The sequence below is a fragment of the Mauremys reevesii genome, linkage group 25 (genome assembly GCF_016161935.1).
Source record: "Mauremys reevesii isolate NIE-2019 linkage group 25, ASM1616193v1, whole genome shotgun sequence".
Lineage (NCBI taxonomy): Eukaryota > Metazoa > Chordata > Testudines > Geoemydidae > Mauremys > Mauremys reevesii.
The window spans coordinates 15298662-15419839 of record NC_052647.1 but is presented as its reverse complement, the minus strand read 5'-3'; the positions used below and the strand labels follow the sequence as shown (position 1 = coordinate 15419839).

General features: G+C 60.9%; 7 protein-coding genes across 13 annotated transcripts; 4 read left to right on the top strand and 3 right to left on the bottom strand.

Moving 5' to 3' along the window:
* The first annotated feature begins 591 nt into the window (after window positions 1–591).
* C1QL4 (complement C1q like 4) lies at window positions 592–15751 on the top strand. The gene is made up of 2 exons (XM_039514777.1): window positions 592–1155; window positions 15552–15751. The coding sequence occupies exons 1-2, from the start codon at window positions 592–594 to the stop codon at window positions 15729–15731; spliced, it is 744 nt and encodes a 247-aa protein (XP_039370711.1). The 3' UTR covers window positions 15732–15751.
* A 5909-nt stretch (window positions 15752–21660) lies between these two features.
* LOC120390792 (trophinin associated protein) lies at window positions 21661–32873 on the bottom strand. 2 transcript variants are annotated; one of them, XM_039513660.1, is made up of 17 exons: window positions 32473–32873; window positions 30920–31210; window positions 29497–29749; window positions 28638–28798; window positions 27998–28091; window positions 27670–27788; window positions 26933–27147; window positions 26515–26561; window positions 25626–25783; window positions 25203–25296; window positions 24929–25053; window positions 24372–24479; window positions 24052–24126; window positions 23572–23679; window positions 23085–23430; window positions 22650–22864; window positions 21661–22338 (listed from the first exon to the last, which is right to left on the bottom strand). In XM_039513660.1, the coding sequence occupies exons 2-17, from the start codon at window positions 31154–31156 to the stop codon at window positions 22243–22245; spliced, it is 2451 nt and encodes an 816-aa protein (XP_039369594.1). In that variant the 5' UTR covers window positions 31157–31210; window positions 32473–32873; the 3' UTR covers window positions 21661–22242. The 2 variants fall into 2 exon arrangements, with proteins under 2 accessions (XP_039369594.1, XP_039369595.1); XM_039513661.1 differs by lacking the exon at window positions 32473–32873 and having other exon boundaries at window positions 29497–29794; window positions 30920–31030.
* Window positions 32874–37229: 4356 nt separating this feature from the next.
* PRPH (peripherin) lies at window positions 37230–43796 on the bottom strand. The gene is given in 10 exon segments (XM_039514791.1): window positions 37230–37703; window positions 38233–38312; window positions 38692–38741; window positions 38827–39047; window positions 39279–39404; window positions 39622–39789; window positions 40298–40393; window positions 41132–41192; window positions 43243–43637; window positions 43640–43796. Coding segments are annotated over 10 exon segments (1371 nt in total). The 5' UTR covers window positions 43766–43796; the 3' UTR covers window positions 37230–37655.
* A 14077-nt stretch (window positions 43797–57873) lies between these two features.
* Window positions 57874–63016, bottom strand: LOC120390990 (tubulin alpha-1C chain). Its single transcript, XM_039514135.1, has 4 exons — window positions 62868–63016; window positions 60287–60509; window positions 60051–60199; window positions 57874–58949 (listed from the first exon to the last, which is right to left on the bottom strand). The coding sequence occupies exons 1-4, from the start codon at window positions 62868–62870 to the stop codon at window positions 57975–57977; spliced, it is 1350 nt and encodes a 449-aa protein (XP_039370069.1). The 5' UTR covers window positions 62871–63016; the 3' UTR covers window positions 57874–57974.
* An 18210-nt stretch (window positions 63017–81226) lies between these two features.
* TUBA1A (tubulin alpha 1a) lies at window positions 81227–86315 on the top strand. Its single transcript, XM_039514001.1, has 4 exons — window positions 81227–81355; window positions 83791–84013; window positions 84135–84283; window positions 85106–86315. Exons 1-4 carry the CDS (start codon window positions 81353–81355, stop codon window positions 86084–86086), a joined length of 1356 nt encoding a protein of 451 aa, XP_039369935.1. The 5' UTR covers window positions 81227–81352; the 3' UTR covers window positions 86087–86315.
* A 7093-nt stretch (window positions 86316–93408) lies between these two features.
* On the top strand, window positions 93409–99299 carry TUBA1B (tubulin alpha 1b). Of its 6 annotated transcripts, none has more exons than XM_039513764.1 (6): window positions 93420–93557; window positions 95183–95372; window positions 95517–95590; window positions 95679–95901; window positions 96023–96171; window positions 98086–99299. In XM_039513764.1, the coding sequence occupies exons 4-6, from the start codon at window positions 95781–95783 to the stop codon at window positions 99061–99063; spliced, it is 1248 nt and encodes a 415-aa protein (XP_039369698.1). In that variant the 5' UTR covers window positions 93420–93557; window positions 95183–95372; window positions 95517–95590; window positions 95679–95780; the 3' UTR covers window positions 99064–99299. The 6 variants fall into 6 exon arrangements, with proteins under 6 accessions (XP_039369697.1, XP_039369698.1, XP_039369699.1 ...); XM_039513766.1 differs by having other exon boundaries at window positions 93477–93557; window positions 95267–95372; XM_039513765.1 differs by lacking the exon at window positions 95517–95590.
* Window positions 99300–104257: 4958 nt separating this feature from the next.
* Window positions 104258–120592, top strand: LMBR1L (limb development membrane protein 1 like). The gene is made up of 17 exons (XM_039513762.1): window positions 104258–104449; window positions 110880–110964; window positions 113332–113368; window positions 113786–113925; window positions 114010–114113; window positions 114201–114327; window positions 114865–114933; window positions 115825–115889; window positions 116152–116227; window positions 116328–116411; window positions 116610–116686; window positions 116849–116926; window positions 117241–117314; window positions 117512–117602; window positions 118061–118127; window positions 118437–118598; window positions 118768–120592. The coding sequence occupies exons 1-17, from the start codon at window positions 104378–104380 to the stop codon at window positions 118824–118826; spliced, it is 1467 nt and encodes a 488-aa protein (XP_039369696.1). The 5' UTR covers window positions 104258–104377; the 3' UTR covers window positions 118827–120592.
* Window positions 120593–121178: the final 586 nt, after the last annotated feature.

The window sequence follows — 121178 nt, the reverse complement described above, 5'->3', positions numbered from 1 at the left end:
GTCTGCGGGCCCCGAACCAGGGCTGCGTCCGCGGGCACCGAGCCGGGCTGCATCCACAGGCACTGAGCCGGGCTGCATCCACAGGCACTGAACCGGGCTGCGTCCGCGGGCACCGAACCAGGGCTGCGTCCGCGGGCACCAAACCAGGCTGCATCCACGGGCACCGAGCCGGGCTGCATCCACAGGCACTGAACCGGGCTGCGTCCGCGGGCACCAAACCAGGCTACATACACGGGCACTGAACCAGGGCTGCATCCACGGGCACCGAACCAGGGCTGCATCCACGGGCACCGAACCAGGGCTGCATCCACGGGCACCGAGCCGGGCTGCGTCCGCGGGCACTGACCCAGGCTGCGTCCGCGGGCACCGAGCCGGGCTGCGTCCGCGGGCACCGAGCCAGGGCCGTCTCTCCGCCACTGACTCTTTGGGGGGTTCCGGATCCCGCCCCCCCTCCCCCCCACTCACTCACCAGGCTCCGTCTCTTGAGAAGCTTCCACCATTACATCCAAAAGCGAAGACGACTTCCTAGCCCTGGCTGCGTCCAGGCTGAGCCGCAAGAAGAGGGTGATCGGCGCGGCCATCGGGGTGGCCATGGTGCTGGTGCTGCTGGTGGCCATCCCGCTGCTGGTGCACAGCTCCAAGGCCACCTCGCAGTACGAGATGCTGGGCAGCTGCCGCATGGTCTGCGACCCCTACACGCCCCAGACCCACGGGGCGGCCTCCGCTGAAGCCAGCCAGGAGCTGTCCGTCATCTCCCCGCCCCCGTTCCTGCTGGGGGGCAAAGGGGACCAAGGGAGGAAAGGCAAGTCTGGGATCCGGGGGCTGCCGGGCCCCCCAGGGCCGCCAGGGCCACGTGGTCCGGCTGGAGAGCCGGGCAGACCGGGGCCACCGGGGCCGCCGGGGCCAGGGCCGGGGGGCTACATCCCGTCCTTCTACAGCCCCAAGATCGCCTTCTACGCCGGGCTCCGGAAGCCCCACGAGGGCTACGAGGTGCTGCGCTTCGACGACGTGGTGACCAACGTGGGCAACTACTACGAGCCGTCCAGCGGCAAGTTCACCTGCCCCCTGCCCGGCATCTACTTCTTCACCTACCACGTGCTGATGCGCGGCGGCGACGGCACCAGCATGTGGGCCGACCTCATGAAGAATGGGCAGGTAGGAGACCCCCCTCCCCCCCACCCCCACCCCGCCAGCCTCACCTGCAACCCGCCCCTCTCCCCACTGGCTCCGCCCACCTCACCTGCAACCCGCCCCTCTCCCCACTGGCTCCGCCCACCTCACCTGCAACCCGCCCCTCTCCCCACTGGCTCCGCCCACCTCACCTGCAACCCACCCCTCTCCCCACTGGCTCCGCCCACCTCACCTGCAACCCCCCCTACTCCCCACTGGCTCCTCCCACCTCACCTGCAGCCACTGGCTCCTCCCACCTCACCTGCAACCCGCCCCTCTCCCCACTGGCTCCGCCCACCTCACCTGCAACCCACCCTACTCCCCACTGGCTCCTCCCACCTCACCTGCAACCCGCCCTACTCGCCACTGGCTCCTCCCACCTCACCTGCAACCCGCCCTACTCGCCACTGGCTCCTCCCACCTCACCTGCAACCCGCCCTACTCGCCACTGGCTCTGCCCAGACCACAGCTCTGCCCACTTCACCTGCAACCCGCCCCGCTCCACACTGGCTCCTCCCACCTCACCTGCAACCCGCCCTACTCGCCACTGGCTCCTCCCACCTCACCTGCAACCCGCCCTACTCGCCACTGGCTCTGCCCAGCCCACGGCTCTGCCCACTTCACCTGCAACCCGCCCCTCTCCTCACTGGCTCCTCTCACCTCACCTGCAACCCGCCCTACTCCCCATTGGCTCCTCTCACCTCACCTGCAGGTCCCAGCTCCTGCCAACCCACCCATGAAAGACAGTAGCTTTACCTGCAAACCAGCCAAACCTACCTCCAAGCATACGCTTCCCGGCTCCACCCTGCCAGTGTGCCCACCTGCCCTCCCACCTATGCCCAGCCTTGCCAGAGCTGTGTGGGTGTGATGGGTTCGGCGCTTTGGGGCGGGGAAGGGCAGCAGCGAGGGTCTGATTCCTCAGGCCATCCGTCCATAACCCCCATGTGGGAAGGGCTGCCTAGACCCCCACAGACCTGTACAAACAGGGCACATTCTACAATCCAGCGACTTCCTATGTGTACCAGTAGAAATGACCCCTTTACACGCACTGGGCTATAATCCTTCTGTTCATAATGGTGTTTCTTTATTAACATTGGTAATAATAACATTTATGTACTGCAATGCTCGGGGTATTGCTTAGAGAAGGCCGCTGACTGTGCGGAGAGTTTTAAATTATATAAATATATTTTGTGGGGATAGATAGATAGATGGAGGGGTGAGGGGGGATATAGATAGATAGATGGGGGGGAGGGGGGGAGTGGGATAGATAGAGATAGGAGGGGGGTGGGTGGGGATAGATAGATAGATAGATAGATAGATAGATAGATAGATAGATAGATAGATAGATGGGTGGATGGGGATAGATAGAGGGGGTGGGTGGGGATAGATAGATAGATAGATAGATAGATAGATAGATAGATAGATAGATAGATAGATAGATAGAGGGGGTGAGTGGGGATAGATAGATAGATAGAGGGGGTGAGTGGGGATAGATAGATAGATAGATAGATAGAGGGGGTGAGTGGGGATAGATAGATAGATAGATAGAGGGGGTGGGTGGGGATAGATAGATAGATAGATAGATAGATAGATAGATAGATAGATAGATAGATAGAGGGGGTGGATGGGGATAGATAGAGAGATAGCTAGAGGGGGTGAGTGGGGATAGATTATATAGATTCTTTTTTAAAGAAAAAAATTAAGAGTTTAAAAAATTGAAATGCAAACTAGGTTCATTTAGCTGGGAACCCTCCAGTTCAAGAAAGTCCCTTTAGGTTTGTGACCCAGGGTTGGGGTTAGGATTAGTCGCCAACTCCTCATACCAGACACCCTGGCTTGGGATCCGACCGGTTTGTTTGTATTATTCCTAAAGTCAAATACAGAGAACAAGACGGTCTGGGCAAAGCAATTCCGTTCTATTCAGTCCTTCCGAATACGGAGGGGCAGGGTCACCCATTCCGTTCAAAAATTAAACCAAACGTCAGAGCATCTGGAATCCAAGAGGCGTTTATTGATAAGGTAGCCGTGGGCTATTTTATTTGTAAAATATTGTGTTAGCAGAGTCAGGGCGTTATTGTAGCAATTGTGAGAAGAAAAATAGATTTCCCCCCGACCCCCAAAATGGCACAAAATAAGATACACGCACCCATCAAAGGAACACACAAATACACCCGCTCCTGCAGAACACAGAGATGGGTTTGTAAAGTTTAATCAAATGTGGTGGGATTGGTGTGGGAGAGAAGTTGTTACATTTTTTCAGATATAGAGGAATCAGAATACGGGAGATGGGTTTTCAGACTGTGCTCTGTGTTGAGCAAAAAAATAAAATAAGATGTGAAGTATCCGAATATTCATTGATCTTTCAGGAAGAACGATGTTATAGAACTATAAGCAGTTATTCCGTGTGTGTGTGATATATATTACGTATGGCTGTTTGTGTGTGTAATATATGTTATACTGAGAGTGCATAGGTGAATAGATTCGTCTAGCAGTGATATTTGTTAAATATACATTCAGGGTGTGTTTGTAGAATACGTAATGTACATCAAATGTTTAACAGTTTATATAGACTAGCCTATAGTCTAATAGATACTATTAAAATATGGTTCTATGCACACTGAACAGTATGTTATAAACACACACCTACTGTGTGTGTATGCTACATTGCAATGTCTAGACTAGAAATACTTTACAGAAGGTATATATCGTATTTAATAGTTTAGTGGTGTGTATGTACATCATTATAAACAAACACTTTATGTACATATACATTGCGCAGACTGTATTAGACATAATACTTTGTATGTGTAGCTGGATATTAAATCTATGTGCACATAGTGTTTAATAGTTTAGATGCATTTCAAAGTGTCGCTATAGCACTAAATACTATTCTGCACATAGATTTACTAACTTGCATATGTTTAAGAGTGTGTTTCTACAGCGATAGAGTCGACGTTCATGGATACACACTCCCCGTGTAGACAGATTTACACTCACAACGTTTCCTCTACAATCCTCCCAAGTCTCCCCAACAGTGGGGATAAAAACCAGAGATTTTTCATCCCTGGAGAATCATTTGTCTTTTTCTCCCTTCCTCTCCTATTCCGCCTTCAATAAACTCATATCAAATCTTCTCCTCACCTCCACATGCTTTATTAGCATCCTCTCCAAAGCGGGGTCTGGTGCTTTGAAATCCGCTGCAGAGAACCTGGCCCAGAAACACACAAAAATGCCCTGAGAAATATTGTTTATTTCCTATTTTATGGGGTTCATTTTCACACGCCCAGAGAACCTCGCAAAGGCCGGGATTAAGATATTTAGTATCAGGGGATTCTTCTTTTCTTTTCTTTTCTTTTCTTTTCTCAATAAAGAAAATAACTCGACAGTTGAGCTAAAACGGAACCGTTTAAGAGCTCAACCTGGACACCCTCCATTTATTAAAGATAAATAAGCCATTGATCTCAAACTTTAAATGCATCCGCCTCACCCTCCCACCGGCTGCCTGAACTAATGAAAGCAGCACCTCGGAGCAGCCGTCTGTTGTGTCTCTTGAGCGAATCAATAGACATATTTACATTTGATCGCCAAGCGTCTCAGCAAATGCTTTAGCCGTGGGATTAGCAGGCGCTAACGCCAAAACCCCACTGTTTTCTAGATCAGCAAGTTCTTTTCATATCTACGCTCACATCACGGGGCCCGATCCTGAGCTGGTGCCGGCTGAAGCCCATGGGCCTCCGTCACCGTGTGTGATCCTTTACACCCAGGCCAAATCCAGCCAGAATTGGAACTTTTCACACCCACGGCGCATTGGTGTAAACACGGTGCAAGGTGCCGGGCGACAGAGACCGTAATGTAGCCGGGGGCCGGACAGGTCTTTGCCTGTGTCAGTTTCTCTCCTTTCACCCGCAGGCTATCCTCGAGGTCAGTACTTGGGTGCTGGGACCGGCTTTCTTGCCAGCTACCACCTCAAATAAGTCTGGTGTGAAAAGTCCCCATTTGGCTGACCCTGTCCCCTTCAATCAGCAAAAGAACCCGGCCGTTAAAATCGCCCGTCTGTCTCCCTGCCAGAGGAGCCCTTCATTATTCGTGGGGCTTTGGACGGCAGCTCAACTAGATAAAATGCTATTGATAGTAAATTCTGATCATCTCCAGGGGCCAGAATTGTAGCTGGTGTAACCTGACACGGCTCCATTCATGTCAGTGCTGATTGACACCAGCTGAGAGTCTGGCCTGTAATATATTAAAACCCATCCTAGCACCCACCTAGATATTCCAGCTCGGAAAGCTGGGATCATTGTAGGTTTGGCCGGCTGATTCCTAGTTTAGAATAAAGGCCGAGGGCTGAAATAGCGCTGCCTGGAGAACGGCCCCAGAGGTCGGGTTGCTTGATTTTTGGAGCGCGAGATGAATAGTGACACTTTGGGTGTATCTATGGGGCAGTCACATCCTGGGACACACTCCTCTCCCCCTCTGCTTGCAAACAGGCAGAATCGCCTGGTTACTAAATAATAAATATCAGGAGGGGTAGAAACGGACAGCTCAGCTGCTGAGATCGGTTCATTCAACGAGTCCCTGGGGACCTGTTTGCAGTCAATTTGTCAGTGGGTTTTTTTTTTTTAATTTTATTTTTAATACCAAAACACCCTCCTGTCAAACAAGATCAGACAGGAGCCGTTCCCCTCCCTCACAGACACCCCACCCGGCCTTTCTGCCTAGGTCTAACAAACACCCGCTTTACTTTTTATTTATGAAGCTTATTTTATCAGGGAATCAAAGCCTCGGTGGTATTTATGTCCTATTGGCAAGGCAGTGGCCGAGAGCTGTTGTAAATCCGCCCTCAGGCAGTCAGATTTGGGTGCTGATGGGTCCTTAGAGAGAGTCACAATAAAATGTTTTTATCCATTGCCTTCCGTCACCCCCCCCCCCCCCCGCCCAGCGCCATATCCTCCAGGATCAGGCCCAGGGAGACCACGGGCTCTTACCAGCTAAAATTCCTTCCTGCCCCCACCAGCAAGACACGAACTCCCTTCCCCCTGTAAAGCCAGAAGAAACGCTGCCTTTCCAATCCGCCCGCACCGGACCCCACCATTTTCACCACACCTTTTCACGGATCATGACCACGCAGGATGGGTCAGTGCACGCCAGGGGTGGGAGACTGGTGGATTTCGGAGGCAATTGTGCCATGCCAGAAATTGTTTGAAGCTGCTAGACACACACACACACACGCAGGTTCGAGAAGCCAGACACACACACACACACACACACGCACGCAGGTTCGAGAAGCCAGACACACACACACACACACACACACACACACACACACACACACACGCAGGTTCAAGAAGCCAGACACACACACACACACACACACACACACACACACACACACACGCAGGTTCGAGAAGACACACACACACACACACACACACACGCACGCAGGTTCGAGAAGCCACCTTGTCATGGCAGGCTCAGGTTTGGGGAGGGAACGTGGGCTCGGGGGGATCCTGGAGTGACCCCCCCCACCCCCCGTTGGTCGGCCAGGCTCTCCCTTCCTGAGCCGACCTGACTAGAAATTGGAGGTCGGGCGAGTTACGCACCTCCTCCGCCAGCTCCCAAGTGACAGCCGTTTGGCCCAGCGTGTCTCAGAGCCCAGAGCCTGGCGCTGCCGAGTGGTGACAGGTTGAAGGAGTGAGATTTCAAAGTAATTACAAGCCAGGTCTGAGACGCTGCATCAGGAGGGGGCAGGACACGGAGCCGGCCGCCCCAGGGGCACCAGCTCCCACCTGGTCCCTGTCTGACAGGCATGGAGATGAGTTTGCTGGGCCTCAGCCGAGCTCCTAGGAAGGGAGACAGCCGCCCAGGCCGGTGCTAATTGGCAGCTGCAGCGAGAGGCCAAGGATTAAATGGGCCGTGGAGATTTGACCGGGTCCTGCCCCTTGCCCGGGTCTCTGGAGGTCAGGGGGGTGCTGGCTGCAGGCCCAGCTGTCCCCGGGGCTGGGTAAATAGGCGCACAACGGTCTCTGCAGCTGTCAATCAAGTGCGCTCCACCAGCGTGAAACTCACAGCAACAAAACCTCCGCTTGCAGCAACGCCTCCGGCCCGGGGGTCTGCCAGAGGCCTGCAGTGTGGCCCCAGGATGGAGGCATCTGGCTGCCTGGGGCGGAGGGTGCAGGGCACGTTTAAAGCAGCCCTGGACGACAACCCAGCACCTTGCCAGGCTCGGTAGCGTTGGCCTGAATTTACACACGAGGAAGAAGACACATGGTGTGTGTGTCTGTGACTTGTCTAAGGTTGCACACTGACCCTCTGGCATGGGCCTCGCTCAGCTCTAACCACTAGACACCACTCCCCATCAGAGCACCAAGTGGGACCCAGGCGTCCTGACTCCTAACCCCTGCACCAAGAGCAAACGTCTCTAGCGATGCGGGATCAAGAAGAGACCTTCCTGGGGGGCCAGTGACCCTCCATCTGCTGTGGCAGGGGTCTCCCATCTCACCCCTTCATCTGCCACCCGGTGCCAGCCACAGGCAGAGCCTGGACACCGGCCTCAAGGAACCTGGGGCTGGCTCCGGGCTGGCAGATCGGCTCAGCTCAGAGCCCTGAACTAAAGGAAAGATCCTTCTACTTTTGCGTGAAGCTACGATATATATCCCCCCTGCCCCCCAATAGTTCTGCCTCTAATTGAAATCTGCCCCAGGAGTGCTTCGAAGCCACATGCCTCACTCCGGGTAGGCGAGACAACGCTCGGCTAGAGGAATTACAGTCAGTTCATCAACAGGCAGCAATTCCTCTCGACTTCTCTCCAGAGGAATTTTAAAAGCACATATACATTCCCCCCTGCGCCGCTCGCAGACACACTGTCAGAAACCCCTCCAGGTCGGCCGCCCTGCCAACTCGGGCTGTGAGCCTGTCAGCTCAGCCAACCTTAGCTGGCTCGCTAGCTGGACGGCCGACCGCTGAGGGAAAGCCGGGTGAGTCACCCCATAAAGACAGCCAGCGTCCCTGACTGCCCCAGTCTGCCTCCCTAAAACGCCTTTGGCGGTGGCAAGGAAACGAGCCCTTGTTCACAGCCTGTCCTAAACTATCGGGCAGCCGTAAACATCTGCCGTGCTCCACCCCAGAGGTGGATGCCTTTCAGTGCTAGTACGTGATCCCTGTGCACTCTGCTTGTCACTGTTAAAGCTGCTACCCCCCACCCTGGAGGCAGCTGCAGTTCAGCGCCGGTGGAACGGTTTCAGCTCTAGATAGGTCTGCAAAGTGCTTTGGGAGGAGAGGGGCTACAGGACACCTCTTGTGAGACACAGAGCAAGTGGCAATATTTGCAAACGCCACAACACGTAAAGTTGCATTTCAGCCGATCACCAACAGCCTCCGATTTCAGGTGCCTCCGTCTTGGGGTGCCCAGCGTGAGACACTGAGCGGTAGATTTGCCAGGTGCTGAGCCCCGGACTGGATCTCGGGCCTTAGGTGAGATCACTTTCTAATCCACCCTCTGTCTAGGGGACGTTGGATCCCCTGCATCATCGCAGTTCCTGGGCATTGCTGCAATGAAAACCAGAGCATCAGGCACCAGTGGTGGAGCCTGTTCCCACTCGACGTGACCGAGGGGGTTTAGGGAGGCGGACAGCAGTTAGCGAAGCTGGAATGACCCCAGCCCCAGGTCTGCTGGCCAGCGCCTGGGCCGGCTAGTTCCCGCAGCACAGCGCCCCCTAGTACCACACTGGGGCGGTGGGGGTCAGCGCTGACCCTTGTGGAATCAAGGCCTGAGCCGTGGAGGTCTCCTGTCCACGTCCTGAGCCGTGCCGGCCCTGCGGCGTGCGAGATCTGACTGGCTCACAGCACAGGGAGCTGGGGGGTGGGGATCCTGCAGGTTAGAACTGGGGAGGTGGAGCCAGGACGTCTGCCTTCTATTCCTGGCTCTGCAAGTCACCTCCCGGCTCTGTGCCTCAGTTTCTCCACCTGTGCAATGGGGTTAATTATATGGTCCGGCTTTCATTCATTCAGGGTAATTCATTAAAATTGCCTCTTTTGGGGAGAAGGAGCTTTAGCCACATAACCCCCAGCAGCGTTGAATGGGAAATAGCCCCCCAACTCCCAGCTGACCCAATGACCCCCCCCCACCCGAGGATACACTCCCCCCACTCTAGTCTGCTCCTTTCTTGGGTTCTGGCAACCGAATCCCAGCACGAGGAAGAGCAAAGTGACAGCTCTCAGACAGACAGAGGTGCCTCTGTGTGTGTGTGTGTGTGTGTTAGATGGTGTGTGAGTCTGGTGTCTCTGTATTTGTGTTATTCCGTGTGCATTTGGATTTGTGTGTGTGGCCAGGTGTGTAAGAGGGTCACCCACGCTGTTGCTTATGTATTAATACTAAGAACACCCAGCTCCCCTCTAGCTCTTCCCAGCAGGAGCGCTCGAAGTGCTTTACAAAGGACAGTGTCATTATCCCCATTATACAGATGGAGAAACTGAGGCACCAGAGGGCATGACCTGCAACGGTTCGCCAGCAGGCCAGTGACAGGGCTGGGAACAGAAATCAGGTTTCCTGAGTCCCAGCCCAATATTCCAGCCACTAGCCACTCTGGAGCCCACGAGAGACAGTGGCATTTTAAACAGCTGCCTGTGACGGGTGTAGGCACTAGAGAGCTGTGCGGCACCAAACGGGCACTTGTGGGGGCGGATTTAGTGGAAAGGGGTTTTCCTGTTCTCCCCAGAATGAGTCGGGTTCTGCTCACCGATGCCTAGAATAGCCCCTGAGATCTTGGGATGGCTCAGAACTTGTGGCATTCGCACGTTATCCCGTTACCGACAGACGTGTGAGAAATGCCGTCAAACTGCGCGGAGGGCGAGAGCTGGCAACATTTTTGACATTTTCAAAACAAAACAGTTTGACGTTTGGTTTCCAAACCGAGGTATTTTGAAATTCGCTGGATTGAACTAAAAATAAAAAAGGTAAAAAACACCCAAAAACTAACCACCGAACCAAACCAATCAGTTATTTCCCCAGGTCTGTGTCAGGCCGTGCAATGACTTTGTGGGGTCTGGCGAAGCATTAACATCTGTGGATTTCTGGGGTGTGTGTGTGTGTGTGTCTGTAATTGTGTTACCAGCTTCTTCCTTCCGCCTGGAACGCTGTTACTAACTGGGTGTAAAGATGTGCATTGTTCAGCGTGTCAGTGTTTGTGGGAATGTGTGGGTCTTGTGTTATTCTCTGCGTGTGTGTGGTTATGCAGGTCTCTCTCCCTGGAGGCAGGAGTGTGTGTGTGTTGTGTTATTGGGTGTGTGTTTGTAGGTGAAGGGAGGTGCAGAAGCGCATTGTGGGGTGCAGGAACCCGTGTGTTTGCACAAGGCGAGGCCTTGCCTGCTGAGCTCCACGCGAGGCCGCATGCCAGGGACCCACCGCGGGCTGGAGAAATTCCAGCGAAACAGGAAGAAATCAGTCCCTTCCATTCACTTTCCCTTTGGAGAGCTCAGCGGCAGGGTCGCCCGGGGGGTGGGGGAAGTGGGGCAATTGGCCCTGGGCCCTGCAGGGGCCCCACGAACCCTGGCCGAGAATCCCTTCCCCGGCTAGAGGCGCCTTTTACTCCCCCGGCGGCAGTCCGGGTTCGGCGGCACTTGGGCGGGGGCCCTTCACTCGCTCCAGGTCTTCACAGGCACTTCGGCGGCGGGTCCTTCAGTGCTGCCGAAGACGTGGAGCGAGCAAAGGACCTGCCGCCGCCGCAGACTCGGAGCTCCGCCCGGTGAGTACAAGCGCCGCAGCGGGTGGCACCTTTTTTTCTGTCCGCTCCCCCCGCTTTGCCCCAGGGTGAACTTTCCACAGGCCTTTCCCTGCACCCCAGTCTACCCTGATGCAGGAAAAGGAGAGCTCAGACTCTGGGGGAGACAGCAGCTCTGCCACTGATTGGCTGTGTGTCCTTGAGCAGGTCACTTGCCTGCTCTGTGCCTCGGTTTCCCCAGTTGTAATATGGGGGCCATACCGCTCGCCCTCTCGGCTGGATGTTGAGGAAGGGCCTGCTGCTGCCACCGCCGAGCTCTGCAAATGAAAAGTGAATGGAAGGGATTGATTTCTTGTTGTTTCACTGGAATTTCTCCACCACGCCGGTGAGTCCCTGGCATGCGGCCTGGATGCAGCCGAGCCTGGCTCGGGTCACAGAGGGCTGCTCTGCGGCCCACCTCCTGCGCAGCATTCGGACCAGCGACCGAAGGCAGTTCGGAGCCGCTGGAGCCCGTGTGGGGCACGGAGGAATCCAGGCAGAGACGGATTCAGAGACAGGAACCTAAATCCACTCCATAAAGCCCTGTCCCTGCCAGGTGGAGGCCGGCCCCTGTGTATGGCCCTGCCATAAGCCGCCTGCTGGCAGCTTGATCCCTTTCTGCCCGATGACAGGCAGCCCTGGAGCAGAGTTGATCCCCTGCTGTGGCAGCTTGAGCCGCCGAAAGGCTTCGGCCCATTGTCAGGGATTTTCTAGCAGGGGCTCAGGGGACGCCCGGGCAGCTGAAGCCAGGAGGCTGGGGGTGGGGGCAGGGCGTGGGGCGACTCGCAGGCACTAGCAGGGGGAGGCAGTGCAGGGTGGGGGCCTGCTGTGCAGTGAGCTGGAGGACAGGGGCAGGTGCCCAGGTGCCGGCAGGATGCCAAGCGTCCCCTGCTGCCCCCGGGGGAAGGGAAACCTCTGACCGAGCGAAGGAGCCGATTCCTCGGCCGGAGACCAGACGGGGGCCGGTAGCTGCAGTGGTTTAAAGCAGGGTCACCCCTGCCTGCCCACAGCCACTCGTTCGACAGCACCCCAAGCCCAACCACGTTCAGGGGACGGGGGCTGGGTCAGCGGGACGCCTGGCACCAGAGCGACTCACACCCAGTGTGCCTGGCTTCTCGCCCGACGACACCCCGTCAGCTTTGCTCTCTGGATCTAGTCACGGCAGCACCCAGGCGGGATTCCAGCGATTGAGGGTCACGTGCGCCCCAGGGAAAGGTGACAACAAAGAGAACAAACAAGCTACAACCTCCCTCCCCTGGGTCAGATCCTGCAAACACCTGAGCACCGAGCCAGTGGGAGTTAGGTGCCTAAATCCCTTTGAGGATCTGGGCCAAGGAGGCGCGGGAGCATCTGCAAAACTCTGCATGTGCCCTTCCCCCTCCCTGCACTGGTTAGGTTTGTTTTACGTTTCCCGGCCTGTATTAGGATTGTGTAAAATCTATTACTGGGAGTGATTAATAATGAAAATATGACGATGATCAAATACAATTATCAACAGACCTTAATTATATTTCCTATTAATATCCTAATGGGAAAAAGTGACCACTGACCCGAGCGAATTCTTTGAAAAACCCCCTTCCTCGTCGCCTGGGCTGGACGCGAGCTTTGCCTCCCGGCCGGTTTCAGGCTCTGCGGCGTGGTTGTCGCCGGCTCAGTCCCAGGACATTAGCAAGGCCGGGTGGGCGAGGTCACGTCTTTACCGGTTTTGGCTAGAGCGGCTGAGCGGAGCTTGCTCCAGCCTGGTCAGACGCCCAACGCTCTGTTTCTTAAAGGAGCTGTTTTAAAATTCATAGTAACTCACGCAAACCCTTGAACCCCCCGCACCCGGGCACAGAACGCAGCGCTGCAGCCGCGGTGCCGCACGCTCCAAACACAACAAAGAGGTCGAATCGTGGCTTTGAGGGCAAAGCCCGACGCATCCTTAAGCAGGGTGCTGCGACCGGCCCCTCCCTAGAAACCCAGCTTCGTGGGAAAGGCCGGGCTCCTGTAAATCTGTGTCTGTCGGGGCTGCACGAGCCGAAATCTGAGCAGGATCGGGCCCCATGGCATTAGCAATGTGAGCATCAGACGCATCTATTCTTTGCACGGGCGCCGAGTGAGCTCCTAAGCCCTCGTATCAGGGGCTGCGCTGACTCGGTGAGAGCCAGGCCTGGCCGCAAACAGAGGCAGGGCTGGGATCTACCCCCTTCGGGGAAATGGGGCCGGAGATTAAAGGGACTCGCCCAGATCTCCTGGGTCCCAGGCCAGGGCCTGTCATGAGCCCTACTCAGCTGCCCTGGGCGAGCAGGCCTAGGATCCGCACCATTGTCGTGCGGAGGTTCCCCCGGATCGTTTATACCCTGAGCATCGTTAGACCGACTCCCGCCCGTTGGACACTCCCAGCTAAGCTCCATTCCCACAGATCCTTCTGAGGGCTGGTGTTCGGGAACAAACGAGGCTGAAGACGGGGAGGTGAAGGGAGCGCTGATGTTCCTGGGACTGGAGGGCGGGTCTCGCAACATTGGGTGTGTTCCTGAAAGCCCCAGCTCCTGGAGTCAGGAGATCACGTGGGATCTGGGCTTATGTGACCGGGGGTGGGGGGGGGAAATGGGGGTGCTGAGTCCATCCCCGTGCTGGCGAGGCTGCCTTTCTCTTGCTGCTAATTCTATTGTCTGCTAACAAATAACTCGTATTAGCAATAACCTCTGTCTCCAGTCAATGACTGTGCTAGTGTCTGAACGTATGACACAATTAACGATCATCTAGATTCATAATGCAGTGGTTATATTAATTATATTTAACACCCTATGTAATTAGTTCATAATTAATAATCAACAATAATATAGTGAGTATATGATAGTTATGTGGAGTATTACATAATCATAAAGTGATTATATTAACCATAGCTGTATGGTGTAGTATCTATTAATACTATACTGCATAAATACAATTACTATAAGCTGTTAATTACGAATTGATCTCTCAATTCATATTATAATTGTATAGATTCTCTAGAGATGAATTATGAATAGTAACAATATAACGACGATCGCTGCGTGGGACTGGCCCCCACCCCACCAGCCTCTGGGATGCTTTTTAGTCTCTGTTGAGTTTTGCCGACCCACCCGCGCGTGACGATCGCTGGCTCTAGATTTCCCCAATATATTCAGGGTGATGAGTCCAGCCAAGCTTCCAGCTTCTCCCCAACCCCCTAATTAATCAATTCAGCCCCCCCAGCCCCACAAGAGCCCATCCCACCGCCCAGCAATTACTTATGCCCTCACATCAGTTCTGCCCCCTCCCATCCTCACCTCTGCTCCTTCTGCACCTGCTGGGGTCCTTACCCCCCTCTCCCAGGCCTGGGGGCAGGGAGCCCCCCACATGTTACAGGGAGGAAAGGGATGGGGGAGGGGCAGACTGACCCATTGTTCATGGAGCGGGGGAGGGGGAGCCACTGGGCTCTTTCTGCTCCCTCCCCCCAACCCAAAAGCCCCTCTTGGCTCCTGGGGGGGAGGGGGCAGAGCTCTGCCAGCCTCCAGCAGCCATCCTGATTGGCTGCTCGTCCTCAGGGTGTGGGGCAGTCAGGAAGGCAGCCGGTCAGATGGGGCTGGGGGGGTCCCACCCCCCACGGCGGAGGTTCCCAAGGGGGCTGGAGTTCCCCAGTGCCGAGGCAGCTGCCTGGCGAGGAAACGGCTGCCCTGGTGCTGGGGGAGGGGATTAATCCCCCCCCACTGCCCAGGGTGGGGGCGATTCACCCCCCCAGCCCGGGGCGGGAAGGTTTGAACGCCGGGTGGGCCCCCAGTCCCGGCTCTGGGCCCCTGGCCAGTGCTAGGCCGGGGTCGGACGAGAGGACCCCGGTGGTCCCCGCTCACCTTCCAGGCACCGAGGCCAGGCCTGCGGCCGCCAGGCCCCTGACTGCACCGGGGCCAAGAGGCCAGTGGAGCAGATGGGTCCCTGCCATGGGGCTCACCCACGCCCCAGCGCTGCCCTACCCCACCCATCAGTGGCTGGGGGGTGCCCGGTGCCATGGGGGAGGGGTGGATCGCCTGAGGCCTCCCATGTGTGAGGGGGTGCAGGATCGGGGCCACCCCACTGCGCCTCCTTCCTAGCCCTGGCCAGCTGGAGGAGCCCAAATCCCCGGGTCCTTCCACACCCGCCAGGAGCCGCCTGCCTGCCCGATTCTCCGGGAGGCCTTTGGTTCACAGCAGCCGGGTAATGAGGGAGCCGGGCTGTGGGGCTGGCCAGGCCCTGCCCCCCCTGCCCCCCAGCTGGCTGAGGGAGGCTGCAGGTTTCGGTGGCGATGGGGAGGGGTTCGAGGAGGTGTGGGGGGGTCCCCGTTCACAGGGGTTAGGACGCACGGGCAGTAGCCAGCACACCGGGGGGGGGCAGTTCCTCCCTTCACCGTTTGCTTGTCGCTCCATTTCTCTGCCGTGACCCCCGCGGGGCCCACACCGCTGAGTGAGGGGGGGGGCCCAGAGCCAGACCCCAGGAGCTCGCCCTGGCTTCGCACCAGCACGAAGGGCTGTACATGGGGCAGGAGACGGATAGTGGGGGTCCCCTCAGCTGCAGCACTGCCACCCCCAAGTGTCCACGAGGGGCAGGGGCTCAGCAGGGAACCCCCCATCTAACGCCCCCCCCGTCTCCCCCCAGGTGCGGGCCAGCGCCATCGCCCAGGACGCCGACCAGAACTACGACTACGCCAGCAACAGCGTCATCCTGCACCTGGACGTGGGCGACGAGGTTTTCGTCAAGCTAGACGGGGGGAAGGTGCACGGGGGGAACACCAACAAATACAGCACGTTCTCCGGCTTCATCATCTACCCGGACTGAGCCCCCGGCCGGAGCCCGTCGGCCCCCCAGCGTCGCCCTGGGGACTTCTGGCCTGACCCCCTCTGCACCCCCAGCGTCGCCCTGGGGGTCCCCGGCCTGACCCCCTCTGCGCCCCGCGCGCCTGGGGCCCCGGACTGACCTCTGCGCCTCGCGCGCCCGGGCCCCGGACTGACTCCTCTGCGCCCGGCCCGTCCCCAGGGGCCCCGGCCTGACCCTCTGCGCCCCAGCGCCCCGGGGCTCCCGGCCTGACCTCTGCACCCCAGCGCCGCCCGGGACCCCGGACTGACCCCCTCTGCACCCCCAGCGTCGCCCTGGGGGCTCCCGGCCTGACCCCCTCTGCGCCCCCAGCGTTGCCCCGGGGGCCCCCGGACTGACCCCCTCTGCACCCCCAGCGTCGCCCTGGGGGCTCCCGGCCTGACCCCCTCTGCGCCCCCAGCGTCGCCCTGGGGACTTCCGGCCTGACCCCCTCTGCGCCCCCAGCGTCGCCCCGGGGGGTCCCCGGACTCACCCCCTCTGCACCCCCAGTGTCGCCCCGGGGCTCTGCTCTGGGAAATGAACTGGACAGACCCCCGGGCTCCTGGGGGGACTGTGGGTGGCTGGGTCTAGGGGTGCAGGGGGAACTAGGGGCTTAGGGCATCTGCTCTGGGACCCCCCAGACGTTACCAGCCCCCGATGACATGGGGGGTGGCTGCAATGGGGGTATCAGGCTGCGGTGGGGGCCCAAACCCACCATCAGCTGGGGGGAGGCGCTAACCATCTCCTTGCAATTGGCGGGGTTGCTGGGTGGGGCCCACGGTGGGGACCCTGGGAAGGGAGGGGTCAGGCACAGATGTGACGCTGGGGGGGGCTGGTGTTTCCCACCCCAGGGGCCCTGCCCCCCACCAGCCTGGGGGGACGGGATGGCACTGGCAGCCAGGATAGAAAATCCCCCCCAGGAGCCTCCCAATCTCAAATGACTTGACCCTCATCCAGAGCTGGATGGACGTCGGGGGGGGGGACGGGGACCTGGGGAAAACAGCCTCCGGATGCCTAACAGGTCTCGCCTCCCCCTCCCGCCCCGCCAGACACCCCTGGGGCAGGAGAGATGCCCGCCTGCCCCCTGGCATTGGGGTACAAATTGGGCATCCCAGCTCCCCCCCAGCTCACTACGCTTGTACAGAGGCCCCCCCAAGCCCCCAAAGAAGGGAGAACCCGCCTACCCCTTGTCTCTTCTCCCTGGGTTATACTCTACCACTGTCTGCAGCCCCACAAGTCTCTTGCATGAAGGGTTGTGGGGCGTCCCTAGATATCTCTATATATAGACTCGGGGGGGGGGGGCATTGGGTGTTGCCCAAGGGATGGTCTCGTGTCCCATCGACTGGCTGACGTGCGCCTGTCTGTCTATAATCTCGCCACTGCCCCCTGCTGGAGGCCATTGAAGCTGCTCAAGCACGTGTCATAGACTCTGTATGACTAAGGGCCGATGGAGAGTCCCCCTCCCAGTCAGCCTTCAGGAGCGGGATGAGCCAAGTCCCACTGGTGTAATGGAGAGATGGGCCTGGCTGGACCGGGGGTCTCCCCCATCACAGCTGCGTACTGCAGCGGGGGGCTTTCCTCTGCCCCCATGGCTAATACACACAGCCCCCCCCGCTCCACCACAGCCCCCCACTGCTGCTCCAGCATAAACACCGCACCCCCTGTCGGCTCCTCCCGCACACAGTGCCCCACACCTGCTCACCCCACGGCCCACTCCCACACACCCACCAGCCAACCGCCAGGCCCAGCCACCCCAGTGGCTCTTCCCCGACAGAGAGGCCTGGGCTGGTGGCAGGGCGTGTGCGTATCACGCGTGTGCTTTGTCGGCACGTGTCTGAGTGAGCACACGGGGATGTGCAGGCAGGGGGATGTGTATGCAAGTGTGCATGTGCGTTGGTGCAGGCGTTTGCACACGTGTGTGCAAGTGTGTTTGCACGTGCACGGGGTGTTCTCCAATTCATCCTCCTTGCTCCATCTTTCCCCTTCACCCCCCCATCACCCCAGCCACCCCCCCATTTCAGTCTCACCCAGTCTTCAGCTCCCCTCCCCCCATTCCCCACCCTGCCCCACCTCCTTTGCACACTCACCTCAGCACCCCTTCCTCTGGTGCAGCAGTGCAGTTCTGTGCGCACACACACACGCTGCCCCCTGCATGCAAGCCCCACGTGCCGACTGCTCACCGACCTCGGGCGGGAGCTGGACAGTGACCTGTTCGAACTGTCCAGGTCAACACACTGTGGCGGGTGCTGGGGCACTTTGGTGCGATTATCCCGCCCGGGGCCACGCACGCCAGGGGCTCCTCGAACCCGCGTCTCCGCTCGTCCGGCTCCGTGTTTGATGCACCATTAAAATACTCTGGTTTTGGACTCGCACTTGGAGGGATTTTCTCTCTTGCCACAATGCACCCGTGCACAGAGCTCACTCCCCCGCCACTGATCGGCAGCCACCTCTGGGGCGAGGCGCAGCGGCTGGTTACCCGCCACACTGCAATACTGCCAGGCCGCGAAGGAGGATCCCCTCTCCAGCTTAAGCCCCGAAGGGAAGGACGCTCGCCTGAGCTGGGATCTGGGATGCTGGGTCCCAGCCCTGCCTGGGGGAGCCACCTCGATCGCAGCACAGGGGTCCATGACCTCTCTCGTTAACCCCTTCCTTGCTGCAGGCCTGCCCACCCTTCCCCCGCTGACGCGTTTAACGTGTGTGACCAAGTCCCTGCTCCAGGATCCTGGCTCCTTCCCTGGCCCGCAAATGCTCATGGCCCCTCCACCCCCACAAAGGTGGCTGCTGGCGCTTTCATGCCTTCCTGGCCATGCCAGCCCCAGGCAGGGGGCTCTCCTGGCTTCTCTGTCTCCCCAAGGTCTGGGGGTGCCCCACCTCCCCTTGCTGCCCACTGAGGAGTCCTTGCCAAGGAGCGACACATCTGCTGGCGGGAAGCTCACCACACTGAGGTCCTGGGCACTGCTGTCAGGAAGCTCGCAACACAGGGGTGCTGAGTCCAGGACACTGCTGGGGGAAGTTCACAGTGCTGGGGTCCCACCAGGGTACTGCTGTCAGGGTGATCACAGGTATAAGAAATGTTTCCCAGCCCCCTCTCCAATTCCAGCCCCTTTGCTTGGCCAATTAGTGTTAATTAACCTCATTGGTCAGTGCAAGTGTCTGTGGGTGTGAGTGCGACTCTGCATGTGGGGTAGCAGGGCGGTAACACTCACTCACCCAGGGCAGAAATGCAGCCACTGCTGGGGTGGGGCAAGTCAGCTGAGCACCAGCTACCTTGCACAGGGGTGGGCGTGCACCTCACTGGGCTGTTTTTCACAAGATCCCCCCTTGATCCCACCCTGGCCAGATGAGGGGGCAGCCATGGGGAGGGGGCCAGGGGCTTTGACGTTGGTGGAGAGAGGAGAGGGATAGATGGGGCACTCAGGCACTCCCCAGATTCCCCCCCCCCACCGCCGCACTGTCTGATCCACCCCTCATCCTGCTCTGAGCCCTGCCAGCCCCAAGAGAGACAAAGCAATCCCCTCCCCCGCCACCATCCAGCCCGGGGGTGCAGTTCCCCCCCACTGCCATCCAGCCGTGGGGTGCAGTGTCTCCCCCTCCCCACTGCCATCCAGCCTGGGGGTGCAGTGTCTCCCCCACTGCCATCCAGCCTGGGGGTGCAGTGTCTCCCCCTGCCCCAGGCCAGTGATGGGGAGGCAGTGTCCTGCTAGGTAATTTCAGGTCACACACTAGCAGTTGGGTCCCTTGTGGTACCCCATGTGCTGATCTGTGCCTGGGTGTCGGGGGGGGGGGGGGGGGGGAGTGTGGCCATCCCCAGCCTGCACTGAACGGGGAGCGTGCCTGCCCGCACACGTTTGTCTGCATGCACATAGCATGACCTGGGCATCCGTGCTCCAGTTGTTAGACACGTCTGTACCCAAGCCCTGCCTCTACATACATGTAGCATGTGCAGTGCATCCACCAGCCAGCGGGCCCTGCCTAGTGCTCTGGGCACACGTGTTTCTGTGGGTTGGTGCCCCAGTGGGACATGCCTGCTGCCTACCTTGTCTGCACCACGTCCATAATGCACTGCCTGCGGCCGCCGGCTCCCCCCAGGCGGAGATGCTCTTGGTGCACACGCGTGTGCTGGCAGACGGGCTATGCACACACAGGCCCAGTACCACCCCCCACCCCCCGCCTGCACCGCGGCCTCGGCTGCGCTGGCTGGCCCTGTCACCGCGCTGATGGCTGCCGAGCGGCGCCCGCCTGTAATGAGCTCCCCGCCCGCCGCACCGCGACGCTGGTAATTGGCAGCTCAGGCGGCAGGGAGACAGGGCCAGGGCCCTGGGCCCAGCCGTTCGACAGGAGTTCGCTCATCCGCTGCAGCATGGGGGGGGATTTCTCTTCCTCGCCCCCCCAGCCTGTCTTTTCATGTCTGTTCTCTCCCCCCGTCAGCCACACGCTCCTGGAGGAGAGGGCACAGGTGCCCACCAGCCCCTGGTACAGGGCTGGGACTGGAGGCTGGTTGGCCAGGGCTCTGCTCTGCATTCGGGTCCTGCTCCAGATCTGGCACCCCTGGGTGCTACCCCAGGAGCTCCCTGCAGCCCCTGCGCTCCAAGGTCACCACCCTCCCCTCCCGCTCTGCTTCAGGGATGCCCTGCAACCCTCATCTCCCTGGGCCAGGGGCTGTGCATCCCCCCTCCCCCTCCCCAGGCTCTCCCTTCCTCCTAGGGTGCTGGGTCTGGCCCCCCCCTTTGTCCTTTCCTGGTGCTGGTAGGGGCCCCCCCATGTGAACCTGGGCTGGGGGGCTGGAATTCCCCCCCCCCCACGGAAAGCTTCCCAAGACCCACAGTGAGCACACGGCCCTGCCCGCTTGGCCAGTCCTGGGGTTGGGGAGGCGAGGGAGCCCAGCGGGGGGGTGTTTGGGGCAGCCCCTAGGGACAGTGACCCCACATTGCCCGTGGCTAATGCTCTCGGAGCCCAGCCAGGCACAGGCACCACCGTGGTGCTCCTGGGGACTCAGACAAATCCCTGTGCATCTCTGCCTCAGTTTGCCCTCTGGGTACAGGGCTGGTATTCACCCAGCTGCTGTGGCTGCTCTGGGAGCCCTGGTTCATTATTGCCCCAGGGTGGGGTGGGATCCTTATGGTTTTACAGCTAGGGAAAGCGAGGCAGGGGGGTGGGGAAAGAGATGAGAATGGAAGCCAGGAGTCCTGGGCCCCCCTCACACTCTCTGCCCCGTCCCCCCAGCCCAGCCTGCTGGCTGCCAGGCCCCCGCTGAGCCTGCCACCCCCCCAGGGAGCTCTGCTAGCACAGATGCCCGCTGGGCCACTGCCCCTGGGCCCTGGCAGTAACTTACCGGGCTAAATGCCCAGCTGGCTGGTCTGTGCTGCCGCCAGGTGGCCAGGGGCTGCCACAGCAGGTGAGATCGGCCAAGGGCCAGGCCCTGCTAAGTGCAGCCAGCTCTGGGCAGAGGCCTGAGCCAGGCTAAGGGGGAGCCTGCCCTTAGCAGGCATTTCCCCAGGAGCTGAGGGGAGCAGGGGGAGGAAAGCAGAGGCCCTCTCACTTCCCTCCCTCAGGCCCTGCGCTCATGGGGGGAGGCTGCAGCCGCTTTTGCTCTAGGGGCCAGGCTGTTAGGGAAGGGTGCCCAGGAAACGTAACCACCTCTGGCCCAGGGGACAGACACCCCAGGCCTTGAGGGATCCCCCCGGGGCTCAGGTCCCCCCCAGGAGATCCCAGGCTGCAGCAAAGGAGAGTCCCTGCCCCCTTCAGCTGCCAGTTGTACCCCCACAGCTCCCAGGGCAGGGGAATGCCAGGGACTGTGCCCGCTCCTGCTGCAGCGTGCTCCACAGGTTAACACTTCTGCAGGTGGGTCAGTCGCCGTCCTACCAGGGAGCCTAGGGCGGGGCCTAGAGCAAAACAGGAGACCCTACAATAAATGGCCAAGTGTAAACAATACTTTATTTTAGTGACATAGTAACAGCCAGCTCGTCATTCAAAACGGAGTTTGCTGCTTCCCGGGCTGGTAATAAATAGAGAGGGGTGGATGGGGGCTGGGTACAGGGGCCGCTGACGAGCCTGCAGATCACAGGGGCAGGCGGAGAGGCCCAGAGCCTGCGATCCGGGCTGGGGGCGGCTGGCAGCCGCAGAGCACGGGGGACGTGACAGGCTCAGCCAGAGTAGCAGCTGGGCCGACGCGCTCGCTCACCAGTGCTCGCGGCAGCGTCTCCAGCCGGGGGGCTGGCTAGGGAAGCAGCCCTCGGGTCAGGGGTCCTGGACAGGCCAGTGCAGGGAGGGGGTGTCTGGGCTGCAGCAGGGGTGACATGGGGCCTGCCCCCCTGTGCCCCCAGAAAAAGAACAGGAGGTGCCCGCCCGGCCCATCCATCAGCGTGGGACGCAGGTAGGGGGCATGCCAGGCCCCACCTGTGCTGGGGGGAGCCCCTGCGATGACACTGCCAAGGGGGCGCAGATCCATGGCAGAATCCAGGTGGGCGCTGGCTCAAGCGGGTCTGGTTCCCCTCCATCATCTCGAGGGCTGGGGTGGCAGGTTTGCCTGGGGCGAGCTCCCGGCTTCCCCTGGGGGGCCACCAGGTGCCGGCTGCATGATGGGGATAAAGTGCTGGAGGGGAGAGACAGAGGCTGGGATCTCACCTTGTGACACGCTCCCCCAGGAACCCAGGAGTCCTGGCTTCCAGTGCCCACCTCACTAACCACTAGCCCCTCTTCCAGGGCCAGGCAGAGAACCCAGGAGTCCTGGTCCCCACCCACCCCCACAACCCACTAGACCCCCCATTCCCCTCCCCGAGTCTGGGACAGAACCCAGGAGTCCTGATTCAGTTCTAGTGGGTTTGGCCCCAGGGCTCAAGCCCCCACCCCCTCGAATGGGGAGGGGCCAGCGTTCTCAGCCCCATCCAGCCCCCCCCGACTCACCATGGTTTCCTGGGCCTGCAGCAGCGTGGCCACGGGGTCCGTGCAGCAGCGAGGGGCAGGGGGCCGGAGGGCAGGGGGCCGGCCCGTGTAGAAGGCACACTCGTCGTCCAGGCAGGCCTCCTGGAAGCGCTGGGGGGCGCCGAGCAGGTCCCCGAGCCGCTGCTTCACCAGGGCCACGTGGGCCGGGGGGCTGGCGGGGGGGGCAGCCCTGGCCGCTGCAGGAGAGAGAGAGCGTGAACCGCCCGGGGGCCTGGAGCCCACAGTCCGTCCCCCCCGGTCCGGCCAGCCACCGGGGCTGCAGCCCTGGGGCTGGATCGGAGCCCGCGCCCCACTGGCCAGTGCCCATCAGCTCACTGGCCGGGTGGGAGGCACAGCCGGGGGTGCAAAGAGGCTGTGGGGGCCCCGCGGGGCACTCGGGGGGGAGCCGTGTCCTACCTGCAGCGCCCCCGCTGGCGGTGGGGGCCCTCAGGGAGCGGATGAGGGGGTGGGAGCAGACAGGCCGCTGGGAGGAGAAGGTCAGTGTGGTGCCCGCAGCAGGGAAGGCAGCGGAGCTGGCCGGGGACGTCGTCCCGCTGGCAGGGCCCAGCCCAGGCTCCTGGCATGAAGAGGGGGAGGGGAGTCGCTCCAGCCCGACACCAGCTGCTGGCAGGGGAGGGGGTGCCCGGGGGGGCCCAGGTGACGGGGCGCAGGCAGCCAGCAGGCTCTGGAGCTCTTCCAGGCTGGAGGAGCCGCCTGCCCCCTCCACCTCCTTCCGCAGGAGTCGGGTCAGAAACTCGATGCGCTGCCGGGGGAAGAGAGAGTCAGAACAGCCCCCCCCCCCGGCCAGGCCCCCTGCAGTACCCAAGGAGGCCAGCCCATCCATCACCACTCTGGCCTCTCAGCGCCCCCCGCATGCTACAGCAAGGAGCCAGGCCCCCCCTACCTGTGCCTTGCCGCTCCCCTCGCCGGGCGGGGCGAGCACTTTCCTCACCGACGCTTCCACGGCGGCCTGGCTCTCCCCATCCCCAAAGAGACGCACCACGATCTTCTCCTGCGGGGAGGCACCGTCAGCAGCGTGGGACCAGACCCAGCCCAGAACCCCCTCCCCACTCGCAGGGCCCCACCTGGGCATGGAATCATCTTCCCCACAGACGCTGCAGGACAGTCCAGTTCCACCCCCACTCAGCACCCCCTCCCCATGCTCTTTGCCACGAGGGGGGGGTCCCGAATTCAGCTAGGATAGAGGATCCGGGGGGGGGTCATGCAGCCCCCATGACATCGGTCAGCCCCACTGCAGCCCCCTTCCCTCCCTCCTGGGCTGCTGTCCCGGAGTGGGACGGGCTCAGCTGGCCTTGGCCAAAGGAAGGGAATCCCCCCGTCTGGGAAAGGACCCCGCTGGGTCTCCCAACCCCAGGGCACTCACCCAGGGCAGGGCCGCCTCATCGGGGTCAGAGCTTCTGGGCTCCGGGGAGAGGCCGCCGGCCCACCTGGCTGGGCTCTAGAGATGGGAACATGGCGTCAGCGAAGGCCTGCGGGCAATGGGCCACAGCCACCCCCACCACCCCTGCCCACGGGAGCCAAGGGCTGGCAGAGCCCTGAGCCCCCCCCACCCCTCAGACCCTGAGCAGGGCAACTGCTCCCCCAACAGTCCAGGAGCCGGGCCCCTCCCCATCCAGGCACAGCACCCTGGGACCAAGAGGCTCCATCCCTGGTCCTGCCCCCCAACTCCCCATCCCCTTCCACCTGCAGTGCTCCCTGGGCCGGGTGCTTGTCCAGGGCCTGCGCGGTGCAGGGCGTGCGGGGGAAGACGGCCAGGCGGCGGGGGAAGCGGGTGGAGAAGCAGGTGCCGCGCTGCAAGGGGAGAAGGGTTCATGTGGACAGCACCTAGCGCATGGGGCTGGGTCCGACTGGGGCTACCCCCTGCCCCGCACCCCAGGGAACAGACCCCACACGGACTGGCCAGGGTCGTCTCGGGCTCCCCCGGCTGGAGAACCAGGTGCTGCAGTGAGTCCATCCGAGGACACGGACCCCAGGCAGAGCTGAACTGGGCCCAGCCTGACTGACAGGAGAGAGGGACTGAGTGTGGCACCGCTAAGGAGAGAACCCAGGAGTCCTGGCTCCCAGCCCCCACCCCGCTCTAGCCCACTAGACTCCTGCCCCCTCCCCCGAAGCTGGGGATAGAACCCAGGAGTCCTGGCTCCCAGCCCCCTCCTCTAACCCCCAGGGGCCCCACGTTCAGTGAGGGTGAGGCTCTGATGGGAGCTGCCCAGCCCGACCCCTCCCCGCCCGAGGGTACAAACCAGGGACTGTGGCTGCGTGACGGGCACCCTCCGGGCGGAGCCAAAGGGCGAATAGCGGCTGATCTCCCGGGTCCGGGGTGTGCCAGCCCCCTGGGCTGCTTGGAGACCGTCCGGGGCCTCCACACCTGGAGAGAAGGGGAGGCTGAGGGCAGGGAACCCTGGCACAGAAACCCCCCCCCCCCGCCTTGTGGCTCATGCGTAAGCAGCACAAACAGACCCTCCCTGCTCAGCTCCCCCCCAGGCTGGATCCCAGGAGCGGGGCAGGGCTCTGTACCTTTAAGTCCCAGTGTGGAGTAGCAGGAGATGCGGCCGAAGTCGCCCTTCGGGGGGACGCTGCCCTGAGGTCTCAGCAGCGAGGTCCTGCTGCCCTGAGGGGGGAGAGAAGGCAGCCTCAGCCAGCCCCCTCTGCTCTGCAGGTGGCAAGGGCAGGGGTGCCAGTGCCAGGCAGACCCCAAACCCCGGGCCAGGCTGTGCCTAACCCCAGCACTGCAGGTGCTGGCTGGGCCCAGGTACGGCTGGAGGGGCCAGCTGCCCTCCTGCCCCACCAGTGCCAGGCCCCCAGGTGAGGATCCCACCAAGCGCCAGGCAGAGGGTAGTGCCCCCAGCACCAGGTGCCCCAGGGGGATCCAGACGGGAGACATGAGCCCAGCGAGGAGCACGCCACAAGGCCAGGCTTCGGGACCCCGGCACAGCTCACCGTGGTGCTCCCCTGAGAGGAGGGTGGGACGCCCCGCAGCCCCTTCACTGGCACCCTGCGAGCCAGGCTGAGCTTCCCCGTGGGCCCCAGGGCAGCGTGCCTCAGCCCCATGTCGGAGAGGACGCTGGCCAGGGCATCCGGGTCCGGCACAAACTCCTCTGCGGGGAGAGGAGATGGTCAGCAACTGATGTGGCAGGAGTCCAGTTCGGTTACATTGCCAATGGCTAACGTCAAGGGGTTTCAGCGGTTTCCCCTATTTCCAGGGATTTCGCTGTTCAGAGCTGCAGGGTCAGGTCACGGGGACGGGGGATCAGACAATAGCGGAGCGGAGAGGAATTCCTTGGTGTCTGTAGATGTTGAGATTCAAAACGTTTATAAGGCTGCACACACAAATATGGACATCACGTGCCCAGGCCCGCGAAGGAAGGGCCGGACGGCGGCTCTGGCTCTGCCTGGCCTGGCCACCGATTCCAGTGAAATCCACAGCCTGACACTGAGGGGAACCAATCTAACCCCTCCAGGCCTGGTCAGCAGCCACAGGGGACGGGAGGCACATGACAAAGTCCCAACACTGCATCAATCATAAGGCAAGATGGGACTTGGGCTAGGGAGCCAGGACACCTGGGTTCTCTCCCTGGCTCTGGGAGGGGCGTGGGGGCTAGTGGGTTAGAGCAGGGGGGGCTGGGAGCCAGGACACCTGGGTTCTCTCCCTGGCTCTGGGAGGGGCGTGGGGGCTAGTGGGTTAGAGCAGGGGGGGCTGGGAGCCAGGACACCTGGGTTCTCTCCCTGGCTCTGGGAGGGGCGTGGGGGCTCGTGGGTTAGAGCGGGGGGGCGCTGAGAACCCAGGTGTCCTGACTCCATTCCAGGCAAACAGGACATGGCCTCTCACCTGTCTGTGACGCTCCCATGGGATCCCTCCTCGAGGGTGAGTCGCGGCTGAAGCAGAGAAAACAGGCGCTGCTCATTCCCCAGCCCTGCCGGCTAGGGCAGCGTGGGGCACTTTGCCACCCGAGTCCCAGGCTCCCCTGCCCTTGGGCTCTGAATTCCCCGGCTCAGGAGCCCAGCAGGGGGCTGGGGGCAGAGGTCTGTGTGCAGCAAGTTGGCCGGGGGTCGGCACACACCAGGGCCCTGCTACCTACCCCATTGTAACCTGGCTCCGGAGGGGGCCCGGGCCGGCTGCGGCTGCCCCTTGGGAACGGCAGGTACATGCTGGAAACCCCCCAGCTGATCACGGAGCCATGAGAGCTGCGATGGGCGGTTAATGGCATGTTCCTCCCCCTACCCATTCATGGCACGCGCCCTGTCACCTGTGGGTTGCACTCTGCCCCCCAGTGCCAGCCGTGGCCCCGGTCGCTTTGCCATCGCTCGAGGACCCCGGCCTGCCGTTGCTGGACTGGTCCCTGGTTCCGCCATCTTCCTGGCTCCCGGCTGGTTCGCTCTGCGTTGCCGTGGCAATGGGATGCGGGTGCCCCCGACATGCCTCCTTTGCCCCTGCGCCAAGTCTCTGCAGAGTGAGGTGCCCCTGGCGCCGAGAGAAACCTGGTTCAAGGGGGGGGCTGGGCAGGCACATGGTACCCACAGCGCCCTGCCCCATCTGCATCGGCGCCACCCTGGAGACGGGCACCCCAGCGCCCGCGGAATGTATCCAGCCCCACGGTGACCCACCCCGAGGGGCCGCGGGAGCAGTGGGCACCAGCCACGGGGGTATAGCAGTGGGCAGCTGGCCCAGGCCACGCGTGGACTAGGGTGGGTTCTGGAGCAGAGGAACCCAGTGCCGTGGGTGTGCAGGGAACCAGGCTAATACGAGGGGTCCCCTGGACCCCCCCTCCACGTCCCCCGCAAGGCCCTTCCCTGCTGTCGGCCCCCAAGTGGCTCCTTAAGCACTGGAGGTAGACAGCCTCCGCCAGCACCCGCCCCATTGCAGAGATGGGCACTGCCAGCCAGAGCAGGGACCAGTGCAGCCCCTCCAAACCCTGCAGGTGCCCCAGTGCCCTGCGATGGCATCGCCAACCCGGCAGAGAGGAGGGTGGGAGCCAGCACTCACTGCGGGCTGGGCACGGGACCCCAGGTCCCTCAGCGTCGCCGACAGGGCCTGGATCTGCTGAGATTTAAGGAGCAGGCCACGGTGCTGAGCAGGATCCTGTGTGGCTCGACGAGCTGCGTCTGGGGGCCAGAGCAGAGAGGGCAGGAGTCAGGCGGTGCCCCAGGGGGCAGAGCTGAGAGCGGGCCCCGGGAGCAAACAACGCTGTATTAATGACACCAAAGGGCTGCCGGGCTCCCTTCCCTGAAGCAAGGGGTCACCTCCCCCATTGCTCCATCCACCCTACCCAGGCCCATCCGGGCCCCCAGCTGCAGGGGCCAGGGGGCTGTACCTTGAGGCGCCAGCCGGGAGAAGCAGGAGGTGCGGGCTGGATCCGGGCACAAGACAGGGGTCCCCGAGGCCACGTACAGGGAGCCATGCACAGTCTGGAGGAAAGAGAAGCAGCCGGGGAGGCCAGTTAGGAAAGCGGGTCCCAGACCCGTCCCTTAGCAAAGCTCTGGTGCAAGGGGGCCGCGAGCTCCCCACGGTCAGGAGAAAAGCAGAGAAATCAGAACTTCCAAGACATCAAAGCAATTTACAGACAAAGGAGCTCAGACCTCAGCCCACCGTAAAAAGGCATCAGCTCCATCTTACACATGGAGAAACTGAGGCAACGTAGCCAGTTGGGAATAGAAGCCAGGACTCCCACTCTCCTCCCAGAGCTGGGGTAGAACCAGGAGTCCTGGCACCAAGCCGCCCCACCTGCTCTGAAGGGTGCTTACAGGGAGGACACAACACTGTCCCTTGAATAGATGAGTCCCCTCCCTGCACAGCCCATGGCCTCGCTGAGTGCCGTCACAGCCCATCTCAGGGCCCCGGCTCAGCCTGGAGCTCCCAGCGAGCCAGGTGGATCCACAACAGGGCGGGCAAGCCAGCCATCAGCGCCAGCAGGGAGCTGGTTCCACAGCGGGGCCTCAGAGGCCAGGACTTACCCGTGCGTGTCCGCTGGCATGGAGTGAGTTTCCCCTGCTCCCCCTCAGAGGGACCCGGCGGGCCAGGCTGGGTTTCCTGGCCACACCCAGCGTGCTGTTTGCCAGCCCCACGTTGGAGAGGATGCTGGCCAAAGCCACTGGGTCAGCCACAAACTCCACTTCTGCAAGAGACACCACAGTGGTCAAGGGGCCGAAACGGAACCACTAAGCCACAAGTAGCTTGGCCTCGCCCCCACATCCCGCCTTTCAACCTGAAGGATCCCAAAATGCTTTACAAGACCATCCTGCGCTGAAATGCGGCCACCTCTGGGGCAGAGTGCTGCTGCCAGTTCACAGCACACAGTAACACTGCAGCACTAGACACCAAGGAACCCCAAAGGCAGCCGACATTGCCAGGGCAATGAATGCAATTACCAGAGCTGAAGCTGGGCCAGGAGATGTGTCCCAACACCCAGTGAAGTGCCAGGGTTCTGGCTGGGCATTTGGGAAATGTGCCCCGGCACCTGGCAGAGGTAGCCAGTCCCTAGGCTTCACCACTCATCTGAAAGGTGGTACTCCACCTGCCCAGCGCCCCCAGGCGCTCAGCACCCCCGGCCCTGTTCCTCCAGCCGAGCACCCCAGCCCACGCTGGGGGCCCAGGCCAGCACTGACTCAGCGCAAAGAGCACCAATTACAAGCTGCCAGGACAGTTTCCTGCAGCTCCCAGAGTTGTCTCTCCAGGTCTCCCATCCACCCCTCGCCCAGGCTCAATCCTGCTTAGCTTGTGAGGCCTGAGAGCATCACAGCAGGAGACGGTGCATCAGGAAATGAGCCTGGCGCCCCCTACTGGTAGAGGCTGGGACTGCACCAGCCCTGGTACCTTTGCCACTGGGGACGCAGCTGCCTGGCACGTTCTTCTGTGCTGCTCTCCCCAGCTGTATCTCCTCCAGGGGGCCTCTGGGCCGGCTTCTGCTCAGCGGATTGGGGGATCCCGCCGGTGGCTCCGGGGATCCCGCCGGCGGCTCCGTGGCTGCAGCCATATCAGCGCAGGGCACAACGTGGAACTTGTCCCCCTTGCAGGTCAGGTTAAAGGGACAGGTCTGCGTACAGGGCTTCTTACCGGCAGCCTTCCCCTGGGCAGGGCAGAAGGACAGTCACCGAGCAGTGAAGGGCAGCACCTGGGGGGTGACGGTGGCATGCAGAGGACGAAGGCTGCACACCCCACGAACACGGCAGCATAGATAGCGAGGCCCAGCCGAGTGCCATGCACCCCTGATCCCCCCGGGAATGCCCCTACGCACCCAAGCAGCACCTCTCCTGTCTACACGGCTATCGAGTGTCAGACCCTGCTGACTCCCTGCTGCCAGAGCCTTTCGCTGCCAAGCGTCCCTATGCTGCAGCGACAAGCGTGAATGCGGTGTGCCCTTTCTCTGCGGTGTGGAGCAGGAGACGCATCCCCATTAGTAGGGAAACTGAGGCACTCAGCAGGGAAGCAACTTGCCTGACATCACACAGCATCAATCACAGAGATGGAAATGAAACCCAAGGGGCCTGACTCCCAGCCGTCGCCCTAACCACTACACCACACTCCCTGTCCCAAAGCCAGCTACAGAACCCAGGCCTGGCTCCCCTGCCCATCGCTCTCACCCACCACTTTCTCCTCACACCCCTTTTCTCATTTTAATAAGGATTTTGGTCACACCAGGGGCATTCCCCTCCAGCCTGTCCACAGCCCTGGAGCGACAAGGGGATAATCACCACTCAGAGCTGCACAACCGATTTGGGCTACCTTGTGCCTTGGAACACAGCATCCCAGGGGAAGGGGGGCTTGGAACACCTGCTCTTCTCCCAGCGGATCACAGCCGTGGCAGCAGGACCCGGAGAGAGGGGGCATTGGCTAGAACATTGGACCAGCCAGGATCAGATGCCCCAGAGTCGGATTGTCTGCTAACAAGCACCCCCGGGAGGAGTTTTAAGCTTTGATCAACGTGCTGGACAGTTAACGCTCTTCACTCTGCGCTCCCAGGGGCTTGGGGCACCAGAGTTTGCCCTGCCCCTGTTAAAAGGGGGCTGTGGATCAGTGGGAGCACACGGGCACCTGTTGCGGAAGAGAGCCGAGCGCACCAGCTCCCACCCCCAGGAGGGATAAACAGGGCTCTAGGCGTCACAGCTGCCAGCCCGGCACAGGCCCCTGCTCTGTGTCTCAGTCATGCCCCAGGTGTTTTCCATGCAGCTCTCCCCCGGGCGCAGGGACCAGCCAACAAACGGTGCTTCGAGACCGGTCTCCAAAGCTTCCCCCTCACCTTCTGGAACTGGCTCTCCCAGGCCTGGTGCAGCTGCTGGAAGTCCGGGGGCAGGCGGCTTTTGGACAGGACAGGGATCTTGCTGCGGCTCCGCGTGTCTGACCCGTCCCAGGCAGACGGCTCATTCTCCTTTCCCAGCTGCGGGTGGCTCCCGGCCAGGGAGCAGCTCCCGTTCCCCTTGCCCTGAGGTGGGTGGGCCAAGGAAACCCATTCCGGACCCTTCCTGACCTGCGCCATTTTTGACAGCTGCACCAAGCAAAGTCACTGCCGCACCTTTCCTGGCATTTGCACCTGGAGGAAGAGAGGCTCCCAGGAGCTGAAGAGGGTCTAACTTGCAGGGTGTAACCACCTCCCAGTCCCCACCACACCAGAGGAGACCCACTGACAGGCTCAAGGCCGGCCCCCTGGCTAGACCTGAGCTGGCAGCACTAGCCCATGGGGAATTCCCTCCCAAGCGGGCTGGGGACTGGCTACAGGCCCAGAGCACTGAGCCCGTGTGGCTGGATCCTGGCCACTGCAGAGTTGGCCCCAGTTCACTAGCCCCTGGGCCAGCCAGGGAGCTGCACCGCTGGTGAAGGCTGAGCGCCAGCCACAGGTTCTCTGCCCCGCGCAGAATGCCACCAGCCCCAGCCCCTGGGGAGGCTCACCCACACCCCAAGGGCCGAGGCCGAGTCCCTGCCGTTTGCACCCCCTCGCAATCTCTGCCCAACCCAGTCTCCTCCGTGCCGCCCACCACGTTGTGCAGAGCTGGGGGGGCCTGGGGCGGGGACAACTCCCTACTACCCCCACCCATATACCACCTCCCGCTACCCCAGAGAGCGCCCCTCTGCTGGTCCCCAGGATCCCGCCTACTGGTGCAACAGCCCCCAGAATCCCCCACCCCACTGCTCTCAGGGACCCCCGGCAAACCCCTCCAGGGACTCAGTCAACCACTACAACCCCCAGAAACCCCCCTCCCAGGCCCTCAGCTCAGGGATCCCCCACGGATGCTCTCCACCCCAAGGCATTCCCCATATACGCCCCATCCCCAGACACTCCCGGGGCCCACACTCGGACCCCAGGCCAGGGACCCCACCCCGTACCTGACACCCCCAGAGACCCCCGCAGCTGGAGATGCCCACCCCATGTACACCTCATCCCCAAACACCCCCCATGCCAGGAAAGCCCCCGGCCCCCCCCCAATGCCCCTACCCCGGGACACCCAGGCCAGGGACCCCCATTCCCGTGCCCCACCCCAGACTCCCCCAGCTGGGGACCTCACCCCATGGCCGCCTGCCCTCCCCAAGGTCCCCACCAGACTCCCCATGGCCGCCTGCCCCCTCCCCAAGGTCCCCCGGACTCCCCATGGCCGCCTGCCCCCTCCCCAAGGTCCCCTGGACTCCCCATGGCCGCCTGCCCTCCCCAAGGTCCCCCGGACTCCCATGGCCGCCTGCCCCTCCCCAAGGTCCCCGGACTCCCATGGCCGCCTGCCCTCCCCAAGGTCCCCCCCCCGGGACTCCCCCCCATGGCCGCCTGCCCGCCCCCCCCAAGAGCCCATCACACGCTCCCCCCACCTGCTGCCGGTTGATTCGGTTGCGTCCGCTCAGCCCAGCCCAGGGCCCTAGGAGCAGTCGGCAGCTCCCCGCCGGTTTGTAAAATACCAACGGCGCTGATTGGTCACCTTCCTCCCACCGGGGGCGGGGTCGAGCCTAGAGCGAGCCAATCGGGAGCAAGGGAGGCGGGGCGAGGACGATGGCAAAGCGTAGGGCGGAGCTGCGGTGACGGATTGGTCGGCGCTGTCCACCTCCCGTTCCGGCCTATCAGGCGCGGGGGGGCGGGGCAAGGTCGCCTAGCGGAAGTCGAGGATCTCGCGAGATCTGAGCTGAAGGGAGCTGGGCGTCTAGACCATAGAGAAGGGCGTGGGTAGAGCGGCGTGAGGATGGCCTGCTGGGATAGGCTGGGTCCTCCGAGTGTCGTCATGGGCCCCGGCTCCAGGCCACAGTGAGGGGGCCACGTGGGGCCAGGCCCCGGCTCCAGGCCACGCTAGGGGGTCACAGGGGTCAGGGCCTGGCCCTGGGCCATGCCACAGCCACTCCCCATGGGTCTCACTGGCTGGGGCACCCGCAGGGGCTCACCCTGCTGTGAGGCCTCCCCTAGACTAGCTCCAGCAGCGGCACCGTGCCATGGGGCCAGGTCCTGCCATGGGGCCAGGTCCTGCCATGGGGGGAGGCTTTGCCAACCCGGCACAGAGCCCCGAGGCCACCCCCACAGCTCCCCCCCCGGGCGCCCGGCTCACGCCGCACGACACGGCCACAGCTCAGCCCCGGGCGCCCGGCTCACGCCGCACGACACGGCCACAGCTCAGCCTCGGCGCCGCTCACGCCGCACGACACGGCCACAGCTCAGCCCCCGCGCCGCTCACGCCGCCCGACACGGCCACAGCTCAGCCCCCGGGCGCCCGGCTCACGCCGCACGACACGGCCACAGCTCCCCCCCCCCGGGCGCCCGGCTCACGCCGCACAACACGGCCACAGCTCAGCCCCGCGGCGCCGCTCACGCCGCACGACACGCCACAGCTCCCGGGCGCCGCTCACGCCGCACGACACGCCACAGCTCACTTCGGCGCCCGGCTCACGCCGCACGACACGGCCACAGCTCCCGGGCGCCGCTCACGCCGCACGACACGCCACAGCTCAGCCCCGGGCGCCCGGCTCACGCCGCACGACACGCCACAGCTCTCGGGCGCCGCTCACGCCGCACAACACGGCCACAGCTCAGCCTCGCGGCGCCGCTCACGCCGCACGACACGCCACAGCTCCCTCGGGCGCCCGGCTCACGCCGCACGACACGGCCACAGCTCAGCCCCCGTGCGCCCGGCTCACGCCGCACGACACGGCCACAGCTCAGCCCCCGGGCGCCCGGCTCACGCCGCACGACACGGCCACAGCTCACCCCCCCGGGCGCCCGGCTCACGCCGCACGACACGGCCACAGCTCCCCCCCCCCGGGCGCCCGGCTCACGCCGCACAACACGGCCACAGCTCAGCCCCCGTGCGCCCGGCTCACGCCGCACGACACGGCCACAGCTCAGCCCCCGGGCGCCCGGCTCACGCCGCACGACAGGGCCCCCGCTCAGCCTCGGGCGCCGCTCACGCCGCACGACACGGCCACAGCTCAGCCCCGCGCGCCGCTCACGCCGCACGACACGCCACAGCTCAGCCCCGCGGCGCCGCTCACGCCGCACGACACGGCCACAGCTCAGCCCCCGGGCGCCCGGCTCACGCCGCACGACACGGCCACAGCTCCCGGGCGCCGCTCACGCCGCACGACACGGCCACAGCTCAGCCCCGGGCGCCGCTCACGCCGCACGACACGCCACAGCTCTCCGGGCGCCGCTCACGCCGCACGACACGGCCACAGCTCACCCTCGGCGCCGCTCACGCCGCACGACACGCCACAGCTCCCCGGGCGCCGCTCACGCCGCACGACACGGCCACAGCTCAGCCCCGGGCGCCGCTCACGCCGCACGACACGCCACAGCTCCCGGGCGCCCGGCTCACGCCGCACAACACGGCCACAGCTCAGCCCCCGTGCGCCCGGCTCACGCCGCACGACACGGCCACAGCTCCCCGGGCGCCGCTCACGCCGCACGACACGGCCACAGCTCAGCCCCGGGCGCCCGGCTCACGCCGCACGACACGGCCACAGCTCAGCCCCCGGGCGCCCGGCTCACGCCGCACGACACGGCCACAGCTCCCCCCCGGTGCGCCCGGCTCACGCCGCACGACACGGCCACAGCTCCCCCCCCCGGGCGCCCGGCTCACGCCGCACGACACGGCCACAGCTCAGCCCCCGGGCGCCCGGCTCACGCCGCACGACACGGCCACAGCTCAGCCCCCGGGCGCCTGGCTCACGCCGCACGACACGGCCACAGCTCACCCCCCGTGCGCCTGGCTCACGCCGCACGACATGGCCACAGCTCAGCCCCCGGGCGCCTGGCTCACGCCGCACGACACGGCCACAGCTCACACACACCCCCCCGTGTGCCTGGCTCACGCTGCACGACATGGCCACAGCTCAGCCCCCGGGTGCCTGGATTCCTACAGGCCATCCCCTCGTGGGGAGCTGGCCAGGGCCGAGAGCCACAGTGAAAGGGGTGAACAGGCCCTAGTGCTCATGGGGTCAATGCCTGTGGGGCCCTCCTCTGCATCCAGCCTCGGGCCAGCCCCACAGCAGACAGCATGGGCAAGCTCCCCATCACCCACCACCACCACCCCACTTGCTGCCCTAAAGGAACTTTCTGTAAGGCACAGGCAGGGAGCTTGGCCTCCCCCCATGGCTGCCAACACAGGATGTCTGCTAGGTCCAAGTGGGGTGAGGTTATTTTGCGAGGGCACCACTTGCCCTCTAGGGCTAAGAGCTGCCAGCTCACCTCCGACAGGGGACCCTTAGTGGGCACTGCCTGAAGGGGTCAAAGTTGAGGCCTCTCCCCCCTTTTCCCCTCCCCTGGGGGGTGGAGATACCAGACACTGGGACAAGGAGGCACAGACTAGAAGCAGACACAAGCAATTCCTCACTATGATCTTTAGTGGCCAGTAAAGCAAGACGGGGCACGTTCAACACCACACTTGAGCGCTGGGCAACAGTCGTCGTTTAGGCAGATCAGGGAGCACCAAAGCAACGAGCCTGCAGCTACTCAGAGCCTCCAGTGTGTCTCATTCCAGCAGGGTGAGGGGTCCCTACCCCAGCCCCCTCAGGGCTGGGACAAGGGAGGTAGATCTGAGAGTCAGGCACAGCATGTGCAGCCAGGTGGCCAGAGCACAGACGTGAGGATGGCAGTGGGGTAAAGCATTTGGGGACTGCATAGTCAGGCTCAGGGAATACGCTTCGGGACTCACTCATAGGAGCAGAATCGGAAAAGCACCGTAGGGCTTGGTGGCAGCAGCAGGTATTGGGCTCAGGAATCGCTACTGAGCTGGGATAGCAGCACATTTTGGCAGCAGGAAACATCGTTCCATGCATCTGTTCAAGTATTGGAGCCAGCCAGGGGCAGCTCCAGGCACCAGCACAGCAAGTGTGTGCTTGGGGTGGCAAGCCACTGGGGGCGCTCTGCCGGCGCCGCGAGGGCGGCAAGCAGGATGCCTTCAGCGGCTTGCCTGGCAGAGGATCCGCTGATCCCACGGCTTCAGTGGACCTCCCGCAGGCATGCCACCCAAGGCAGCCTGCCTGCCGTGCTTGGGGCGGCAAAAGGCCTAGAGCCGTCCCTGGAGCCAGTGCTGAAAATGGCGAGAAGAAACTCTCCCATGTCAGGGCAGGAGAACTAAAAAAACGTGTCTGAAATCACAGAGAGGCACCAGTGCTACCAGGCAGGCAGGGATCCGTATGAAAATGAGAACTGAGCCTCAGTGCCCCAGCAAGGCTCCTTAGGGAAGGATTCACCCTCAGGGACTGCACTGGACAGTCACTATTGCCAGTTGCGGGGTTGCGGCCACGGTGGGCCCAGGATACCAGAGACAAGGTGGAGGAGCTAATCTCTTTTCTTGGACCAACTGCTCGTCTCTTCCACCCACAGAAGTTGGTCCCATAACAGGCATTAGCTCACCCCCCTTGTCTCACTCAGCACTGTTGTGCAGCACCTGACACACACATCCCTTTCAGGGCTGGGATTTGGGATCAAAGCAGAAATCAGCGTCAGGAGCAGGCAGCAGGACCGGGTGTTAAAAATGGTGAGAACCTTAGGAAAGGGATCACTCCCAGCTGCTACTCAGCAGCACGAATGAGAATTGAGACGGAGATTCAGCAGCATTGGAAAGAGGCAGTAGAGGGACTAGGAACTGCTTCAGCATCAGGCATTTGTACTGGGATTTTACCAGGGGAGCAGGAATCCAAGCTGAGCGCACTCGGGCTAGAAATCCAACAGTGGGCAGTAGTCGCAGCCATTGGTGTCTGTACTAAAATGCACCTTCTGGCCTGATCAGTGTCAGAATGTGGGGACCTGGCCCCACCCCGTACTGGGAACAGACACCGTGTCAGACTGTGGTATCAGACATTGGTCTCACACTCAGAAACAGGAGTCTCTGGTACAGCACTGAGCCGAGTACTCTCATCAGGAACCATGTCAGCCCTGAGCACAGCTGGTGGGAGGTAGCATCCCTCCGGAGTTCAGGATTGATCTCGGACCCAGGACAGCTCCTCTCTGGCATCAGCTTCAGCATCAGATTCCTCTTTGGTACCAAACTCGGTCAGGGGCTCTGCCTTGGGAGCGGGAATCATGGTGGGATTGAGCAGCAGGACCGGATCTGGTGACTGGGCTCGGGGTTTGTGTGGGCAGAACATGGGCAGTGGCTGGAGGGGGAGCCAGGATGCTGCTTTACCAGCTCAGTACATGTAGTCTGGGAAGGTCCCTGCCCCCCAAGGCAGAGCTGGGGCTGAGGCGGGGCAGGAAAAGCAGCCAGGTCAGATCCAAGGGCATAGGACAGGGGAGGGCCAGAGGTGAGAGGGGCAAAGGGATGGGGGAGCAGGAGGCAGGCCCCCTCGCTCCTTTCCTGGTGGGAGCCGCTGCCCTGGGCTGTGAGTGGGTACGGCTGAGCTCCCCCCTCCGGGAGCACGAGGGTGGGCAGGCTGGGAGGACTGGGCAGGGCGGCAGAGGTATCAGTAGTACTAAGGCCAGTGTGGCTAGGAGCAGGTGGGGGGCTGTAGCAGGGGTCTCGCAGTTTCACGCCATCGCCTGGGTCCAGGGCAGAGGCCTGGCGCCGGGATCACTTGTCCAGCTCACTTCTCTGCTCCTTCCTCGACTCAGTCACCACCTGCCAAGTGGAGGGTGGAACCGAAACCGCAGGATTAGTCCCCTCAGCCCCAGTGCCTGGCTACGCCCCCTGCCACCGAGGATCCTGGAACCCTTCCGACAGGCCCCAGAGCCCCCTGCCCCAGCGTTATCCCCAGCACAGAGAGGGGAATCGCTTAGCCCAAGAGAGGCAGAGCTAGGAACAGAACCCAGGAGTCCTGGGGCTCCCTGCTCTAGCCGCTACACCATGCTCCCCAATAGCTTTGTACAGAACCCAGGCGTCCTGGGTCCCTCCCCTGCTCCCACCACTAGCTCACTCCACCCTCAGCTGGCCATAGAACCCAGGAGTCCTGCCTCCCTGCTCTAACCGCTGGACACTGCTGCTTCTCCTTGCATGTGCCTGTAACGCTGGGATTTGAATGACAGCTGAACCCCCAGGGAGCCTCTTCACAGGCCTGGGCGTGTCCTGACTTCCTCCCCCAACACCCCGATACCCTCTGCTTGGCACATTGCACCCTGGCAGCTCCCCGCCCCGATGGGGGGAGACTCACCTCTCCATTCCGGGTCTCAATGGTTTTGATCAGAACCATTTTCCTGGTGTGGCTCTCCATGGTCTGCTCCGGCTCAGGCACTGGGCAGGGGGTGCAGGGAGGCCATGAGAGGGGAAGGGGCTGCAGCCACTGGACACCCCCCTACACACACACACACACACACACACACACACACTCCCCAGGGTGAGGCCTCCAAGCCCTGGGCTGGGTGTGCACCAGGACTGGGGAAGATCCCCCAACGGGCAGGTGCTGCCCCTGACGACACCGCTCAGCGACAGCAGAGTTCTTGCCCAGGCTCCCCAGCGAGAGCAGCTGGCCGCGGCTGACCCCGCGTGATTGGCAGAGGCCAGCGACACCCCAGGCACCCAGGGAGCCCCGAAAAACCTGGCCGGGGAGGGGCGGAGACTCCTGGGGGAGGCAGGGCCAGAGACACCCCCCCGGCCGGGGCTGCACACTCACCCGACGTTTTCATGCTGAGGGAGGCCAGCGAGTGGATGGGGATCGTGATCCTGGGGGAGGGTCAAACAGCACAATGAGTGACAGAGCCACCCCCCCATGGCGCTTGCCAGCCGGGCTCCCCGCTGCCGCACCCACCTGTTCTCCTCGCCCTCCAGCAGCTTGCGGTAGGTGGCGATCTCGATGTCCAGCGCCATCTTGACGTTGAGCAGGTCCTGGTACTCACGCAGGTGCCGCGCCATCTCCTCCTTCAGGTGCTGGATCTCCTGCTCCAGCCGCCCCACCGTGTCCTGGTAGCTGCCGACCTCCACCCCGTACTGGTCCTCCAGCTGCCGCATCTGGCGCAGCAGCGCCTCATTCTGGCCACGGGGGGGGGAGGGCAGGCCTCAGACTCCTGGTCCAAGGGGGCCCGGTCTCTCCCCGCCCCCCCTACACCCCATCCCGGGGGAGCTGCGCTGCAGAAAGCTGCAGGGCTGTGATTCAGGCACGGGGAATATAACCAGTTGCTGCAGAGAGCTTCACTGGGGGGCGCTCTTCCCTCAGCAGTGCTGGGGTGCTGGGGTCCCCCCACCCCGCTGAACAGTACTCACGGTTCCCTTCAGCCCGTCCACCTCGCAGGTCAGGCTCTGGATCTGCCTCCGGGACTCGTTCATCTCCTGCTTGGCCTGGCGCAGCGCCTCGTGGTTCCGGTTGGCCGCGTCCGACAGGTCAGCAAACTGGCAGAGGGAGAGAGTGTCGGGGAGGGGGTCTTAGGACCCCCCAAATGCTACCTCAGCGAGGTGCAGGGGGAGCTCCCTGCAGGTGAGGTTGTTCCCTCCCCCCCAGCAGGAGCAGCCGTGCCCCATGTGCCCCCCCCGGCTCCCCCTGCTGGCGCTGGCAGCGCAGAGAGCGTATCGGGCACCTCCGCCCCAGGGCCACGACTGGCACCAGTACCTTGGACTTGTACCACTCCTCGGACTCCTGCAGGTTCTTCACCGCGATGCTCTCGTACTGGGTGCGGATGTCACGCAGCGCGGCCGTCAGGTCCGGCTTGACCGTCTCCATCTCCACCTGCACCTGCACCTGCTGGCTTTGAACGCTCACCTGCAGGTCACGCAGCTCCTGCACACGCCAGCCACACGCGCAGACACGCCAGCCACACGCGCAGACACGCCAGCCACACGCGCGGGGACAAGGGAGACCATGAGACGCCCTGAAATCTGCCTCATGTGGGGCCCCAGCTGCACCCAGAAGTTGAATTGTGAGCCTAGTACTGGGGTCTCCGGTCTGTGCCCCCCTCTTCCCCCAGGGGCGCTGCAGCCTGGTGCAGGGTGGGGCTGCACTGCAGCTGCAGTTCTGCTCTTCACCACGAGATGGCGGAAAGGTCCCTGGGCTCTCCGGGCTGGCTACTGCTGAGTCCCGTTCCAGCCCCCCCTCTGCCCCCCCCCAGCTGGGGTCTCCCTGGGCCAGCGTGGGAGGGGAGTGGGGCGCAGCTGTCAGGGCCCCACATCAATGTGCCACCTGAGCCACTGCTGCCCTTCCCTTCCCCCACAGGACCAAGCCACCCCCAAATCCCCTCCCACCCCCCACACCCCTCCTGTTCCTCCCCTTGGGCCCCCCCTCCCCCTACCTCTTCGTGCAGCTTCTTCAGGAACTCGATCTCGTCCATCAGCGACTCGATCTTGCGTTCCAGCTCCAGGCGGGAGAGGGTGGCGTCGTCCACGTCCTGCGGAGGGGGAGGCAGGGGGCCGAGTGCCAGGGCCAGGCCCACGGTGGGGTGGGGGGCACGCAGAGGGCAGTCTGGTAGGCCGGTCCCTCTCCTTGCACGGAGGGCATGGGACACTGTGCCCGGGTTTTATATTCTGTGACTGTGCACGTGTGGGCACACACCCTGAAGGGCTGTTTGTGCAGGTCTGTCTGTATGCAAGTGCCTGCGTGACCACCCGTGGGCCATACGTGTCTCTGTACATGCCTGGGTGTACGCGCTGAGCATGTGGACCCCATCACAGGGATGATGTTCCTGGGTGCATGTGCCCACAGGTCTGCCCGACGGGACAGGGAGGAGCCCTGTCCCAGCCCCCCTCCCCACTCCTGTCCCAAGAGCAAGGCCAGAGCAGAGCTGGGGCCAGGTCCGCACTGCTGGGCTCTGGATCACACGCGGCCTGGACAGGGAGACGTCCGGCTCTCGGCTCCACGTGTCCCCCCCAGTGTGTGGGGCCAGCACGGTGTCCTTTAAATGACAACGAGAGCCCACTGATCCCAGGGCTTGTGCACGGGGGTGCAGTGCACCTGCAAGGACGCGTTTGTACATGAGTGTGCAAAAGTGTATGTGATCACAGACGTGCACAAGCACGTGAACAAGAGTGCATGGAAGTATGTGTGTGTGAGTGTGCATACAAGAGGGGGGCAGGAGAACACAGTCTAGAGCCCCTCGCCGCCCCCTCCCCCCCCAACACACACTCACCTTCCGGAACAGCACCAGGTTGTTCTCTGCATCCTCACGCCTGTGTATCTCCTCCTCCAGCCTGGGGGGTGGGAGGGGGCAGCAAGAGGGTCAGACGCAGGCAGGAATGACACACCCACACGCAGCTCCCTCCAGCCCCTGCCATGCCCACCCCCTCATGCCAGCTCCCCCGTCACAGCTGCCCCCAGCACCCGCCCATGCACACACTGGGCACGCTCCCTGAACACCCCACGAGCCTCCCCCCACCACGCCCTCCCCTGCCCCTAACACCGCCAGCGATCAGAGGGGCCTCTCTGCCCCCACCCCTTCCTGGGATGGCCAAATTCAGTCCCTGAGCGGAGCTCCGCACTGGTCCACCCCCCCACCCAAACCAGGGGTACGGGCCCGCCCTGGGGTGTACTGGAGCAGGGTGGGGCAGTGCCGGGGAGGGCATCCTGCACTGTGAACAGCCCCCCACATCCTCTCCCCCACCCAAACCAGGGATACGGGCCCGCCCTGGGGTGTACTGGAGCAGGGTGGGGCAGTGCCGGGGAGGGAATCCTGCACTGTGAACAGCCCCCCACATCCTCTCCCCTGGAGGATAAAGACACCCCCCATCACTGGGGGGGGGCTGGGGATTTCCCAGCTGCAGAGGGGGGCACTCGGCATTCGGGAGCAGCAGCTGTGAACCCCCAACCCCAGCTTCTCCCGCAGGGGGCCAGCAGCCCCGCCTTGCACTCATCTGCGGGGACCATACGGGTCGGGGGACTCCACACCCTGCGGCATCCCCCCCATGGGCCCAGAGGGGCAGCAGGGCCCCTCGCTCCCTCCACCCCCACCCATGCTGCTGTAGTTCAGCGCCCCACCCCTGCCGACTCCACCCTGTGCTGGGGCTTGGCGGGACGCTGCTCTGGGGGTGCCCAGACTGCAGACCTCCCCCCGCCCCAGGGGCTGCTGGGATATCCCCTCCCCCTCCAGGTCACAGGCCCCCACTATACAGGAGGCGGTCGGCCCCACCCAGGGGGGCTGGAACAATTTGTATAGTGGGGGGATGGGGGGGCTGAGAGCCATTGAACTGAACTGTGAAGCCATTTCAAGCCTGGGTCAGATCCCCCTATTTCCAGCACCTGTGGCCCCACCCACCACTGCCTCAGTTTCCCTCTAATCCTCCCAGCCCTGTGCCTCCCTTACCCCAACCCCTCCTACCCGCCCACCATCCTTCCCAATTTCCCTTCTCCCGCCCCGGCTCAGCCCCCAAACCTCACCCTGCACCCCCCACAGCCCGCTGGTCCTCGGAGCTGCTGCCTGCTGGGCGGGGTGGGGGGGCAGAGTCTGCCCTGATCATCACTGGCTGCTGCCCCGCCCGCCCCCCATTCACCTGTAACCCTTCCTCCATCACCCCTCCCAATCCAGCCCCCTGCACCCTTCTCACCCACCCCTGTGCCCCACTCCCACCCACACCTACAGCCCCCCCTGCAGCCCCTCTTCCCCCTCGCCATAACCCACCCCCACGCCCCTCCTGTATAACTCACACCCCGTTCCCCACTCCTTCCCATACAGCCCCCTGCACCCCTCCCCTATACACCACACCCCACTCCCTCCCCCATCCCAACAGCCCCTCCGCTCCTCCCATACCCCGCACCCCACTCCCCTGTGCCCCATCCGATAACCCGCACCCCCTCCTCGCTCCCCTGCACCCCTCCCTTCCCATAACCTGCTCCTGCCCCTCCCCACGCCCTCCCCATAACCCACAGCCCCGTCCCCTGCGCTCCGCCCCATAACCTGCACCCCTCCCACTCCCTGCACAGCTCCTTCCCCATAACCTGCTCCCTGCCTCCCTATAACCCACACCCTCCCCATAACCCACAGCCCCATCCCCTGTGCTCCGCCCCATAACCTGAACCCCCCTCCCCACTCCCCTGCACAGCTCCCTATAACCCACACCCCCTCCCTATAACCCGCAGCCCCGTCCCCTGCGCTCCGCCCCATAACCTGCACCACCCTCCCTGCTCCCCTGCACAGCTCCCTATAACCCGCACCCCCTCCTCGCTCCCCTGTGCCCCCTCCCCATAACCCACAGCCCCGTCCCCTGCGCTCCGCCCCATAACCTGCACCCCTCCCGCCCCCGGCACCTCTGCTTGAGCGCGGCCAGGTCCTCGGCCAGGTTGTCCCGCTCCACCTGCGCGCGGTCGCGCTCCTGGCCCAGCTGCTCCACCTGGCGCCGCAGGTCCCGCAGCTCGTCCTGGCACAGGTCGGCGGCGCGCGCGGGCTCGCGGGCCTGCGCCTGGCCCAGCTGGGCGCGCAGCGCCGCGTTGTGCGTCTCCAGGGCGCGCACCTTCTCGATGAAGCTGGCGAAGCGGTCGTTGAGCTCCTGCAGCTCCGCCTTCTCGTTGCCGCGGGTGGCCAGGAACTCGCGGTTCAGCGCCTCGGCCAGCGCCCAGTCCAGCCGCTCGGCGCCCGGGGCCAGGCGGGCCGGTTGCGCGGCGCGCAGCGAGCCGCGCACCCACTGCGCGGGCGCCCCGGGCCCGGCGAGCCCAGCAGGCGCGCGGCGGACAGGCGGGACGAGGCGGAGGCGGAGGAGTAGGAGTAGGAGCCCGGCGAGAGCAGCGGCGGCGGCCCGAAGGCGCGGCGGTACGAGGTGGCCCGGGCGCTCATGGCTGCGGCCCCGATCCGGATCCTGGCGCGGCCCCGCGGCTGGCGATGGAAGGAGCCGCCGGCTCCGGGCTGCCGCTTTATAGCCCCCCACCCACCCCGGGGGGGGCAGGCTCCGCCCCCCTCGGCCGCGGGCCAGAGCCCCGGGAGCCCAGCCGCCCCCCCGCCCCCGCCGTGCGCTGGAGGGGGAGTCACCTATTGGATCCCGGGGCAGCGGAGGGGGAGTCCTGGGGCGCAGGGACCTGACAGGTGGGAATAGACCCGGGGGGGGGGCTGGCATCCCCCTCCCCCTCCAACCACCACACCCCACCGACCTGCAAATAGAACCCAGGAGTCCTGGCACCCCCCTCCTCTCCTCCAACCAACACACCCCACCGACCTGCAAATAGAACCCAGGAGTCCTGGCACCCCGCTCCCCCCCTCCAACCACCACACCCCACTTCCCCCCCAGAGCTGGCGACAGAACCCAGGGCTCCTGGCACACCCCCCCATAGCCACTAGACCCCGCTCCCCTTCCAGAGCGGTGGGGAGGGCGGCGAACCCAGCGGTCCTGCCCCCCTCTCCCCAGCTGCAGCAGAGAGCAGCCTGGCTGGCAGGGTGTTGGCTCCCTCCCCTGGGGGCTGGCTCTGTGCCCGGGAGCCGGGCTGGGGGGCTCAGGCTGGGTGACACACACAGGGCAGCACAACATGAATGGAGCCTGGGGAAGGAGGGGGGTGCTCTAGGGGGCTTTGGTGAATGGGACCCCCCCCCCCCCGCAGGACTTCAGTGCTGCTACTGCCCCGCCCAGCCCAGCCAGACACCACTCCAGGGGCAGGGGCAGCTGGGTGGGTCCAGACCCTGCAGAGCTGGCCACACACGCTCCATGCACACGCCTCCCCCCACCTCAGCCATCTCCGTTTCTGAGCCCCCTGCAGCTGCCGCCCCGGTGGAGGGTCTCTGCCCCCCGGGGGGGGGGGGGGCTGTTGTTTGGGACGCAGGCGGCCCTGCCCCAGACAAGACACAGCCGGGCGCTGCCAACCCGCCCTGCTCAGCCAGACCTCTCTGTCTGAGCCGCAGCTCGAGGCCCCCGCTCCCCCCGTCACTGACATGCCAGGGAGCCGGGGGGGGGCTGCCCCCCCAACCCTTCCAGTGCTGCCCCCCCTTCGACACCCAACCAGAGGGCACTGGGCAGAGCTATGCCCTGCAGCCCCAGAGCGGGACATGGCATCCCCCCCCCCCCCACGGTGACCCTGGGGGCGGGGGCGCCAGCTCGAAGGCCTGTCCAGCTCTCAGCTGAGGCTGCTGTTTAGCGTGACCCGGGGGGTGAGTGTGTGTGTGTGTCACCCCCCCCCCTGCCCCCGCACACAGACTGCCCCGAACCCAGCCCTGCAGAGGGGCTGAGCCGCTCCGGGCCCTGTTCCGGATACAGCAGGACTCTTCCCTCTCCAGCCAGGCAGCAACCCCAGGATCAGGCAAAGCGGGGAGCTGAAGCTGTGGTGACCCCCCCCCCTCGACTCTGCCTGTGTCCAGCAGGTGGGAGTGGAGGCTGCAAACAGACCCCCCCCCAAATGCCATAAACCCGCGTCAGCCCCTCTGCTGCACCCCCTCCCAGCTGGGGCAGGGGCAGAGCGGGGTGTCTGGCAGGGGGATGTGGAGCAGCCGGGCTCGGGCGGGGTCCCTGGCTCGCTGGGCCCCAGGGGAGGCCTGCCTAGCTCAGGGCTATTAGAGATAATGGAGCTGGATCTGCCTAATGGATCCTTCCCCTGCAGGGAGCTGCCAGCCCAGCCCACAGAGCCAGCCTGAAACAGCTGCTCCAGCCCCATCCCCCTACTGCCTGTCCCCCCCCCCAGCCCATGGCTGTCCCACCCCCCAGATGCCTCCATCTTCACCGTTCCACCAGTCAGTGCTGTGCTTCTGACTCACACCCCTCCCAGCCCCACTGCAGGGTCCAGGCCTCCCCAGACACCCAGCCCCACTGCAGGATCCAGGCCTCCCCAGACACCCAGCCCCACTGCAGGATCCAGGCCTCCCAGACACCCTCCCAGCCCCACTGCAGGGTCCAGACCTCCCCAGACACCCTCCCAGCCCCACTGCAGGGTCCAGACCTCCCCAGACACCCAGCCCCACTGCAGGGTCCAGACCTCCCCAGACACCCTCCCAGCCCCACTGCAAGGTCCAGGCCTCCCCAGACACCCTCCCAGCCCCACTGCAGGGTCCAGGCCTCCCCAGACACCCTCCCAGCCCCACTGCAGGGTCCAGACCTCCCCAGACACCCAGCCCCACTGCAGGATCCAGGCCTCCCAGACACCCTCCCAGCCCCACTGCAGGGTCCAGACCTCCCCAGACACCCAGCCCCACTGCAGGGTCCAGGCCTCCCCAGACACCCTCCCAGCCCCACTGCAGGGTCCAGGCCTCCCCAGACACCCTCCCAGCCCCACTGCAGGGTCCAGACCTCCCCAGACACCCTCCCAGCCCCACTGCAGGGTGCGGCCCGCTCAGCCCTGTGTGGCATGGGAGGGGACTGTGTCTTTGGCTGGGGGCTGCTGGGTCCCATCCATGCAGCTCCTTGGAGGCCAGTGCTCCATGCGCAGGAGGGGATGAGGTGCTGTCCTGGCTAAGGACCAAATTCTGGCCCCACCCCACAAGAGCCAATCGGTGTAGCCTCGAGCCATTAAAATTGGCATCATGGAGCAGACACTGGGCAGGGAGCCAGGACTCCTGGGTTCTATTTCCAGCTCTGCCACCGACCTACTGTGTGACCTTGGTGACGTCCCTTCCCTCGCATCCTGTGTCTGTCTAGCCCGTGAGCGGCCTGGGGCAGGGACTGTCGCACTCTGGGTCTGTGCAGCTCCCACCGGGTGCTCCATTCCCGGCCTTCCTTCCCCTCACCTGCCTCCCGCCTCCCTGGCCATGCATGAGGCGGGGGAGGGGGAATAGCTTTTCTTGGCCCCGTCTCTGCTGGCGCCGCTCACCGGGCTGCACAGACAGACGGTGCTGGGCTAATGGCCTTTGAATGGCCCCCGAGCGCCGGCCTGGTTTCTTGCCGAGCGGTTCCTGCCAGGCCCCGGTCGCTGGCTGTTTCCCCTCCCCCGCCCCGGCTGAAGATTGATCTGGGGCGGGTGGGAAGCGCAGCAGCTTACGGGAAGCGCAGGCCGTTTTCTGTCTGTGCCCAGGGACCTCGAGGCAAGGAGGGCGAGGGAGCCGGCAGCCGGCGGTGTTGGATTGCCAGTCTCAGCAGATCCGGCGCTCGTGGGGAGGGGAGGGGCTCCGTGGCGAGGCAGCTGCTGGCTGGAACCCCATTTCCGAAGGACACGGCTTTGCTTTGGGGGCAGAGCTCAGCTCAAAGGGATTCCTGGGATGGGGCAAATCTGGGGCAACCTCTGGTCTCACCCTGGCTTCATGCCAGGACCAGAGCAGCATGGTATGTGGCTGGATAGATAGAGGGGGTGCATGGGGATAGAGAAAGGGGGGGTACAGGAACAGATAGATGGGGTGTGTGGGGGTGGATGGAGTGGGGGGTGTACAGGAACAGACAGATAGGTGGGGGTGGATGGATGGAGGGGGGGGTGAACAGGAACAGATAGACGGGGGGGTGAATGGATAAAAGACGGGGCGCAGTTCTTGATTCTGCTTCCCCTCAGTTCCTTCAGTTCCCCAGGCGGGAGTAGGGAGAGGCACATGGTACCTTCTCAAGAACACACAACTACACAGGTGAGTAACCGGAAGTTCTTGAGCGCATCTCTCTATCCATTCTATGTATGAGATATGGTCGGTTACCTAGGCGGTAGGGATCGACTGGTCTGCCGCTATTCCGGATGCTGCCTCAGGTGCGCTGTCTCAGATCTGCTGTGACATCAGACAGAACACTGAATACCCGGTGGAAGTGAAGACCAGGTGTCTGGAAGACAGATGTCCTGGCGAGGGTGATAATGCAGATGGTCGGAATGGTGGGCGAGCTCGTAACATGGGAGGCAGGCATGTCAGTGGGCCAACAGACTGGAGCCAGCAAGCAGGGAGCTCGCTCTGACCTGATGCAAGGCCCGAAGGAGGAGGGCTGTGGCTTTGAGGAGAAGAGCGGCGCCGCGCGCGAAGCAGCTGCGCAAGCGGCAGGGCTGGACGTCGGGGAACGCCGAAGGCGAGAACATGCGGAACGCGGCGGACGCGATGCAGGGAGGAAGAAGAGGTGGAGGAAGATGTCGAAGGGCGAAGAAAAGCGAGGAGCTAAGAGGGGCGGGTGGAAGGGGCGTCACCACCTTGAGGAGTATATGTGGTGTGCGCCGGAGGCGGGACCCTTGGGAAAAAGCTGGGGGTGGCCGAGGCGGGGCGGGAAGATCGAGGAAGACTTGCTCTGAGGAGGGTGAAGCGCTTGAAGGACCGCCAAGGGGCCAGGAGCTGCAGGTAGCAGAGGCGGATATCGGCAGCCCGGGATCCATGGCGGCCTGAGGGCTAAGAGACAGGAGGGTCAGGCAGGGTCGCCCGCGGGTGCTGGCCATGGAATGCCCGACACGGCTCGAGGACAGAAGATTGAGGAGACTCCGGAGCGACCTATCGAGACCTGGGAAATGCTAGTGAGCCTGAGTTAGAGAGGTCTGTGACCTGGAGGTGAGACTTTGACCTTGAGGTGATGTGGTTGAAAGGTAGCCGAGGGAGCGTTGAGAGGGCTTGTTGCCAATCTCCCTGGTCGCCACAGACAAAAGGTGCCACTCTGCGGTGAGATGGCCTTGCTGGCAGTCTGCTCTTAGCACCTGCAGCACGCTGGTCAACTTCAATGCACGGCACCGTCGGTCAACCAAGCTGTGAGATGCAGAGATTGCAGGTTGCCGAGGCAGGTTGCGAGTCCTGCCGGTAGGGTCGGTTATGAGGCGAGCCGCCACAGAGGAGGGAATGGGTTCCCGAGCCGACAACTCAAACCAAGCTGTATACCAATGCTGTCTCGCCAGGCCGCGACAGCGAGAGCATGCTCCGGGCTCTCTCCTCTCGACAGCGGAGGCAACACTCGGAGGGGAGCGGAGGAAGAGGCAGCAAAGAAGAAGAGGGAGCTCCGGCCGAAAGCGCATCTGGAGGGGATCCTGGAGCTTGGCCTGAGAAGAGGCAGAACCTGTGTGGCGGAGGTGAAACTGAGGAAGAAGGAAAGAGGTCTATCTGGGATGGACCCTGGGGAATCTGATAAGGGCGCCACATCTGAGAGGAGGCGAGACAGAGAGGAAGAGACGCATGGAGGCGGTCGCCAACGGAGTTCTGCGCCTCTCGAGAGAGAAAAAAGGAGGCAGGACGAATAAAACCAGACAACAGAGGAGCAGAGCCTGCAAAGAGGATGGAGGACGCGCCTCGGCCCTGACTGTGAAATATGGCTGTGGTGGAGGTTCTGTGGAGGAGACACGACCGGGCTCTGCAGGTGAGCCGAAAGAGCAAGAGCTAAGCGGATTGAGACCAGCTCCGCGGACGTTGATATGGAGGAGAGCTCCTGGGTGTACCAGAGACCCTGGGGTGCGTTGGTCTCCCACGTGCATCCCCCGGAGAGCGAGCCGAGCGTCCGCTCAGCTCGGAGCGGGCGGTGGGCGAGGCGGGCGGAACTCCGACAGAGACCCGTCTGAGTCCAGCCACCAAGTGAGACTCTGAGAGAGCAGGAACTCCCGGCACTACCATTCTGAGGGGTCGCGATGAGGTGAGGGCGACGCCAGCCACGCCTTGTCGCTTGAACGGGTCTGAGTCTGGGCACAGCGGAGTCACAGGAATGTGGACGCTGCCATGTGACCCGAGAGGCGGGATCGCACCCGCACCGTTGTTGTCGGAAAAGCTCGCAGTGCCCAGGAGAGGGAGGCCAACGCTCGCTGCGCCGAGTGCAGGGCACGGTAGGGCCAGATTGGAGCGCTGTGACCCCTCCGAACTCTTGACTTCTTGTGCTGGAACTAGGGGGGACTCGGACAGAGCGCGAGACCGAACAGATGTAGAATCTCGGCCACTTGGTTACTTGATTCGCCACCAGGCTTGGGAGCGCCAAGGGACAGCAGGATGTCGGAGGCGTGGAGGATCTGAGACGCAGGGCGGCTGCGCGGGCACAGGCCGCGCACTTGGTGATAGCGGGCGCGTGGAGAGGCAAGAGGGGAAGGCTCAACTGACCACGCGCCGCTGCGGGAGGAGAAGGGGAAGGAGGTGCGGGGGGGGTACACAGGAAGTAAGGCATCACAGGGGTCAAGGGGAGCCTTGCCAGTGGGATCCATCCAGTGAAGGGCAAGGAACCCCAAGGTCACCATCCAACGAAACTTGTCCGCAGGCAGTATCTGTTGAGCGAATGGTCTAAGATGGGACGGCCAGGTTTCGCCTTGGGATGAGGAAGTATCTGAAGAAAGAACTGGACCTCGCTTGCTGGGAGGGCACCTCAATGATCCCACGCCAACAGAGACTGGACCTCCTCAGAGGAGAGACTTGTCAGAGAGAGGGGTCCCAGAGGAGTGGGGGGGAGGGGAGTGGGAACTGTAGGGGTGTAGACCAGGGAGGTAGTGCGAGGGGGGCCGTGAGAGGACAGCTCAGGAGGACGGTGCCTGAAGACGGGGAAGCGGGTGGGAAAAAGGGAGGGGGTGGATCCTGATCGGAGAAAGAGAGGGTGGATCCTGAGAGAGGCGTGCTTTGGCTTGGGCCCCGGAGGTGGGGCCTTGACCCTGAAGCGACGTGGCTTTGATCCTGTCTTCCGCCCGGGGCGGGTCGCCGGCCGGAAGCGGCGAGGCGCGCTTGTAAGGCGGGTATTGGCCTGGTTGTGGGGCTGTGGCGAAGGACTTTTGGAAAGGGCGGACACCGGTGGATCGGGCGGCGCGCCATCCTCGGGCCTGCGTTTCCAATGCGGTATCAGTCTTTTCTGAAAATAGACATCGTTTTGGAGCAAGGAAGGTCCTGAGCGTACGAAGGAAGGTCCAGTAGAGACTGGGCCTGGCTGATGCTGTAGACTACCCCGCTGTCCTCTGTCCGCCCTGTCGCTATGCACGCCTTCCCCGTGGCCCTATGCTAGCGGCGCGAGCTCAGCTGCACCGAAGCCAGCAGTGCCGAACTTGGTAGCTCTCCCAGGTCCAGCTCCTCAATCCCTTAAGCTGCTACCTAAGCCTTAAATATAAATCTGGAGAGCAAAGCCATTTGGTGGCAGCTGAGGTGGAGGCCGCTCGCCTGACCAGTTGGCTTGGAGGCCGCACTCGAGCGCTATCTTGCTGCCTTCGCGCGCGCGCGCTGCTGCTTTGGTGGCCGCGGGTTGGCTGCAATTAGAGAGTGCAACATTTAGACCGTCGGGCCGTGACAATCTCCCACGGGGGGGCCCCTCGGGTTTCGGCTCGGACCCGGTGACTGCCCGAGGGAGACGGCGCGGCCAGGGGACCGGATTCAGGAGGCATTGTTAGCAGGAAGGGGTTCGGATGAAGGTGCGTGATCCCCTATGCACCTCCTGATGGGGTGTGACCTCCTGGACCTCTGCCCGATGGTTCCCCTTGCCCGGATGTGCCACGCTCTACCTGGACTTCTCTTCAGGGGCGAGTAGTGGGCGGCGGCCGGGTGCCGGAAGGTCCCGCCTGCTCCCGGGGAGGAGGGCCGAGGATGAGGCCGGACCCGCTCCGGACTCCTCGGACCCGTCACCACGTCTGCGCGCGCCCCAACCGCGCCGCCGCTGCCGAGTCAGAGGAGTGGGGAGGCCTGAGACGGGGCTCGCTTAGCTTACGGAGCCTACACGGCACCCGGAGCGCGGTTTCTGGTACCGGGCGCCTGCCGTGTTTCGCCCAGGACCGGACGGGCCCCCCCACTGCCTGGCATGTTTGCCCAAGGAGGACCCCGGGCCAGTCAACCGGCGGGCGGAGGGAGCGACTGCGGGGCGCCCGAGGGAGGGAGGAAGGAGGTGGGGTGGAGGGGGCGGGGCGGGCATCGTGCCGCCGTAGCGGCCCGGCCGTGCCGGGTGCTGGGTGGTGATGCGTCCGCGCGGCCGGGAGCTCGCGCCGGGGCGCTCGGGAGCTCGACCGTCGGCCCGGGCTGGCGCGGGGCGGCGGGAGCCTCGACGGCGCCGCGGAGCCCGACGCCGAGGCGGCACCGCCGCCCCGCGGGAGCCCGGGTGCTGCGGTGCGTGTGCGGGATGCAGATCTGGGCGGCGGGTGGCGGCGCCTGAGCGACGCCGCGCGGCGCCTGTCGTGGTGCCTGGGCCGACCTGGACCTGGTGCCGGCGCGGCGGCGGTCACGGACGGAGGGCATCGCGATCGGGCGACCCGGTACGCGACTGACGCGACGGTACTGGCGGGACGCGGAACGGGCGGGGGGACCGTGAGTGGCGCGTCGTGCCGTGTGCTGTGGAGGGAGCCGCCGTCCGGTGCGAGACGCGACGTGGCTGGCGGTGCTGCGGCACCTGGCGCGGGGGCGCCGGGGAAGGAGGCGCGCTGGGTGTTCTGGTCTTGAGAGCATTGGAGCACGGTAGCACGAGAGCGAGAGTCCGCATACCGCCGTCGGCGCAGCTGTGTCAGCGCTTGCGCGAATGAACCGGGCATGGGCGGCAGCCTCAGCTCACGGCGGCGGTGGGAGCCGTGCGGTGTCGCGGTGTCGACGGCTTGTCGCGCGTCGAGCTCGCGGCAGCGCCGAGCGTGCGCAGCACAGCGCCACAGCACAGCGCCTGCACGGAGGCGGGTGGAGGCGGCGTCTTTGGCTTCGGGGAGACCTTATCACCCGTTTGTGCGCTCTTTTCCGGGAGACGGAGCGAGCGTGGTTCGGTGCGCGGTGCCGAGCTGGCGTCCTCTGGCCCGGGCGACCGGCGGGGGCGGCGCCGCTAGCCAAGGCAGTCTTTGGCGCCGCCGTGGCTGTGCCGGAGGTTGAGAGCGAGCTGAGAGAGGAGTTCAAAGTCGCTCCTTCCCTCTCCTTCCTCGGCGCGGGCTTAAAATGGGCGCAAATGGGGCACTTGTCCGACCGCCTCCGAGACAGCCGGAGGCAGCGGCAGGCGAGAGTCGGTCACTGCATAGACCGCTGCGCGGCATAAGTCGGGCAGGCTTGAAACCCGCCGGCGCCCAAGCCAGCTAAGGGTGAAGAGAAGGGCTAACCCTCTAACCCTCTAACTGAAATATACTACTAACTATAGACTATAGAAAAACTTTTAAACTTTAACAAACTATATAATGCAAATAATGGTATAGAGTAAGCGCTGAGGAGGGAGGGGAGGAGAGCCACCACTGTTCCTACTAGCGGGCGGAAAGAAAAGAACGAAGGAGAGGCGGGCGGGGGGCTGGGGTATATACGCCGCCGCGGCGGCGCCACTCCCAGGGGCGCCAGCTGGCCGCGGAGTTGCTAGGCTAAAATGTTCCGAGAGCGCGCGCGGCGCGCACACCTACATGGAATGGATAGGAGCAATCACTCGAAGAAGAAATCAGTATTTTTAAATCTGCCTCAGTGATTTGGGCTCCCATTTCTCAGGCAAGCAGGAACAGATAGACGGGGTGTGGGGGGGGTGGATGGATGGGGGGGTGGACGGAGGGGGGGCAGGAACAATCTCAGCCGTGTTCATTTCTCTCTTCGCTATTTACAAGAGCCAAATTCTGCCCCACCCATGATCCAGGGCCCTCAGCCTACGGGGCCATTCGGGTCTGGGTACTGGGGGGGCCCGTCAGTGCTGATGAGCTGTGCTGAGAACCAGCGAACTCGCTGCATGGGGTGGGGGGAGGGCTCTGAGGAGGCCACTCACTGCCCCTGGACAGGATTCGAATTGGCCACCTCAAGGCAAAAGGCCCCATAACCCCATTCCAGGTGGCCCAGGCCCGTTGGCTGTCTCAGCCCTGCAGTATGAGGCTCCCCACCCCATGGCTTTGTCTTCCCTTCATGCCGTTCTCCCCCCGCCCCCTTCACTCAGGTGGGGCCACCTGCCATGGAACCCCTTCCCTGGCAGCACCGCCAGCTTCCCCCCCCCCCCCGGACTGTCAGACAAAACCGAGGGAAGGGGGGGAGGCCACGAGCCCCACAGCTAGAGCAGTGAAGATGGGGCTGGGGAGGAGGCACCCACCCCTTTGGGGCCACAGAAATGGGGCCTATGCCTGATGGCCTGCATGGGAACCCCCTCACCCCACAGTGCAGACTTGGCCTCAGAGCCAAGGGGCCATTGGTTAAATTCCAACACCCCCGCCAAGGACCCCAGAAGTAGCTGCACCCCAGAAGTAGCTGCATTTCCCTGGTGCAAAAGGCTGGGGGCACCCCTGTGGGGGGAACCCCACAGAGCTGCTCTCAGCTCTCAAGCCCCCCTGCACTCTTTAGGGGGGAGAAATCAGCCTGAGTTCACCCCAGTGCCCCTCTGACAATGGGCTGAGCTGTGCCCCCGGCTGCAATTCCATACAGGAAAATCCTGCCCGGATCCCACCACCCGAGAATCCCCCAGGTGCAGATCAGAGCTGAGTGCGCGGGGCTGGCGCCAGGGAAGGCTCCATCAAGCCCCCCGGATCGATGGCTCTGGCAGCTGGAATTTGCTGTCTCCCCCGGGGGCTCCCGCCCCCTCCAGCCATCTCCTTACCTGCTTGGTAGCTGCTCACCCTCCCAAGGAGCGGGGACGGGGCTGCAGGTGCCTGGCTGGGAGCCTGCCAAATACCTCCTGGGTGCTGACGGAGCAGCCGGGGGTCCCCATCACCTTCCCAGTACGGCACTGGGGCGGGGGAGGCACCGTCTCTCTCTAGCACTGAGGCTCTGACCACTCAGCACCATTAAAACACCCTCCACCCCACAAGAAACCTCAGCTCCAGCCTGCCCCCTCTGTTCCCCCAGCCGGATCCTTCTTCCCTTCCTGTCCCAGACTGGCAGGCAGCACGGCTGTTAAGAGCTGCCATGCCCCACCCCAGCAGTGGCTGGATGTGTGGATGGGGTCTGTGTAATGTTTGCTGGGCACCATGAGGTCCCAGCCAGGGTAGGGCCATCGACTGTCAGGGAGGGAGTGGAACAAGCCCCCAGCTCCTGCTCCAGGGTGTCATCAGGTGTGGGGGGAGGCATTTACCCTGCCCTGCAGTGCATGTGGGGGAGGGGGCACAGATTAGGGAGGGGCAGGGACTCCCTGCTGTCCTCTCCCCCCTGCACTGAGGTCTCCAGGACCTTGCCTCCTCACCCAGCCGTTTTGGGGGTGAAGCAGCCAAAGAAGGGGCCCTGCAGGACATGGCCTTCAGCCAGCTGTGAAGGAAGAAATGCTGCAAGCAGCATCCTAGGCCTCGGCTCTGATTGCACCGTGTTCCTCCAGGCAGCTGAGCGCCCGCCCAGGGCAGAGGGAGCGAGGCTGCCAGGGAACCAGGACCGTCCAGCATCTTTCTAGAACAGCCAATCTGAGTGACAGTGCAGGGAAGGGCCCTGCCAGCATCTCACACAGCTCTCTGGGCGGTGCCCCTCAGTCCAGACCTGCAGCCCCCTGCTATTCCCACCCACTGGGGGGCTCTGAAAACCCCTACAAGCTGCTCCCTCCCCGTGTAAGTCTTGGCCTCCACCCCAGCCCTGCCACCAGGGCCCATTCTGCCCTTGGCCAGAGCTGCGGGGCTGGTCTGCAGCATCTGCTTCCCGCCCAGGCAGCTTGCAGAGGCGGTGCAGGGACCCCTGCTATGCCCCCCTCGTGCAGAGAATAAATCCAGGGCCCCCACCAGAGAGAAAGCAAAACCCAGGAGGAAAGGGGCCACCCCACCCCAGTGACTGGCCAGTGTGGGCCGTTACCACCACCTGCTGGGCCATCCTCCTTGGGGCACAGCTGAGTCTAAGCTGAAATGTCTCTGGGGCAGGAGTTTCTAACACCTCCCCCAGAGGTGGGTCTGCTCCATGGGGCTCACAGGGGGGAGCTGGCCCCTACACACAGGGGAGCAGACAGGCTGAGGAACACGCTGCCATTTGCACAACCAGGAGCCGTGACAGCATCCGAGCAGGACATTTAAACTACTGGGAGAGGAGCTGGGCTGCAAGCGGCCTAGGCTGGCGCCAGCAGGCCTGAGCCCATCCTAGCTCCCCCGGTCTCTCCCCAGCCCGCTGCCCTTTCGTTCCGGGAGCTGGCACCCTAGCAGCAGCCTGGTGCTGGGGGAGGCACACCCCAGGGGCTGGCTGGAGGGAAACCAGCCCGGTGTCAGGGAGGTTTGGATAGGGTCCGTGGAGCCAGCCTTCACCCGCTGGCTGCTGCTTTAAGGCCCAGCCTGGCCCTCCCAACCCCCCCCTCCCCCCGAGGGGGAACTGAGGCACAAAGTCCTGGCCAAGCTCTCAGTGCATAGGGTGCAGCTTGAGCCCTGGCTCGTGTAGATAAATCTCTGCATTAAGTGTCTTCACATCAGTTTGTATTATGCCTCCGTTCTTGTAACTTTGTATCAGATCCTTATTTAGAAAAACTTTGTATTGAGCCTTGGTATAATGTTAAAAAAAAAGTCTTTTTGCTAGAATAAGATTCATCCCCACCCCCCCCCTTTTAATCAACGGCCCTGTTGAATGAACGAGGTGTGACTGAGCCAGGCGTGGAGGCAGCACCTCCCGCCAGCTGCAAGAGCTGGAGAGGGGATGGGAGCCAGACCCACGAACAATAAAACGTGTCCGGGGGGCTCGCTGAAGAAGCCCAGACCTATTGCCAGCCATGGGGGTTAGTAGCGAGCACCTGCTTTGGGGAACACCCTCTGTGCAGCATTGGGACAACACCCAGAAAGCAGCAGCCCAAAGGACCAACAGACACAGATTTTGAGGCTGGTCCAGATTTGCAGCAGAGGGAGGCTGCTATAGATGCGAGGGGTCTTGCACAGGACCCTGGGGCTTGTCGATAGGGGAGCATCAGTCCAGATCAGAAGCCCGGCTCCCCCCCTCCCCCCTCTAACTCACCTGGCCAGTGAAGTTAAGGGGAGTAACTCATTGGTAACAAGGTCGAGCGTGTGTGCACAATATCTCGTGCGTATGATACAGGGCTGGTTGATACACGGATCACCAAGAAACGTGGCGCTGCCTTTTTCCCCCTGAAGATCCTGGGCAGCACTTTAAGTCCAACACTGAGCCCTGCCAGGAGAGGCCCTGGCCTCACAGCCTGAAGCGCCGCATGGCCCAGCACCTGAGCCCCAGGGGAGTGGTTATAGCACAGGACTATCCCCTCCTGCAGCCCTGGCAGGATGGGGGCCTGTTGGGTCCTTTTCCCTTGGGCCTCGCCTGCCCCCTGCCCAAGGGGGAGGATGCTCCAACAGGAGCAGTTATGGGTAGGGGCAGGGAGGAGCCCAGGGCTGCACTATCCCCATCTGGCTTCCTCCAGGACAAGGCGACCCCGAGAGCCCTGGAGAGAGCTGGGGGGAGGGGGGGTATTAACAGTGGAGCAGGAAACTGCTCTGGCCTATCTGCACCCCATAGGGCTAGGCAGTGAGAGGAGTGCAGCCCTTCCTGGGGAGAACAGGACGCCTGGGTTCCCTTGCCAGGCTGTACCACGCAGCAGCCTGTGCCTGGGTCCTTTGAGCAGAACAGGCAGCTGCCCAGGCTGAGTTTCTGCCCCCGCCCGGCCTGCTGGAGTGAGCTGGGGGCTCCCAGGGCCCAGCCACTCGGCTGTTTGCCCCACACAGAGCACCTGCCCCATGCATGGCAGGGCCTGGCCCCCCCCAAGCCTGGAGTGAAGTTCTCCCCATTGCCTGTGGGGCAGGCTGGGCTGGTGCGGACAGGTCCCAGTCTCACCCCCAGCTGTACTGGGGCAGGCAGAGCTGCTGCAAAGTGGAGGTCCTGTCCCCCCAGCAGCACATGGGGGGGGTCTCAGTGCCACACAGGAGGCCACGACTGAGATGTGATGGCAGCTGGATTAATGGCTCCAGGAGATGCAGGAAGAAGCTACAGCAAGTGCAGGGTTGTTATGGTGACCATGCTTCTGCCCCCCAGCAGGGCTCCATCACCTGCCAAGTGGCGTCAGTGAATGGCTGAAGCGTGACAGGGGTTGCTGGGACTGAGGCAGCTTTGTCACAGGCTGAGGACGCCAGGGGTCCCAGGCCAGAGTGTTTGGCTTGGCAAGGAGCCGAGAACAGCCCCATCTGCCCCCTTCCATTCAATAGCTGGTCCTCATTGAGGCTACCCTGGCCCTGGCCCATCTCGAGGCACCCCCGCGCCCCCCTGCCCAGGGCCAAGCCAGAGCACGCAGGCGCCGTCTGCCCCGTAGGCGAGTAAACAGGACAGTCCGAGTAGGAAGAGCACTTTTAATGACTACAGGACACAGTGGAGAGTTTTACAGGAACAGGGAAAACAGAACTGAAGTGACAGCATAGGGACGAGACGAGACACGTTAATACTCTTCTCCTTCGTCCTCACCCTCAACACTATCTGCCCCCACCTCTTCGTAATCCTTCTCTAGGGCAGCCATGTCCTCCCGCGCCTCCGAGAACTCGCCTTCCTCCATCCCCTCCCCTACGTACCAGTGAACAAAGGCACGCTTGGCATACATCAGGTCAAACTTGTGGTCCAGACGAGCCCAGGCCTCAGCCACAGCTGTGGTATTGCTCAGCATGCACACGGCCCGCTGCACCTTGGCCAGGTCGCCGCCAGGAACCACAGTGGGAGGCTGGTAGTTGATACCAACCTTGAAGCCAGTTGGGCACCAGTCCACAAACTGGATGCTGCGCTTGGTTTTGATGGTGGCAATAGCAGCATTGACGTCTTTGGGAACCACGTCCCCACGGTACAACAGGCAGCAGGCCATGTATTTCCCGTGGCGAGGGTCACATTTCACCATCTGGTTGGCTGGCTCAAAGCAAGCGTTTGTGATCTCTGCTACAGTCAGCTGCTCATGGTAAGCTTTCTCAGCAGAGATGACGGGGGCATAGGTGGCCAGAGGGAAATGGATACGGGGATAGGGCACCAAGTTGGTCTGGAACTCGGTCAGATCTACATTCAGGGCACCATCAAATCGGAGGGAGGCGGTGATGGAGGACACGATCTGGCTAATAAGGCGGTTGAGGTTGGTGTAAGTGGGACGCTCGATGTCCAGGTTCCTGCGGCAGATGTCATAGATGGCCTCGTTGTCTACCATGAAGGCACAGTCCGAGTGCTCCAGGGTGGTGTGGGTGGTCAGGATGGAGTTGTAGGGCTCCACCACTGCGGTGGAGACCTGAGGAGCAGGGTAGATGGAGAACTCCAGCTTCGACTTCTTGCCATAGTCAACGGACAGACGCTCCATCAGCAGGGAGGTGAACCCAGAACCAGTGCCACCTCCAAAGCTGTGGAAGACCAGGAAGCCCTGGAGACCTGTGCACTGGTCGGCCTGTTAGAGGAAAGAAGTTACAAGCTGCCTCTGGAAAATGCACAGGACTCCCGGTCACAGGAGCCTAGCTAGTGCCAGGCCCTGCCCCAGGCTGTCTTTGCCAGCCCTGCTCTTTGATCGATCAATTACAGTTTGGGAAACAGACATGGGTACTGCAAAGCCAAACAGCCGGGACAGGAGCCTCTGCCACTGACGAGCCTTTTGGCCGCAAGATTGACAGCTGGGCCCCTGCATTGCCACTTCAAAGAGGTGAGCTGGCTCCTAACCTTTCCTCCTGTAAGAGGCAGTGGGTTCGGGGCTCAGACCTCCCCAAGGAACCACAGCCACGTCTCACCGCTCCAGAGACAGCAGCTCTTCCAGAGCCGAGTCCTTCACACCCAGCCGCCATTACCAGTGGGTCTCTGCCTGGGGAAGAGGGTGGAGATGGAGGTAGCTGCCCTCCAGCGTGTCACGCCGGGGCAGATGGCCCCCCACAAGGAAGTGGGGCAGGACAGGCAGCTGTAAGGGAGTTGTGAGAACTAGCCAGGGGAATAACCCTGTGTGCGCCATTCATGCCCTGTCCCATGGGGGGCAGACTGTTCCAACCCTGCATTAAATCCCAAACTGCCAATACCTGCAAGATGTGGGTGCAGACACCCCCACCCAAACACACACACCCCAAACCCCTCCCATCAGGGAGATCCGAGACAGAACAGTCACCATACCAAAGGGCTCATCTATGCTAGACAAGCGGCAAAGCTCTTTACACACCTGCTGACACCTTGCACCCAGCTGGGAATGCAGAGATGCTTTCCAGAGAGTGCTCCTAACACCGCTGCCTGCTCCAGCATGGCCAGGTACCTCCTACATGGACTGGGTCTGGCGCCAACACAAGTCACATCCCTCCCTTCACCAGCACACTCACTGCACCCCCTTGTCCTAGCTCAGCTCCCCCACCCCGCTGCTGAACAGGGGAGACTGGTTTACTCCTGTCTGGAACAGGAGACGTTTGCTAGGGAGCCGATTCCGGCAGAACAGGGGTTGGCACAAACACGTGTCAGCACCATTCTCCTGCCAAGACTGGTGCCGCAGATCGGCCTTGCTGGCGAGAGACTCACTCACCAGCTTGCGGATCCTGTCCAGAACCAGGTCGATGATTTCTTTCCCAATGGTGTAGTGCCCACGGGCATAGTTGTTGGCAGCATCTTCCTTGCCGGTGATGAGCTGCTCGGGATGGAAGAGCTGGCGGTAGGTCCCAGTGCGCACTTCATCTGGGGAGGAAAGACAATTTAGCATTAGGCACCTTCTCCATGGTGTTCGCAGGAACACGAGGCTCGGGACTCAACCCCAGAACTCACCTATGACCGTTGGCTCCAAGTCCACAAAGACGGCTCTGGGGACGTGCTTCCCAGCGCCCGTCTCACTGAAGAAGGTGTTGAAGGAGTCGTCTCCTCCACCGATGGTCTTGTCACTGGGCATCTGGCCATCAGGCTGGATCCCATGTTCCAGGCAGTAGAGCTCCCAGCAGGCATTGCCGATCTGGACACCAGCCTGGCCGACGTGGATAGAGATGCACTCACGCTGCGGGAAGAAAGGGACATTGAACAGCCTGGCTGGGGGCAGTTCTGCACCCAGTGTCACCAGCTGATCATGGGGCAGGATGGTGCGAGATTAGATTTATGAATGAGCCATGTGACCTGCACTGCAAACACCTCCAGGAGACAGTCTCTAGGCCAGAGAGGAGCCATGAGGAAACTCCCAGCAGGAAGAGAGCTGGCCCTGGCATGTGATTGTGGCCAGCCAAGTACCACACCCCACCCCACCCCAGCGGGAAGAATATGCTGTGACCTAAGGAACCATTTGTTTAGCCAAGGCATCTACCAGAACACACCAGGCTCCTGAACCAGGCCAGAGAAGGGTTTTTCCCCTGACCACATCAGCACAGAGAAGCCACATTACAGGCCGCCCAGGCTGTCTGAAAGCAGCTCTGGCTTGCAGGGTCAAAGCAGATTTGAAACAGCAGACCTGTGATGAGGCAGCAAGTTCTCAGCTGCAGCCTAGTAACCAAACTTGCTGCTGACTGAGTCCCCGCAGGCTGGCCTCCAGCTCCAGGGAACATTCCTGACGGGCCCCATGGAAACATGCAAATTCCCCTTTTCAGTCCCTGATCCACGTCCCCCAGCAATTGTGTAACCCTCACTGAGCTCATTCAGCCTCGGCTTCAGTCCTAGTCTTTCAATACAAGGCCCCTTTAAGCCAGATTAAACCAGCAAGCTCCAGCCATCTGACTCATGGAAAAACAGGCCAGATAAGCAGCCGCAAGAGCTGCAATTTGAAGGGCTGTGGCCAGTCATTTAACCCTGCAGGGGAGGCCGAACCGGAGCACTGCCAGCAGCACGGTCTGGAAAGCAGCTTCTCTTTTCCTAAGAAGAGGTTACAACGCCAGAAATTCCAGCCGAAGCAGAGGTTTGGCCGCCCCCCAGAGAAGCCAAGGGACTGAACTCGTAGGAGCCGGAACCGCTCCACATTGGCCAGCCGCAGGGCTTCTGAGGCGGTACCGAGTCCCTGCTGAAATGCAGCCGGGGAACGTATTGCGGCCTGGCTCAGTTCTGAGCTCAGGAACTGGGTAACGCTTTCACCTGCCTTTCTCCTCCTCCTCCCAAAGGGGAAACTGAGGCACCCAGAAGCGCTGGCGAAGGTCACATTGCAAGTTGTTGTTGGAGGCCACTGAACGTGGCCCCTCAGTTCACTTGAAGCGTCGATCATCGCACGAAATGGCCTAATGAATGAAGTCACCGGTAGCCCCGCTGAAGCGCTGGCTAAGGCGGGCAGGCTCCCGGGCCCCTCGCTGAGCGTTGCTCACCCCCTGCCTCCCCCAGCTAACACGCTCGGGTGGGTCAGGACTGCAGACGGGCTAGGGACAGGGCCCAGGAGTCTGGGCAGCTCCCCGGGGCGCAGAGCCGGGATACAGCGCTGGCCTCCCATGGGGGGGGGGGCGTGTCCATGCTCCTGTTTTAAACCTGAATGTTGTACCCGAGACAAGCTGGGAACAGCCTAATCCCTCTTCAACCAGCGTCACTTCCTCTTTCCAGGCTTTAAACAGCCCCTCCTGCCTCCCCAGCCCGAGCCCTGGCTCACCTCCGCCCCCGCCCCCTGCGCCCAGCCTGAAAGTCACCTGCGCATCACAGCTTCGCTTCACCCCGCGCCAGCTCCCCACCCATGCGGAGCCGCGGGCCCAGCGGCGCCTAGTGGTTAGAGGCGGCAGCTAGAAAGTCAGGCTCGGGGCTCCGTGCCCAGCCAGGAGCGGCCAGGACGCCTGGGTCCGATGGGCCCCGAGTCTCACTATCCCTGACCACAGCGATGGGGGACCGACCCCCACCCATGAAATACGCTGCCAGGCGTTATAGCCGCCGGGCCACAATGCCCCGATGCAGGGCGCTCCTGGCTGCATCGCCCCCAGCCCAGCCCGGCCCGGAGCAGCGGGCTCCGGATCACATGCGAGCCTGGGCCGCCCCGGAGAACTCCCGCCACGCCCGAGCCCCCCCGGGGAAACCCGCGCACGGGGCCGAGCCGAGCCGGCTCCAGGGCAGCGAGCTCCCCTCCCCCCCCCAGAACGAGCTTCCGCCTCCGGCCGAGCCCGGCCCGCCCCGCGTGGCGCAGCAAGGAGCCGAGGGCGCGGCCCGGGATGCTCCGGGCCCTGCGGCACGTGGGGGCACCCAAGGTCACGGGACGCCCGGGTCTCTGCCGGGCACAGGCGCCCTGCGCGCAGCGCGGCGTGGGGCGGCCCACGCGTGCCCGCCCCTCCCCCGCATGCCGAGCTGCGGCTGCCCCCCCAGCCCCTCCCCCACACACAGCCCCCCCCCCCCAGTGCGCACAGTCCCGGGCGGAAAGCTCGCCGGGGGGGGGGGCGGGGGTCTCGAACCCGGGCCCCGAACTCACCATGACGGTAGCGGGGCAGCGGCGTCTCTCACTATCCGACCCTTTAGGGAGTCTCCAGTGAGAAGAACTTTGTGCTGCCCCCGGGCGGGGCCTTATATACCCTTGGGGGCGGGGCGAAGGGGAAGGGGCGGGGCCTTGTGCCCGAGGGCCGGGGAGGTAGGGTGTGTCCCTCCTCCACGCCACGCCCCTCGCCTAAACCCCGCCCCCGCGGTGTCCTGATTGGCAGGTTCGAAAGTTTGAACTCGCACGTAGTGGGTGACGGACGCAGAGTGGAATGTGGAGCGGGGAGGGAGGCCTGGGGGTGGGGAGATGGGGATGGGCTGGGAGGCATGAGGGTGGGGATGGGATGGGGAGGCCTGGGGTGGCAGAGATGGGGAAGGGGGAGTGGCAGCGATGGGGATGGGCTGGGGAGGCCTGGGGGTGGGGGATGGGACGGGGGAGGCCTGGGGTGGCAGCGATGGGGAATCATGGGGGGGTGGCAGCAATGGGGGATGGGCTGGGGGAGACATGGGGTGGGGGATGGGACAGGGGAGGCCTGGGGTGGCAGCGATGAGGATGGGATGGGGAACCATGGGGGTGGGGGGGATAGACTGGGGAGACATGGGGGTGGCAGGTGAGATGACCCACTTCTTCAGATGCAAGTGGGTATTCTTGCATCTGAAGAAGTGGGTATTCACCCAGAAAGCTCATGCTGCAGAACGTCTGTTAGTCTCCAGGAATTAAAGATTAATCTTTAATTAAAGATTATGTCATGTGATGAAACCTCCAGGAATGTGTCCAACCACAATTGGCAACCCTAGGAGGCCTGGGGCGGGGGAGATGCATGAGGGGCTGTGGGGACATGGGGAGTGAGATAGGGACTGGGTGAGACAAGGAGGTGGGGGATGGGCTGGGGGAGACACAGGGGGTGCGGGGTGGGCTGGGGGAGACATGGGAGTGCAGAATGGGGTGGGAGAGACACAGGAGTGGGGGATGGGGTGGGGGAGATGGGCAATGGGTTGCGGAGGTGGGGTGCAGAAGGAAGTGAGTAGTTCTGGTAGCTCAGTGTTCAGTGAATGAGGAGGGGGCAGGACCAGGCAGCACCTCCCTGCGGAGGGGAGGACAGTGGAGGGAGTGGGCAGCAGATCACAGGAAGGGCCTGAGAGGAAGGCGAGGGGGTGGGACCACAGGTGTTGCTGGGGAGCTCGCTCTGAGCAGCCCCCCTTCTCCTGGGGTGCTCCTCTGTAACGAGGGGTCGCCTGCCCCCTGTGGGCACAGAGCCCCAGCGACATGCGACATGGCATCGCCCCCGGTCTGCAGCCTGGCTGGGGGGTGCTGTGGGCAGGCGAGGACCCTGCGGGGGGACGTACGGGGGTCTGAGAAGTCTCTAGCGTGCACAGGGCCTGAGCGACCTGGCTTTGCAGGCCAGCGCTGACCCTGTTCATGGGGGCAGTGAACCGGTGCACGGGCTCCAGATCAGCCTGTGCCCCCAAGCGAAACACCAGGAGCCCCGGCCTGGCTTTCGAGGCATTTCCCTCGCCCTGGCTCTGCCAGGATGGCAGGCCAGGCTGCCCGGCCTTGCACACACTCTCCCCACGGAGGCTCCCATGGTGCGCTTTTCCGCCCGCCTCTGCCCACCAGGATACCCGGCTCGTGTGGCTGCCCCTGCTTGGAGTCTGTAGCTCTGCTGCCTGTTTAACCTGTCGGGTGCCCCCCGCCGAGCAGCGGGGGCAAGGGGTTAACAGAACAGTGCTCAGCTCTAGTTAACCCCGGTGACTCCCTGGGGGGGGCGATGTTACCCCCAGGGCCCAGACAGACCAGTGGCTGCCCCAAGGCTCCAGCACCCGGCCTGTGTCAGAGTCCGGCTTTGAACTCAGCACCCTTCTCCCCTCCCCGGCTGGCCCAGCAGGGAGCGCGCTGCGGGGGGAGGGAGTGGGGACAAGCCTGCAGGATGCGCGTCACTGGAGGGAGCCTGGCTTTCTTTCCACCTTTGTGCTCAAAGCTGGGCCCGTCAGAGGCATTACCCGCCCTTGTCTCGCTATCCGCCTGGCACCAGCATGGCCAGGACACTGCGGGTTCTGGGCATCTCTTGCGAAAGCCAAGGCCACTTGCCCCAAGCAAACCCGTCTGTGGGACGTCCCAGGGTATGGGTCAGTCACAGCTACCTGGGGAACTGGGGCTAGTGAGTCAGAAGAACGAAGGGCCGAGCCATTTTGACAGTGGGATCCTGGGGGGTTTCCTGAGGGGAAAACCAGGCAGCAGGCTGGGGGTGGGACCAAGGCAGTTCATCAGGGCAGGAACTGAATCTCCTTCTCCACTAGAGCAGTAACCTCAAGGCGGGCGAGTGCCAGATCTAATGCTGCAATGGCATCAGCCAGGCACTGGGCCCCTCGGCCACTGGGAACGGGACACCTGGCTCCCCAAGGCAGGTCCGGCCAAGGCGGCAAGTTCTCACCTGGTGGCAGCTGTTTGGGGTCCCACATTAAATGAGCAGGGGGGGGTCTTGGCCCACCTGCCAACGGGACTGGAAACAATGGCCATTTGCCATGTCAGCACAGAGGCCAAGGCCAAGGCGGACCCCAATTCTCAGTACTCCCGTCCTGGACTGCGGGACTCCCTATTCTGTGGGGCCCAGCAGGCGCTGGCCCCTCCAGGCCCCTCCATTTCCCATTCTGCTCCCTGTGCCCCCCCCCCACCGTGGCACTTTGGCCGTGCCCCTGATCCACCATCTGAGCCATGTGCCAGGAGCAGGGCCAGCCCCATTGCAGCTCTGTATGGGCTCCCCCTTTAGGGCCCCTTCGGGAGCATCCCAGGCCCAGCCCAGGCGAGGGTCTCTTCAGGCCGGGTGTGGGACACACCATTGGGGAGGGTTTTGACTTGCTCTACCCGCCCCATCCGTCTCGGGCCGTTCCTCTCAGAAAGGGTTTGCACAACCCCCACCTGCGTGCGAGCCCGTATCCCGGCGGGAGAAGCTGGCGGTGGCAGCTCCAGACCGGCACCTTGTCACCATGGGTCACTCAAACCACGGTTCTGTTCGCCCCGGCTCTGGCTTCATTTTCACTCCAAGGGCTGAGAGTCAGGACGAGGCCCCGGGGCGGGTGTCGGGTCTCCCCATCGGTAAAGGGACCAAAACATCCCTGCGTGAGCCACGACCGGGAGCCAAGCGTAGGGTCAGACGGGGTGAGAACCTGCCACTGAGCCGCCCAGCCGGGCCCTGGCCACCGGGCCATGCTGTCGTTACAGCTCTCAGCTCCTCTGGCAGGGCCAGTGCACCGGGCTCGGCAGGCCGGGCAGGCCGGCAGTGGGGAGGAACGGAAAACCCATGTTAAATCAAAACAGGAATTCGAGAGGAGAAAGAGGCAGGAAAAGAGGAAGTCACAGGGCGGAGGGGGGGTGCTGGCAGGCGAGAGGAGCGGGGGAGCAGCAGCTTGCCTGGTGACGGTCCCCTGGGAGCTCGCTGCCCCCTCTCCCAGTGGGGCACTGATGGGGGTGGAGGGGGCTCTCAGTCCTGCTGGGAACATCTGAAAATAGGGCAGTGACATTAGCATGCCCCCTCCCTGCTTTTCGCTGGGAATTGTAACCCTGGTGTACTGGCGTTCACTAGCCAGCCAGCCGAATAAAGCCAAAGGCTGGCCCTGTGCCCTCTCCCTCCTGCCTGACCCCGGGCATAGGCGGGTGCTGGGAGCAGCTTGGGCGGGGTGAGGTAAGTTAGAGCAGCCCCTGGGGTCCCCTTTGCTTGCCCCCTAAGCTGAGCCTGCTCTCCAGCCTCCCGCCCTTCCTGAGCTCAGCTCCTGCTGGGTTCGCACCAGGACGCAGAAGGAATTGGCAGGGGCTGGGAAAGGTCTTAGAGGCTGGTCTCCTGTTTGTCCCCAGGAGAGGTACCACTCAGGCCTCTTCCTGCACCCCACTGAGGGGGGGTTTCCCCAGCCTCAGCCTGGCTGTGAGTGGTTGTGGGGATGGGAACACGTGCCCCCCAGTACCTTACACCCCTCCCACCGCCTCCTGCAGCAGCCACCATCCTACGGGATCGATCCCCTGCCACCCTCCAGCCGGGCAGCCAGGCCCCCGAGCCCCATGCCTGGTCTGGACGGAGGGACTGTCTTAGCCGGCAGATTTCGATGGTGGTGCCTTAGTGCCACAGGGTGGCTCTTCGGGGACGCTCAGCATCCAGGCCAACCCGCAGCGCCTGCCAAGCCTCAGACCTGGCCAAATTCTGCGCTTCGGCCTGGTCCACACTCGCAAATGCGGTTGGTTTCACCCCGTCGGCCGGGGCGCAGGTGCTGCTGGAACAATCTGTACCGCCCTTGAAGCACCCCGAGTCCCGGCCCGTGTCGGGGTGTGACCCAGAGCAGCGCTGTTCAGCTGGCCTGGCAGCCCAGCCCGTGTTTCCCTGCTGGAAACCCCCTCGGCTTTACCCGGAGGTCACCCAGGGGCAGAGTTTGTCCCGGGGTCTTTCACTGCCGAATGACTAAGCAGCTGCCAGTGCCCGGGTGCGAGTCTCCTCGGGGCCAGGCCTCCGCCCTGCCTCTGTGCTGTTGGGTCACGTTGCTCCCAGCAGGTGGCGCCACAGCTAAATGTTCCCTTTGCCAGAGGCCTGGGGTTCCGCAGGCCCGGGGTGGGCGAGCACCAGGGAGCACAAGCCGGGGGATCGGCGTTTGGGACTCTGCGTTACCCTGCCCGGGGTGGCTCCACGAGACAGGCCGGCTGGAGCTCGCCAGCACAAACACCGAGTCCGGCACGGTGCAGCCAGCGCTTTACAAGTGACACACGCAGGAATCACTCCTCCCCCCGACCCAGGGAAATGCAGTCGTCTCTGGTGTCTCACCCGCAGGGCGCACGCCGACAGGGAGCCCGTCTGGACTTTACAGGGCCAGGGAGGGAGGCAAGTGGGTTTATTTTATGCAGTTTCCAGCTGGACAAACTGAAGCGCAGACAGATGACGAGTAAGATTTTCGGAAGAGCTCAGCCCCCCCTCCCCCCGGTGGCTCAGTGAAAGCGAAGTGAGACCCGCCGAGGCCCAGGGACCTGCAGTGTGCATGCATCCTACTCAGCACGTCGTCCTCCTTTAACGCCCTGCGGGTGGCAGCCGTAGATATTAGTCGCCACGTTCAGAGACGGAATTTGAGCTTGTGTTGAAAGAAACCTTCGGATATTGTCCTGAAGGGGTTAGTGCAGCACTGCCTCTGCTCGACAGGACCAGAGCCGCTTTCCTGTGTGACATAGGCCCGGCACTGCTGGGAGCTAATGGAGAATCTCCTTTGGCTCACATGGGTGGGAGCTGAGTTTGGGGGCAGGTGGCACCTGTCCAGGTCCTGGGAAATCTGTCCGGGAGCTCAGTGCCTGCTGCCAGCTGGCCAGTTTGGCAGCTCCAGTTTACCTGGACATCCCAGAGGTGTCAGCCCTACTCTGAGTTCCAGTGACACCTGCAAAGCTCCTGGGGGGGCAGGGGCGGCTGCACTTCACAGGGCCACCCAGAGGTTTCAGGGGGCCTGGGGCACAGCGGGGCAGCTGCGGTGCTTGTACTCACCCAGCGGCGGCCTGGGTCTTCAGCAGCATTTCGGCGGGGGGTGGGGGGGCGCCTTCAGTCACTTCACGTCTTCGGCAGCACTGAAGGGCCCCCGCTGCCGAAACGCCGGCTGAAGACATGGACCGCGGCCGGGCCAGGGCTCGCAGGGCTCTGTGGGGCCCAGGGCCTGGGGCAAATTGCCCCACTTCCCCCCCCTCCCCAGGCGGCCCTGGCACTTCAATCCACAGAAGCAGGATGGGGTTGAACTTTGCCTAAACAGCCAGACCTCTGGGAAAGCTCAGCCCCCTCCCGCCAGGGCCCAGTCCCGTTCTCAGCACCCCCCTGCTCAGAGCTGTGCAGCCGCAGCCTGGAGCAGTGGGAGTAACCACCCTGGTGAGCACCGCGACCCTCAGCCCCCCAGGCCCCGCAGCATGGGGACAGAGGGCATCGGCCTGGGGGCTTGGCATGAAGGAAAGACTAGTCCGAGCTGGGACTGGATTCTGAGCACCCCAAACCACTGGGCAGGGGGTTGGGTTCTGAGGGTCGGGCCCATCTCCATTGATAATTAGCCTTGTTCACTTGCAAAGCGTTGCACAGACGTGAGTTCTCAGGGCAGGGACCGTCTTGCTGATCTGTGTCCGTGCAGTGCCCGGCCCAGCATAACAGGGGCCTGGGCCAGGCTGCAGCTGCCATGCACATCCCATAATAGCCACCGAAGGGAGAGTTTCTAACACCCCCACCCTAGTGGACCTGCCATGGCCCAGCCCCCCATGCATCTGATCTGCAAACACGGCCTATACCTGTGAGGGGCACGCCGGCCCCGAGCGTCCTGCTGAGATGGGCCCAGGCTGGAGCAGCTGCTCTCGGCACTGGTGGCAGACAGGGGATTTCACGCGTCTACGGGGAGGGCTCGGCCGTTTGTGCAAAAGTAACAGGCGGAAAATGTGCCAGGGAACGGCTTTGCTTTCAGCTGCGGGGCCTTTGGGGAGCGGGAGGCGTGAGAGAGCCCGGGAGAGCTGTCACTGGCCCGTTCATTCTGGCCCTCGCCGTCACCTCTGTGTGAGCCAGTGAGTGTGTGCGGGGCTGGCGCTGCGGCTGCCGCTTCCTCTCGGCCCTCTCTCCCCCTCCTTCCATCCCCAGCTTTGCCGCAATGCGGTCCTCAGCTCCTCCTCCTCTCCCCTTCCACAGAGCCCAGGTCTGCAGCGACACCCCCCCTCGCCGGCGGGTAGATGCAAGGAGCCGGCATCAGCCCTTCGCCTCCCCAGGACGAGGCTGGACTCCCCCGCCCATGACCCTGCTCCCATTCTCCCTCCTCAGACAGGCTCTTCCTCGCTGCCCCCACCCCAGAGAGCTCTATGGGGCCTGGTGGGGGCATCACCCAGCCTCTCGCACTGGCTTAGGCCAGGGAGGGCTGCTTTGGTGGTCGGCTGCTCGCAGCTGTGCCCAGGCTGCCTCAGTTCCCAGTGCCCGGATCCCCAGGGTCAAAGGGGCTTTAATCCACCCTCCCTTGGCCGGGCGGGAAGTCGTGGTGCAGTCGGGCTCTGCAGTGGGGATGGCCGAGGGGTGAGCGGTCGGTCGGTCAGTCGGTCGGGGCAGGTGATGTGTTTTGCAGGGGAGCTGCCTGAACTGGAAACCCAGAGCCACCCGCCCCCGGCTTCCCAGCCAGACCCCAGTGCCGAGGCTGGAGTCCTGCTCCCTGAGACGTTTTCTGTGTCTCGGTCACGTTGGTATCTGCCTGGATCAGAAATGCTGGAAACCGTCTGCGAAGGGAGGCACAGAGACGAGGCGCATGGGGCTCCTCTGCCAGGAAATGACTCATCCCCAGCGCATGGGGTGCAGGGAGAGAGAGCGTGGGAGGCAGAGCTGAGACCCGGGGCATCCCGCGGCCGGCCGTGCCGTCTCTCCCTGCCTGGCCTCGCCAGCAGCCGGCCTGAGTGACAGGGCGTTGCCAGGCCGCTGGCCCCGGCTGGCGGAAGCTCTCCCACAGGCAATGGAGCCCCCCGAGCTCAGCAATAGCCCCCAGCCGGCCAGACAGCCCAGCCCAGCTGCCAGGCAGAACCACCCTGGGAGCTCTGCCGCCCGCCCGGCCTTTGGGGAAGGGACGAGAGGGGCAGCGGGTGGGTCCCCCCGGGGAGGGGAGCGACTGTCAACGTGTCCGCCTGGGAGATCCCCGGAGCAGCCAGCTGGCGCACAGCCCCCTCCCAAACTGCGGGCGCCTCCCTCCCTGCCGCAGGGCCTGGGGAGGGGAGGGGGGACGCAGGGGAGGGAGCTGTTCTGCAGCTGCACGGCCCCTTTGTCCAGCGCTTTGTGAGGGGACCAGGAACAGCCTGGTATGAAACCAGAGCGACGGGGGCACGGCCGGCTGTGGGCGAGGGGGTCTCCCTCCTGCTCTCAGGCCCACCCCTGATGTCAGCGGCTCTTACAGGAGATCAGAGTGGGGCTGCCTTGTGCCCTCCTGCGGGGGGGGGTCTGGCGAGACCCTCCCCGATTGTCCCCTGTCGTGCAATGCCGGGGGGGCCCCGTGGGGAATGTGTTTCTGACACAGGTGGAGGAGGGGATCTGAGACCTTTCCAAAGGCCCCTCCCAGCGGCTGGGCTGAGCGGCGATTTCTGCTGCATCCAGGGACCCAGATCCAACCCGGCTCGCACCTCGCAGCGTGGCTGGGGCCAGACCATGTTTACTGGGGTCTACCTAGGCCTGTGGTCCCCCCGCCCTGCTCGCTGCCGTACTGACCCTCTCCCCGTGCTCTGCGTCCAGCCGGGCAGGGAGGGGTTAGCCCCGCTCTGAGGGGACGGAGCCCTGAGCCCACGCCAGCGCCCAGCCCACTCGCCGCCCTGCCCAAGACTTGGCAGCCTTGTGACCTGCTTTAGGGACGTGGCTCAACCGTGGTTAGTTCCTGCGGCCAGGCCCAGAGCCCAACCCTGCCTGGTCCATGCGCAGTGCAAGGCTGAGCTGTTTTCACTGGGTAGAAATGAGAGTGCAGCCAGGACCAAAAAGGCCGTTGGAGGCTGGCACACAAACCCTGCGTCTCCCCTGGCACTGGGCTGTGCCCCCAGACCAGATCTAACCGAGCTTTCCTCTGCAAAGCTCTCACAGCACATGGGAAAGGGAGGGGAGGAGAGTAGCACAAATCTCCCCCGCCCACCTCTTGTGCTCCTCTCCTGAGAGCTCCCAGGAGTGGTGAGTTAAGTGCCACAACTCCCTTTCAAACCCCACGGGGAAACTGAGGCGCAGTGCGAGGCAGTGATTTGCCCAAGTGAGTCACTGGCAGAGTCGGGACTAGAGCCTAGATCGCTGATGGCCAGTCTCCTGCTCTAACCACTACACAGGCTTGCTCCCAAAAGAAGACAGGTCTGGTTTTGTGTTGCCCTTGTGAACTGTAGTTTTCAAAGCTTTTAACTTCACCCTGAAAGCTCCTTTGGGTTAAAGAGAGGCAGGTTCCTGGAGCGCCAACCGTGCAAACAGCCACTTTGGCTAACAATAGTTGTCAAGCACAGGAGCCTTTCCCAGGACGGCTGTTGCTGATAGGGCTGTAGTGACAGTCTGCCGTGGAGCAAGATACGTTTAACACCTATGCTGGCCAAAACCATGCGCTAGATGACCCACAGAGAGGTCTGTCTGGGGGTAGCTAGATACCGAGCTAGACAGATGGGGCTGGCTGGGGTAGCTAGCTAGATACGCACGGGAAGGTTTTCCAGGAGGAACAGGAACTGCCACACGAGATCAGACATGGGGAATAACATACACTGATTTTAAAGAAAAGCATAAGAATGATTAAAACACGCTGGCTTGTCAGATTAATTGGTTGACATCTGTTTAGTAATTGGGAAATATTCAGATCTTAATGAACGGTCTTATTAGAGTTATTTATTATTCACAGTGATACTTTTCAGGGTTTTCCAAATGTGATGCGTTTTGTCCAGTGGTGAGGAGCCTTTTGTTTTAGACTCAGCAACAAACAAATCGCTTTTGCGTCTCAAATTGTGTGAAGAAAAATGGGTCCCCTTGGCTGAGACCTGCCCGTCAAGGTATCATCTCAGGCCTGACCAGCCCCACTGAGGGGCTTTTCTTGACTTCAGGGGGATTTGGATGGGGGCGATGGCCCCACAGGGGAAGGGCTGGCAAAGCTGAATGCCAGCCCTGTCCAGTAGCACTATATGCTGGATGCACAGAAACCACCGCACAGCGTGTGCTCCTCGGCGCACCCATCTCCATGCACCCCCGGCAGGCACACACACACGCAGGTCCCCATGCAGCCTCCCCGCTAAGCAGAGCAATGGTGCGAAGGGTCCCATCTGCCCGCTGTGACAGGCGTGTTGAAAAGGATACAAAGGGCTTGACTCATTCCGCTGAGACCCATCAATGTGCTGCTGGCTCAGGCAGCTGCTGCAGCCCCGCCTCGAGCCTGCTGGGGCACAAAGCAGCTTCCTTCCCGAAGCCTTTCTTATTGCAGACACGCATTTCCTCCCCAGCGTCCCCCTCCTTCATCTCCTTGGGCATTGATTCGCTCCGGTCCATTCTGCACCATGACATTAGCTCACAGGGCCAGGGCAGCTGCCAGCAGAACTAACCCGGCTAAGTGCAATTTACAGGAGTCCTGTCCCGCTTAGCCCTGACCCATGCTGCCCCTTTCCCCTCACTAGCCCGTGGCTTGTCCTGCTGCGTCTTCAGGCCACCAGGCTGCAGATGAGCAGGGCAGGGACAATCTGGCTACGCCTCTGTGCAGAATGACAGTCCTTCTATTGCCCTGCTAGCCGAGGATCCTGAAGCACTTCATCCTCCCCACCACAGGGCAGGGAGGAGTTTTACTCCCATTTCACAGAAGGCAAAACAGAGGCGTGGCATTACCCAGCAAGCCAGGGCTGGGAGTGGGACCCAGGAGTTCATAGAGCCATAGAAGATTAGGGTTGGTAGAGACCTCAGGAGGCATCTAGTCCAACCCCCTGCTCAAAGCAGGACCAGCCCCAACTAACTCAGAGTTCCTGACTCCACGCCTCACGCTCCGTATCAGGGGACTGCTCCTGCCCAAGCTCTGATGGCCTATGGGGTCTTTGCCATCTCTGTGTGGGTAGGAAGGGGCTGGGCTATGGGATGGCCTGGGAGTCTAGGGGGGGCCATTCCTCGCTGACTCACAGACCTCCTGTCAGACCGTGGGCAAGTCACATGTTCTGCCTTGTGCCTCAACTCCCCGGGGGGACGATCCTTCCCTGACTCAGGATAAAAATCCACCAGTGAGGCATGCCGGGAACACTGTGCCGAGGCCCATACGAGTACCGAGGTAGCCGGGTCTGCAGGTCCCGTCTACACTGCAAGAAATCACCAGATTTAAACCCCGGTGGGGCTCAGCTATGTTCTGACTTGAATTTTCCCCGGCTAGGTGGACAGCACAGACCATGTTATAAACATGCTGGGGAGCGGGAGCTGGGTTCTGATGGTTCCGGTACATGGTTATAGCATGTTGAATTGCATTTTTCCTGTATACACACACACACACACACACACACACACACACACTGTTTTGTGAGTCTCTGCTGTGCCATCGTAGGCCCACACAGATGGGCTGCCCCCCATCCCCCACCTATGTGTCTCCGATGCTCGGCTGTGCTGATGTCTGCAGCAAATGCTTTCTGGCTGGGAAGCCGCGGGGGTGTCTGTGCTGGGATTCATCTCAGAGGCTGCTTGCATCTGGCTGGAACGTGTGTGTGTGAGAGACGGGAACCTGGGCCCAGCTGTGGGGGCCTGGATCCGGCAGCTGGAAAATCTGATTGCTCCTGAAGCTGCACATCTGGATGTGGGAAAACAAGAGAGCGAGGAATTGCTGAGCTGGAGTTTGTGGAAGGCCCTGCCCTCCGCCAGGCCCTCTCTGCCCAGGGCCGCGGAGCAGAAGGGAGCCGGGACGATCTCTGTATTGGGCTTTAATATGCGGGTGGCGGGGGGATTTGTTCGCCCCTTGAAGGCTGAGGCAGCCTGGTCCGCGCTCCTGGACCTCCCTGGTTCCCACCTCTCCATTGTACTTCCCTGCCCATTTATCAGGCACCCGGCTCCATCCACGCTTCCCTTCACTTCCCCCCTAAACTCACTGGGTCTGGAGACACTGGGCTGTGACACCACTGGCTGCCATCCGGCCCCTGGCGGAGGGGAAGCCGGGACAGACCGGAGGGGCGCGGTGCTAAGTTCGAGGGAGAGGGTACCCCATGGAAAAGTGCTGGGGTGCAAGGACTCAGGGAACACGGGCACTGGGATGATCTGGATCCGAATCCTAAATGCCGCTCACTCTGTCTTCCCCCATTAAAAGGCAGGAGCCCCTAGACAGGGGAAGATCCCCACTGCCAAGTAACCAGTGCAGCCACCACTGTTCTCTGGCCCCCAAAGCCGGCTCCGGTCTGAGCCTCCTGGCCAGCCCTAGCAGCACAGAGCCTCCTCTCTGCTCCGCAGGACCAAGAGCTCAGTTCTGGGCGTTGTTGGTGAGGTTGGTACCCGCTGGGAGCCGACAGACACCCACCCACCCTGCCTGACGTAACCCAGGGGCCACCCGCCAGCCATGGATACCGCGAGCCGGGGGCCAGAGTGAAGCCAGCAACCGAGGGTGAAAGGCTTTGTACCCCGGCCCAGCCCTGAGCCAGCCAGACCCACTCCCCAGCGCCGGCTGGAGCAGTGCTGACCGGCTGCCTCAGCGGCTCCCTGCGCATTGCACCAGGGGTGGAGGAATTGCTGGGGTTTGGGGCTCCCCTCCTCCTGCCGCAGCCTGTCCTTGCTGTGGAACTCCCCGGCACTGCGTGTTTGTTTGCTGCGTGGTGGTTGGGGGGTAACCGGCTCCTAACGGCCCTGGACGCGTTTCTCGAGCGGGTTTTATCTGTGCCTTGCTGGCGCTGACCCTGCGCTTGCAAACACAGCCGGAGAGGCCAGGCAACGGTCGCTAGGGAGCTGCTGGTTGCTACCAACAATACACAAAATGCAGCCGGAAAGGAAGCTTGTTCCTTCTACTGGGGATGCTGGGCCCAGGGGAGCATCCGGGGGACACGGCGGGGCTGGGGGAGCATCCGGGGGACACGGTGGGCTGGGGGGACATGGTGGGGCAGGGAAAACGTCCGGGGGACACGGCGGGGCCGGTGGAGCGTCTGGGGGACATGGTGGGGCCGGGGGAGCATCCAGGGAACAGGGCAGGGCCAGGGGAGCGTCTGGGGGACATGGTGGGGCCGGGGGAGCATCCGGGGGACACGGTGGGGCTGGGAAAACGTCTGGGGGACACATGGGTTCTTCCAGTTCCTCTTCCTTGGGATACAACTTGAAGGTTCCCAGTGGTCCCACCCTGCTTCTCTCTGGGGCCCAGGAGGCTGCCTGCTCAGTTCAGTCTCTTTCAGAGGCCAGGGGCCCAGTCCTGCCTCTCAGCTCGGGGAGCCCCAGAGGAAGGAGGCTGGGGAACGAGCGAGGGCAGCAGACCCAGTCGTCTCTGCTCTACAGCTCTGGCGTGGAGGCCCCAGTGCCAGAGCAGCGTTTGCTTCTGTTCTGCGAGGCCAAAGGCGAGGGGAGCGGAGAGCCCGGGCTCAGCAGAACGGCAAGTGCTCCCCACGGGGCACAAGAGAAGACGCTTCTCCAGAACCCCAGCAGCCCTTTGGAGAGGCGCGTCGACGGCCGGGAACCCGGGAGCCCAGATCCAGGGCCAAGCGGGCAGAGTCAGTGCTGCCTCCTGGTCACGGGGTCGCTCCAGGCCCAGGCCGACCGACAGCTGTTCCCACCTCCTGCTGCTCCAGGAAATGAGATTAGAAACGCAAGTTCTTCCTTTATCCCCAGGAGAGGTACAAGCCAGGCTGCCCCTGCCTTGTTCAGCCTCCCAGCAGGGGAAGGGGGGGTCAGTCCCCAGGGTTCATTCAGTCCGGGGCCTCTCTGCCGAGACTGCCAGCAAAGGGGCCAGTCACTGCTAGCTGAGACCTGGACACCTGACCAACGGGGGCTGGGCTGAGCTCCGCCAAACTCACTGCAGGCTCGAGTCACTGCTGACCTGCCACGAGGCCTGGGGTTGTGCGTGCATGCGTGTGTGTGGGCCTGTGTGCGTGTGTGCCTGTGCACACATGGGTGTGCCTGTGTGTGTGCACGTGTGTGTGCCTGTGTGTGTGTGTATGTGGGTGCACATGTGTGTGTAGAAGTGGCTGTGCAGATGGGCTGCAGAGCTGTGACTATAACTGTGCCTGTATTTCTGAACGTGGCTTTGTCGGGGTGTGATGATGAGCGTCTGTCTGTCTGCCTGTGCCTAAGACCGGGTCCCGGACTAGCCTCTCAGACCTGAGCTGTGATAACCCTGGAAGACACACTCCTGGCTCTGGCTGGCGTACGAATGACATCAACCCCACGGAGCTTGCTTGGTCGGAATGTGGGTGCCATGAACCCCGCACTCGGCGGCTCTCCACTGGGCTAGGAGCCGCAGCAGCTGGATTCGTCTCCTTCTTCCTACCCCAGGCCTCCCCGAGAGGCGAGAAATGCAGCCTCAGCATTCTGTGCTGGGGGTGGGGCTGAGAAAGGGCCCAGGCCCAGGAATGTGTCTTGAGAAATAATGTGACCCCCCTGTTGCCAAGAAAAGAAACCCCCTGGATCTGGCCTTGCTTATTAAATCTGAATGTCAGCCAGCCGGGGGGACAATAGCTTTCTCAGGGGGGGCCTCCCTGTTTCCCCAGCTGTCTCTCTGTCTTCCAGCTTTTCCTATCCTGCTCTCTCCCCCTCCCAGGACAGCTTTCCCCGGGGCACAGTCATATGACTTGCTAGGTGATAAAGGGAGACCAAATGCCACCAGGGATTCCTGTTCCGTCTCCTAGCAACTGAACAACTCGTTGCCTAGCAGCGGATGAGCAGGGCGCTGTCTTACATACCTAATTAGAGAGCAAGCGTCTCTGGGGCTCCTGTGTCCTTGGGCTGGAACCATGGATTTGATTCCACAGCACACTGGGGGGAGTTCATTGATTTCACTGCTGCATCTGCAGAGCATTTACCTCTTTCTTGGCGTAATCACAACCCTCTGCCCATCCCCAGCACCTTGCACCCAGCATCTGAAGATGCTTCCCAGACTTTAATGAATTCAGCCTCACAGCTCCCCTGGAAGAGGAATGAGTGGTATGAACTCCATATTACAGATGGGGAAACTGAGGCACGAAGTAATGAGGTGATTCACACAAAGTCACTGTGCGGGGCTGAGGATGGAACCCAGGAGTCCCAGTCCTTTGCTGTAACCACTAGTCCTCCCTTCCTCCTAGCGCATGGAAAGGAACCTGGGAGTCCTGCTGCCCAGACCCCTGCTCTAACTCTCCCCTCAAAGATGGCACAGTCGGCAGCAGCACTGCACCCCCTAAACTGCCATGGGAATGAAGCCGGGCCAGATGCCTTGCATTAAGCTGGCACAGGGAGGGTTCTGAGTGTTCAGAGATACGGGGTCATCTCCATTCCTCTCTATGTGGGTGGTGTCCCCGTGCACCCAAAGAGACACCCGCCCCGGGACCCACAGCACAGCTGGAAGAGTAAAGTTCAGCAGCACAGAGACACAAACCCGAGCACAGCGGGGCCTGTTCTGAAAGGGGAGCTGGGCGGGGCCGGTGGACCGCAGGGCATTCCAGCTTTCCATGGAAGGATCTAAGAGCTGGCTGTCTGCACCCTGCCCAGCCAGGGCGCTCCAGCATCAAAACCCTGCTTAGCCCACACCTGACCCACCCTTGGCTTCTATTTCCAGTCGCGCTGCTCTGCCCTGGCCTGATCCTAAGCAGGGATAAGCAGCGTCGTGCTGCTCAAGCTCCTGTGAGAGCAGATGGTTTGGGGAGGGGGCAGCACTGAGGGCACGCACGGGCCAAGCACCTGGTCTTGTCGCCCAGCAGGAGCAGGACAAGTTGCTGCTGAAAGCCAGGCTGAAAGAGTGGGGCTGGATTCCTCAGCGGGTGACCTCAGGGAGGAGCAAGGCCTGTGGTTTCGTACTGTTTCCATCCAACCAGAAGAAAACGATGCAGAGACTGAAACCCAAGCTCCAAGGAGGGAACACTGGAAAGAGGGGAGTCGCTGCCGCTGTTGTGACAGCCCCGTCGGCTTCCTTGGACATTTCACGGCCAGCGTTAATTTAGGGAAGTTCTGTCTCTGTGCTTAGCACCCAGCGGACTGTCCGGCAGCACAAGGAGCCAGGAAGGGACAGAGGAACCAGGCGGCTGTACAGAGGCGTGGAGATCTGGAGGGTTACAGTAGGGGACAGCTGAGGGATGGGGGGACCTGCATGTTGAAATGCAGTTGATTGTTTCCTACCTAGATTTTTCCCAAACTGGGGATGATCTGGGATCATAATGCTTTGCCCTTACAGAGCACCTCCCCCCCCCAGGGTTTTAACGTGTTTTACAAACATTAAGGAATTAAACCTCACAGCACCTCTGGGAAGTGGGTCTTTATATTACCCACCATTGTGCAGCTGCCGGTTCAGAGGGGCTCATTAATTTTCCCCAGGTGACACCATCATGCCTCCTGCAGGGAACAGAGCCCAGGTCTCTTGATTCTCAGATCTATGCCTTAATGACCAATACTCCCTCCCTAAATACATCCATCCTGTTACCTGCCCCGCCCCACCTCTCCGGGTCATAACGGTGGGTTACAGTCACTGCTGTAGCTGCCCCTGTGCAAACCTCTAGTGTAGACGGGGGGAGGGGTTTGCTATTTTCACTAGTGCAGCTACAACAATAGCTGGAACATGGGCAAATTCCTGATGGGTGTAAATTGACACGTGCTGAGGATCTGCCCCCAGGTGTAACTGAGGCCATAGATTAGAGTAAAATAGAAGGAAGCCAGGGAGGAAAACAAAGGCAAAGACATTTCCTGTGCTCCATCCCGTAAGCACGGAACAGATTTTGGGGACTGTTCAAATGGATGATTATGTTTCAGCCCTGGATCTTCCAGTCACTAATGCACTGCAAAGCCCATTTACAACCCCCAGCAAAATGACCCTGAGACCTCAACGAGTCCCTACAGGGAATTGAATGCCCTGGACTCTCCTCCCCTCGTGCTGCTTGGATGAGACATATGTATCCGGGAAGCACCACGTTGTATCATAAATAGGCAAATGTTGCTGTGTCCTGGGGTGTAACTGGGAGTCCTGGCAGCTCTCCATGCAGAGCACAGGCCGGAGCCCAGGGCAGGGTGTTGTTTCTATTTGTTTCACTACAACACGTTTGGAGATTTACAGGTTTCTGTGGGTAGAGATGAACTTGATGAAAAAAGCCCAGCTCTGACCACGGCCAAATTCTGAAACCGGATACGGACCCTTTCCCTGGGCTGCATCCTCAACTGGTGTAAATCAGTGCAGCTCCATTTATGTTTATTTGTACCAGCTGAGGATTCAGCCCTCTGGCCCTCACTGAGCCCAGAAGTTCCTTTGTTCAGTTGTGCCTCTGCAATCCTGGATTCTTCTTGTATCACATCAGCCCCCGGGGAATGTAGGGAACCAGGAAGGCGGATTGCCTCTAGGAGGTCTTTGTCCTTTATTATTCAGGACCCACTCCAGGTACAGTCTACACGTGCTGCAATATTGCAGTCTTGGCCGTTCTCGGGGGCCAGTTCTCATGGGGGTTGGGACCAATATTCACTGGGATGTTGTTGCCCAAAATCAGGCCTGGGTCTGGGACTGATGAGTTATTTAAACAAAAAAATATGGCTCAGGAGGGAAATGTGTGTGTGTGAGAGAGAGAGAAATGTGTCAAACTAGTGAAAAAGACAGGGGGGCAGGAATCCAGAGCAGCTACAGAATGTGGGAAATGCGCAGAAAATTTGGATTTCTTGCAGGAAGGGATTAAAAATTTTGCTCTCCAGCCTGCAACAAAGCAGCCAGTCTCATGGCTCCACCTGCAGCAGCTGCTGCCTGTCCTCTCCCTACCCCTTCGCCTCCCCTGCAGAAATGGGTGTGTAAAGGCGCCTGCAGACCCGGGAAAGAGACTCTGATCTCACCCTGCGGAAAAGAGAGACATCAGGGTTGCAAGACACCCACCATGTGCTACCCACGTCCATAAAACACCCCCACTGCCTTGCAATGCGGGGGGCTGGAACAATTTGTATAGTGCGGGGTGCTGAGAGCCACTGAACCAAACTGTAAACCCTGTTTATGAGCCACGGGGTGCAGGAGCAACCCCAGCACCCCTAGTTCCAGCACCTACGCTTGCAATGCTCTCGCCATCCCACTCTGGAAGGCAAGGTCTCAGCTCTGCGTCCCCGCTCGGGGTTGCTGCAGGTTGAACCCACCACACCCGAGCTATGCTAGGGACAGACCCTGCGGGGAGGGAGCAGCTGGTTCCATGGGGTGGGTGCATTTCTGAAGATGGGGATGCAGGGCTCCGAGGGTGAGCTGGTGCTTGCAGCCCTGCGTGCACCTAGGGTGACCAGACAGCAAGTGTGAACAATCGGGACGGGGATGGGGGTAATAGGAGCCTATATAAGAAAAAGCCCCAAATATCGGGACTGTGCCTGTAAAATCGGGACATCTGGTCACCCTATTGCACCCCCCAGCTCCACCCCCCTCGGTAGAATTCTCCCCTGACCAGAATGCCAAGTGCTCCCCAGCAGCACGCGTGTGGGGCGTCCTGGGGGGCCCCATGAGCCCCGAGTTTGCCTCATGTCCTGCCCCCAGGCTGGGGGGGCCACATACGTGCAGAGACAGCCCCGCCCCCCCCGCTCAGCTGGGGGACCCCAAAGACAGGCGCTCCCCGCAGGGCGGGGCGGGGGGGTCTCTGACTGCAGATTCGCGCTGCAAAGCCGCCCCGCCCCGCCCGCTCTTTGTCTGCAGCCGGGGGGCGGGGCCATTACCTCATCCCCCCCGCGCGCTGCGCCAATCCCCGGGCGGAGCCGGCCGAGCCGACCAACCGCGGGAAGCCCGGGCCCGTCGCCATGGCGACGGGAGGGTATAAAGCAGCCGAGCCGCCGCGCGCCCCCCGAGTTCTCTTACAGCGACCCCCTAAGAGTCGCGCGGTAAGAAAGCGGCCAGCGCCCAGCAGCCAGCATGGTAAGGGGGGGCCCTGGGGGGCTGCAGGCGGGGCTCCCCTTTGCACCCCCGGCCAGGCTGCAGCCCGTCCCCGGTGCGCGATGGGGGCAGAGCCGGGAGATCAAGGGGGCGCGGGGCTGTACCCCGCCGGGGGCTCTCGGGGCTGGGGGGGGGGACAGGATGCGCGGGGCTCTCGGGGCTGGGAGGGGACACGCGGGGCTGTACCCCGCCGGGGGGGGGCTGTACCCCGCCGGGGGCTCTCGGGGCTGGGGGAGGGACACGCGGGGCTGTACCCCGCCGGGGGGTGCTGTACCCCGCCGGGGGGGACACGGGCTGTACCCCGCCGGGGCTGTACCCCGCCGGGGGTTCTCGGGGCTGGGGGGGGACACGCGGGGCTGTACCCCGCCGGGGGCTCTCGGGGCTGGGGGGGGACACGCGGGGCTGTACCCCGCCGGGGGCTCCCACCAGCTCTAAGGGGGGACGCGGGGAGCCACCCCTCCAGGATTGTCCTGGAGGTCCGGGCACTAGAGCTGAATCTTTCGTTACAGATGGTGGCCTGGGATGAAACCTCCGGAGATCGGTCCAACCGAAATTGGCAGCCCGGTGGGACGGGGCGCGGCTGTACCCCGCGGCTCTGTGGGGCGCGGCTGTACCCCAGGGGCGCTCCCGGGGGTTCTGCCTGGAGCTGGCAGATGAGCCCCGTTGTCTGGAGCCAGCGGCTCTGGGCTCTGCCCAGCCCTCTCCGCAGCCCCCTTTGGGCGCAGGGACGAGTTGGGCAGCGGGAAGGGGACGTGGCAAACCACCGGGTCCCTCCCAGCTCCAAAATCCTTCCCAGGAGAGCCAGAAACTGCCGGCAGCTGCTGGGGGAGCACAGGGTGTGGCCGTCCAGCCTGCCCCAGAGAGCCCCAGTGCCAGGCGCTGGCTCCTCACGGAGGTGAGAGGAGCAGCAGGTCCCTGCAGCATCAGGCACTGGCAGAGCCCCCCACTCCCCTTCCTGATTTGTGTCCATGACTGGGTAGCACAAGGGGCCTGAAGGAGGAGACCAAGAGCGGGAGGGCTCAGGCAGATGTGACCAGAATGATTATTCCTGGGCCAGCAGAACAAGGCTGCAGAGTTACTGGATGGGGCTGGGAAGATAAATGGGCTTCAGAGCCATTCTATTTGAGTGCACGTGCACATGCGTGTGAGCGCGTGTGCACACTTGTGCACATGCCTATTCTTTGTAGCTGTCTGTTCGTTCGATTAGCTCCCCAGGCAGCATCCCCAGTGCCTTGTGACGGACGGGGGAGCTTTCCAAATGCAGTGGCCATGTTTTCAATATTCAATTTAAAGTGCGTTCAAGGCAGAGTGTAAGTAATGGGGAGTTGCATCCAGCCTCTCTCACCCCAGTGCTCACTCCCTTGGCCTGTGAATCGAGGTTTGACTCTTGTCCCACCCGCTTCATTGATTGACTTCATTCCCATGTGGGCATGTTCTCCGCTGACCTCAGCGGAGGGAAATTGGCAACGCTGTCTAATGAGATCATGCTGGAAATAGCCCAGTCTGTGCTAAGCCATTGCTGTCCGCACAGACTCCAGCAGGCGCGGGGCAGAGGGAGGGTTGGGATTTTCTCCCAGCTATGGCCAGTCCAGTGTTCCCTGGCTGGGCATGGCAGCTCCATTCATGATTCCCGAGGCTAGGCTCTCCTGGGGGTTAGCCATCTGTGCATGTGGGAGGAGGCTGGGAGAGGGGGATAGAAAAGCAATTGCGGTGGTTTGGAGGCTGATCTTACCAGGTACCGAGCACCCGCTGCGGACGCCCCGGAGGGGACACTGTGGACCAGGTTCCTGGAAGGGTTCAGCACACTCAGTGGGGGCTGGCTTCTCCATGAGAACAATGGGGAGCTGCTCCTTGTTTTGTAGGATTGGGCCCTTATTCACAGTAATACCCATCACCCCAGTCCTGTACCCAAATCAGTCGGTGTTTCACCAGTTACTTCCATGGGAGCAGGATCAGGCCCCACATAAGGAAAAACTGGGCGTGGCAGGCAGACACTTTTCAAGACTTGTGGTACTGCTCAGTTGTTTCCAGATACCACCTGCCTCTCCACGGTTCATGAGTATTTTCTTCTTTTTGCTTCCGTTCCTGCCAGTTATCTGTGCTCTTCCTTTCCCTGCAATTTGGAAAGCATCTGGTGTGTTAAACATGTGGGTTACACAAAGGATCTGTGTGACATGCTGCTTGCTGTGATAAAGCCGACACTGAGTCTGTTCAGAGCATATCCAGCTACAAAGCTCATGGTGCCTGATTTTGCTGTTACCATTTTATACATTGAGGAGCCAAAAAGGCAAAAATGAAGGTTTCAAAGGGAGTTTCTAGAGATGCCTCAATTAATCAAAAGTCACTTAACATGCAGTTGCAGACCAACCCCATGTGCTTACATCTTCTCTTCCCACCTCCCACCATCTTCTCCACAGCGTGAGTGCATCTCTATCCACGTCGGCCAGGCTGGTGTCCAGATCGGCAATGCCTGCTGGGAGCTCTACTGCCTGGAACATGGGATCCAGCCTGATGGCCAGATGCCCAGTGACAAGACCATCGGTGGAGGAGACGACTCCTTCAACACCTTCTTCAGTGAGACAGGCGCTGGCAAGCACGTCCCCAGAGCTGTCTTTGTGGACTTGGAGCCAACGGTCATAGGTGAGTATGCGAAGCCATCATCTGACTGCTTTCTGGGCTCCCTTGTAAACTCGTCTGCCTATAGCAGTCAGCTGCTATGCATGGGTGGTGGGGAGACAAACTCTGCCTTTCCTCTCCCCAGATGAAGTGCGCACTGGGACCTACCGCCAGCTCTTCCATCCCGAGCAGCTCATCACTGGCAAGGAAGATGCTGCCAACAACTATGCCCGTGGGCACTACACCATTGGGAAAGAAATCATCGACCTGGTTCTCGACAGGATCCGTAAATTGGTAGATCCCATCTCTCTTGAGGGTGATCTGGGCAGGCCGTGAATGGGAAGCTGTTTGAAAGACATAGGTTCATAGCTGATGGTTTCTCCCCCTGCCTCCTATCCCAACTAATCATATTGTTGATGTATTTAGGGTCACCGTATTTCCAGGTGGGCCTAAGGTGAATTAAAAAGTCCTTTGAAATAGAGTAGTCACTCAGAGTGGTACTGGGCTAAGAATAGCAGGTAGTGAATACGGACTAGTAACTTTGTAACAGATAAGTTATTAAAGGGCATATTTTTATCTCTGTTACACTGGATTTACACTGATGAAACGCCACCAAGTATGATGGAGTGAACCCAGATTTAATAGAACAGAATTTGGTCCTAAGAGGAAACATTTCTAGGAGGGGAAGAAAGTAAGTGAACTTCCCACCATGGTATAACTAGTCAGTTCAATTATCCAATCAACTGATGAAATTACTAGGCAGCAGGTTTAAAACAAAGAAAAGGAAGTACTTCACACAATGCACAGTCAACCTGTGGAGCTTGCTGCCAGGGGATGTTGTGAAGGCCAAAGTATAACTGGTTTCAAAAATCTAGTTCATGAAGGACAGGTCCATCAACCCGATGCTTGGGGCATCCCAAAGCCTCTGACTGCCACATGCTGGATGACAGATGGATCACTCTCAGTAATTGCCTTGTTCTGTTAATTCCTTCTGAAGTATCTGGCATTGGCCACTGTCGGAAGACAAAATACTGGGCTAGATGGACCATTGGTCTGACCCAGGATGGCCATTCTTATGTTCTTAAAAATAACTTCCTTTGTGTTTCCACCTTATAGGCTGACCAGTGCACAGGTCTCCAGGGCTTCCTGGTCTTCCACAGCTTTGGAGGTGGCACTGGTTCTGGTTTCACCTCCCTGCTGATGGAGCGTCTGTCTGTTGACTATGGCAAGAAGTCCAAGCTGGAGTTCTCCATCTACCCTGCTCCTCAGGTCTCCACCGCAGTGGTGGAGCCCTACAACTCCATCCTGACCACCCACACCACCCTGGAGCACTCGGACTGTGCCTTCATGGTAGACAACGAGGCCATCTATGACATCTGCCGCAGGAACCTGGACATCGAGCGCCCCACCTACACCAACCTGAACCGGTTGATAGGCCAGATTGTGTCTTCCATCACCGCCTCCCTCCGATTTGATGGTGCCCTGAATGTAGATCTGACAGAGTTCCAGACCAACTTGGTGCCCTATCCCCGTATCCATTTCCCTCTGGCCACCTATGCCCCGGTCATCTCTGCTGAGAAAGCTTACCATGAGCAGCTTTCTGTAGCAGAGATCACAAACGCTTGCTTTGAGCCAGCCAACCAGATGGTGAAATGTGACCCTCGCCACGGGAAATACATGGCCTGCTGCCTGTTGTACCGTGGGGACGTGGTTCCCAAAGACGTCAATGCTGCTATTGCCACCATCAAAACCAAGCGCACTATCCAGTTTGTGGACTGGTGCCCAACTGGCTTCAAGGTTGGTATCAACTACCAGCCTCCCACTGTGGTTCCTGGCGGCGACCTGGCCAAGGTGCAGCGGGCCGTGTGCATGCTGAGCAACACCACAGCCATAGCTGAGGCCTGGGCTCGTCTGGACCACAAGTTTGACCTGATGTATGCCAAGCGTGCCTTTGTTCACTGGTACGTAGGGGAGGGGATGGAGGAAGGCGAGTTCTCGGAGGCGCGGGAGGACATGGCTGCCCTAGAGAAGGATTACGAAGAGGTTGGTGTGGATTCTGTTGAAGGGGAGGGTGAAGAGGAAGGGGAGGAATACTAAAGTAAAATGTCACAACGGTGCTGCTCTTACAGGGAGCTTAAACTATTCTAAACGTTCAAAATGTTTGGTCCGATCAGTTAATTTGTATGTAGCAGTGTATGCCCAAATGTGTGTGTGTGTGTTGTCTGGTAACTGATCTGTGCTTAAAATCATGAAAGTTTTTGGTACAGACCCAAACCGTCCACTTCTCCTGTGGGTTTGTGAATAAAAAAGCATTCCCTGTCTTAGAGGATCCGTGTCTTGTGTATTTACTCAACACGCTCCTGACATCAATCTTCATTTAAATCTCCAGACCACGGATAGGGGCATGTAGTTGCACACAATAGACACACTTTGAGGGTCTTTTAGAAGACCGTGAAACTGCCCTCTGCAAAATCTGAAACTGCAGACTTCAGTTGTCAAACGACACTTTTTATTAAAAAACAAAAAAAAACCCAAACCCTGAATTTTGTGTGTTTTACAATGATTGACACCCACACTTGTAGGGGAGATCCAGCCGCAATGGTTTTAAGCCACCACTGCGCTTCCTTAAGCTTGAACTGGTTGTAAATTAGTGCAGCCCTGAGTCTGCACCAACTCCTGCCAGCGACCCCAAGGAGCCCTTGTGGCCACCTCGCTGCAGGGAAGACCAGGCCATGCCCACCTGCCACATGTTATGTATGCAGAGAAGTAAAAAAATCAACTAGGTCTGGAAACTGGCCTCCTGTTTTCACTCCAGAGCAGACTTAACATTTCAGCTGGGTCCATTTGGGGAAGAGAGGGGTTCAAACCAGCCCATCACTAACCCAGCATCTAAAATAACTGAAACCAAATCAGTGCCTCTTATTTCAGGATGTCTGAGGGCTTTTCATAACCCCTCAACCAGAAGCTTATGAATCTGATGACTGTTGCTAAAGCTACATAGCATTACCCAGGCAACAGTGACATCTTAATCCAACATACCCATTGAAAGCACAGTGTCTGGTCAAATTTGCCCTGAAATCTAAAACTAATGGAAATGCTTCATTAATTTCTTTTTAAAATACACATTTAAACTATTTTCCTTGACTAATAAATACTCCTCTGCAGCATCTGCAATCAAAACTGCAGCATTGTGCTAGTGCATAAGCACATGGGAATTAAACAGAGTACAGCAGAAGCGAATTGAAACGGTTTCCATTAGCCAAATTGAGGTGGTTGGAAAAAGCAAATTAAATTTGCCCTGGCATGGAGCATTTAGCTGCCACTGAAAGCTGTAACCTGGGGACACACATTGGGGAAGACTGGACTGAAGACAGGGTAAAATCCTGGCCCCATTGGCAAAACCCCAATGACTTCAAGGGGTGCAGGGTGTACCCCAGAGCCCAAATGCATCATCCCCTACCGAAAGTGTGGCCCTAGGCCTGTGCCCATTGAAGTCACTATTGGGGTAGCCATGTTAGTTTGTATCCACAAAAACAACAAGCAGTCCGGTGGCACCTTAAAGACTAACAGATTTATTTGGGCATAAGCTTTCGGGGGTAAAAAACTCACTTCTTCAGCCATGCAGCTGAAGTGGGGGCTTTTTACCCCTGAAAGCTTATGCCCAAATAAATCTGCTAGTCTTTAAGGTGCCACTGGACTCCTTGTTGTTTTAGAGTTTCACTCTTGGTTTCGGGGGAAGTTATTAATTTTGGTCTTAACCCTGTAGCCTTTCCTTCCTCTGTGTGCCTCTGCCTGCAGAATTAGGCACTGTACCATACACCTGCCTCTAAAGTTTGGCTCATAAAACATTCACTTGCCATCAATATTTCAAACCAGATACATATAGGATAATGCCTGGACTGCAGTGAGATGTAAGTGAACTGAGGGGTTTTGGTAACAGACTAGGAGAGATGTGACTGGAGCTTCCATGATTAAAACAGTTCCTAGTTTCACTTCTGTTTTATTTCTGTAACATGCAAGTTTGGAATTTTTAAAAAATTCCCTTGTTTTTGCAAAACCTTCCTGGTCTTCAGTGCCCTTTATGCCAAAGGAGGAAGACAATTTGGCAGCAGCAGCATTGCAATATTACCCTAATTTCACACCTTTTTGTCAAACAAGACCAACCCCCCCAGCATTCAGTTCCTAAAGCCCTTCCTCCTGCAAAACAAACAGTTCAAGGGAAGGATGCAGGCTACAGCAAGCAGAGTTAAGTACCTACTTTCAGTTATAGCCACTCACACACAAAAACCCTTTTTGGTTGGAAAGATTAAAAAAGAGGCTGCTAAGTGGCATAATGCCCCACCTTTGCTAGTCAATGTTAGCTCCAGAGTGGAATAAATAATAGAAGTCAAACAAGGTGAAATTCGAGAGGGGAGAAAGAGTAGCAGGGGCTGGGCCTGCCTTTAAGAAAAGCTCATCTCGGACAATAAAAATGGGAGCAGGGAAACAGCAGGGATGCAATGAACACAATGGCCTGTGTGTTCCCAGCCTGAGAAGAATTCATTCTATTCAGGCATGCAGCTTTGAATACAGTATTTTTTTTGTAACATCCTGCTGTCATTTGTGTAGGGGAACCGGCAGCTTATAAATGAGTTTCCAACATGTTTTAATAGTTGTTATCAGAAGAACTTTGCTGGGTAGAGATTTTTTAGGTATTAAAAGCACCAAAGCTCTTCTGAATGTTTAATCCGTAGAAGAATAAATTTGTTAGTCTTTAAGGTGCCACAAGTACTCCTGTTCTTTTTGCGGCTACAGACTAACACGGCTGCTACTCTGAAACTGGAGGACAGTCACTAATGGGTTTTTGCCAGTATCCTTGTCCAAACAAGATGGCTACTCAGAGATGCCAGATACAATTAAACACAAAGCACGACATTCTTTGCTGGAGTAATTTGTCATGAGTCTAAAACTACTGATTCATGCATGCGCAGGAACCATGCTTCAGGGAGCCACTGTTCAGATGCACCTATGCTGTCCTCCAGTGGCTGGCACAGAGACAAATAAACACGATCCATGTAAGCCTTTCTGGAGGGCAGCTGTGGCAAGCCCTTTCTTACCCATCAGGGCTGAGTGCGTGTTCATTCTTGCAAACATCTAATCTTTAAGAGGTTCGCATTAACTGGCTACAGGAACCCCCTAACAAGTTTCTTAAAAGCAAGTGTTCGTTTCAACTGCCCTCTCTGCTGAAGTTTCCTGAAGGTGATCAGTTTACAGCTTGAAGCATGAGATTATTATTACTTTGTTTTATCAATGTTGTTGATCGGACAATTATCCAGGTCTTTATAAAAGCTATCCATTGATTTGACTTGACTTCCTGTGGCAGTGAGTTCCACAGGATAACAATATGCTGTACAAATAAGTATTTTTTTACTCTATAGACCTTTTCCTCATGTACCATAGGACAACATAAGGAACTGAAACATTTTTACAATACCCCATGTAGTTTGCTTTTGCTTGCAAGTAAAAACTGCTTTGGAATGTGTAATACTTTTGTGTGAATGATGCTTTCCTAAGTCTTGTCTACATGGGCAAAAATGGAGTCATAATACTCAGCCCAGGGGAAACAATGTTAGCGGCTGCAGTGGAGTTTAGAGCATGGTTAGATGATGGCACAATGATAAAAATGCACAGGCTTACCTGACCCATTCTACAGCTCTCACTTCCACCAGCGGCCCTGCAGCAGTGAGCAGGGGGGTGGGGTAGTGAATGTCTCCCGCTTTGCCAGTGTAGAAGCAGCCACTGTGTGAAAACAGAGGTCTCTTTGCAGCCTGTGGTGAGAGAGCAGTGAGGTTACTCATAAACCGCTCAGAAAAACAACAGGAAATAGGATTATTTAGAATGAGCCCTGTAAGAGATTAGATCAGACACATTTCAGTTTGGAGGTGGGACAACAGAGGAAATGGAGCCAACGTTTTGGCCTAGTGAAAAATGGACCATTTTTGTTTTATAAGCCTCTGAAAGGTCTTCAGATATTCTTGGCCTGCCCCTTTTGTTAGTCATTGTACAAAATATAGATAAAATAAGAACCCATCTAGCTAGAGCCAGTTGCAGATCCCGCGAGGGAAGGGAAGAATGTTGGCATGTTCTCAAAGCGCCAAACAAACACATTCACGTGATTCTGTGTGTGTCTGCACTAGCCTTGTTTTCCCCTTAACATTCTCACAGTTGCCTGCCGTCAATGCACTTCCACCAGTAGTAGCAACAGTGGGAAATTTTAGGAAAAAAGCATCATGCAGACAAGGCCTGAGTGCTAAGATACGGGACAACAGAAAAAGCCCTGCAAACTCTGCATAAAAGGGGAAGGAGGTGCGGGTTTCCTTTCTGTTGTCCATTTTGCAAACCTTTAGGAGGTAGCATGACAGGTAGCAAACAGGGCTTCCACCCAAGCGAACCTCTCTATAGCTACAAAGACAGCCTGCCCCATTTGAAATCTGAGCATGGCACATCGGCAATATGTCGCCTGCTGTGACTGCACCAAGCAAGTTCTCCTATCTATTAATAACCGAGAGAGAGAGCTCCCCATCTTATAACAAACCCTAAGTCATTGCCACAGAGAATATCCTGCTTGTCTCCAGGCGCTGGGGAGCAGGGAATGCTTTGCATAGCTCAACAGTGTCTCCTCTGGCTGACCGAGGGGTGGCATTGACAAGTTTCTGTGAAGACCCACATCAGAGGAGCTGTACCACAGCTGGGCAGTATGCGGCCTCAAGGGCAAGGGATTCAAATGGGGACAACACAGAACAAGCCCCCAGTCCAAGTGCAAGAGATAAAGTGACAGGCTGAGATGAATGCTCTGCAACAAGCCCCTTCTCCCTGGGTTTCGGGTTGTGTTCATGGGTCTCCTGGGAAAAAACGGTTGTGCCAGGAAAGCAGAGACTGGTGGCCCTCGCCCTCCCAGACTGGTTTCTAGGTGAGTGCGGCCCTGCTGAACACGAGCAGGGCGCTTTTTACATCTGTCGGGCCCATCTGCAGGACAGAGCAAGGCCCATCGGCTGCAGTTTGGGTCCCTTGTGTGTGCTTTGAGGAGGGGGCCTATCCAGGTGGCTTTGCCTTGCAGCTTTTTAAAAGGCCTGCATCACAACCATCATCCAATGCCCAGGCCTGCCCTGCTGGATCCCTCCCCCTAAACCTTACGTGTGTTACAGGAATTTGACACTGCAGTTACCTGTCCTGCACAACACACCCTCACACCACAACGCCCTGCAATACACAACAGGGTTTTCAGGTTTTTCACTGCTCTGCACCACTGAAGTGCAAATAAGTATCACAAATATTGCTGCTGTTGCTTGCTGCTGCTGTTGATCCATCCCATCCCCATCCCCAGTTGCCCTGCTGCTGGCCAGCTGACAGCAGTCAAACCAGGTCAGGTCACCTGCTGTCAATCACACCTCACACCAGCCAGGCAGGCAGCAAGCCCAGGTTCCCAGGTTTGGGAATAAAGAAACTAGACCGTTGCGGCCCCTTTTTAAAACCAGGTTTGTTTGGTGGTGACTAGCTCCCCCGTTGAGGGGGGGGGGGGCAAAGGTGGTGAGCCCTCCTCTCCTTGCCCCCCCCCTGCAAGCAGGGGGAGAGAGTCCCCATTCCTGCTGCCTCCACTTTGCCTAAGGAAATGGGAATCCAGGCAACACGGCCAGGCCAGGCTGCTGCTGTTGTCTAGGTGGTTCTTGCCCAGAGTGAACAACAAACCGCTCATGCTGGGGCCACAGCTCCCCAAAGGGAGCAACGGGGGAAGGCAGCTAGACTCCTCTGGGTGCCGCAGAGGCTAGAGGGGAGCTCTGCACAGGGGGTCAGACACGTGGAGAGCAGGAGGAAGGAGACAGGAGGATGAAAGGCTACGTTAAATGCTGAGGGGTCCAGTGTTTGCAGGAAGATGTTTGCAGGGGGTGTCCCTGGCCGGAGGGGTATGCTGCTTCCCAGTGTGCCCTTGCCAAAGGGTGACTGGGGTGTGTGGGGGGCAGTGCTGCAGCGGGTGTCCAGGCGGCGCTGGGTGCTGCTGTGGCGTGTGCCTGGGCTGGCAGGGAGGGCGTTTGGAGAAGCACTGTTTCCCCTTTCTCTCTCCCCTGGGACTGCTGCCCCTCTGGCTCCTGGAGGCTGGAGTTCTTCCCCAGGAGTAACCTGGGTGTGAGCCCAGACTCAGCTCAGCCCCCTGCTCCCCTCCGGCGCGTTTCTGCTCCCCGCCCTGCCCATGGGAGCCAGGCAGAGCCATTCCTGTCCCTGCTGCCGCATTTTTCCTCTGCAGCCTGGAGCCGCAGTCCCAGTCAGGCGGCCTGGCCCAGCTCCCCCGCCCTGCACACAGGTCTGCAGCCTGCTCCATTATTGATGGCATCCGGGAACCAGACCTGGCTGCCCTTCCTCTTCTTCTGCCAGCCTCATCCTCCGCGCGTGACGATGCAGTTTTACTGGTTTGATTTTAAAGCCGAGACAAAGGCTGGCTGTGCCGCCCGGCTGGCAGCGCTCACAGGCAGGCCTCACAAAGCCCTTCCCAGTGCAGCAGCTGCAATTTTCAATCTGGGCGCTAGACAGTAGCTTGCAAAGTTGCATTTTTCTCTGGTGGCGCCGAATCTAAGCTGGCATCTGCGGGGAGGGGGCGAGGGGCTGGGGCGAGCGCGTCAGCTGCGGCTCAGCCTGAAACTATCCCAGTTATGTGGAAGCCAAATGTGCAGAGAAGCCCCTGGCAGCTGCCAGACATTTGTCTTCCCCACCCAGCGGGAGCCAGCAACATCCGCCTGGCTTGCGGGGGTCTAGTTAAAACCCACCCCGCTCGGGCCTGTACTGAAAGGGGCCTTTGTCTCAAACGGGGGTTTCCAGCGCGTGGCCCCGGGGCTCTGCAGACGGGGCTGTGACCCGCCATCCTGACCCTAGAACAGTGGTGCCCCCCCCGGGGCTGCACAGGAGCCAGGTTGAGCAGCCTGGTTTGCGTACAGCACCGGGCGCCGGCACCCACCCCGCTGGGCAATGGCCCCCCACCGGCCCCGTGTGTGCCCCTCGTGTGGGGGGGTCGCCTTTGGGGGCGGGCCGGGGCACCCCAGCCCTGGCTGCCGCCAGGGAGTGTCCCCGGGGTGGGGGGGCGCTGGTCCTGGGGACCCCGGGGTGGGGGGGTGTCCCCGGGGTGGGGGGGCGCTGGTCCTGGGGACCCCGGGGTGGGGGGTGTCCCCGGGGTGGGGGGGCGCTGGTCCTGGGGACCCCGGGGTGGGGGGTGTCCCTGGGGGCTGGGGGGCGCCCCTAAACCCAGATCTGCTGGGGCGGGGGAGGGGCCGGCTGGGGGGGCGCCCCAACGCCCAGATAAACACGGGGTCCCCCACAGCAGCCCCCGCATTGTGAGCTCACAGACGGACGGGCCCGCCCGCCAATGGCGGCCGGGCTCGGGGCTGACGCAGGCGGCCGGGCCCCGCCTCCCCGGGGACGCGAGTAGAAAAGCCGCCGCCGGCGCCCGCCCCCCTCACTCGGTTACTTCCAGCGACTCTTCGCTTGTCGGGAGAAGTAACGTCCCCGCCCGCTCGCTACCTGCGCCCGCCCGCCCCGCAGCATGGTGAGTGGGGGGTGTGCGGGGGGCTGTGCGGGGCAGGGGGCTGCGTTGGCGCCAAACCCTGAGGGGAGGACGCGCGCGCGCGCGCCAGCCGACCCCCATTGGCGCCTCCCTCCGGCCGTTACATTTCCCGCGCGCGGGGAAGGGCTCGGGCGCGTGGCGGCGGCTGCCGCAACGGCCGGGTGCGCGCGCACCCCGTCCCTGCAAAGCGGGGCGGGGGGGGAGGGTTAAAAGGCCACGTGTTTGAGTCGTGTCTGCACGTGCGTGGCTCCCCACCCCGCAGCAGCTGTTCCCTGGCACAGCACGTTATATAATCCCGCCATCCCTGCAAACGCCCCAGCCTAGGAATGAATCCCAGCCCCTGCGCACTGCAAATACCCCCCACCTGGTGCTGCCCTAATTCCCGCCCAGACCCTCCTGCAGCGTCTCCCCCTGCGCGCTCCTCATTGCAAATACCCCACCCCCACCTGGTGCTGCCCTAATTCCCGCCCAGACCCCACTGCGGCTCCTGCAGCGTCTCCCCCTGCGCGCGCCTCATGGCAAATACCCCCCATCACCACCTGGTGCTGCCCTAATTCCCGCCCAGACCCCACTGCAGCTCCTGCAGCGTCTCCCCTGCGCGCCCTGTATCCAGCCCTGTGCGGCTCCTTGGGGGAAAACCAAAACCCCCTCGAGGCTGGGTAAGCCTGCGGTTCTTGTCCAGAAAAGCCAGTGCGTGGCTCAAAAGCACCCAGTGTTCCTGGGATCAAGTGTGGCGTTGATGGGTGGGGTTACAGGGGTTGCTCTTTCTTGCATCTCTTGCTAAAATAAATCCTTCCTGCTGCAGCTATTTGAAATGCTTGCTAAAGAGAAATGGCCACTGGGTTTGTGTATTTTCCAGAGGAAACATAAGTGCTGCATTTGGGGGTCTTATTGGATGCCCCAAAAGCTGTAATTCCCTTGTCTTAGATTTGCTAAACTCCAAAAGGTTCAGTTGCCTCTGACACAAGTGCCACCTGTCCCTGCTGATTCTTTGCAGAGGCGGATAGAAATGTGTTGGAGCAGGTGGTGTGTTCAGGAAGGGTGGGGTGTGTGCTTTAGGAATGTAAGTGGATTGTAAGAGGGAGAGATGTAGGCTAAATCTAGATCTAGGCCTAGGTAATCCTAGGAGTGGGTCACTGGTGGCAGATGTTCCTGCAGAGAGTAAATTTGTGTGTCGGGAGAGGAACAATTTGCTTAGACCTTTCCACTTTGCAGATGCGGAAGCTGACTGCATCAGTTCTATTTTTTGAGAGTGGGGGAGACGGTCAGCTGATGGCTTGCAAGTGGTGTGATTGCTGGTAAACCACTCAGAGGCTGGCTGCAGACAGTGCAGTTGCTGCTTTATGCTGAATTGTTCATTCATTTATAACTTTTTTTAACTAGACCACAGGGTGGAAAACTCCATTGTATATTTCCTTCTCCTCTCAGACTATTCTTCCTGTGCCTTGAGAAGTGTGATCATAACATGAGATGTAGCATTCTTTATTTAGCTAAATAAAGATTCCCTCCCTAAGCCAGTGGAGGGGTAGGTGCGGGGAGGGAAAGTGGGCACATGCAGACCAGAATCTGGATGCAAAATGGTAATCCAATCCCAATGTGTGTCATAGGAAATCTGTTCTAAGGTGCAGGAAATCTGACCAGAGATTAGTTCGCTAACTACAGATCCAAAACTTACTCCTTCATGAACCCAGACATTCAGAGGCCATGCTGTGACTCAAAAGATCTCCTGAAGCACTGACGGTATGCTACTGGAGATTGGACCAAAGGCCCTGATATCATGATCTATAGACATTGAAGGTGAATAAACAATACTATTCCTGCCTTGTGACTGGGGAAAGCAGGGCACAGAGCTTGCAATTGGGGGAACTGATCCCCTCACTCCCAGTGCAGGGCCGTGCCCGTCCATTGGACCACATCACCCTGTTCCCTTGTGTCACACAGATGGATGCTGCCCTTTTAATACAGCGAGAGGAGATCCTTGTTCCAAAGGGCATGGTCTGACCCAGAGCAATGAGGTACTTGGGAGTAATGGTTCAGGGACACTGTAGACACTGATTATAATGCAGTCATGTCACTAACTGGTTCCCTCCATTTCTTCCACAGCGTGAGTGTATCTCTATCCACGTCGGCCAGGCTGGTGTCCAGATCGGCAATGCCTGCTGGGAGCTCTACTGCCTGGAACATGGGATCCAGCCTGATGGCCAGATGCCCAGTGACAAGACCATTGGTGGAGGAGACGACTCCTTCAACACCTTCTTCAGTGAGACGGGCGCTGGGAAGCACGTCCCCAGAGCCGTCTTTGTGGACTTGGAGCCAACGGTCATAGGTGAGTATGCGAAGCCATCATCTGACTGCTTTCTGGGCTCCCTTGTAAACTCGTCTGCCTATAGCAGTCAGCTGCTGTGCATGGGTGGTGGGGAGACAAACTCTGCCTTTCCTCTCCCCAGATGAAGTGCGCACTGGGACCTACCGCCAGCTCTTCCATCCCGAGCAGCTCATCACCGGCAAGGAAGATGCTGCCAACAACTATGCCCGTGGGCACTACACCATTGGGAAAGAAATCATCGACCTGGTTCTCGACAGGATCCGCAAGCTGGTAAATACTGCTCATCTGAGGGGTTTCGTTCAGTGTCTTTATTGGTGTGTGGTGGGGAAGGGAGAAATCTTCAATCTGTAGTACCCCTCCCTCTGGTTCCACTTGTGGGAACAGCTGCCATACCAGAAGAGTCTAGAGACCCGCATTTGTCATCCAGCAGCTGGTTCTTCTTTCTTGGAGTGTTAGATCTGTATTAGTCCGAGCTGGGCGTGGCTCTGAAGGAATGTCACACAGTGGGTACTTGGATGTTTACATTTGGTGGAGACCTGCACCTTCGAGCTCAGGGATGTCCGATTCTAGGGCCACTCCATCTATTTGTGACTTACTCATGAGCTGTAGAATAAGCTTTCATTAGAATAATGTTCCAGTCCTCATGGCTGTAAAGTTGACCTTCCACATATGGGACTGTAAACCAATGCAAGGCAGTGCCTGCCTATGTCTGCAGACAGGCTGGAATGGCAGTTCTGAGATGTGAGACCTCCTCCCCCAACACAGATGCTTCTACCAACCTCTCTCACTGGGTGGTCACTCAAACTGAACAGTAACAGTTTACCTGTCAACCACTCACATTCCTGAGCATTTTGATAGGCTAGGGCATGGCATGGGAGTGACCCAGGCTGGGAGCTGGTGCAGGTGAGGAGAGTGCAGAGGAGAGGTAATTTAGGATGGGGAAATCAGCAGCCCTATACAGAGCGCATCCTCCCCACTGATGTTCAGAGTGCAGTGAATACTGAGCAAATAACTAGAACCCGAATTACTGCATACAAGAAACGTGCTACCCTTGGTCCTTGCAAATCTCCCGTTGACACAAGTCCTTTACCTATGCAGCTGGAATCTGGCCCCCTCAAAAGGGGTCTGCCTGCTGTCTTGGCACCAGCATGTCTAATGGGAGGGAGAACTGGTGACCCTGGGTGATGCTTGCATTTAGAGAGCTTGATCCCCCTTCCTAGGGTATCTGATCTGCTTGAGACCTTGTCTCTCCTGTAAAGAGGAAGGAGCTGGGCGACAGCTAATGATGCCGCCCTAGAAAGGGCTTTGAACAATGTGAGGCTGAGGGAGTCTAGTGCAGCCTGTGGAGTTAGACGTGTGCAGTAATTATACTTCAGCCTCTTCCTCCTTTCTGGAGAATGGAATTTGCTGGCTCACCTCCAGCAGCTGGGCACTGGACATTACTCAGGCAAATCTTCCACGGTATGTGAAAGGAGGCATCTTATGGAACTGGGTGGAGTAGCCATGTCTTCCACCATGTCTTAGGGTGAGCTTTCTATGGGGTGGGAATTTCCACCTGGGAGGTTCCACCAAAGAGGGGCAATATGGCCTCTGATACTGCAAATCTGGGTTGTGGGGGGTCTGAACAGAGGCAGAGTGGGATCCCTGTCAGTCTTTTATGATACGGATCCATCTAGGGAGGAATGGGTGACAGTTCAGTAAGTGTGATGGATCAGCATTAGGGGGAACTCTCACCAAAGCCAGTCTGTCGGGAGCTTTCTGCCCCTGGCATAAAAGGGACAGACATGTCGTGCATTTAACTGACTGGGGACTAACTAGAGCCTGTCCTGCAGCACAGATTTAAACTGCTCGGGGTGAGGGAAGTGGACACTTTGTCTCCAGCCTCAAGCCCTACGTTCAGGCATCTCTTCAGTGAACAAGTATCAGAGGGGTAGCCGTGTTAGTCTGGTTCTGTAGAAGCAGCAAAGAATCCTGTGGCACCTTATAGACTAACAGATGTTTTGCAGCATGAGCTTTCGTGGGTGAATACCCACTTCTTCGGATGCAAGCAGTAAGTGTTCATTTGGAAGAAAATTGTCAGCGGTGCGGGATGGAAGACTGTGCTTGTTTCTCGTTCTAGGTAGCATGTATTTGTAGCACAACTTATACTAAATTCCTCTTGCTTTTCTTTCCACTTTCTTCTAGGCCGACCAGTGCACAGGTCTCCAGGGCTTCCTGGTCTTCCACAGCTTTGGAGGTGGCACTGGTTCTGGGTTCACCTCCCTGCTGATGGAGCGTCTGTCCGTTGACTATGGCAAGAAGTCCAAGCTGGAGTTCTCCATCTACCCTGCTCCTCAGGTCTCCACCGCAGTGGTGGAGCCCTACAACTCCATCCTGACCACCCACACCACCCTGGAGCACTCGGACTGTGCCTTCATGGTAGACAACGAGGCCATCTATGACATCTGCCGCAGGAACCTGGACATCGAGCGCCCCACCTACACCAACCTCAACCGCCTTATTAGCCAGATCGTGTCCTCCATCACCGCCTCCCTCCGATTTGATGGTGCCCTGAATGTAGATCTGACAGAGTTCCAGACCAACTTGGTGCCCTATCCCCGTATCCATTTCCCTCTGGCCACCTATGCCCCGGTCATCTCTGCTGAGAAAGCTTACCATGAGCAGCTTTCTGTAGCAGAGATCACAAACGCTTGCTTTGAGCCAGCCAACCAGATGGTGAAATGTGACCCTCGCCACGGGAAATACATGGCCTGCTGCCTGTTGTACCGTGGGGACGTGGTTCCCAAAGACGTCAATGCTGCTATTGCCACCATCAAAACCAAGCGCAGCATCCAGTTTGTGGACTGGTGCCCAACTGGCTTCAAGGTTGGTATCAACTACCAGCCTCCCACTGTGGTTCCTGGCGGCGACCTGGCCAAAGTGCAGCGGGCCGTGTGCATGCTGAGCAACACCACAGCCATAGCTGAGGCCTGGGCTCGTCTGGACCACAAGTTTGACCTGATGTATGCCAAGCGTGCCTTTGTTCACTGGTACGTAGGGGAGGGGATGGAGGAAGGCGAGTTCTCGGAGGCGAGGGAGGACATGGCTGCCCTAGAGAAGGATTACGAAGAGGTTGGTGTGGATTCTGTTGAAGGGGAGGGTGAAGAGGAAGGGGAGGAATAGATTAACCCTCTTAAATCCCTGCAGCATGTCCTGTGTCCACAAAACTTCATCTTAAAACACTTTGCTTACTTGTTAACTAGGGAAGGGCTGGATGGTACCACAATGGTATGAAGGAGCCTTTAAGGAGTACAGCAATCTGACTAGTTCCCACTGTTTCAGAATTTGATCATGTCAGTTTTCCATTTGTCTTTGTAAACATATCATGTCTGAAATAAAAAAAGGCTTTAAAAAAACAAGATTGCTCTGTGTATCTAATACAAATGGATCATATGTCCCAGAGTGCATGTGGAGTCCAAACTGCAGGCCCACAGATCAGCTGTTCCAAGCTGCAGTGAACACCTGGCCAGTTCCTTCCCTAATGCTTCTGTCCTTCAATGTTGGCCTCCTTCGAAGACTAAACACAAGCCCGGTGGCAGGCATGTGCCTCCTGCCCCTCATTCCACTGAGAGCCACTGAATGAGGATCTCTTCCTTGCTTTAAACTGACCTTCTGCCAGAGCTCTCGTGCTGCTTAAAACAAGCATGGATGGTAAAGGAGTGCTCAGCTGGCTGCTTTCCTGCTCTGCAGGTACTGTGCCTGGCAAGCTAAAAACATGAACGCAAGACCCTACGTTGTGAACAACAGCCTTCACATAGTCACTTGTGGCATGACAGGAGCCGGGTGGAATGTTCATAATGGAAAGCTAGGATTTACTAGGCAACATCCCACCTGCTGGATCATGGCTTATGCGTAAGAGGTCTAGTCAGGTACCTGATAATATGCTTCTGGCTGACCACCCCTTGGAGAGTCGCACAGCTAGTTACAAGTTTCACAGACCCGTGTATTGAACGCTGGGATGGAAGATGCTCTTAAAGCAGGCTCCATGCATTGAGCACTTGCAATAACCATGCAGAACAGAGCTCCAGCAACATTTTGAATAGACCAGTTTTTGAAATGACACTGGGCCTCTCACCATAGTCATGGCAGCTGAACAATCAGGTAAAGACTCTCAATTTCAGCCTCAGGCAGGAGGTTAAAGGGCTTTCTTGGAGCAAAGGATGGTGGGAGATGCTGCGGCACAAACTCCAAAGCGAAGCTTGGCTGTCGTACTGAGCTGCTGTGATGTGATCAGGCCTAGAAATTCATTGCTCAGTGTCATGGAGTGTGGGGGAGTCTGGGCCTGGCACCCCCCACTTCCTGCGATTCACCGGGACTCTCAGCCAGTCAGTAAAACAGGGTTTATTAGATGACAGGACCCCAGTCCCAAGCAGGGCTTGTAGGCACAACCAGGACCCCTCAGCTGGGTCCCTCTGGGGGGCAAGGATCTTAGACCCCAGACTTGGGGTTCCTGCCTCTTCCCAGCCAGCCCCAAACTGAAACCAAAAACCCCTCCAGCTGGCTCTCCCCCTTTGTCCAGTTTCCCTGGCAAAGGTGTCACCTGGCCCCACCCCCCTCCTGGCTCAGGTTACAGGCTCAGGTACCCCCTGCTCTCCCCTCCCCCATGCAGACAGCCCCAGTAAAACTAAACGACATTCCCAGCTCAATCCACCCTGCTCCCTACTGCGTCACACTCAGTATCTCAATTTCATTTCTAATGAGCCCTGAGCTGCTCTCTGACAGCACTGGCCAACAGAGAATGACGTCTCCTCCAAGGAATAAACCTTATGAAACTAAGATGGTGATAAAGCATCCGCAGCTTGGGGGTTGGAAGGTGACTTCCCCCCCAGGGGTAGTTTATTCCGTAATTGCCTGACAGACTTTCGTGCACCTTGCTCTGAAGCATCTAGTACCAGCAGGTTGGTGATCGCATGACAGGCTAGTAGGGTGTATGGGAATTCCTGACCTGCTTAGGGATTATGCAGCAGCTCTTTCTGCCAAGGTAGTGGTGGGAGCTGGAATCACTAAGTGGGTGCGTAACAGAGTATCTGATACACAGCTTGTTATAAGAGACCCACTGTCTCTCCCTTCTATTCCTTGTTGCAGCAGCACCTCCTTCCCTCCCTGGTCATCGGAATCACCTACCTTCTGTGACTCAAACACCCCCTCTTGCGGGCTGCACGGGCTCTTGCTGCGGCTCAGAATACCCCAGGTTGATGTGGGCGACTAGTGAAAGTCCAAGGGCCTGTCTGCATTAGGGAACCCGGCACCGATGCCGTTCTGTTGCTGCATCTACAAGGGAAGTTTATGTTGAACTGTGATCTGCTCTGGTAACCTAGCTGAGCAAGCCCCATGTTCTGCCACCTGAGCACCAGTGCAGCTACACTGCTGGAAATGCCCCTACTGTGGATTGACTCCAAGGACTGGCTGTTAGCCACGGTCACCACTGGCTCCATCCAGCCCTATCACTGTCTCTTTTAAATAAGCACAACTGAGAGCATTAACCATCTCCTTGGTGCTGTATTTTTCAAATGCTGGGCAGGCCCTGGGTCTCAAGAGTAAAATGGAGAGGAGGTGGTTAGGGAGTCATATTTTTTTCTCTCTCCACTATTTCAAAATATTAAAAAAAAAAAAAAAAGTGCAATCTTTCCTGTAGGGGGAATTGTCCTTTTAAGAACATAGCCCTTAGGAGCAAACTAGGTGGTGTAAATATATTTAAAAACATGGTTGTAATATGCAAAATACTATACAATGTTTTCTAATCTCTAAAGCAGCTGAGCGCAGACAGCAATGCTCATGTTGTGTGCTGGAGACCATACGCTTTACTGTGCCTGGCTATACAGCTGATGTTTGTTCAGGGTTCGCATGTGGTCTAAGGGGTTCAGACATTCTCACTCCTACCAGGGATCACCTCCCAGGGAAATTCAGGGAGCACGGTCAGCAGGTGACTGCTTGTACAAGTAGGGTCACATCTTCCCTGCCTGAGAACGTTAATCTGCTTCAGCCAGAGCAGGGTGACGGTTCCAGCCTGGGGTATAACGTTCCTGGAGAAGTGCGTCTCCTGAAGCGAGGGAGTGGGGAGGAAGCAGGTGTGTGTTTGGGGCATGAGAAGGAAGAGCACAGGGCGGAGGGATTTGAGAAGCTTGAAAGCAGAGATGAGGGTGGGGAAAGCAAACGGGTCCTGCGCTGGGATTTGAAGTGGAGAGAAATCTGGAGTGAAGGGAGGTGCACAGAACTGGCCAGGTTGCATGTGAAAATGTTTTCAGTTTTTAAATAGATGGTGAGACCCCTGGGGCAGGGGCTGTCTTTGTTGTGTGTGTGTGCAGCGCCTAACACTGGCTGCTGGGCCGAGACTGGGGCTCCTGCCTCCTGGGCGTGGCACAATAATCCCCATTCCCTAACCAGAGACCAACCCAGCGGCAACGACAGACTCGTTTCTTCTGACTCCTCCTTGGCCTGCAGATGGTGCTATTTGCACATGGCTCTTTCCCGTGGGAAGCCCGGCTCGGAGCAGTGCCGCCCAGGTCGGGTGAGCTCTGACCTGGGAAGTGCAGCAGCTAGGACTGGTCAGCAGAAGAGAATGAAAACAGGATGTTTTTGCAGCGGGCCCTGCCTTCTCACCCTGCGCTATATAATAATGTGCTGTCTGCATTTCTACTGGGCCTCGCACCCCCTCATTAGGGGACATTACATATTACAGAACATGGACCCTGTGACGAAGTGGGAATGTTCCTGATGTGCTCTGTGAATGCTGAGTGGGGAGTATTGACCTGGGAAGGGTGGAGGGGAGTTTGGGGGCCTGCACTGGGGAAGGGAGATACCTGAGCAGGTAACCTGAGAACCCAGGAGGGGGGTTGGAGGGGAGTTTGAGGGGCCTGCACTGGGGAAGGGAGATACCTGAGCAGGTAACCTGAGAACCCAGGAGGGGGGTTGGAGGGGAGTTTGAGGGGCCTGCATTGGGGAAGGGAGATACCTGAGCAGGTAACCTGAGAACCCAGGAGGGGGGTTGGAGGCCAGGTGACACCTCTGCCTGTGAACTTGGACAAAGGACACAAAAGCTGGGGGAGGACCCAGGGGGAGGCTGAGTGAGAGGCTGGAGGGAGTTTCAGTTTGGAGCTGGCTGGGGAATGGAGAGGGGCCCCAACAGGGCTTGGGCTTGCCAATGGGGCTGTGGCCTCCCTGGGGCCCCAGATGGACCTAACTAAAGGGAGTCCTGGTGTCTGCACCAGCAAGGCCTGTTTGGGACTGTGTTCCTGTCGTGTAAATAAACCTTCTGTGTCACTGGCTGGCTGAGACTCCCGGTGAATTGCAGGAAGCCAGGGGTGCCAGGCCTAGTCACCCCCCACACTCCGTGACAGACCCTTATTATATGATAGACATATTGTCTGGTGTTAAGTTTCTGGATTTTTTTTCCCTCCCCACCTTGTTTTTTTATGGAGTAAAATGCAGTAGCCTTTCGCGTTTACATTTTCTGCATGACCATGCAGCCAAGAAGCGTTTTTTTTAGTGACAGGCGAGGTTCTCCTCTCAATTATGGGACCCTGGGGAATGGGGGCTTTAAGAAAAGCACCGAATATGGTGAGGTTTGCTATAAAATCATGAGACTGATGAAATCTGCCCACAGAGGGTGTCATGAAACCAATAGAATCGGCCTGCCCCCCACCCCCACTCCAGCTTCCTAGGAGCTCATCCCAGGAGCAGACACACGAATGCAAACCCAGAACTAGCTGCCAACTGGGGGTGTGGGAGAAGTTTGGGGGGTGCACACTCTGCTCTCCGAGGTACCTGGCATGCGGTCACCCCATGGTACAATGGGGACCTGAGGCACACAGGGGCGAGTGACTTCCCCCTGGCCAGTCACACGGGAAGCATGGGTCAGCGCAGAGCTGTGACCCCGGCTCTCCTGGACTGGTGGGCAAACACGGGCCCATCCAGAGCTGCCGGGGGGGGGGGGGGAGTGGGGCAATTTGCCCCAGGCCCCACGGGCCCCCACGAGACCATAGTAATCTATAGTATTGCAACTTTTTTTTAATGGCCGGGGCCCCCGAAATTGCTTTGCCCCAGTCCCCCTGAATCCTCTGGGCAGCCCTGGGCCCATCCCCCAAATCTGCCCCTGCGTGCAGCCGGCGGGGCCCGATCCCTGCCCGGGGCCCAGGCGGGGGCGGAGCTCCGAGCTCGGCCTATCGGGGACAGCTCCCGCCCCAGCCAATGAGCAGCGGCCGATTCAACTTGCTGCAGCCAATGAGCCCTTCGCAGGGCTGGGACTGGCCGGCGTCGCCCCGCCCCCCGAGAGCGGCGCGGCGCGGAGCCCTTTAAGAGCGGAACGCGGCGGCCCCCGCGCGGATACAGTGTAGCCAGCGCCGGGCAGCGCCTTAAAGGGGCCGCCGCAGCCGGACGGGCCGCCGCGGACTGAGCCGAGGGGCGCCCTCAGCCCTGCCCCAGCCATGCGGGGCGGGGAATGGAGCCGGCGGAGCTCGACGTGCTGGGGCTGCGGGAGCAGCTGTTCCACGAGCGGGTCCGGGAGTGCCTGGTGAGCGGGGGCCGATACCACGGTGATGGGCTCAGGCGGGGCAGCGCCAGCCCCTGCTGCTGGCGGGGCACGTGGGGGGGCATCAAGCCCCTGGGGTGGGGGAGCTGGGCAGAGCAGGGAGGTGGAGGGTCCGAGGGGGTCTCGGCGGGGGGGTGGGGGTGTTGGAGGGTCCGAGGGGTCTCGGCGGGGGTGGGGGTGATGGAGGGTCCGAGGGGTCTCGGCGGGGGCGGGGTGATGGAGGGTCCGAGGGGGTCTCGGCGGGGGTGGGGTGATGGAGGGTCCGAGGGGGTCTCGGCGGGGGTGATGGAGGGTCCGAGGGGGTCTCGGCGGGGTCCCAGTCCCTTTGGTGGAGCCCTGGGTGGCAGTAATGGGGGTGCTGGCAAGGGTCAGGTGCAGCAGGTTGCCTGGGGCCCTTGAATCCCGCTCAGGGGTTCAGGCGACTGGCCCAGGTTGCTGTTAATGGGGCTGGGCCAGTGGTCCGGGCTGGGAAAGCGCCTGGTGCCTGGCTCCGAGTTGGCGCAAGAAAAACAAAACTTCAGCCCTCCACCTTTGGTGCCCTGCCGAAAATGTGCTTGCTCAGGAGCTCGTAACCACCTGTGGGTTTGTAACGTGTTTCACCCCGACCTGGTGTGTGAGGTGCCTGCGGGAGCTGCTTCGGCCTTGCTGAAATGCAGCTACTTCTGATGCGTGGCGTGGCAGGACCCCGACAGCTGCACACGCTGCCTGTTGGGATGGGACATCGAGAGGCCTTGGGTCAAACTGCCTGAGCCTCCATGTTTCCACCCCCACCCCACTGTCCCACAAAAAGGGGGAGCCTTTGGGAGCCTTAGGAGCAAAGCAGCAGCTGGGTGCGACGCTGGTCTGAGTTACTGTGGTCACTGGGTCTCGCCGTGGCCCCCGCCCTGTGCCGTTACTCCCGGCTTTGGACGTCTTGTTCTTCTGTGACTATTCTCTCTGCTAGACACCCCTCCCTGACCACGCGCCCCGCTTATCTCTCTTGGAGGCATCTTGAGCTGCGGCTGCCTTCAGAGATTGCGCCTGTACGGAGTCTGCCGAGCCATTTCCCCCAGCCCGACAGGGGCTGCCTTGCGGCGGATCAGGGGAGCCACCCATGGCCGACACCTGTGTCAAAAGATCACGGTTGGCCCCGTGTCAGTGGGGATGAGGCTGCGCTTGGGTGCAGATCACAGTGCTGCTGCGTCACGACAACATCAGCTGAGGGCTGTTTGGACACCCGATGCCGCCGCAGCTCGGTTTCCCAGCGTCAGCTAGAAAAGGGGGATCTAACGAGAAACTTTTGGGGACATGCAGCTGCCTGGCTCATCTCTGTGCCACGGTATTCGGAGGGGATTGGCATTGCTGCTGCTCCCCTCGCTCTCTGGGCGTCTACCCCGTCCCTGTGTGGCTGGTTATTCCTCACCCTTGTCCAAGGGGACTCCAGCCTCTTAGCAGAGTTTCAAGTGTGGTAGCAGCGACCGTGATCTGCTTAGCAGAGAGAGTTTGGGCCTTATGCAGTGTGAGTGGATGTCCCAAGGGCACCGCATCGGCACGGAGACATGACTTCCATGGGGCATTGTCCCCGGTATCCGAAAACATCTAGGCAAAAGAATTCTCCCTCCCCACCCCAGTCCAAACCGTGCAGTGCCACCTGGGAGTCCTTCTCCATGGGACAGTGCGGCAGCACCAGCGGGTGCCAAGGTCCTAGCTCTCAGTGCGATTGTAGCCAGGTAGTTTGGGAATTCGGAGGCTCCTGGCAGGATCCTCGCCTCCCTGGCTGTGGTGGGATCCGGACTGGCCAGCTGCAGTCATGACTAGGAACGTGGCCTCTTGCCAGCAGGGCTCTGGTGTCGGGGGGGAAAAAACACGCTAGAACCATTGGACATCTATGTCCTAACCAGCCCACCCTAACGCCAGTGTCAGCTGGGCGGTGGGGTTTCCAGCCCCTTCTCTGCCAGTGTCAGCAGCCCCTCGACTTGAGCTGCGTATGGGGGTGGGGGGCCTTGGCTACAGCCGGCAGCCTGCTGGCACTGTTACCCAGGGCTCCGTCTTGCAGGAGTCCTGGCTCCTGGCATTTGTAACCAGCCCTGTCCCAGGTGGGGAATATTGTGGCTTAGAGGGGGCCTTCCCAAGTGGAGGCCCTGGGTCAGCCCGTCTGAAACAGCCCAGTGCTTGGAGCAAGGGAAACTCTGCTCCCAAGCCAACCCCGCTCTGCTAGCTGTGCCAGAGAAACTGGAGCTGACGGCCCAGGGGCAGGCAGCCTGCACACCAAGGCCCTGCTATCCTGCTTGGCAGGCGAGGGGGAGGGAAGCAGCTGGGTTTGTTTTTCCTGCTGAATTAACATCAGTTAAAGGGTTCAGGGCTGAAGAATTTCCCAGCCTGTCCTGGCGGATCTGTCTGCACGTAGCCAGTGCCTGAGCCCCTCCCGTTGGCCTGGGAGGTCCACAGGGCTGCTGCTCCATGGGGGAGGGGTGTTATTCAGCTGGCTTCCCCCCCATCCCACCCGCTGCCCCCGGTCTCCGCAGTTTGGTAAAATAATGTCACTTTATGAAGACTGAAGCACCTCCAGGCAAAGCTGGGTTGCAGTCAGCGTGAGTGCCAAGGGGGACAGAGCACCCAAGGCTGCAGGGAGTCGAGAACCCAGGAGTCCTGGCTCCCTGACCCCTCCTGTAACGCCAAGGCCATTCTCTCTGTCTGGGGAAGAGAACCCAGGAGTCCTGGCTCCCCTATCCCTTGCTGTAGCCATAAGGTGACGCTGGCTCCTGTCAGTTGTGGGTCCCCCAAAGAGGGGCTTTGGTGGCAGGCTGTTGGAGGTGGCGCTAGTGGCAGCAGCCAGATTCCATGGAGGGCACATCCATTCGTGGAGTTGTGGGGGCTGGTTGCTTTGGGGGGCCCCACAGGGTTAGCCAGGCATGGCAGCCAAAGCAGGGCAGTGGCTTCAGAACGCCTGGGTTCTGGTTTCCCATCTCTGCCACTGACTTACCGTGATACCTTGGTTGAGTCACTCACCTGTGTGTGGAGGGGAGGAGGATGCTGCTCTGCTGCCTGGGCAGGGTGTGGGGGAGGGCAGGCTGGGATTGCAGGTGATCCCGGGAGGAAGGAGCACTGCTGGGCTGGGGCCCGTGGCAGGGAAGGAGGGGGCAGTCAGAGTCCAGGACCTGCTCAACCCTTGCTGTCCCCCGCCCAAGCAGAGCCCTGCCTGGCTCTGTTGCTGGGGCAGCAGAAACTCCTTTGCTTGGCGCAGGCAGCGGGGAGCTAACTTGACCTTCCAGCGCACATGCTGTGCCTTGCATAAGAGCTAGTGCCTCGGTGCCAGGGGAGCTAACCCTGCCGGGAATGCAGGTGCCATGCACCGAGTGCCTCAGCTTAGCCCTTTGCCCCGGGGCTGTAAGCTGGGGGCTGGGCAGGTAGCAGAGGGGCTGGGGGACCCCCCGACCCCCTAGATCATTCAGCGGCTTTGCACGAAGGTCTGTGCTCACTGGATGGGGCAGAGGAGGAGCCCTTGTGGCCCCGGGTGCTCTGCGTGTGCGGTCGCTGTGGTGCGTGGGCACTGCACCTCTCCAGCCCTGTCGCCCATCGAGGAGTCCTGGCTCCATCGCCCCAGGGTGCGAAGGCACTTGAGGGATGGGGTCTGGAGGGTGCTGAAAGCTCCAGATGTGGTGGGGGATTTGCAAACAGCTTTTATTTCCCTGCATCCCCGCTGCTCCCGCCACAGAAACCCCGTTAAGTCCTTTCCTGCCCAGCGTCCCTGGGATTCTGAGCTGGAAAAGACTTAACTGGGTCCCCTCCCCCCTCTGCCAGCGGAGGAAGAGCTGGGGCATGCTGGCCAATGGGGGTACCGGCCCTGGGGCTAGGGGCCAGCGTGACCTGCGGTGGTGGGAGTGGGGCTGTGTGGTCCAGAAAAAGGACTGGCCGGCAGGTCCCTGGCGGGGGGTGAAGAGCCATGCGGAGCATTCGCTCCCTGAGTGTCGGGGAGGGGAGGTGCTGCTCAGAACTGAGGTCACAGCCCTTGGGTGTCTGCGGCTGCGTCCGGGAGCACCAGGGAGAGTTCTCTGCTCTCCTGGGATGAATCTCTCGTCCCTTCCCTGAAGACGCTGGCACTGATGGTCTGACGCTGGATGGGTTGGTTATCCGTGCAGCTGTCCAATCCCTGTTTGAATTCTGCTAAATCCTGTGGCAGGCAGTTCCGCAGGCTAGCTAAGTATTGTGTGATTACGTCCGTATTGAACCGGCCACCCTTTAATTTCTGAACCCCTGTGGCCGAAGGGTCCTGTGTAGGGCTGGGCTGCTGGGCCTTCCCTTGTCTGCTCCCGGCTAGAGGTGCTGGCTGGCTCCCCGCAGCACGAGAGCTCAGATCGGTCTCTGCCAGCTTCTAGCACTGACCTTCTAGGAGGACGTCAGAGCGGGTGTGGCCCCAGAGCCTTCAGGTGGGTGCAGCCTTCGAGGGGTTAACCCTGGGCCAGTTCTTTGAGAGCCCTACATTTAAACCACCCAAACCTGAATGACTGCATGGCTGCGGCTGCGGTGAGCTCCGGAGGCTGGGACGTCTGATGTGTGCAGCCCCTGATACCAGCTCACTGGCATTGCAGCCACTGCTGCCTCTCTGCACAGGCACCTCCTTTGCCCAGGGACGCAGAACCAGCCGTGCTGGGACCTGGCCTGGGCTTTCTCCAGCTGCTGAGCTTTTAGCCGCGATCGGCCTCTTCTGTCATTGGGGTTTCAAGCCCTTTGCCCCACGCGCCAGGCCTGGTGGCTCTAGGAGGGGCTGGCCTGCCAGTGGGACCTGCTACTTCTGGAGGGGTTTGGGTTGTGCTGCTCTCCAAGGAGTCTCCAGGCCTGCTAAGGCACAGTCCAGAGTGCAGTGGGACTCCGCCAGCACTCTCCCGGCGAGCCCAGACAGTTGGCGCTTCTCGAGGCAGGGCTCAGAAACAGACCCGGGGGGACAGGCCTGAGCTGGGGGGTGGGAAGGGGAATGAATTTGTGCTGATGCAATGCAACCTTTGCGCCCGGCCTGTCTGACACGGGCTGCAAGTGATCAAAGGTCCTTGTGTTCTTAAAACGTAGCCTGCTCTGCTTGGACCTCGGAGCGCGGCTCGGGGTGGGTGAGCTGTTCCCGGGTGCTGCCTGCAGCTCCGCGGGGGACTTTGGCGGCTTCCTTCCAATCGCTGCCATGGCTCTCGTGCCGGTGGCAGGCGGGGTTACCCAGGCCCCGGTGACACAAATTCGGAGCCTAAACACCTTTGTGGGCCTAGGCCAAAATCTCCTCTGTTCATTCAGAGACTGATTTCTCCAGCTTGCCCTGAAATTTATCCGCCCCCGACTATGCCCTGCTGCAATTGCCCCTGCAAGATGCAAACCCCACCAAGACAATCCCCTCCCTGCCCCTGGCCTGTCGCCCTCTGCAGCGAATACCCGCACGGCCAGGTTATGGGCTGAGCTCACAGCCGGGGCTCGCGGGTCATTTTAGGCCGACGGATGCTGTGGTGCGGCAGGGCAGGGACCTACCTGGATAGAGCCCAGTGTGGTGCAGAGTCTGACAATGGACCTGGGGGCATCCTGAGCCACTCGGCCAAGGGAGCCCCAGAAACGTGTCATGGGGGCGTCAAAAGATATGGGCAGAATGTCTGGAAACTCTGGCGTGTGCATGTGTGGGGCTTCTGGGCTGCCACGCTGGTGGCCTCCGCAGTGCAAAGGGGACGGCTGAGCGGATCTGGGGCTGGCCACTTCGTGGGAGGTCCCCTTGTGGGTCCAGGCCTGGACTTCCTAAAAGTCGGCTCCTCTTAGCCCAGCAGCTCCTGTCCCCGTGCTGCTGGGAGATGGACCCGCTGGCTGTGGGGCTAACGCAATGCGCAGCTGTGGGGCAGGACCTGGAATCTGCACCCCATGCACCAGCAGCAGAACAACCTGCAGCCACCTCGCTAGTACCAGCAGATCCGTGGGGATGCAGGGGCTGGCACTGCTGGGGGGAGGGAGGTATCAGGCATTGTCCCTGTGCCCCAGGCTGGCAGCTCTAGCTTGGAGGGTATCGTGAGCTACGTCATTCCCCCCCCCCCTTCTGCTTGGGCACCGGTGGGACAACAGCTGCAGGGGCAACCCACAGAGGCCTCCGGGCTTCAGGGCATCCCATTTGCAGCTGGGATGGGGTCAGGCAGAAATCAGTATAGAAGCCCTGTCCCCGCCCCCAGTGCAACGCTGGGTGTTGTGTGGTGGGCAGGCCGGGGGCTGCTGTCCCGCGAGACACCCAGCGCGAGCTGCTCCTGGTGGGGGCACCACAGCTCTGCGCTCGGATTCCTGCCCGGGGTGTCGGCGCGTTCCCTGCAGCTGCTCTTCAGGGCTTGGATAGTGGCAAATGGGGGTGGGGGGAACGGGGAGCGCTGGGGGTGGGATCCAGCTGCCTGGGCCACCTCTGACCCATGTGTCCCTCCCTCTGCAGATCTGCACGCTGCTCTTTGCCAGCCTCTACATCCTGTGCCACTTCATCATCACCCGCTTCAAGAAGCATGCGGACTTCACCACAGGTAACCGGCCGGCCCCCCGCTCCTGGCTCTGGCCACCCCTTCCTGCCCCCGGCCTCTCCGCTCGGTGCTGTGGGGGGGGGGAAGCGTTTGTTGAATTCCAGCTCCTAGGCCTGCAGAAGCCCCCCCGCCAGGGGCCGAACCTCCTGCAGCAGCTCTGCTGTGTGTTGTTTGGTGCATCCCCAGGGGAGACCCCATCCCGCTGGGGAGGGCCCCTCTTGGTTTGTTTACGTTGCTGCTGGATTGCGGTTGCCATGGACCACCCACCCCCCCCCCCCCCCCCGGAGCAGGGCTGAGAGCCCAGCATCTCCCGAGCGTTGCCCGGTGCTGTCGCTAAGCGCGGTGTCGTCACCGTGGCGTTTCCCTCCCTGGGGCCGTGCAGCGAGCCCAGAGCTGGATGTCAGGGGGCCGGGGGGAGGAGCAGGCAGATGGGGCTGAAACACCAGGCCCCTATGGCAGGAGAGCCACCTGGTGGCCTCTCCGCCTGACCCAGCATCGTCCTTGTCCTCCCTGGGGAGTTCTCTTACCAAGGGCCGAACCCGCCCAGTTCTTTGGGCAGCATTTCCATAGTTTTTACTGCTGCCCTGCAGCGGCCACGGTGCCGACCCCTGTACCGTGCCGGGGCTGAAACGCCCGGCCCGACGCTGACTCCTGGGTCTGGGCCGGCGCTGAGACTCCTCCCCCACGGGCGGGTTCTGGGGTGCAAGGGACGGCTGCTGCAGCCGGTGCGGGGGGCTTGGTGAGCGTCGGAGGGAGGGGAACTGGGCTGTGAGCATTCAGGTTGGCACGGAGCCAGGCAGGGCTGCCGGGGAGCAGGAGGAGCGGAGACGTGTGACCTGAATACGGATGGGAGCTGCTGGCGGCGTGGTGGGAGCGGAGATGGGGGAGGGGGGCTGCTGAGCCCTTTGTTAGGAGGTGCTGTCTTGTCACTAGCCCCCTCCCCAGCCCCGTCCCCTTTCCCATCGCTTGGGCCGTCTCTGAAGGGGTTGGTTGGTGTAGTGAAATCCAAGCCCAGAACGGGCGGAGGGAGAGCTCAGGGGTCTGAGCACTGGCCTGCTAAACCCAGGGCTGGGAGTTCAATCCCTGAGGGGGCCATTTAGGGAACTGGGGCAAAAATCTGTCTGTGGATTGGGCCTGCTTTGAGCAGGGGGTGGGACTAGACACCTCCTGAGGCCCCTTCCAGCCCTGCTAGTCTATGAAAGTCCTGTGATTCCTGGGGGTCGGGGTGGGGGCTGTGCCTGGGCTGGGCAGAGCTCCCCCCCCCACGCCCGCCTGGCCTATGTTGCTACCCGGGAGATCTGTGCACAGGCCCCGGGGGTGTCAGACACCTGCCTTTGGGAGACACCAGCGGGCACCTGGGCTTGTCTGAGTCACCGATGCCCCCATCTCTTCGTTGCACGTGGGTGGAAATGGATGTACCCACGTTCCTGTCCCTGCCGGTTCGTCCTTTGGATTGAACCCGCTGGGGGTGCCAGTGGCGGCTGATGGGTCGGCTCCTTTACTAAGAAAATGGCAAATAATCCCAGTCAGCCAGATTTACCGAGTGTGAACCAGATCAGTGACCACAAATACAGAGAGGGGGGTTAAATTTCCCCCAAGCCAGGGCTACAGCCAGCAGTGAGACGCTGCTGAGGTTGGTCGGTCAGTCTGTCTACACACACATCTTAGCCTGTTACCATGGGCACAAACACCCCAAAATTCTGACCCTAGTACTTCAGTTCCTGGGCAGTCTGCCCTGGCTGTCCCAGGCTGTTGGAAATCCTCGCCGAGTTTTTAGCAGCAATTCTGTCTGGTTTTATTATTGTCGCAAACCTCAGCACCGTTCTCTGCGTGCCCCCAGAACACAGGCGTTTTGTGGTTTTAATGTGGCTCGGTACAGAGATGCTGGGGAGAAGGGCTTGCTTTAGCATAAGTCTGGATTCTCTTAAACACCTAATATTGGCTGAATAATTCTGGTCCCAGCGCTCTCCCGCCCCGTCCCTGCGCCAGGACATCCGGCCGCAGGGCAGCGAGGGAGGGATCTGTCTGGGACAAGCTGCAAGCCTGGGTGTTCCAGCAGCACCTGGGACCCCCGCTGCGATCGGGTGCAGAGAGACCCTTCCCCCGAACGGGGCCCATTTCCCATAGGCGAGGCAGACAGAGGCCCCTTCTCCCCATCTTAGCGCTGGAGACAGAGGGGCCTCGCTGGAGTCACTAGCAGCGCTGAGTCCCGGCCCGGCAGCCCCAGGCCCACGAAACCTCCTGCCCCACCCACCCCACAAAACCTAGTTGCGGCTCTTGGCCGAAGCTGCCCTGACTCTGCCCCGTGAGGTGTAACGAGCGTGAGGGTCTCGGCCGAGCTGACTGGATTTCTCCCCCCTCTCTCTGCAGTTGAGGATGACGAGGATGCTGCTGTCGACAGAATTGCGTAAGTTCCTGGCTGTCACTTCCTGCCCAGCGTGCTGGGACAGGGCGGGTCTGAGGATCGCAGGTTGAGCAGGGGGGTGGGGCTCAGGACTCCTGGGTTCTATCCTCAGCTGGGGGGGCGGGGGCAGGCAGCGGCTAATGCGTCTCTCCCCAAGGCACGTGCTAGTTTGAGTCTCTGAGCTGCTCCGTGCACTGAGACCTGGCAGAACTCGCGTCGCTGGCTGCCTCGGGGTGAGGTGTGGCCGGCAGTCACCCCAGGGTGCTGCCTGCTCACGTTCCAGCCATGGCGGGGGCTGCCGTCTCTCCCCCACCCCGGTCCCCTCGCTGGCTCTGCCCTGCGCCCTGGGGCCCATTCAGGAGGCTGGCTGAGGAGCCGCGTGGGGGCAGGGCAAGGCTCATGCGCGTCCCCCCCCCCCAGGCTGTCGATGTGCACCTTCACGCTGGCCGTCTCGCTGGGCGCCGTCCTGCTGCTGCCCTTCTCCATCGTCACCAACGAGGTGCTGCTGCTCTTCCCGCACAACTACTACATCCAGTGGCTGAACGGCTCCCTGATCCACGGTGAGCATCCCCCCGCCCTGCCCGGGCGGCCCTGCCCTGGGGCTGGGCCTGGGGGGCTCTGCTAACCTGCCCGTCTCTCCCCAGGCCTCTGGAATCTGGTCTTCCTCTTCTCCAACCTCTCCCTGGTCTTCCTCATGCCCTTCGCATATTTCTTCACCGAGGCCGAGGGTTTTGCGGGATCCAAGAAGGTACCAGCTGCCCGGCCCGTCTCCCTCCCCTCACCCCCCCCCTTGGTGCCACCCGCACCATGTTAAACTCCCCTCCCCCCCTCGCAGGGCATCCTGGCCCGAGTCTACGAGACTTTCGTGGTGCTTCTGCTGCTAACCCTGCTGGTGCTGGGGATGGTCTGGGTGGCGTCAGCCATTGTGGACGAGGACGCGGGCAGCCGGGAATCCCTCTATGGTGAGTGGCCGGGCAGCGTGAGCTCCCCACGTGGCGGGGGGGTCGTGTGCTCTCAGGCCAAGGGCCCGGACTCCTGGGTTCTTTCCCTAGCTCTGAGAAAGGGGAGTGTGTTCTGGGGGCTGGGGCCCGGACTCCTGGGTTCTTTTCCTAGCTCTGAGAAAGGGGAGTGTGTTCCAGGGGCTGGGGCACGGACTCCTGCGTTGAATTTTTCATTGCCGCCAGCGGCTTGTTATGAGAGGGACAAAACTCTGCCCTGCCCCATGCCTCAGTTTCCATATCTGCATAGTGGGGTGATTGGTCGTCCCCCCCCTTGCTGTGATGCTCTGGGGTCAAAGGGTGACGCGCCCTATCAGACGTGCTAGTTAATGGCCTCCCCCTCCACCCCACCCCTACCCTGCTCTGCTGGGAGTGACTGTCTTCTGCTGAGTGCCAAGGAATCCCATTCCAGCCCCTGCTCCAGCCCTGGCACCCAGGGTCTCCCAGGCCCCCGGCTTACCCCAGCCTAGGCGTGTAACGTTAACCCTCTCCTCTCCACAGACCTGTGGGAATACTACCTCCCCTACCTCTACTCCTGCATCTCGCTCTTTGGGGTGCTGCTGCTGCTGTGTAAGTGGATGTTGGATTTCTTTGGGAGCGGGGGGGGAGGAGAATCTGTGGGGTCCAAGATGAGTTACCAGCCCTCCCCCCAAACAAATGCAAGGGGGCAGGCTGGCCATATGGTTTGGGTGCCGGGCTGGGATCCCGGAGACCTGGCCTCTGTTCCTGTCTCTGACACAGACTGCCTGGGGTCTGATGAAGTGGGGCTCGTGTAGTTCAACTGGGAGCTTTTTGGGACAGGGTCTGTCCCTTCCCCCAAACAAAGGCCCGTGCAAGCCCCTGTAGCCAGACTCTGCCTCCAGCCCTGAGCCCTGCGTCTCCTGCTCGGCCTGGTGGACGTTTTCCAGGAGCTTCCAAGCTGGCTCTGGTCCAGAAAAGTCCTGCTGGGAACGGAGAGGCCGGAACACCCCCCCCCGCCACCGACCTGGATAACCTGTTAAGTGGATTTCCCTGGCCAGTCCCTTTTGGGTGGTGCCAGGGTCTCCGTGACGGACGGGCTGATGCCACCAGGCCAGGTACCCACAGGGTGGAGCATGCACTCTAGCCAGGCTGGCTCCTGGAGGGGGCAGTGCCCCCCCCCGACACCCTGCCACGCCTCGTGGCCATGGAACAGAGCAGCCGTGTTCATCAGAGGTGCCTCCCGCTGCTCTCCGGGCCCGATCCGGGTTAGGAAAGGAACGGGGGGGGGGGGGTGATTTCATCGAGCCCAGAGCTGCCTGTCCGGCTCTGGGTGCCGAGACCACGAAGGCCCCAGGCTCGCACCCGCCCTGCTGGCATCAACCGACCAGCCCGACCCCTTGGGTTCCTTTTGCCAATAGACTAGCACCCCCTGCTGGTGGAAGGGGGCGGGGGTACCGGTGCCTGTCCTCACCCTGCTCCTTTGCTCTGTGCCCCCCGCAGTGTGCACGCCCGTCGGCCTCTCCCGCATGTTCACCGTCACTGGGAAGCTGCTGGTCAAGCCCCGGGTAAGGCTCCCTCTTCCTGTGCCCCCACCCCCGCCGGGGGACGCTGAGCGGAGAGGGGAACCCCTTGTTTGCCGGGGACCAAGCCCCCACTGCGGTGCCTGCTGGGGTGGGGTGGGGGGCAGCCGTTCCAGTCTCTCCCTACGCTGCAGGGGACCTGGCGGGGGTTGGGGTGTCTGTGGGTCGAACCCTCAGTGGGGGAGGGACGGGGTGTTGCTCTCCCAGCTGCGTGGTGGCTAACGGGCTCCGTGCTCTCCCCCCGCAGCTGCTGGAGGATCTGGACGAGCAGCTGAACTGCACAAGGTTCGAGGAAGCCGCCCTCTCCCGCAAGATCTCTGCCGGTGAGTGTCCCCAATCCCCCACCCCCAGGCTCTCTCCAGCGGCCTCTTCCCGGAGGGGCTGAGCCCCCAGTTCATCTCTCGGGACTCTGTCCTTCTGCAGGTCCCACCTCCTGCTGGCTCAGCTTGAGTGCGGCTCTGCTCCGGGAGCAGTTCCTGGCCATCCAGAGCCGGAGACTGGCGCTGGGTATGGAGCGGTGAGGGGGAGACCGCCGGTTCGGGGGGCGGGGCGGGGGGGTGATGGAGCAGGACTCCTGGGTTCTCTCCCTGCTTGCTGGGCGGTGAGATCAGTTGGATGCTCTGATCTGAGTGGGGCGGGGGGGAGCGTGGGGGCAGGGGAGCCTCGACCATTGCTCACCCGGGGGTGTCCTGTGCTTCCTGGCAGAGCTGCGGCGTGGTGCCTCGCCCTGGCAGCGGAACCTGGCCTACCCCCTGGCCATGCTGTGCCTCCTGGCGCTGACGGTAGGTGCTGGGGGGGGAGAGGGAGGGGGGCGTGCCTGTCTGTGCCTCAGTTTCCCTGCTTGTCGGGGATGGGGGGTGATTCTCCGTGGAGTTCCCTGGGGAAGGACCCCCCTGAGGGTGCCGGTAGGAGGCCGCACTGACCTCCCCTCTGGTCCTTCCCAGGGCATCTCTGTGCTCGTTGTCTGTTTCCACACGCTGGAGCTGCTGCTGGATGATGCTGCCATGCCGCGGGGGATTCAGGTACCGTGGGGGTGGGGGTTCTGAGCGGAGTTTAACCCTTCCCTCTCTGCCCTGGGCCCATGCATGAAACAAGTTTGCTGGGTCTTAGCCCAGCTCCCAATAGACCCAGCATCAGCAACAGGGAGACCAGCTATCTAGCCCCATAGCAAGGCCCCTCCAGGTTGGGGGCGGGGGGTTCACCCTGCACTGCCAGGTCTGTGCCCGCCCCATGGATCCATGGGGGGAAGTGCTCACCAGGTGACAGCGTGAACGGGCTCCGGGATGTCCAATCTGCCCCACACACCGACCCCCTTCTCTGCTCTCTCTCCCTGCAGGATGCACCCCTGGGGCAGGTCTCCTTCTCCATCTTTGGGTCCTTCGGCGCCGCCCTGCAGGTGGTTCTCATCTTGTATCCTTGGGGTGTGCAGCCCCAGCCCCTCCGTCTGATCCCTGCTTTCTCTGGGCCCTCTGGAGCAGTGTCAGCCAGCCCAGTGCCCCCCTTCGCTGCCCCTCTGGGTGCTGTGCCCCCATCCCAGTCCCTGCATTGGCTCCCTGGGCCCAACAGATCTCCCCACTCCGTTATTCCTCCTTAACGCCTGCACTCAGCTATCTCATGGTCTCCTCAGTCGTGGGCTTCTACAGCTCCCCCCTGTTCACGAGGCTGCTCCCTGCGAGGCAAGACACCCCCATGACCAAGGTAAGTGGTACCTGCCCCTCTGCCACTAGGGACCACCGTGCCATGGCCCCAGGACCAGGGCTGCACTCGGGACGCCTGGGTTTTCTTCCCGGCCCTGCTGCTGGGGGCGGCTGCACTGCATCTCGCCACACGAGGGCGCCACGCACCCGGCACAAGGCTGGATGGGGAGAAGCCCAGTTGTGAGCTGCCCCCCAGCTCGGCGTGGAGGCTCAGCGGGAGCCCCCCGCCCGCCCTAGGGCCAGAGTCCAGCTGGGCGTTCCCTAATTCTAGGGGTGGGGGCGCTGATCCTAGCCAGAGGGGGGCCGCAGGGGTCTTGGGGCTCGCTGGGTGGCGGATACTGAGTTGCTGTGGTGATTGGGGGGGTCGGGAGGGGTCCTGTGCCCATACTGGGGTGCAGCACCTGTGGGGGCAGGGGGAGTCTGGCTCCCAGGTTCAAGGCCTGTCTTTCCTCCACCCAGATCATTGGGAACTGCGTGTCCTTGCTGGTGCTCAGCTCCGCGCTGCCCGTCTTCTCCAGGACACTGGGTGAGTCTCCTGCAGCCGTGCTGGGCTCCGGGGCACCATGCGCCCCTGGGGCGGGACCGAGTGGCTCCCAATACGCACATGCACCCCCTGCACTGGGCCAGCGGAACTTCCCCATCCAGTTTGCTGGGGGTTGGAGCTCTGGAGCAGCCGCTGTGGGGCTGTAGGTCGGGATTGGGGGGCAGAGGCAGAGCTGTATGTGTGGGGGACCCTGCGGCTGGGGGTCGGTAAGGAGGGGGGTTGGGGCTGCAGGGGGAGGTGCAGTGGGGCCCAGCCTCTCTGAGCGGAGCGCTCAGCCTCTCTCCCTTGCAGGAATCACGCGGTTTGACCTCCTGGGCGACTTCGGCAGGTTTAACTGGCTGGGGAATTTCTACATCGTTTTCCTCTACAACATGCTCTTCGCTGCCCTCACCACGCTGTGCCTGGTGAAGAAGTTTACGTGGGCCATGCGGGCCGAGCTCATCCGAGCCTTTGGTGAGTCCTGGGTGGGGTGTGTCAGTGTCACCGGCCTGCAGGGCCCTGGGGGAGGCGATTTGCCGGTGAGCCGGGGCTGTGGGTGAATGGGCTCCCGGCCCTGCTGGGTGATGGGCAGGGAGGGGAAATGTCAGCATAGCCCCTAATCAGTGTCTCTTTCCCCACCCAGGTTTGCACAAGCTGCCCCTGCCCGTGCCACGCACCCGCCAGCCCAGCAAGCTCTGCTAGGACGAGTCTGGCGCCAGCCAACGGCTGGGACATGGGGGCTGCTGCGGCCCCTCCAGGCCATGGGCCGGGGGGGGCAGCCCCACCCCCCACTCGATGGAGTTATTTGGGTCTCCTGCATTCTGAGCCGAAGGACCATGGACCCTGTGGAAGGGGTGGGGCCTGGATGACTCCGCCCTTGTCTGCTTCTGACCAATGGCCTGCTGGCGAGAAGGGGCCAGTATCCTCCTGTGGTGCTGATGCTGCATTGGGGAGACAGGAGAATTTGTGCCTGTGGGACTGCTGCTGAGCAGCCGCCACCCCCACCCCCGCACGAGCCTCCCGGGCGGGGGGGAGGGATGGCAGCTCCAGGTACCATGCAGGGAGGTGCATGGGATTATAATGGGAGTTGATGGCCAGCAGGGGGTGCTGTGCGGAGGGGGTAGGGCCCTGGCTGTGGGGGGCTCCTGGCTAGTCCAGCCCCAGCCTTTCCCAGCAGGGGGCGCCGTGAGGAGCAGGGGTTTAGCAGGTGCCGAAGTTGCCTCACTGGACTTGTTGCTAAACTCCCCTGCTGGCCCTGAGCCCCCGGGCAGACCCCCGGTGCCGCGGTTACATACCTCACTGACGTGCACTAGGCGGCCGCCGGCCGCGCCTGCGTCTGCGCCTGCTTCGCTGGCTGCGTCCTCCGTCTGGGCCTCTTCATTTCATTTTATTTATTTATTTTGAACAGCTGCTGCCCTGACCTGTTATGGGTGAAATATCCCCCTTCCCCCCCCCCCCCCGCAGTAAGACCCGCCCCTCCCCCAGTGAGCTGAGCCCCTCCCTGCTCTGTCTATCCATCTCTGACACTCAGTGACTGTGTGGGGCTCCGGGGCAGGGCGGGGAGCTGGGGAGGTGTCTGGATGGGGTGGAGTAGGGGGGCTCATCATTCAAACACCTGGGGGGTCTTTCTCACCCTGGGCTGTAGGGGGAGGGGAAGTTGCTCTGGCTACAGACACCCCCCCATCTAGCAGGGGCTGGGCTGGTGCCTGATCCTGCCTCTGAGGGAGAGGAGTGGGGGTGAATCTCTCCTTGGAGTGGGGGTGTTTAGAGGCCTAGGGGGGAGGCTATAACTGTCAATCCATCCCCCCCATTGCATTAGAGCTGGGGGGGTGGGGTGGAGCTGGAAGGGGTGTGGGCCAGGATCTCCACTCCTTCTTGCTGCGTTCCTCCTCCTCGGCCCTGCCCCAGAGCATGGGAGCCCAGGGCCAGCTTTGCTTTGTCTCATGAGTGGGTCAGGTCTCTGCGCCGGCAACTGCTAGTGACAGTGCAGATCAGCTATCAACTGCTGTGTGTGTTTATTTAAATAATAAAAAGTGTCTTTTACTACATGGTGGGAGGCTAGTGGCCTGCGAGACACTGGCTCTGGCTGTTGCAATTCCTGCTGGGAAATGTGGGTCCCAGCTCCTGGAGTGCTGCGTGTGTACACACACCCCATCACTCAGCTCGCTGCCCTTCACCCCCGAACACAGCTGGGCCTCCCCTGCCCCTTGGGTTCCTGCTTCTCGAGCTGGGCACAACTCATTCCTCTCCTAGGTGCTGGGGCCCATGCAAAGCTGCACCCCCCATCTCTGGGCCTGCTCTGGCTGCTGGGGGGAGCTGGGGGTGTTTGCAGCAGGGAGTCTGGCACATGCAAATGAGCGTGTGAATGTGCACACACAGCTTCCTTCCTTTCCCCCACCCCCATCATGGAAGGTCCCACACCCTGTCTTACCCCCCCTTTTGCAGTTGGGTGTCATTACCCATTTTCCTGGCTGTTGCTAACGAGCCTCTTCCGGCTCCCCAGCCCTGGGGGAGGCTGTGGAAAAAGAGCTGGGGGCAAAGGTGAGGGCTGGGCTGCTGGGTGGGTTCCTGGATTTCAGGGGCCCATTTTCCCTCCCCCCCCCCCCGTGCCCACAGGCAGAGTCACTGGCAGGTTCTGCAGGCGGCAGGGGGCCTAGGCTGGGCTGACGTGGCAGCTGGGGGCTCGCTGAGCAGGGGAGCAGGCAGTCTGTCACTCTGAGTGTAGGGGGGGGCTGTAGGTTGGGATTGAGGGGTAGCAGCAGAGTGGTGGGGGAAGGGAGCCCAAGGGGGCTGTGGGTTAGGACGGGGGGGGGGGGCACTGGCATAGCTGGAGGGAGGGAGGGAGCCAGGGCTGGCATGGCAAGGTTGCCACTGACTTGTTCACCTTTCGGCCCAGCTCCAGTCGGCTGTAGGGGCCTCTCAGGCCCCACCTCCATGTTCCTTTTGAACATAAGAACGGCCAGACCGGGTCAGATCAAGGCTCCCTCCAGCCCAGTGTCCTGTTGGCTGACGGGTCAGTGCCGAACAGAACCGGGAATTGTCACGTGCTCCATC

Bases quoted from the DNA above. Each gene is read 5' to 3' on its own strand.
- TUBA1B (XM_039513763.1), top strand. The intron at 95,902-96,022 runs GTGAGTATGCGA...TCCTCTCCCCAG, and splicing joins CTTGGAGCCAACGGTCATAG to ATGAAGTGCGCACTGGGACC. The intron at 96,172-98,085 runs GTAAATACTGCT...ACTTTCTTCTAG, and splicing joins TCGACAGGATCCGCAAGCTG to GCCGACCAGTGCACAGGTCT.
- C1QL4 (XM_039514777.1), top strand. From the start codon at position 592: ATGGTGCTGGTGCTGCTGGTGGCCATCCCGCTGCTGGTGCACAGCTCC. The intron at 1,156-15,551 runs GTAGGAGACCCC...GTCTCCCCCCAG, and splicing joins ACCTCATGAAGAATGGGCAG to GTGCGGGCCAGCGCCATCGC.
- LMBR1L (XM_039513762.1), top strand. From the start codon at position 104,378: ATGGAGCCGGCGGAGCTCGACGTGCTGGGGCTGCGGGAGCAGCTGTTC. The intron at 117,315-117,511 runs GTATCCTTGGGG...GCCTGCACTCAG, and splicing joins CTGCAGGTGGTTCTCATCTT to CTATCTCATGGTCTCCTCAG. The intron at 118,599-118,767 runs GTGAGTCCTGGG...TTCCCCACCCAG, and splicing joins CGAGCTCATCCGAGCCTTTG to GTTTGCACAAGCTGCCCCTG.
- TUBA1A (XM_039514001.1), top strand. The intron at 84,014-84,134 runs GTGAGTATGCGA...TCCTCTCCCCAG, and splicing joins CTTGGAGCCAACGGTCATAG to ATGAAGTGCGCACTGGGACC. The intron at 84,284-85,105 runs GTAGATCCCATC...TCCACCTTATAG, and splicing joins TCGACAGGATCCGTAAATTG to GCTGACCAGTGCACAGGTCT.
- LOC120390792 (XM_039513660.1), bottom strand. From the start codon at position 31,156: ATGGCGCAGGTCAGGAAGGGTCCGGAATGGGTTTCCTTGGCCCACCCA. The intron at 23,680-24,051 runs GTGAGTGCCCTG...GCCTCCCCGCAG, and splicing joins ATGAGGCGGCCCTGCCCTGG to GAGAAGATCGTGGTGCGTCT. The intron at 22,865-23,084 runs GTAGGACACGGC...TCTCTCCTGCAG, and splicing joins CGCCAGCGGGGGCGCTGCAG to CGGCCAGGGCTGCCCCCCCC.
- LOC120390990 (XM_039514135.1), bottom strand. The intron at 60,200-60,286 runs GTGAGTTCTGGG...TTTCCTCCCCAG, and splicing joins CTTGGAGCCAACGGTCATAG to ATGAAGTGCGCACTGGGACC. The intron at 58,950-60,050 runs GTGAGTGAGTCT...TTCCTCTAACAG, and splicing joins TGGACAGGATCCGCAAGCTG to GCCGACCAGTGCACAGGTCT.